Source organism: Orcinus orca, chromosome X (genome assembly GCF_937001465.1).
Source record: "Orcinus orca chromosome X, mOrcOrc1.1, whole genome shotgun sequence".
Classification (NCBI taxonomy): domain Eukaryota; kingdom Metazoa; phylum Chordata; class Mammalia; order Artiodactyla; family Delphinidae; genus Orcinus; species Orcinus orca.
The window spans coordinates 41,593,500-41,737,678 of NC_064580.1; positions in this window are offsets into that span (position 1 = coordinate 41,593,500).

Consider the following 144,179-nt stretch of genomic DNA (forward strand, 5'->3'; position numbering starts at 1 on the left):
GATTTGGGATTTAGTTTGAAGACAGGGCCACCTGGATTTGCTGATTGAATATGTGAGAAAAATGAGTTAAAGATGACTCTGGTATTTCGAGCAGCCAGAAGATTGGAGTTACAGTTTTTGAGATGTGGGAGGCTACAGAAAGAACAGGTTGGGGCAGGGTGTGGGTAGTTAAGCACAGATCTGGTTAATGGATGTCAGAGCGTGGTTATACGCTGACAAGAGTGAAGCAGCAGAGATTTTTAAAAAATCATGTAGGAGACAGGGGCGAATTACTTGAGTGATGTCCATGAGATGACAATAGGGTGTGAGCCATTGCAGATGGTGCACCCCTGTAACACACTATACAAACATAAGGCTCTATTAGATACATCTTTATTAACTAGAGTGATGTATATTCTAGCTGTTGTATTCTTCGGGGGCTAACTATATTTTCCAGTTGAACTAGTCCAGTGAATTAAAAGGGCTAAAAGACCACAGCAATGACACAGAGTCACCCTCAGGCACAGCACTGTAAATATCATCTGCCCTTTTCAAGATTATATTCATATCTATGGTCTCCCTTATAGATGAAAAAACAGAGGCTCAAGATTTTAAAGGGTTTACCTAAAGTCACATAGTTTATTAGTGAAAGAATTAGGACTAGAACCTGGGTTTTCTGTCTGACATCCCAGGGCTCTTCCTAATAATTGGGATCTCAGTCATATTTTGTACCTGCCTTCTAGACCTTGTCCCTGACCAAGAAGAGACTTAAACACATTTCCAAAGGGGCATTTACCCGGCAACTTGGTCTCTCAATTCACTGATTTCCCCTCCATACTTTCTTCATCATTCTCATCCTCAGCATAAAAGAAAAGGCTTATAATCTTCTCTTAGGAAAGTGATTAATTATGGGGAGAAAGAACTGGCTTGCTGTCAGGATGCATAAGGAAGACCACGTCTCTCTCCTCCCCAGGAAACCAACCAACCAACCAACCTGTTGCCATGGTTCTTTCTGATTTCTGGGTTTAATGCTCCTGGTTTGCACCTGGAGGACTTAAAAGGATTGATTCTCTGGGCAGTTTAGATCAGCAGAGAAGCTTCCACATGTTTATTTATAGGTTATATTGCAGATTTCACCTTTCTTTTCTTCTTCTCCTTCCCCTTACTCTATTTTCCAAACACACTTAAAGGGCTTGCAGAATTCAGACTATAAATTTAGCAAAAACAAATAGATGAGACAAAAAAGATGAGGGAAAATAGAGGAATGAGGATTGGATGATTCTGAAGTAAGATTAGACATGAAGGCCATAAATCCCTACACATCTAGCAATAGCCTGCACACTTGGCTCTGAGCTCAGCAGGCAAAGCAAAGGGGAAAACACAACTAGTACAATATCCACAAGGGTTCACAAGATTTTAATAAGACAGTTGTTCAGAAATATAGCTTTTTCTAGTACTAATATATGACTTTTGTCCCATAGGCCATTGAAAGAGGGCACTGGGAAATAGAATAGATGAAGTCCTCATATCCTCACAGTGAGTACAGGTGTTTCCTGACTGTTCTCCAAAAGGAAAGAAAAGAAAAAGAAAAAGAAAAGAAAAATGTTTGATGGTATAAGGCCTTAAATGAGCTAGTTCAGTAATAGTAACTCCATGAAGAAACATTGCAAATTGATCCAGATGAAAACTTTTTGTTAGTCTGGCTTGATGCATTTCTTAAAATTTTTATTTTAAAATATTTATTAAAAAATATTTTTTTAGTCTTAGGACTGCTTTACACTCTTAAAAATTATTGAGGGCTTCAAAGTACCTTTGTTTATATGGGTTATATCTATAAATATTTACTCTATTAGAAATTAAAATGACAACTTTGAGAAATATATATTTATTGATTTATTTAAAATAATAAATCCATTAGTTACATGTCAACATAATAACATTTTCCAAAACAAAAACTTTATTGAGAAGAGTAAACTGTTTTACATTTTGGTAAATTTCTTTAATGTGTGGTTTCATAGAAGACAGCTGAGTTCTCATATTTGCTTCTGCATTCTAGCTGTTAAGACGTTTTCGTGGAAGTATATGAAGAAAAACATCACACAGATATGTCATTGGAAAATGGAGGAGTATTTTAAGAGCTTTTTCTGACAATTGTGGATATTCTTCTCTAATACTACAACAAAATTTGACAAGTGGCTATTTCTTAAAGGCTAGTTGCCATGCAGAATCTGAAAGTATGTTAATGAACTTTTCATATGCTACTGTTACATTACAACCCATCACTCTGTCTTATACTTTGAATGGATCTTTTACCCATGCATGATTTTGTAGCATCATGTATTGGTCATTTGGGAAATACTAGCTCACTGAGTTGTTGACACATTTCATTATACAATCTCAAAAATCACATTTGTTAATGTCACAACTGATCTCATTAGAAAGTCTTGAGAAGCTGTCAAGCTCACAGTAGCAGGTACAAGTTCTCCAAATTTCTAATTTTCAGTGGAAGTTCAAATCTTATCACTGGCAACAGATACATTCAATTGTTTCCCTTGAAGTGACAGGCTCCTTTTTTTCATTTTGAAGAAAATGTTTGCCAAATACCCAAATCTGAATAGCCATAGCTTGACTGTCAGTTGTTCTTTCAAGAAAAAAATGGTGTTTGTAGAAAAAAGAGGCGAGTTCAGCTCATAACTCAGTTGCACAAGTGCTTTTCCTAGAGAAAACCATCATGCTTTTGTATGCAACGGAACTGCTTTATTCATGCTTTCCATTTCATCACACAGAGTATCATATTATTCTGTGTATTTCAAGGTTGAGATTAAATAAAATTAGTAATTTACTTTAGCATCAAGGACATGAAATAAATAAATAAATAAAATTTGTTTTTTGTTTTTGTTTGCTTGTGTTTCTTCTTGTGTTGGTTTGTTTTCTACTGTGAGGGTATGGTAATGAAGAAGAAAAAGATGAACACTACTAGTATAGTTGGCGCCACTGCCTTGATTCATGCTAAGGCACCAGCAGTTTACCACTGCATCTGCACCATTCATGCAACACATGTCAACTCAGTAAAAAAGGCAACATTAGTAATTTTAGTATTAATTAGTGTAATATAATTACATATTTGTATATACTCAGAATAATTAGTCTTTGTATTAATATGCAAATAGAATTAATCTTGTGAACCCTCTAAAAAGGTCTCTTTGAGCGCTCTTTGAGAACTACTGATCTAGAGGAAAGGATGAGATGCATATTCACCAGGTAATAAATTTTATATATAATTATATATATATATAATATATATTTATAGCATTCAGATGCTACAAAATAATGGATGTACAATATAGTGATTCACAATTTTCAAAGGTTATATTGCATTTATAGTTATTATAAAATATTGGCTATATTCCCCATGTTGTATAGTATATCTGTATAGCTTATTTTATACATAGTAGTTTGTATCTCTCGATCCCTACCCCTATATTGCCCCTCCTCCCTTCCCTCTCCCCACTGGTAACCACTAGTTTGTTCTCTATATCTGTGAGTCTACTTTTTTTTTTGTTATATTCACCAGTTTGTTGTATTTTTTAGATTCTACATATAAGTGATAGCACACAGTATTTGTAGTTCTCTGTCTGACTTATTTCACTAAGCATAATACCCTCCAAGTCCATCCATGTTGCTGCAAATGGCAAATTTTTTTCTTTTATATGGCTGAGTAATATTCCATTGTATATGTATGCCACATCTTCTTTATCCATTCATCTGTTGATGGGCACTTAGGTTGTTTCCATATCTTGGCAATTGTAAATAATGCTGCTATGAACAACTTGGTGCATGTATCTTTTTGTATTAGGTGTTTTTCATTTTTCTGGATGTATACCCAGGAGTGGAATTGCTGGGTCATATGGTAGTTCTATTTTTAGTTTTTTGAGAAACCTCCATACTGTTTTCTGAAAATAATGGACTTTTAAATTAAACTTATTATTTTGAGATTATTCACATGCAGTTGTAAGAACTAATAGGAAGAGATCCTGTGTACCCTTTACCCAGTTTCCCTTAATGGTAACATCTTCCAAAACTATAGTACAATGGCACAGGCATGTTAATTATATTGATACAGTCAAGATATAGAATAGTTCCATTACCACTAGGACCTCTTGTGTTGCCCTTTTATATTTATGCCCACTTTCTTCCTCCCCATTGCCTCCTATCTTCCATCCCTGACTCCTAGCAATCATTAATCTATTTTCATTTCTGTATTCTGTCATTTCAGTAAGATTATATAAATGGAATCATAAAATATGTAACCATTTGAGATTTTCTCTCAGCATAATTCCATGGAGATTCATCCATGTTATTGCATGTACCAATATTTTATTCCTTGTTATTACTGAGCAGTGTTCCACTGCATGGGTATGCCAGAGTTTGTTTATCCATTCACCTTTGAAAAGCACTTGAGTAGTTTCCAGTTTGGGTTATTATAAATAAAACTGCTATGAAAATTAATGTATGGGTTTTTGTGCTATGAAGATTAATGACAACATAAGTTGTCATTTCTCTGGAGCAAATGCTCAAGGGTACAATTGCTGGGTTGTATGGTAATTACATGTTTGCCTTCCAATAAACTGACAAACTCTTTTCCAGAATGGCTGTACCATTTTTCATTCCCACCAGCAAAGTATGAGTGATCCACTTTCTCCACCTCCTTGCCAGCGTTTGGTGTTGTCACAATTTTTAATTTTAACCATTATGATAAGTTTATAGTGATATCTCATGTTTTAATTTACATTTCTCTAATGAATAAAGATGTTGAACATCTTTTCATGTGCTATTACAGTATATCCTTGCCATCAAAATGCTGTTCATGTCTTGCCCATCTTCTAATTGGGTTGTTTCCTTTTTTTTTTTTTTTTTTTACACGTAAGTTCTGAAAGTTCTTTATAAATTGTAGAAGGCATGAGACTCAGGTTGGGATCAATTTTTTGCCTATGAATGTACTAGGACTTATGCATTCCATTTAAATTTTAGAATAAGCTGGTCTATGTCTACAAAAGCTTTGCTAGTATTTTTATAGAAATTGCATTAACCTACAGACCAGTTTAGGGAGAACTGACATCTTTACTATGTTTTGTCTTTCCAATCTATGAACACAATATATCTCTCCATTTCTTTATTTCTTCTTTGATTTCTTTCATCAGCATTTCATAATTTTCAGAATACAGATACTGTACATTTTTTCTTAAGTTTCTACCTAAGTATTTAATTTTATTTAGAATAAGTATAAATGGTATTGTGTTTTAATTTTGGTTTGTACATGTTCATTGTTAATACATAGATATGAGATTGATTTCTGTGCTTTTATCTTGTATCCTTGACCTTGTTAAACTAACTTATTAGTTCTAGATTTTTATAGATTCCTTGGGATTTTCTATGTAGATAGTCTCATGTAATCTGTAAAATAGGACAGTTTTTTCCTTCCTATTCAATTGCTATTTATTTTCCTTGCTACACTGTAGTGTCTAAAACTTCCACTACTATGTTGCTCCCAATCTTACAAGGAAAGCATTCAACCCTTCTCCATTAAGCATGATGTTAGCTGTAAGTTAGCTGTAAGTTTTTTGTAGATGTTCATTATCTAGTTGAAGAAATTTCCCTCTATTCCTAGTTTGCTGAGAGCTTTTAATCACAAATGGGTGTTGGGTTTTGTCAAATAATTTTTCTGCATCAATTGATATGAACATATGGTTTTTCTTGTTTACCTTATTGATGCAATGGAATATACTAACCGATTTTTTTTTTTTTTTGGCTGCATCACACAGCTTGTGGGATCTCAGTTCCCTGACCAGTGATCGAACCCATGCCCCCTGAACTGGGAGTGCAGAGTCTTAACCACTGGACCACCAGGAAAGTCCCTCTTTTTATGTATTGATGGATTCAACTTGATAATATTTTTAATTTTTTTTAATTTTTTTTTTTTTTTTTTTTTTTTTGCGATACGCGGGCCTCTCACTGTTGTGGCCTCTCCCGTTGCGGAGCACAGGCTCTGGACGTGCAGGCTCAGCGGCCATGACTCACGGGCCCAGACGCTCCGCGGCATGTGTGATCTTCCTAGACCGGGGGACGAACCCGTGTCCCCTGCATCAGCAGGCGGACTCTCAACCACCGCGCCACCAGGGAAGCCCTGATAATATTTTTGTTGAAGTTTTTGCCTCTAATTTCATGATAGATATTGGTGTGTAGTTTTCTTTTTTCCTATTGTCTTATTCCAAATTTGTTGTAAGTAATACTAGGCTCATAAAATGAGTTGAGAAGTGTTCTCTACTCTGAGACTTCCTGGAAAAGATCGTGTAAAATTGGTGTTAATTCTTCTCTAAATGCTTGTTAGTATCTCCAGTAAAGTCATCTGGGCCTAAAGATATCTTCTTTGTTAGCTTTTTAATTACAAATTCAATTTCTTTAATGTTTGTAGGGCTATTCAGATTGTGTATTTCATCTTTCTTGAGTTTTGATTGTTTGTTGTTTCTAAGAAATTGGCCAATTTCTTCTAGGTTGTCAAATTTATGAATGTAAAGTTAGTTGTAGTATCCCCTTACTTTCCTTTTAATGACTACAGGATCTGTTTTAATGAAACAGGATCCCTGTTTCATTCCTGATATTGGTGATTTGTGTCTTCTCTTTTAATTTTCTTGAGGTTTATCAATGTTACTGATTTTTTTCTGAAGAACCAAATTTTTGTTATATTGATTTTATTATTTTCTTGTTTTCAATTTCATTGATTTATCCTCTTGCTATTTCCTTCTTTATGCCTGCTTTGGGTTTAGTTTTTGTTTCTTTTCCTAGTTTCTTGAGGTAAAACTTAGATTATTGATCTAAGAACTTTCTTCTTTTATAATGTATGTATTTAGTGCTATAAATTTTCTTCTCTGCTTTAGCTATATCTCAAATATTTTGATATGTTGTATTTTTATTTTCAATTTCCTTTGAGCCTTCTTCTATGGTCAAAGGAATATTGAGGATTGTGTTGTTAATTTCCTAGTGTTTGGATATTTTTCTGTTATTTATCTCTAGTTTGATTTCATTATGGTCAGAGACCATATTCTGTATGGTTTCAATTCTTTTAAACTTGTTGAAATTTCCTTTAAGGCCCATGCTATGATCTATCTTGGTGATAGTTCCATGGGCACTAGGAAAAAATGTATATTCTGATGTTGTTGCATGGAGAGTTCTATACATGTCGGTTATATTCTGTTGCTTGGTGATAGTGCTCAGTTCTCCTGCATTCTTGCTTATTTGATGTCTACCATTTCTATCAATTGCTGAGAGGGAGATATTGAATTCCTCAAGTATAATTGTGGATTTGTTCATTTCTCCTTTCAGCTCTATCAGATTTTGCTTCATTATAGTGAAGCTCAGTTGTTTGGTGCATACACATTTAGGATTGTTATGTCTTCCTTGTGAATGTATTCTTCTATCATTATATAATGTAACTCTTTGTGTTCATAATTTTCTTTGCCCTGAAATCACTATACCAGTTATTATTATAGCTACTTCTGCTTTTTTCCCATTTTTATTTTATTATTTTTAATTGGTTACTTTCTCCAGCTTCACTGAGGTATAATTCACAAAAAATTATATATATTTATGGTGTACAACTTATTGTTTTGTATACATATACATTGTGAAATAATACCACAATCAACGTAATTAACATATCCACATGTCTACCACCTCACATAGTTGTTTTTTTGTGTGGTATGTGTGGTGAGAATATTTAAGATCTACTCTCTTAGCAATTTTCAAGTATATAATACAGTATTATTAACAATAGTCACCATGCTGTACATTACATCTCCAGAACTTATTCATCCTATATAACTGAAACTTTGTACCCTTTGACTAACATCTCCCCATTTCCCCTTCCTCCAGCCCCTGGCTCCCACCATTCTATTCTTTGCTTCTATGAGTTTAACTCTTTTAGATTTCACATATAAGTGATGTCATGCAATATTTGTCCTTCTGTGCCTGGCTTATTTCTCTTAGCATAATATCCTCCAGTCTCATCTAAGTTGTCTCAAATGACAGGATTTCTTTCTTTGTTAAGTCTGAATAATATCCCACTGTGTATATACCATATCTTCTTTATTCATTCATCCATTGATGGATGCTTAAGTTGATTCCATATCTTGGCCATTATGAATAATGCTGCAGTGAATATAGGAGTGCAGATATCTCTTCAAACTGTTGATTTCAGTGGGATTGCTGGATCTTATGGTAGTTGTACTGTTAATTTTTTGAGGAACCTCCATAGTGTTTTCAGTAATAAAATTTACATTTACATTCCCACCAACAGTGCCCAGGTTTCTCTTTTCTCTACATCCTCACCGACACTATTTTTAAAAAACATCTTTATTGGAGTATAACTGCTTTACAATGGTGTGCAAGTTTCTGCTTTATAACAAAGTGAATCAGCTATACATATACATATATTTCCATATCTCCTCCCTCTTGCGTCTCCCTCCCATCCTCCCTATCCCACTTCTCTAGGTGGTCACAAAGCACCAAGCTGATCTCCCTGTGCTATGCAGCTGCTTCTCACTAGCTATCTATTTTACATTTGGTAGTATATATAAGTCCATGCCACTCTCTCACTTCGTCCCAGCTTACACTTCCCCCTCCCTGTGTCCTCAAGTCCATTCTCTATGTTTGCGTCTTTATTCCTGTCCTGCCCCTAGGTTCTTCAGAACCATTTTTTTTAAAATTTTAGATTCCATATACATGTGTTAGCATACAGTATTTGTTTTTCTCTTTCTGACTTACTTCATTCTGTTTGACAGTCTCTACATCCATCCAGCTCACTACAAATAACTCAATTTCACTTCTTTTTGTGGCTGAGTAATACCCCTTTGTATATATGGGCCACATCTTCTTTATTCGTTCATCTGTCGACGGACACGTATGTTGCTTCCATGTCCTGGCTATTGTAAATAGAGTTGCAATGAACACTGTGGTACATGACTCTTTTTGAATTATGGTTTTCTCAGGATATATGCCCAGTAGTGGGATTGCTGGGTCGTATGGTAGTTCTATTTGTAGTTTTTTAAGGAACCTCCAAACTGTTCTCCATAGTGGCTGTGTCAATTTACATTCCCACCAACAGTGCAAGAGGGTTCCCTTTTCTCCACACCATCTCCAGTATTTATTGTTGGTAGATTTTTTATGATGGCCATTCTGACCAGTGTGAGGTGATACCTCATTGTAGTTTTGATTTGCATTTCTCTAATGATTAGTGATGTTGAGCATCCTTTCATGTGTTTGTTGGCAATCTGTATATCTTCTTTGGAGAAATGTCTATTAAGTCATCTGCCCATTTTTGGATTGGGTTGTTTGGTTTGTGCTATAGAGCTGCATGAGCTGCTTGTAAATTTTGAAGATTAACCCTTTGTCAGTTGCTTCATTTGCAAATATTTTCTCCCATTCTGAGGGTTGTCTTTTCGTCCTGTTTATGGTTTCCTTTGCTGTGCAAAAGCTTTGAAGTTTCATTAGGTCCCATTTGTTTGTTTTTATTTCCGTTTCTCTAGGAGGTGGGCCAAAAAGGATCTTGCTGTGATTTATGTCATAGAGTGTTCTGCCTATGTTTTTCTCTAAGAGTTTGATGGTGTCTGGCCTTATACTTAGGTCTTTAATCCATTTTGAGTTTATTTTCGTGTATTGTCTTAGGGAGTGTTCTAATTTCATTCTTTTAATATAGCTGTCCATTCTTTTACATGTAGCTGTCCAGTTTTCCCAGCACCACTTATTGAAGAGGCTGTGTTTTCTCCATTGTATATTCTTTCCTCCTTTATCAAAACTAAGGTGACCATATGTGCATGGGTTTATCTCTGGGCTTTCTATCCTGTTCCGTTGATCTATATTTCTGTTTTGGTGCCAGTACCGTACTGTCCTGATTACTGTAGCTTTGTAGTATAGTCTGAAGTCTGGGAGGCTGATTCCTCCAGCTCCGTTTTTCATTCTCAAGATTGCTTTGGGTGTCTTCCCTGGTGACGCAGTGGTTGAGAATCTGCCTGCTAATACAGGGGACATGAGTTCGAGCCCTGGTCTGGGAAGATTCCACATGCCATGGAGCAACTAGGCCCGTGAGCCACAACTACTGAGCCTGCGTGTCTGGAGCCTGTGCTCCACAACGAGAGAGGCCGTGATAGTGAGAGGACCGCGTACCACAATGAAGAGTGGCCCCCGCTTGCCACAACCAGTGAAAGCCCTCACACAGTAACGAAGACCCAACACAGCAAAAATAAATAAATTAATTAATAAACTCCTACCCTCAACATCTTCTAAAGAAAAAAAAAGATTGCTTTGGCTACTCAGGGTCTTTTGTGTTTCCATACAAATTGTGAAATTTTTGTTCTAGTTCTGTGAAAAATGCCATTGGTAACTTGACAGGGATTGCATTGAATCTGTAGATTGCTTTGGATACTATAGTCTTTTTCACAATGTTGATTCTTCCAATTCAGGAACATGGTATATCTCTCCATCTGTTTGTATCCTCTTTACCTCCCCAACATTTTTATCTTTTGTTTTTGTAATAGTACACATTCTAACTGGTGTAAGGTAATATCTCATTGTGATTTGCAATTCCATGATTAGTGATGTTGAGCATTTTGTCGTATACCTATTGGCCGTTTATATGTCTTCTTTTGAGACATGTGTATTCCTTTGCCCATTTTTAAAAAATTTATTTATTTAATTTATTTATTTTTGGCTGCGTTGAGTCTTCATTGCTGCACGCGGGCTTTCTCTGGTTGCGGTGAGAGGGGGCTACTCTTCGTTGCAGTGTGCGGGCTTCTCATTGTGGTGCCTTCTCTTGTTGCCGAGCATTGGCTCTAGGCATGCGGGTTTCAGTAGTTGTGGCATGTGGGCTCTAGAGTGCAGGCTCAGTAGTTGCGATGCACGGACTTAGTTGCTCCGCAGCATGTGGGATCTTCCAGGCCCAGGGCTCAAACCCGTGTCCCCTGCATTGGCAGGCAGATTCTTAACCACTGCACCACCAGGGAAGCCCCTTTGTCCCTTTTTAAATTGGGTTATTTGTTTTCTTGCTATTGAGTTGTCTGAGTTCCTTATATGCTTTAGATATTAACCCCTTTTTTGATGTATGGTTTGCAAATATGTTCTTCCATTCTATAGGTTTTCTTTTTGCTTTGCTGATTGTTTCCTTTGCTGTGAAGAAACTTTCTATTTTGATGCAATCCTATTTGCCTATTTTTGCTTTTGTTGCCTGTTCTTTTGGGGTCATATCCAAAAAATCATTGCCCAGACCAATGTTAAGAAACTTTTCCCTTTGTTTTCTTCTAGTTTTTGTAGTTACAGGTCTTATGTTAATTCATTTTGAGGTGATTTTTGTATATGGTGTGAGATAAGTGTCCAATTTCATTCTTCTGCATGTAGATATTCAGTTATCCCAGCACCATTTATGGAAGAGCCTCTCCTTTTCCCACTAGGTGTTCTTGGCACCTTAATCGAATATCATAGAACATAAATGTGTGAATTTATTTCTGGGCTCTCTATTCTGTTCCATTTTTTGTATTTCTGCTTTTATGTCAGTACCATGCTGTTTTGATTACTATAGACTTGTAATATAGCTTGAAATGAGGAAGTGTGATGCTTCCAGCTTTGCTCTTTTTGCTCAAGATTGCTTTAGCTATTCAGGGTCCTTTGTAGGTCCATATAAATTTTAGAATTTTTTTCTACTTCTGTGAAAAATGTCATTGGAATTTTGGTAGGGATTGCATTGAATTTGTAGATCTTCTTGAGTAGTATGGACATTTAAACAATATAAATTTTTCCAAACCATGAATGTGAGATATCGTTCCATTTATTTGTGCCTTCATCAATTTCTTTCATCAATGTTTTATAGATTTCAGAGTACAGATTTTTTAACTCCTTAGATAAATTTATTCCTAAGTATTTTTTAATATTATTGTAAATGGGATTGATTTCTACATTTCTTTTTCAGATGGCATTTTTTGTTAGTATATAGGAATACAGCTAATTTTTGTATGTTGATTTTGTATCCTTCAACTTTATTGAATTCATTTATTAGTTTTAACTGCTTTATTTTTTAGTGGAGTCTTCAGGGTTTTCTATATATACAATCATGTCATATGAAAACAGATAATTTTACTTCTTCCTTTCCAACTTGGATGCCTTAAAAAAAATTTTTTTCTTGCTGAGTTGCTCTGGCTAGGACTTCCAATGCTATGTTGAATAGATGTGGTGAAAGTGGACATCATTGTCTTGTTCCTGATCTTAGAGGAAATGCTTGGTCAAGTCTGCTGTTGAAGCTCTCTACTGAATTCTTCAGTTCAGTCATTGCATTCTTCAGCTTCAGAATTCTGTTTGGTTCTTCTTTATGGTTTCTATCTCTTTGTCGAACTTCTCATTTTGTTCATATATTATTTTATCAATTTCATTTAGTTGTCTATCTGTGTTCTCTTTTTGTTCACTGAGCTTCTTTAAGACAAATTTTAAAAATTCTTTGTTGAGCAGTTTGTAGATTCCATTTGTTTAGTGTTGGTTATTCACGCTTTATTTTGTTCCTTTGGTAGTGTCATGTTTTGCTGATTATTCTTGATCCTTGTAGTGTTGTGTTGGTGTCTGCACATTTGAAGCAGTAAGCACCTCTTCCTGTCCTTATGGATGGACTTTAGCTAAGAAAGTCCTTCACCAGTCAGCCTGTCAAGAGAGTCTGGGTGGATCATCTAGCAGGGGTCCGTGGGTAGGCTCACTGCTGTAGCATCCAGGAAGGCTTGGTGGTCTTGGTGCCTGGGTCTGTATGGGTGGGCCTGGAGTCTGAGTCCAGGGTGGAAAGCTTAGAGCTTATGCTCACATGGGCTGTCCTGAAGCCTGTGTCTATGGGGGATGACCTGGCACTGGGACAGACCTGATGCCTGGGTTCAGGGTGATGGTTCTTGTCCTAAGTCCATGGGGCCTGTCCTGGCACCAGGGTCCATAGAGTGGATCAGGCATATGAGTCTACTGGGGGAGGTTTAGCACCTGGGGCCACAGGGGTGTCACTGTCACCCAGGATTGCAGTGTTGGATCTGGAGCCTGGATCCATGTTGTTGGGCCTGGGGCCTGGGTCTGCAGGGGTGGTCCTGGAGCCTGGGTCATGAGGGCTGGCCTGGCACTGGGTTCTACTGCACAGTCCTGTACTCTGGATCCACTGGAGCTGACCTGGACCCTGAGCCTGCTGGAGTCATGTCCACAGGGGCTGTCTTTGAGGCTGGGGCCACGGGATTTGGCTTGGAGACTGGGGTCACAGGTGTGGGCCTGGAGCTTGGTCTCCAGGGTCCAGCCTAGAGCCTGGGGCTGCAGGAGCCAGCCTGGCACTGGGGCATGCTTGGAGGCTTGGGTCAGTGGGTACTAGCTTGGAGCCTGTGTCCATGGAGACTAACCTGGAGCTTGGGGTCCATGGTAAAGCCACATGCTCCCTCCTCTCACCTTCTCCACTGTGAAGTTTACCTCTTTCTGATCTGCACTGCCAAGACTTGGGGGAAGGATGACATGAGTAATGTGGAACTGTCCTTCTTGCTCTCTTCAATGTATCTTATTTCTGTGCTCCACCCAGGTTCTATAACCTCTCACCTGGAATCCTTAGCTCTTGTGAAGGTATTTTTATGCATGGATACTTGTTCAAATTGATGTTTTTCTGAGGTGATAAGCACTGGAAACTTCTATTCTACCATATTGCTACTGTCACCTCCCCCCACTTATTCTTTTTTAAAATTAATGTTTGCATGGTGCTATGGACTGAATGTTTGTGCCCCCTCCCAAATTCATCATATGTTGAAGCCCTAATCACTAAGGTGATTGTATTTGGAGGTGGGCCTTTGAGAGGTAGATAGGTTTAGGTGAGGTCATAAGGGTGGGGCCCTTATGATGGGATTAATGACCTTATAAGAAGAAGAGACCAGTGCTCACTCTTTCTCCACTATATAGGGATACATTTGTAAGCCAGGAAGAGCCCCCACTAAGAACCAATTTTGTCAGCACCTTAATCTTAGACTTCTTAGCCTCCAGAACAATGAGAAATAAATGTCTGTCATTTAAGCCACACAGTCTATGGTATTTGTTATAGCAGGTGAAGATGACTAAGGCACATAATATATCTTTTATCATCATTTTACTTGTAATCTGTTATTAATTTTCCAGGGCTACTATAATAAAGTACCACAAATTGGGTGACTTAAAACAACAGAAATTTAATCTCTCGCAGTTCTGGAGGTATACAAAATTAAGGTTTTGACTAGGCCATGCTCTCTCCAAATCCTCGAGGGGAGTATCCTTCTTTGTCTCTTCCAGCTTCTGGTATCTCCAGAGTTTCCTTGGCTGTGGTAGCATAACTCTAATCCCTGCCTTTGTCTTTACATCATGTTCTCCCTGTGTATGTGTCTTCACATGACCATATTCATATCAGAGCACTAGTCTATTGGATTAGGGGCCCACTCTACTCCAGTATGACATCATCTTAACCTATTTCTGCAATTACCTTATTTCCAAATAAGGTCACATTCTGAGGTACTGGGGGTTATGACTTCAACATAACTTTTTTGAAGGGATAAAATTCAACCCCATAACACCTCTGTCATTGTCTTTGAAGTAAGTTTTTTATAAAGAGAATATAGCTGGATCATTTTTTTAAAAAATCAACTCTACCAATCTCTTTTAATTGTTGTATTTAGATCAGTTACACATAAGCTAACTATTGATATACTAGGGCTTAAGTCTCCATTTTATTATTTGTTTTCTGTGTGTTTTCTCTGTTTCTCTTTTTTGCCTTCCTCCAGGTTACTAGAACATTATATTGCTTTGTATAATTTTCTCAGTGGTTTTGCTACGGATTACAAAATACATATGTAACTTATCATAGTTTACTGGTATCTACCTTTTACCATTCTGAGTTACATGTAGAAAACTTACTCCCACCTGGGTTCCTTTACTCTCTCCACTTTTTAAATATAACTTTTAAGCATTTCCTGTACATACATTGAATACTATATCCAATAATGTTACAATTTTTGCTCCAACCCTCAAAGGTGATTTAAGAATCCCATGAAGATAGTCCATTATATTTCCCCCTTATTTTTTTACCCATTCCAATGTTATTCTTTTCTCACTGACATTCTGATCCTTCTGTTATCATTTTCTTTCTGTTTAGAAAAATGTCTTTTAGCCATTATTCAATGGTATATTTACTAATGACAAATTTTCTTAGTTTTGCTTTGCCTGAGAATGTATTTTCCCTTCATTCCTGAAAGGAAATTTTTTCCAGATATAGAATTCATAGTTGAGAGTCCTTTTCTCTCAGCACTTGAAAAATATTGTTCCATGCCATTTTGTACTCTATGGTTTCAGATCTGCTGCCATTCTAATTGGTGTTTGCCTATGAGTAATGTACCATTTCCCTCTGGTTGTTTTGATTTTTTCTTTGCCTAATTTTTAGAAGTTTAATTACGATATGTCTTGGCATGAGTTTGGGGAGGTTTATCTTATATGGGGTTGACTCAGCTTCTTGAATCTGTAGGTCTATGTCTTTCACCAAATATGGAGAGTTTTCAGCCATTATTTTCTCAAATTCTCTTTTAATCTCACTCTGTTCTCCTCCCCTTCTAGGATTCTAACAGTACAAATATTAGCTTTTTGGTTATTCTCCCTGAGATTCTGTTCATTTTGTTTCAGTCTATTTCCTCTCTGTTGTTCCGAATGGGTAAATGTTATTGATTTGCCCTTAAGTTCAGTGATTTCTACCCTTTGTCATCTCAACTCTACTACTGATCCCATCCACCAAGTTTTTATTTTGGTTATTGTATTTTTCAGTTCTATAATCTCCATTTGGCTCTTTTTTATAACTTCTGTTTCTTTACTGAGATTTTCTAGTTTTTCAAGAGAATTCATAATTGATTGTTGAAGCATTTTTACGATGGCTGTTTTAAAATCCTTGTCAGATAACTCCAACATCTGATTCCTCTTTGCGTAAAGGTCTGTTAATTGTCTTTTTTCACTTATTTTGTGGTTTTCCTGGTTCTTTGTATAAAACATCCTTTTTACTTAGGACGTTATAAAATTCTGGACCTATTTAATCTTTTTTTAAAAACTGGCAGTTGACATGTAGCAGGAAGACCAGGTGGGTGTGTATGTTCAGCCTGCCCCTGGTTTCCACTGGGTTCCACTTACACCACCCCAGCAAAGATGAAGTGCTGACTCACAGTGCCTTATTGAAGATGGATGAAGTGGAAGTTCAGCACCCCTCTTGGCCCTGCAGACATCTTCCCAGTGAAAGTAGAACACTGACTCACACTGCCTCATTGTCTCCAAGTGGGGGTGTAAGCTCAGTTCCTTGCTGGGCCCCATTAACATCAGGAGAGGGGAAGATGAGAAGGGAAGTGCCAACTAAAATCTCCCACCGCCCCATTCCTTCTTGTTGAAACTGAGTGGGAGCTTACCACTGGGCTCTACTGATACTACCCCACCTGGGAAATCTAAACTTTCCCTGGTTCCACCAAGCAGGGGATAGAATATTAGCTGCCTGCTTAGTCCTGCTGACACTCTCCCAGCAGGAAACTTGGATCACTGCTACCTGCTTCTTCTGGGTAAGACATGGAAGATCAGCTCTTTCCTTGGCTAATCAACACCATCCAGCACTGGAATCAAGGTGTGCTTTCTGCTTCTACCAGGTTGGGAAGTGGGGTGAGGTGGAACATCATCTTCCTGAGTAGGATAGGTATTTCCTAGTAGGTTTTATGTTGTTATATCACTCTTTTACAAGTACTTTGGCTAGAGAAAAACAAGCTTTTTCTTGGAACGTATTTGTCTGAGCCTGTTGGCAGTTCTGGGTTGGAGACTTCTGCAATGCCATGTCCAGGATATTTGGAAGGCAATGAGGAAACCCAGGAAACTCACCTCAGTGTTGTGTCTCAAATTCTGAGATCTCTAGGAAGGTTGCCAACTTCTTTCCACTTTTCAGAGTCTATCTGTGCTTGCTGGTTTTGTTATATCCAGGGGGTTTTAGTGGTCAATATATTGAAATTGAATCGCAAATGTTTCTTGGTCCCTACCAATTTATATGGTCTGGAAAGAACATGTTAATAGGTTGTACCTCAGTCCCCTTTCCTTCTTAAGAAATTTTAGAGGATATTCCCCATCAAAGAGCTTTAAATGTTTTTTTTTTTATTGAAGTGCTATATGAATGCAGAAAAGTACACAAATCATCAATGAATTTTCACAAACTGAACACATCCATGTAATTAGCACCTAGATCAAGAAATAGAATATGACCAGCATCCTCAAGGCCCCCATTCTTACCTGCTTCCAGCTATTACCCTCCCTTGGATAACCATTAAACTGTCTTCTAATAGTATAAACTAGTTTTGCCTACTCTCTTTTCTGTCTGGATATTTGACATTTTTGTTCAACACTATGTTATGAGATCCATCTGTTCTATTGTGGGTCATTGTAAAATGTTCATTCTTCTTGCTGTACAGTAATCTGTTTTGTAAAAATACCACAATTAAGTAATCCATTCTACTGTTGATGGGCATTTGGGTGATATATTTCAGAGTTTTCCACAGAAACAGACCCAATATATATGTAGAGAGAGACAGAGACAGAGAGACAGAGCAAGACAGGGAGAGATTATAAGGAATTGGTTCACATGATTATGGTTCCAAGGTGCACAGAGTAAGTCAACAAGCTGGAGACCCAGGAGAGCCAATGGAGGAGTTCTAGTCCAAAGTCTGGCAACCTCAAGTCCCAGGAAAAGCCAATGTTTCTATTCAAATCTAAAAGCCAGGAAAAAAACAATGTCCCGGTCTAAAGGCTTCCCGATGGGAAGAATTCTCTATTACTTGGAGGAGGGCCAGCTTTTTATTCTATTCAATCCTTCAACTGATTGGATGAGGCCCACCCACATTGGGGGGGTGCAATATGCTCTACTCATTCTACTGATTTAAATGTCAATCTCACCCAAAAATACCCTCACAGAAATGCCCAGAATAATGTTTGACAAAATATCTGGGTACCCTGTGGCCAAGTCAAGTTGACACATAAAGTTAGCCATTGTTTTCTAGTTTGGGCTATTATGAGTATGCTACTATGAACAATCTTGACTATGTCTTTGGGTGAATATATGTGCGCATTTTTGTTGAGTATATACCTATCACTGTGTCATAGTATAAGTATATTCATCGTTAGTAGATAGAGCCGAAGAGTTTTCCAAAGTGGCTGTGTAAATTTACACACCCATCAAAAGTATATGAGAGTTCTGGTTGCTCCACATACTTGTGATGCCATAACACTTGACATTTTTTGTATTTTTCATTTTAGTCATTCTGATGAGTGTGTATAAACATTGCATTGTAGCATCAATTTGCATTTCTCCTTTTGATGCTTATTGGCCCTTTCATTTCCCTCTTTTGCAAAATGTCTGTTCAAGTCTTTCACCCATTTTCTATTGTGTTGTCTGTCTCTTTCTTAGAAATGTATAAGAATTCTTTATATAATCTAAATGTGAGTCTTCTGTTGGATATATGTATTGTAAAAATCACTTCCCAGGCTGTGGCTTGGCTTTCACTTTCTTAATGATGGTATTTGATGTACAGAAGTTCTTAATTTTTGTATAGCTCAGTTATCATTTTACCCCTATAGTTAGTGCTTTTTGTGTCTTGCTTAAGAAATTTGGGGGCTGTTCTTTTTTAAATTTTTTATTGAAGTATAGTTGAATTACAATGTTGTGTTAAATTACTGCTGTATAACAAAGTGACTCATATATATATATATATATATATATATATATCTTTTTCATATTCTTTTCCATTCTGGTTTATCATAGGATACTGAATACAGTTCCTTGTGCTATACAGTAGGACCTTTTTGTTTATCCATCCTATATACAATAGTTTACATCTACTAATCCCAAACTCCCAGTCTTTCCTGCCCCTACCCACCTCCCCCTTGGCAACCATCAGTCTATTCTCTATGTCCCTGATTATGTTTCTATTTCAGCAATAGGTTCATTTGTGTCATATTTTATATTCCACATATAAGTGATATCATATGGTATTTGTCTTTGTCTTTCTGACTTTCTTCACTTACTATGATAATCTCTAGTTGCATCCATGTTGCTGCAAATGGCATTATTTCATTCTTTTTTATGGCTGAGTAGTATTCTATTGTATATATGTACCACATCTTTATCCATTCATCTGTTGATGGACATTTAGGTTGTTTCCATGTCTTGGCTATTGTAAATAGTGTTGCAATGAACATCATGGTGCATGTATCTTTTTGAATTATAGTTTTGTCTGGGTATATGCCCAGGAGTGGGATTCCTGGATCATACGGTAATTCTATTTTTAGTTTTCTGAAGAACCTCCATACTGTTTTCCACAGTGGCTGCACCAACTTAACATCCCTACCAACAGTGTAGGAGGGTTCCCTTTTCTCCACACCCTCTCCAGCATTTGTTATTTGTAGACTTTTTAATGATGGCCATTCTGACTGCTGTGAGGTGGTACCTCATTGTAGTTTTGATTTGCATTTCTCTAATAATTTCAGGGGCCCTTCTTTTAATATATCTTTCTCTTTCCCAGAACAACGTTGCTCAAGAAGGAGTAAGGTGGCCAAAGAGGATGGAGTGGGAAACTGGGTCAGGTGGTATTCATGCTCATCCTTGCATTATTCCTGAAGCCATTACCACTTCTAGCCCTGGAAACTTTGTGCTAAATCAAGGTTACCTAACTCAACTTTGTCCCCACCCATGGTGATTTCTCTTTCTAATGGCAGTGCTTCTATTCCTCATGAATCCTATTAAACTCTTCCATCCACATTTCATCAGACATGTCTGTACATATCTAAACCTCCAATTCTGTACATAGCTCCAGAGTTCTTTCCCACTGAACTCCTGAGATGCAGGCCAATCATGAAATGGTATATTGTTTAACTCTTCTTGAGAATGCCCTTGAAGTTAGGGAAACTTTATCCAATTTAGGTCATTGAGGACTTTGGATGTGCTTTCTAATTGCACAAGCTACCATATTTAAGCATCAGTTCCAGGCCAATCAAGATACCCCCATACACATATTTCTGTTAGGCTGCTTTTCAAATTATCTTTTTATTGTTTAAATAAGAGCATAAAGAGTTCTCTTAAGCTAACACTTTGTATATGTTAGTAGTAGAAATGTGAACTGATGTATCAGTTTAGGGAATAAGATGGAAAAGCATTATGGTGACAATAGTTCAGTAATTATGATTAAATATTAGGAGCTCCCAACCTGCCAGTGATCCTTAGCAAAGAGCTAAATGATTGGAATATGGTGGGAATGAAAGAACAAATTCACACAAAAGGGAAAGAGAGAAGAAAAAGAAAGGGCCCAAAGGAATAATATCAAAGCTAAATTGTGTTCCAAAAGAGCATTTAAAAATATTTGGAAATTGAAGTGTAATTTTCCCTGGAAGAAAAAAGTTAGACAAAGTAGTTCAGTGTATAGGGTAGCCTACAAAGTTTACTTAACCCACAATGTAGCAGCAATAATACTACACTTGCCCTTAGTTCCAAGTTCCCCCAAGGTGTTTACGTCTTAGTCCTTGAGCCTAAACCATCTAAATTCAGCAACAGAACTTGAGCTTCAGGGAGACCTGAACCCAGAGAGTAGTCACCTATGAAAGAGGAGGAGGTGGGAAATGTAGCTCCATGGCAGCAGGGGGCTATATACTTCTGTAGCTAGGAGATGGGAAGAAAGGTGACTTGAGCCTGAGGTGTCCCCAGATCTGCTATGAGTAGTGGGAGGGTGTGTCATGGGTCCCTCAGAAACATAGGTGAGGGCTGCAGTAAACCAGCCATCACTACTTGGCCCAGACAGCTATGGTGGGAGCATGGATGTCAGCAGATACCTACAGGCTATTTGGAAAGTGTCGCTATTTGGTACTTCTCTGTAGTCTTGATCTAGTTTGAAGGGACTGAGCATCTAAATTAAATCAGAGCTGACAGACATTGTAATGCCTCTAGTTTATTAATTCTATGGTGATTTAAAGCAAATTTACCAAAAGTCTTAATTAGATTCTTGAAATTCCAAGAGCACTAGGCAAAAACTCAGTCTTGGCAAAAACATGTTAGTCCCACCCACATCCCCTTCTGCACACCCAGCTGCCAAATTGCTTAACTCTCTAAATAATCACTTTCTAGATTAAATAAATTAAGCTCATTCATTTGTGCTTAAGTTTCAAGACTTACCTGCACATCCTTCCTCCCAAAGTTTGTTATGAGCAAAATAGTGGTACAGTTTGTTTGATGTTACACACACACAGACACACACACACACACACACACACACACACACACAACTAGTAAAATGGATTTTTAAAATGATATTATCTGGATGTCAGAAAGAACCAAATCAGTAAATATTTAAAAGGTCTGTTATGAACTTAAAGCTACTTTTACCATCTAGGGCAGAATGAAGGGGAAAGAGAATTATTTAGCCATGTAGACGTGCTTGTAATCAATAGAATTACACACACTACAGGCTATGGTAATAAGATGAATCACTTACAAAGAAGAATGCCTACAGAAGATGAAAGAGAAGATGAGAGAGGAAAATGTATGCCATTCACCTCAGTAGGAATAGGTGAATAATGCAGCTAACATTCCTAAAAATTACCCACCCAAATCCAGTGGTACATTTGGGAACTAGCTTTCCTGAAGTTCTGTGCTACACCATCATCAGGTGAGAGGCAAGAGGACAGCCCCCTCCAGAATGAGGCTGCCTCTCCCCATCATCCAATCTAGCTTTGAGTGTGGTCCCTGGACCAGCAGCAGCAGCATCTGGGAACTTGTTAGAAATGTAAATTCTTGGATCCCTCCCGAGGTGTTCTCTTAGGAATCTGTGTTTTTATAAGTCCTTCAGGTGATCCTGAGGCATGCTAAAATTTAAAAACCATTCATCTTGCAGCCTTTAAATTAAATTTGTGAAGCTTCAATGAAATGGCTTTAAAAATTGATAGTTTACAGATTCACCAGAAAATTTTACAGGGCGTCTGAGGAGTAGTTGAATCACATGGGCCTGGGTTCAAATTCTGACTCAACCAACTGAAGCAGGATCACTCTGGGCAAGTGATTGTTAAACAGTGCACTGTTTCCTTCATCTGTAAATACAATCTCTCATGGTGGGATAGGGTCCAGAGAAAACGTAGGCCTAGGTTCAATACATTCATTGGAGTTGCCGGAAATCAATTAAGAAGCAAGCTGTGGCTTTGGGAAATGTTTCTTTCTCACTCTTCCCTATGATCTGGAAAGGCAAAAATAATGTGGATCTGGAAAATACCACATTAAATGAGATATATGTCCAGTAAATAGATGAACAGAATATGGACACAGACCCTGGTCTTTCTAAGAAGAATGAACTAAGACTCACCAAGCATTGCCAATTTTTAAAAATATTATTTTGTATTACATAGGCAATATAACCAAATAATACAAACTTCAAAAATGTCAGAGTGAAAAGCAAGCCTCCTTCTCAATACCTTCCCTCAGACACCCAATCCAGAGTTTCTCGTGTACCCTTTCAGTGCTATCCTATGCATACATGGGCATATAAATATGTGTATATGTTTTTTTAACATCTTTATTGGAGTATAATTGCTTTACAATGTTGTGTTAGTTTCTGCTGTATAACAAAGTGAATCAGCTATACGTATACATGGCCCCATGATTTACTCAACGTATTCCTTTCTTTTCCACTTAAGAGTCTATCTTTGAAAAGGTGCTTGACATCACTAATCATCAGAGAAATGCAAATTAAAATCACAATGAGATATCACCACACACTTGTTAAAATGGATATCATCAAAAGACAAAAGATAACAAATGTTGGCGAAGATGTGGAGAAAATGGAACACTTGTGTACTGTTGGTGGAAATGTAAACTGGTGCAGTTACTATGGAAAACAGTATGGAGGCTGCTCAAAAAATCAAAAATAAAACTACCATATGACCCAGCAATTCCACTTCTGGGTATATATCCAAAGGAAATGAAAACAGGATCTCAAAGAGATATCAGCACTCCCGTGTTCACTGAAGCATTATTCACAATAGCCAAGATATGTAAACCAACCTAGGCATCCATCAACAAATGAGTGAGTAAAGAAGATGTGGAGTACACATATAATGGAACATCATTCAGCCACAAGAAAGAAGGAAATTCTGTCGCTTGCGACAACTTGGATGAACCATGAGGGCATTGTGCAAAGTTCAGTAAGTCAGAGAAAGAAATACTGTATGATCTCACTTATATGTAGAATCTAAAAAAGCTGAACTCAGAGAAACAGAGAGTAGAGTGGCGGTTACCAGGTGACGGGGGTGGGGGAAACTGGGAGATATTGGTCAAAGGATAGAAACGTTCAGTTTTAAGATGAACAAGCTCTGGGATATAATGTGCAGCATGGTGATTACTGTTAATAATACTGTATTATATACTTGAAAGTTGCTGAGAGAGTAGATCTTAAATGTTCTCACCACAAAAAAGAAATGTTAGGGCTTCCCTGGTGGCACAGTGGTTGAGAGTCCACCTGCCAATGCAGGGGACACGGGTTCGTGCCCCAGGTCGGGAAGATCCCACATGCCGCAGAGCAGCTAGGCCCGTGAGCCATGGCCTCTGAGCCTGTGCATCCAGAGCCTGTGCTCCGCAACGGGAGAGGCCACAACAGTGAGAGGCCCGCGTACCACAAAAAAAAAAAAAAAGAAAAGAAATGTTAATTATGTGACAGTATGGAAGTGGTAGCTAATGCTATGATGATAATCATTTTGCAATTTATAAATGTATCAAATCAACACATTGCACACCTTAAACTTACACAATGTCAATTATATCTCAATAAAGCAAAAGGGGAGTATATCTTTAAAATATTTCCATACCCATACAGATACAAATCTTCCTCATTTTTCTAACAGTGGCATAACATTCTACTGTATGGATGTATCATACTTTTTGGGGGGACCAATTCCTTACTGATGGATATTTAAATTGTTTGCAAGCTTTTGCTAATACAAGTAAAGCTATGATGAATATCTTTAAATATACATCGTTTTGCCCATCTGTGTGCATGTCACATAAATTCTTAGAAGGTAATTGTTGATTATGCATTGGATGGTTTTACTAGATACTCTCAAATTTCCAACATAGTGGTTTTACTAGTTATCTTCCCATTAGCAATGTATAAGAGAGACTATGAGTTTCCCTGATCTCATCTTCAGCAATGTTGTTAAGCTTTGACAAACTAATGGGTTGAAAATAGTACTTAATTTTAATTTAATTTATTTTTCTCTTACTATGATATATTTTTATCTGTAGTCTGACTATATGCCAGAGTTCCATGAAGAACTTGCCACTAAAATGCTTATATAGGGACTGAATCTTTAACAAAACCCCATTTCAGCAATATTTTATGAGCAGAAGCCATTGGAGACAAGGGAACATGGACAAGAGAATTCAGATTATTTCTCAACTATACTCAACTGATGTCCCATCAAGAGCATCAGCAACACAGATGAAGGACTGCATCATTACCACTAAGAATACATGTAAAGTGATAACTAATTTAATCTATGCTTCACTTAAGAGTGGTGTTTATGAGGAAAAATGGATGAGATGAGCAGATTCTGTTCTATTTGGTTTATAATCATTTAATCTAGTTCCTTTTCTGCGCTCTTATATGCTAGTAGTACCACCACTACCAACAACAGAGCAAAAAATACCCATGTTAAAATATGAGGCATTTTAAGTAGATGTTAGAAATTTAAGTGTAGCTTCATAATTCAAAAAAATTTTACCATGTTTCTTTTTCTATTTTCTTCTCTTCTGGAATTATATTAAAATATTAAGTCCATTAATAATGCAATGCATGGATATTTTGTACTAATTTAACAGGTTTTATAAAGGAGATATTTTTTTGCATGTAGCCTATACCTGGGCAGTACTTTTACTTATGTGATAAATATGACACAGCTTTAAATGAATTCAGGTCTGAAAAAAGACACTTGAAATGACACTAGTATGTGCACTATAATACTTGTTCAATTTAGACTGATATATAGAGAAGTCAAAAATGAATATTGCTAATTATTGTATTTAATTTATTTTTAGAAGACACCAATTAAGAAGAAATGAGGTAATTAGAAGAAACTTCAACTGAAATAAATATAATAATCCCAGACAATCCTTTAAACCACAGAGGACCTGGGCCCTCCCTTATCATTAGTTAATGCTAATCTCTCTGTAGAGTCATTAATTATTGAGAAAATCTGTCAATATTTAAAGTCTATCAGAAAATGAAAGCTACAAAAAGAGGAAAAAATCTCAGGTCTTCCCTGGTTGTGCAGTGGTTAAGAATCCACCTGCCAATGCAGGGAGCACGGGTTTGAGCCCTGATCTGGGAAGATCTCACATGCCGCAGAGCAACTAAGCCCATGTGCCACAACTACTGAGCCTGCGCTCTAGAACCTGTGGGCCACAACTACTGAGCCTTCGAGCCACAACTACTGAAGCCCATGTGCCTAGAGCCCATGCTCCGCAAAAAGATAAGCCACCATAATGAGAAGCCCAAACACCGCAACTTAGAGTAGACCCTCTAGCCGCTCGACGCCAACTAGAGAAAGGCCACGCACAGTAACGAAGACCCAACGCAGCCATAAGTAAATAAATAAATATTTTTAAAAAATCTTAGTACAGTTACCCCATGACAAAGATATGTATGTATGTGTGCACATCTCTCTCTCTCTCACACACACACATAAATAAAGCTAGTAATAACCATGTACTTTCGATAGGCTTGACACTTATATTTCCTGAAAATAATCATTCCACAGCTTAGATGGAAGTAATATAGTACATTGCCATTATAGGTGACATTTACTCTAAATCAGCAGTCCCCAAATTCTTTGGCACCAAGGACCGGTTTCGTGGAAGACACTTTTTCCACAGACGGTGGGGTGGGCGCGAGTTCAGGCAGTAATGTGAGCGAAGGGGAGCGGCAGATGAAGCTTCTCTCACTCGCCTGCCGCTCACCTCCTGCTGTGTAGCCTGGTTCCTAACAGGCCATGGACCAGTACTGGTCCACGGACTGGGGGTTGGGGAACCCCTGCTCTAAAGTACAGATTAGACTGTGGGTACTCAAATTTTACTATAATTAATCTAAACTGTTAAATTCAGTGAAATAGTTTTTGAATGTTTTGAGGCACTATCAGTACATTCATGGCTTCTCTCTAATGGTTAGTACTTTGGAGAGAGGGTACAGTTAAGTTCTTCATGAAACTTATTTATCATTTCAGTGATATTGCTTCCAGGGATAAAAGTCAGTTGAGAATTATAAAATGCAACTAGGCAGAAGATGAAAAGGCTAATCATGCCTTGTTAGGAATCCACTTAAAATGATTCAATGGTGTTTTTCAATATTCTAAGGCTAAGGGTAGTTTACATTTTAAGTTGTAACCATTTTTTGAAACTTCCAATGTATTAGGTAGCAGATTGGACAACCATCAGAAATGAGAATAATAAAGTTTTTTTTTATGATATTAGGTCCATTCACGTTACCCATTTCATTTCATGCTTATAAAATAACTCTGTCATTAAAGATGAGAACATGGTACATCTGAGCAGCTTATTAGATTAATTTGGAATCTAGAGATCGTGACTTTCATGTTTAGCAGGTAAAATATGAGGTGAAATTAATGAATATTTATAGTGATTCCACAAAATGCAAAAAATAACTTTGTATTATGATCCCACAGTATGCAAAAAAAAATTTGTTTATTTCCCGAAAAAGACTTATAATTTAGTTTGGAAAGGTCCCAAGGGAAAAAGAATCAGTTCATTGAAGTAGTAATTAAGAAAACTTGAGAGTCAGCTACCATCATCACTGAAGTATCAAAAATCTTAGGCCAAAATGACTAAAAATTCCATTTACTTATAGACCTTCAACATCTAGTGAAAATCTCACAGGGTGAGAAGCTTTCACTGGTGCATGGGAACTAGCTCATATTGGCCATGAGAGCCAGTTTTTAAATTTTCAGGAATTTTTTGAGATCGCTGTGAAAGATACATTATTAAAACTTAAATTATATAAACTTACATTTAAAGAAATTATATTATAAAGCAAAGGTAACAAATACTTGTAACTCATCACTTCCTAATTATTTCACTATTTTTTTCTATTATCTATTTTCTTGAAGTTGTTAACGTCTACTCTATCTGTGTGGTGGAAACACCATGTAATGGTGGCTACCGTGTACCTCTTCCCAACTCTGCATTCAATCATGTCGTGTTGGTAGCTTGAAATCAGCCATGGTAGGAGTATTAATAACATGGAAATTGGCAAATGCTGCAAATCACTGCTTTTTGTTTGAGAGAGCCACTGGCTAAACATTTATCAGCACAGTACTGCTCATTAGAACATTATGCTGGAATTCTAGGTCTGAGGAAAATTTGAGAATTAGATTCAAAATATCTCATCAAGCAGATGAGTAGGGTGTCTCTGAAAGTGTTTTGTGAAAGAAAATTGGGCAAGATAGGTAATATTCCAGATGAGTTAGGCCTCATGATTACTTGGTATCCGAATGATCAGGCACTCCATCTCTATCAGAGCACATCAGGAGCTTTTTTTAGAAGGTGTGTATGATATGGCTTTCCTCCAGAAGCCCAGGGGTCTGTATTGTGTGGCTCTGATTGGAGATTATTATAAAATCCACACAATTTTCCCCACTACTGATACCTCTAATACCATACAGTCTGCTGGGTCATATGATTCAAACAATAGGGATGCTTGCATCATAGCCTGGATCTGCTGCAGAACTTTTCCTGCTCTGAGCCTCACTTAAAGCTGGCAGACTTTAGTGTCACCCCAATGTGTGGTCATAGCACTATTCAAAGATGTAAGCACTTTTCCAGATACCCCTAGAGCCCAATGAGACCTGTGAAGTGATGTGCTTCTTTGTGATGAGAGGGGCAAGATGCAAAAATGTTTCCTTTATTGTTAAGGGGATGTCCTGGCATACCCTAGACCATTGAAGTCGTAAAACTGTTGTTATTTGTGGCAGTCCCTTAAATTTTCATAGGGTTTATCTCCTGCTTTCTGGAGTACATGAGTCTTTTATTTATTTATTTATTTATTTATTTATTTATTTATGGCTGTGTGGGTCTTTGCTGCTGCGCACAGGCTTTCTCTAGTTGCGGCGAGCAGGGGATACTCTTCGTTGCGGTGCGCAGACTTCTCATTGCAGTGGCTTCTCTTATTGTGGAGCATGGGCTCTAGGCACGTGGGCTTCAGTAGTTGTGGCACACAGGCTCGGTAGTTGTGGCTCACGGGCTATAGAGCACAGGCTCAGTAGTTGTGGCGCACGAGCTTAGTTGTTCCACGGCATGTGGGATCTTCCTGGACCAGGGCTTGAACCTGTGTTCCCTGCATTGGCAGGCAGACTCTTAACCACTGCGCCACCAGGGAAGTCCCAGTACGTGAGTCTTGACATTGGAAATATTCTAGGTTTTTGTTTTTTTTTTTTTTTTTTTTTGCTTAACAAGTCAGATTGGCAAGGTGTAGCTGATCTAGGTCTCTTTGGACTATTTTAAGACAGAGGACAGGGCAAGTCCTGGGGCAAGACTGCAAAAGTATTCTGTGGTATGTTCCCAATGAACAAAATTTCTGATAAGAATAAAAATAGATGCATTCTTCAGATCAACAGCCACATACCATGTACCTGACATCATGTTAATTTGATCTGGAAAGGTACTATGCCTGGCACAAGCAGCTGAAACTGGGGCTATTACTTGGTTTGTAGTAGTCCACTTTTATCTTCCAATATATGTCCAGGTTTTACAAGGACCAGACTGGTTACTCAAATGGAGATATGAAGAAGGCTACCACCACTGCATCCTTTAGGGCGGCATTAATTTCTGCCATTTCCCCTAAGATTAGATTTTATTTTTTGTTTACTATCATCTTTGGTATTTCTTGGAGGGGGTGCAATTTTAGAGGCTGCCACTTGGCTTTCCCTACTATGATAGCTCTCATCCTGGTAGTTGTGCCAACCACTAAGGATGTCCATTTCAATTACACGTTTAGGGTCAAGGAAATTACCACTGGGTGGGTCTATAGACTCAGTAGAACCACTGTGATCCAAACCATGACTCCACTTATTACCTGGCACTCACTTCCCCCCACTCCAATAGAGGGTCCATCATGATGCTTTGGGTGTACAGATTTCAATGTCAAATTGGGTCTAGTGCCCAAAAGTTCTTAAAATATTTGGCTACTACCTCTTCTTCAGTGTACAGTTACCTAGGTAAATAACTATGGGTCCCTCTCAGGATAGACTGGGGTAATAATTACTGGTGTTCTTACCACCGTGTTGCAGGGTCCTTTCTCCTAGTTACTTACTCCTCTTTCAGTTAATAGGTTCCTGTTCCAAAAACCGACTCAAGTCCAGAACTGGGCAAGAAATAGGAACTTTTACTGGAGTAATTGTGCTTAGCTACCTGATCATCTATCCTTGATTTCATTTGATTTTATGGACTGAGTAGCTGCCTTCTGTTTTTCTCCTAGTGATGCCATGTTCTCTCTCTTTTTTAATATCTTTATTGGAGTATAATTACTTTACAATGTTGTGTTAGATTCTGCTTTATAACAAAGTGAATCAGCTATACATATACATATATCCCCATATCCCCTCCCTCTTACGTCTCCCTGCCCCCGCCCCCGCATCCCACCGCTCTAGTTGGACACAAAACACAGAGCTGATCTCCCTGTGCTATGTGGCTGCTTCCCACTAGCTATCTGTTTTACATTTAATAGTGTATGTATGTCCATGTCACTCTCTCACTTCGTCCCAGCTTACCCTTCCCCCTCCCCATGTCCTCAAGTCCATTCTCAAGTCTGTTCTGTTAAACATCTCCATTACTCTTTGAAGGTCAGGGTCCCCTGGCTCTTGCTCTAAACTTGTTGCTCATTACTGTAATTATATTCACCTGGCTTCTAATGGTTATAGCACTTCCACCTGGCTTCTAGCATCCCCATTTCTATCAGTGAGGCCATTTTCATAGCAGCACCACCACTGGCCAACAGAAGACTACCACCATAAAACATTTTGGTGATGTTGGTCCCCTCTCACCATCACAGCTGGCAAATGTGATGATAAGTGCTGTATCCTCTTAGTCTTCCCAATAAATACAGCCCTCCAGTGGGTTTTCTGGACTTACATATTATGTCCACTTTCGCATTCCCACTTTTGCCATATAGTCTTCCACTACCTGCCATGGCAACTCTGGTGTTTCTATCTAAACTAACATTAACCATTGCTTTGTCCATGTTTGGAAAGGAACCATCCTTGGAGTCCTTGCCAAGGAGTCAAATCCTGTTTCCTGGAAGAGTGCTCCCAAATCAATAAACTCTCCCTTTTCCAACTTTATGTTATGTCTCCCTCCCCTGCTTAGTCAAGTGCCCTCAGAATCCAGTCCCACCTATATTCCTCCAACTCATACCAGTATGTATTGACTGGGAAGTGCAGATCTTTTGAGGTCGAGTTCCTTTCCTACCTTATGAGACCATCATTTATTTCCCTGGAGAAGCCATGATATATCTTAACCCTGGTTATTGGGCTAGTGACCAGAATGGTGATGGGGCATATCCTGGGGTGTAGGGTTGGATGGGGAACACAGGTGGTCTTATGTGGTAGACATCTCTGCATCATCTTCAAACAACTGGAGAGAGCTAGCTTTTTATAGAGAAGAGGGGCCAGAGGGTTCAGGGGAACCTGGGTATTTAAACTATTGAGACTATTAACCCATCTGTCTCTATCCTTTGTGTCGGGGTCGTATTCTTTCCCAGCGCAGATCAGGAACTTGGCATAACAGAACTTGGTTTTTTTTTGGAGGGGAGGAAAGTTTATCTTCTTTGGAGCTCTTTTCCTCTTAAAATTAAGTCCTAGGCTTGGTCTTCAGTTTCCACTCAGTTCCACTGTCCTTATAGTTACTCTTTCCCTCATGTTTCTTAAATGCCAGAATCATATCATCAGCTAGTGCATTCCTTTCCACCAGTATACCATTCCATTTCACTAGCACTGAAAGTTTTAACAATGGCACTGCTGTCTTGTGCCAAAAGCTCCTTCTGTTCCACCTATCACCAGTGGCGGAATTCTCATTGCCATTTGGGTGGCAAGTGATCCAGTTCCTAATTCTAGTCTCAGTATTTGCTTTGTCAGATCTGGCACCAACTGTGGTAGGTCAGGTAACTGGGAAACAGTCTCAGAGACAGAGCTTACAGTGCAGTAGGGTTATTAGGGAGTGCATTGGGTTCAAAGCCTATGGAAGAGTTGTGAGAAAACAAAATTGGGAGGAGAGAGAAGTTAAGTTGTGTTTTAGAGTCAGTGGAGGTCTCAGCTGACCCTACAGTCAGCTTAGGATTTATTATGAGTTGAAGTGAGATGATCAGACCTTTCTATCCCTTCTTGAATCAGTCATTATGTGTGGGCTGCCCTGGGAAGGGAGCATGACCTTGGGCCAGGCAGCGCTGAGGCAATCTCTTAAGGGGCTCAAGAGCTGAGGGCTACCTGTCAGCAGTATTCCCAGAGGCTGGCCAGAGTGGGTGGGGAGAAATTGTTTCGCCCTGCAGGAGAATCTAGGTGGCACATCACAGCATTCATCAACTATAACAGCAAAATATCTTTGATAATTTCTAGATTTCCAACTTCCGAAGAGTGCAGAACTGCCTAGAGATGAAAGTGGTAAACAAATACAAGTGTTATTTAATGATCTATTAGGTTGGAGAATATGACCTTGACATTTCTGTAGGTCAAAATGATTGAATACCAGCAATTTCATACTGTCCAACTTAATTGTAGAATAAACAAGGAAGGAACCTACATTGGGCATGTGGTCATATTTAAATGTTTATGCATTCTAAAGTAATCTATCAAATAGCTTCACCTCCCACGCAAGCCCAACACCCTCGCCATCCTCCCCATTTTGGTTATACTCATTAAAAACCCTGCTTTTAAAGCATTTGATGTCACCCAAAACCAATGGTAAAATAATGCCTCATGAATGCAATGGAAACTTATCTACTTCTATACAACACTTTCATTCCACCTCTGAGTCTTGACCCTTGTTCCTCTCCTCACTTGGAATGCTTCTTTCTGCATTGCCCCAACCAAACAACAACAAGAACACTACCCTTTTCCAAACCGACCTCCTCCTTATAGCCTCTTTTGATGATACCAGGTTCATCATAGCTTCCCTGAGTTTCTTTAGCACTTAAAGGCCTGTTCAACACAATCTAGGATTTAATAATGGTGTGGTCTGTCTTATGGAAGGATTTTTTTCAATGTGGGTTACCTTTGTTTCACCAGATAGGTGTGAGTACCTTGAAGACAGAAGTTGTAACATTTACGTCCTCTGTTTTGCCCACATCCCTAGCACCCAAATGGAAACTCATGACTGAGAATTATGTGGACTATAAAGACCTTTGAATTTGTATATTTCCTATTTATCTACTTTAACTGTCTTTTCAAAGTTGTATACACATAAAAAATTAAATCATTCATAAGCACTCAAAAAGTCAAGGAATGAAGTTTAGGTTCTTTCAAAGTATTCTTGGAGGGTGTGAAAAAGATGAGGTGAGAAGAAAAACTGTACCCAACCAAAGAGCAGAAGCTATGTTTGGCTTCTTAATTCTTCCTCTCACAGAACTCTGCACTTTCTTTAATAACACCTCTCATCATTTCTAACTATATGTTTATGTCATTATTTAATTAGTTTCTGTTTCACTCCAACTAACTGATAAGCCCCAAGAGGCAAGAACCATATTTGTTTTATTCATTATATTTCTAGTGAGTAGCATATAATACATGCTCAATAAATGTTTATTGAAGGCAATAACTAAATGACTATCATTTGATGGAAGGACTTATGCTTTCAGCTCCAGGGACTTCTAATCACCAACCCTTGTCCCTGACCAATGCTCCAAGGTGGCTTCTTTCACCCTGTCATATTTCTCATTTGAGAATATCCCTAATGTGTAAATATAATGTATAAATATTCTTAGTCTTTTATCCCTACTACAAGAACCCATCTTTTCCTCTTCCGGGCATATTTTTAGAGTATGCCCAGAGGTTCTTATTGCCATCATTCCAGAGGTTCTCTGTCCTATGACTGAACCTTCTACTTGAACCAACAACATCTACCCATAAGATCATGAACTTCAGCAAAACAAGTTCATCTCTTGGCAGTGGCACCTGCAAATTGGCACCACAAACTCTTGAAATCCCCCTAAGAAACATTTCCCCCAATTTTTCCCTTAACATCACCCTCTGGACACACCATCCCTAAACTGCCTCTCATGTTTGACTCAAATATTGGAAGTGATTTCTTGCATTTACTACTCAGTACAAGTTTATCAGACGCATGAATTCATTCTCTCCTTTCCTCTCCCTCTAGTTTTCACAACTCTTATCTCTCCTCTACACTATTATGGGTGTGTGTGTGTGTGTGTGGTGAATTGTGGAGCGTGAACGCGTTTGCAGCATGGCAGAGTGAAGAAAGAGTGTCAAGGGAAAGAAGATAAAGTCATTTCAATATCTTTTTATTCTGCATTTACGAGTTCTCTATTGCCGCATAACAGATCACTCTAAGACTTAATGGTTTGAAACAATACCAACAATTTTGCTCACAAATCTGAAATTTAGGCAGGCCTTGGCAGGGGCATTTGTATCTGCCCTACATGGCATCAGCTAGGGCAGCTCAACTAAGGGCTGAAGGATCCATTTCCAAGATGGCTCATTCACACATGACAAGTCAGTGCTGGCTGCCAGCTGAGAGTTCAGCCAGGGCTGAGGGTGGCAGGGAGGTGGGGCTGTTGGATTCAGTGTGGTGGCTGAGTTCCAAGAGTGAACATCCCAAACCTAAATGGATTATGTTTGGATATTATCAAAGAATTTAGCTGAGAATCCCAAGTATTGCCTGATCTTTTCTCCATCTGTTTTTCATTTATAACCAGCTTATTTCAAAATGGATTTGAGGCAGAAGCTCCTTTTATTTAAGGTAGACACTGTAACCTTTAAAAGCAATTCTTATACTCTGGATTCTAAGAGATGGTCTACATTTTTGAGAGAGAAAAAACAGTATGTGCACGGTACGGGGGAGACGTGCTTGTGAATTTGCATGCTGTGTGGACACGTGTGAACATGCCTGTGTGTTTTACGTGTGTGTACATTATATATGTGCCTATATGTGTCTACTCGTGTGTGCATGTGAGAGTGTGTGTATATATGTGTGTCTGCCTATGCTGGTGAAACTGTCTCTGTATTAGCATTTGTATGCATGTGTGTGTGGTGTGTAGTTTCCATAAGGATATCAATCTTTATTGGTAGTTCTACAGTGACTTGGAGAATTGCTCCAGGACTGACTAAACCATAGCATGATATTTTTTTAAAAGAAAATTCAGTTCTATGTGCAAATTCAACAGACTGTAATATAATTATTTTAAACTGCATATATATTAGCCCAAACCATAGCATTTTCTTAAGTGATGCCTTCGTTTACAAAACTGACTAAGAGGGCTTATTTGAGCCATCATCTTTTAAATGTTATAGTACCAAAAGTCCTGTAGATTGTCCTGATAAAATACAAGGGATGCTGTAGAAGAATCTGCTGAATTTTCCCTGACAATTATGATTCATGACATACTACTTATACTTAGAACTATCTGAGAAATGCTTCTGAAATTATCCATTTGTTCCTGGTTCAAGTTAACAAAGAATGCAGCACATTTTTACCATTGTTTTTAAAGCAAAGATTTTGGTTTCCAAAGAATGCACTACACGACCACCCTAACCTTGGTTTCTGATAATGCTAAACCTTATTTCTGTGGTGCATGAGGCATTTACAGCAGTTACCTTTTGCTTAATTTTGTTATTTATATACAGTAATATACACCATTTTACAGTTCTATGAGTTTTGACAAAATGCACAGAGTTGTAAAATTGCCATCAAAATCAGGATACAGAATAGCTCCCTTACACCAAAATATTAGCTCATCATACCTCTTTAGAATCAAACCTTCCTTCTCCCCTAACCCTTGGTAACCACTTATCCGTTCTCCCTCCCTATAGTTTTGCCTTTTCCAGAATGTCATAGAGATGAGATTACACCACACATAACCTTTGGAGTCTGGCTTCCTTCACTGAGAAAAGTGCATTTGAGATACACCCATATCATTGCATGTATGTACATTTAGCTTGTTTTTATTGCTGAGTAGGATTTCATTTTATGGATATACACTATTTGTTCATCCACTCACCAACTGAAGGACATTTGGGTTATTTCTAGTTTGGTGCTATTGCGAATAAAGCTGCTATAAACATCCATGTACAGTTTTAGTGTGGGAACATAAGTTTTAATTTCTCTAGAGTAAATAGTACATACTTAGCAAGTGGGATTACTGGGTCAGACAGTAAGTTTATTTTTAACTTTATAAGAAAATGTACCTTGAGTTTCCATCAGCAATGTATGAAAGTTCCAGTTGTCCCATATCTACTTCAATATTTTGTATCTTCAATATTTTTTATTTTAGCCCTCTTAATAGGTGTATAGTAGTATCTCATTGTGGTTTTCACTTCCATTTCCCTAGTAACTAATGATGACAATCATATCTTTATGTGTTCATTTTCCTTCCACATAGTTTCTTTGAGAAGTGTCTGTTGAAACCTTTGCCTATGTTTGAGGGTTGTATGCTTTCTTATTGTTGAATTTTGTTTGTGAGCTCACTACATATTCTAGATATAAGTACTTTGTCAGATATAATTTGCAAATATTTTCTCCAGTCTTTGGCTTATCTTTTCATTCTTTTAACAGTATTTCAAAGAGCAAAAGCTTTAATTTTCACAAAGTCTGACTTATAAATTTTTATTTTATAAATCGTGCTTTTGGTTCACATCTAAGAACTCATTCCCTAATACAAGGTCACAAAGATTTTCTATATTTCATCTAAAAGTTTTATAGTTTTATATTCGTATTAAATCTAGGAATCATTTTTAGTTAACTTTTATATCAAGTGTGAAGGATAGGATATGGTTCATTTTTATGCCTATGATGTTCAATTGTTCTAGCACCATTTGTTGGAAAGACTATCCTTTCTACATTGAATTACTTTTGCATCCATTGACCATATTAGAGTGGGTCTATTTCTGGAACATCTACTCAGTTGCATTGATCTATGTGTCTATCTTTTCACCAATATCACACTAACTTAATTACTGTAGCTTTATAGTATGTATTGAAATCAGGTAGTGTGAGTCCCTCAATTTTTTTTCTCTTTTTCAAAATTCCTTCACTTATTCCGGTTTCTTTATCTTACAACACAGATCTTAGAAGCACTTTTAGATATCTACAAAAAATCTGGTGAAAAATTTGGTTGTGATTGTGCTAAATCTATAGATCAGTTTGGGGAGAATAGACATCTTAACAATAGTGGGTCTTCTGACCCACGACCATGGCATATTTTTCCATTAATTTTGGTATTATTTGATTAAAAAAAATTTTATTGGAGTATAGTTGATTTACAATGTTGTGTTAGTTTCAGGTGCACAGCAAAGTGAATCAGTTATACATATACATATATCCACACTTTTTTAGATTCTTTTCCCATATAGGCCACTAAAGAGTACTGAGTAGAGTTCCCGGTGCTATACAGCAGGTCCTTATTAGTTATCTATTTTATACATAGTAGTGTGTATATATCAATCCCAATCTCCCAATTCGTCCCGTCCCCCTCTTCCCCCTTTGGTAACCATAAGTTTGTTCTCTACATCGGTGACTCTATTTCTGCTTTGCAAATAAGTTCATCTGTACCATTTTTCTAGATTCTGCATACAAGCGATATTATATGACATTTGTCTTTCTGTGTCAGTCTTACTTCACTTAGTATGACAATCTCTAGGTCCATCCATGTTGCTGCAAATGGCGTTATTTTGTTATTTTCTATAACTGAGTAATATGTCATTGTATATATATACCACATCTTCTTTATCCAATTTCTCACTTGAAATTGGGGGACTTCTAGAATGCTAGGTTTATTTATTTCACAAGTTCTAGAAATTAATAGCCATTATAGCTTTATTCTCTCTCTACTGCCCTTTTGGGATTCTAATTAAATTACTGTTAAACCCTTTCCCTGTATCCCTCATGTCTCTTAATTTCTCTTTTGTAGTTTCCATCCTTTATTCTTTCTGTGGTGCATTCTGGATAATTTTTTCTGACTTATCTTCAAATTCTCAATTATCTTTTTACCCATGAATAATTTTTAAATTCTATGCATTGATCCATGATGTATCCACGTATGTGTGTGTGTATATATACATGTATATATATGCATGTATATATACATATATACATGCATATATATCCATACAGATATATATCCATCCATGAATATACCTATATTGATCTATTTATCTATATAAATATATTCATTTCTAGAAGTTCTAACTGGTTCTTTTCCAGATCTGATTTTACTTTATAAGGTTTCCTGTTTGCAAGGATATTTTCAGTTTATCTTTTATTTATTTAAACATTGAAAGCATAGTTGTTTTACAAGCCTTAACTAATAATTCCATATCCAGAGTCTTTGTGGATCTCTTTCTGTTGTCTGTTCTTTCTGCTTGTTCTCATGCACAGTGCTTTTTTTCTTGTGTGAATGGCACTGTTTGCTGCTAAATATCTTTGAAAATGTATTTATAGGAATAATTTGAGCTCTGCTATAAAAGGTGCAAAAATACACAAAAGAAAATACACATTTGCTTAAACCAAATATCTAGGGACACTCTCTGTTCAGTATCACTTCAAACTAAATTCAGCTAGAGGGTTTCATTTTTATGTTGTTGTTTCTGGGTTTGCTTTCTTTTTTTGGCCATCCATAGGATGTCAATTTCAGCTAAAAATACATTCAAAGGCCAATTTACTTCTGCTTCACACTGACCCTAAGAGTATAGCCCTTTAGGATTTCTACTTATAATGCAAAGCATCTCCTCTTAACTTCCCACCTTGGACAGACCATGTCAGCCTGGCTGTTAACACTAAAGTTCTAATTTTTCCTGGTTGACAAAGGCCTTCAGAGGTCTCTGGGCTCCCTTTACCTGTCTGGGTTCCTGCTTTCCCTTAAAGTTTGCCCTGGAAATTCCTATCTTGTCAGCTCTTCAATGCTTTTTCTAAAAAAAATTCATTTTTTTGCATTTTATCCATAATTTGCAGTTGTTTTTCTGAAAAAAGTTGGTCCTAATAACCTAACTTGCTATTACTAGAAACAGAAATGAATTAATAATGTATACAAGAAGAGTCTCACTGCAGATTGGAATTGTATGGGTCCTGATGTGACATGGCTGTAATATTTTTATTTATTTTCATTTTATTTTTGTGGGGAGGGGTTGCCCATTCTAGTTTCTGCACACAACTATTTTATTTTAGGGATAAAAAAATGAAATATTCAGTAGGAGTCTTTGTCTTTTGGCGTCAGCAATGAACAGATTATCCTCCCCATCTGTTAGTGGGGGGGAGGGTCAAAAACATTTTTGTTTTCTCTTTTCAGACATACTTATATAATTTTACAATTACCTTTATGTTACAGAATATTTGTTAGCACTTCTCAAATTGACCTTTCTTATTTTGTGCTCACAAGTCTTTGTTATTATTTTTTCCTTCCTTTCTCTTGTTTGTATGATAATGAGGATCAGGGTTTGTAAGTTTCATTTTCTGGGTTTGTTTTTTTTGGTAGGAGTGTGTGGGTGAGGGAAAACTATCTTTTTTTTTTTTTTTGTCTTACCTGAACTCTTGTTATTCTATTTTCCTTATTTAAATTTGTTTTATAGAAATAGAAACACAGACATAGAAAACAAACTTATGGTTACCAAAGGGGAAAGGGGGGGAGGGATAAATTAGCAGTTTGGAATTAACGTTCACACACCACTATATATAAAATAGATAAACAACAAGGACCTACTGTATAGCACATGGAACTATACTCAATATTTTACAATAACCCATAGGGGAAAGGAATCTGAAAAAGAATATATATATATATATATATATATATATATATATATATATATATATATAACTGAATTACTGTGCTGAACTAACAGAACATTGTAAATAAACTATACTTCAATAATATGTATACACACACACACACACATATATATAAAGAAAAGAAAAAAATTTTTGATTTAATCCACTTTATTTTTCTTGGCTACCTATGAAGTGCTGATAAAGACATTTCTCTAAGTTTTATGGTGACGGGATTGGATTCAGAAAATTTTTCTAAATAAATAAGAGAGGATTATAAGAAGTTTCAAAGAAACTACAAGTCAGACTTTTGGTAACAACTGGATTATCTCATCTATTAATAAATCCAACTTCATCAAGCAATAACTTGCTACTCTCTCATTATAATCAATGCTTAAAGTGTTTATAGTCTTGTCATTCATGAGTCACCAACTATTGGAAGCTGTACCTACCTAGGGGTTTTGTGAAGAAGGGAGACTCCACCCTTACACACCCGCACTGAGTAAACCAAGAGTTGATGCTTGAAAAGAAGACATAAAAGATAAGTAACGAGCCAATAAAATAACAGAGGCTGCTAAAAATTAAAAGATAGCATGCAGAAAAGAATTAGATATATAAAAATTAATAATTATTTGGGATTATTGCAAACTTAAAGACCATACTATCACTTTATTACAAAATGTGTAAGCTAGGACCTCCAGTTTTCCAGATGAGACATTATAGCTTCACTGTGGACACTCCTGATTTCCCCTAAATTCAGTGATCCTTTTTTTCCGACGGTGCCTTAGAGGATCCATTCTCACAGTGTGTTTTCATCAAAGAGTCATTCAGAAAGCTGGTAAGAGGTATCATCAGAAACAAACAAACAATCCTCTGGTCAAATAAGATTGGGAAACACCAAATTAAATAAAAATCAACCGGTTTTCTCTACTGTATAATTCCTGAGTCTTCAACATGCCAATTGGTATAATGAATCTCTGAAAGGGAAGTTAGGGTGTAGTGGTCCCTCTTTTTGTGAACATGTCTTAGAACATTTGTTCTGTGGAACACACAAGAAATGTGTCTTTAGATAGAGAGTGAGAACTTTAAAAAGGAGGGGGAGAGAGGAAAATCTAATTCTTCATCCTGTTGAAAGTTGCAGTACCAGTAAAGCCCCCAAGAGTCTTTATCTCATTTCCTAATATTGTGTGAAATATGTATTATCCTTAGAAAACTGAGATACTAAGAGGTTAAGTAACTTGTCCAAGATCACACATTTGTAAGTGTCAGAACTAGGATTTGAGTCCAGAAGTTCTTCACTCATACCCTTGACAGGATCTCTTCTTTCATACAAGAAAAAAAAAATTTTCCTGATGTATCCACGAATTTTCCAGTAAGGAAAATTCTTTTAAGAAAATGTGCATAAACACATAAATCCACACAGGTCACTGACATTCTGATAGATGGACATTTGTGCAGCCAGGAATGGATTGAATTTTACAAAATATGTTTGGGTGTTTGTCCTGTACCTACACTTTGATTAATTGACCTAGCACACAGGTACAATTTAGAAGAGCCTAACCTTCCACCCTGCCCATCAGGAATGAGAAAAATGCCTGTGGCATTCACTAAGTACACTAGCCTGCATGGTTTCCCTTATCACTGGGAAGGAGGGGAGTCCAGTTTCACCAGCAGCATCTCCTGCCTGCTCCTCATACATTCACTCTCCTTCACATCCCTTCCTGATTCTATTCCAAGTTTCTGTTTTAGAAGTGATTATCAAGGAAAAAACTTACTGGTGGAATTCTTATGTGGTTCATGTTGGACGTGAGGTTCACAGAGAATTTGACATGTACCAAGTCTCATTCCTTTTGAATGATACACTAAACATGCCCAGAGATGTTTCAGATTGTTCCGGGGCATGCATACCAGGATTCGTTAGGGCATGATGTGTATCTCTGCATCCAAGTTAAAATGGTGTGTGCCTTCTCAAATCTGATGTCTTCCCCAGGAAGATGGCGCTACTCAGATGCTGTGCATGGTGACACACACATGATTCCTTCCAAGTCTTCAGCAATTCATTACTAAGGAGGCAAGATTTTAAATCAAGTAGATTTTAAATCAAGTACCAAAGAAAAAACAAATCCCACAAGTACAATAATAGAGTATCCATTAAACGAAATATACCCCAATTGACAAAAGATCAAAGAGTCTTTAAAATGTTCATGACTTTTTAATGATATGGAGAAACATTCATGATATAACTTATTTAGCACATACTACTTGTCAGGTTCTGCTTTAAGGACTATCTTGGGGCTTACATTCTGGTGGAGGGATGGGTGTTAACAGGTGCCAGATTCGTGACAGATGTGTCTCATCCACTGAGGTTTCTATGAAGGCTGGAGTGTCTCCCGCACTCCAGTTTCACTAACGCCAATCACAATTGGCTTCCTCCATTTTCCCCAGCATGCTGTTCAAACAGTATCATTTTCTCAGTGTGCCATGATGGAAAAAAATGTTAGGATGTCTTACCAAAGGAAAATAAACAAACAGGTAATGTGATAGATGTTGATATGAAGAAATATAAATCAGAGTCAGAAGGAGAATAATAGCAGTGTCATTTTATGTGCCTGGTAAAGAAAGATCTCTTCATGGAGGTAAATTTTAAGCAAAGTGTGGATATTTCCAGGCAGAGGGAACTGCAAGTGCAAAGGCTCTGAGGAATAAGCATATTTGGCATGCTAGAGGAATAGTAAGGAGGCTAGTATAGCTAAAGTGGAATAAAGGGGAAGAGTGAAAAAAGATAGAGATGTAGGCAGGATACATTAGTGAATATCCTTTAGACAGAGGGACCATAAACTAGAACCAGTTTATGCCAAACCCAGCAAGCTAGAGTTGAAAGTTGAAAGCCTTTAGATCGGGCATGAGCTCCCCAGATGAGTATAATATTCACATAATCAGTGTCTTTTTTATGTTATCCACCTGGCCCAATAACCAGCATTCAACTTTGTACCTCTTGCTATGTGATATGCCAAAATGGTAGCTATTACCAGGTGATTTTTAATTTCTCCTTGAAAGGTTTATTTCCCAAATTTTCTACAAAAAGTATGTGATTTTTTTACAGTGAAAAAAAATGAAGTTGGTTTTGAAACAATTGAGTGGAAGTCTACTCTAAGAGGAAAAGGCAATTCAGGATTCCATGCCAATAAAACTTTCCAGCCAGTAAAACTCTTTATAATAAAGGCGGTTGAAGATGTAGTTCTGTTCAGCCCAAGGCAGCCTGAGAGGATGAAGAGAGGCCAGCAGGTGTGAGGCATTTCTAGGCTCAAGTCCAGTGCAAGCTGGAGGTCTCTCCTTGTGGTCTTAGCATAGGCCCCTCTGAGGCAAGCAACTGCCTTGTCTCAAGGGAAGAGTTACATCTCACAGGACAGTTAACAGGCTCAGAGACCAGGTGGCACAAACAGCAACCAGGGTTATCTTGTCAAAATGCAAATGGATCCTCTTACTCTCTATTCAAAATTCTTCTATGGATTCCCATCTACTGCATCTAGGAGAAAACCCAAACTCTTCCATAGCTTACAAAATCATGCATGACTTGGCCCTTGCTTACCTCTCTAGTGTAATCTCCTTCCATTCTATCTTGCCTACCAGGACCTGTCCACCCTAAGGACATTTATTTTCTCTTTCCACCTGTTGCAGGTTGGGTTCTCCTGGAAATAAAACCTGTGGCAGGGTTTAGCACGCAGGGTGTTGATGTAAGGATCAATACCAGTAAGAGGTAGGGGGCTCAAGCAGCCATGAGCAGAAGGAGAAATCCAGGCTTTTGGGTCAGTGCCAGCCCAAAAAAGACGTTAGGCAACACTGGGGGGCACTCTGAAGTTAGAATGGCCCTTCGGAGCTGTTCCAAGTGGAGACAAGATAGCCAGACCTGCCTCCATCAGTCACCAAGTATGGGCCACCCTGGTCAAGGGCATGGCCTTGAGTGAGATGGTTTTCTGCAGCTGAGGCAGGCCTCGTAGAGGCTGATAGCTTGAAGCTGTTTGCAGGCAGCATTCTCAGCAGCTAAGGCAACAAGATCTTCCTTAAAGGGGGTGTTATGGGTTGAATTGCATCCCCCAGAAAAGATATGTGGAAGGCCTAGCCCCCAGTACCTCAGAATGTGAACTTATTTGGAAATAGGGTCTTTACAGAGATAATCAAGTTAAAGTGAGGTCATCAGGGCAGGCCCTAATCCAATATGACTTGCGTCTTTATAAAAAGGGGAAATTTGTTAGCATACTAAGTGAAGTAAGTCAAACAAAGAAAAACATAATATGATATCACTTGTATGTGGAATCTTAAAAAAAATGATACAAATGAACTTATCTACAAAGCAGAAACAGACTCACAGACTTCGAAAACAAACTTATGGTTACCAAAGGGGAAAGGTTGGCGGGGGGAGGCATAAACTAGGAGTTTGGGATTAACATATACACACTACTATATATAAAATAGATAATCAACAAGGACCTACTGTATAGCACAGGGAACTCTACTCAATATTCTGTAATAACCTATAAGGGAAAAGAATCTGAAAAAGAATGGGTATATGTATATATGTATAACTGAATCACTTTGCTGTACACCTGAAACTAACACAGCATTGTAAATTAACTATACTCCAATATAAAATAAAAATTAAATTAAAAAAATACAAAATAAAAAAGGGAAATTTGGAGACAGACATGCACAGAGGGAAGACTACATAAAGAAACATGGTAAGAAACACCCTGTGAAGGTGGAAGATTGGAGTAAGGCATCTACAAGCCAAGGAACTCCAGATTTCCAGTAAACCACTAGAAGCTAAGTAAGAGACATGAAAGAACCAACCCTGCCGACACCTTGTTCTTGGACTTCCAGCCTCCAGAACTATGACCTTTCCATTATTTTAAGCTACCCAACTTGTGGTACTTTGTTACTGCAGCCTGAGCAAACTAATACAAGGAGCCTTAGGCAGTGAGTTGCAGTGAAGACCACAACCTGCACAACCCCATGTACTATGTGGAGGCAATATACTGGTGTTTTTTCTTTAACCACTCTCTTCTCTTTCATCTCTCTTTGGTGATAGTGGTGATTGTCTCTTTCTGATGAACTTGTACAGCAGGATCAGTGTTGCCTAAATGTTTGTCAATCACCTGATACTAGAACTCTATGCCACCTGGGTCAGGTACTCCACCTATTTGTGTTCATGCATTACTGTGTCTATAGAGTCTCTCACATAATAGGTGTTCAATGAAACTGTGTTTGTGAACAAATAAATTAGTTCATGAATATTCAATATTCACATGCCTATGGACATTCAATTATGTCTGAAACTCAGCCAAGGGAATGCTCTGTTGAACTGGGCTGGAATCAGACCTGGAAGAAACACATCAGTTTTATCCTACAGTAGCAATGCCAGGGAATGAGTGGAGGAATCTGGAAATAAGACCACGTAAAAGGCAAACAAACAAATAGAAAAAGAGTCAGATCAAAGTGATGACTAAGAGCCTGGTATGAGGAAGACATGAGAGTATGGAAATACATATACCAGGAAGCAAAGCATCAGAAGTCACACCCAAGCAGGGAACAAGAGAATTGTATTTTCCAACCTAAGGAATTTAATCAGAAACCAAGAAGTTAAGGGATTCTGGGTGTCAGGAACACAGTCAGCGAATAGAGGACATGAGCAGTAATGGATACTTTTGTACTCTTGAAACTGAGGCAGTCTTGCTGGAGCCAGAAAATAAAAGACCATGGGCCTTGGAGTCAGACTTTGATCCCTACACTAACTCTGCCATTTACTAGCTGGGAGACCTAGGTAAGAGAAGTCTCAGTTTCTTCTTGGACAATATGCATATAAAAATGACTATCCAAAAAAAAAAAAAAAAGACTATCCAGGTGACAGCAGAGTATTTATTAAATGTGATTTGCCTGCCTTTATGTGTTTCCTGCAAGGTTCAGAGTTGTTTGTTGGGGGTCATCTGCGTAGTGGACAAAAACAAGCATTTTAGGGAACTGATGAGATAAAGAAGTTAGTGGTCCTGGGGTTTATCAAGGCAGGATGACGGCAGTGCTTTCCAAGTGGGGAAGCTACCCCCTCAGGGACTTTCCTGGCTGAGGCAACCCACCAACCCAGAGTGGTTCCAGCCTAGGCCCCATTCAAAGAGCTGTTCTGAAAGAGACATAACTTTCTAACATACTATGATATATATCTCTTTCTCTTCTCCATCCTGATACCTCCAAAAAGCCCCAGATTCCCTCCCATGTGCTGGCCCCTCATGACCAGGGAGCTTATATGTATTCTTCCCAGTGTTTAGTGCATTACCCTTGTCCATAAAAGTTGCTCAGTAAATGTTGAATTATGAAATGTTGCTCCTCTTGTATAGGCCCCTATTTTATAAACTTCTGTGATCATAGCAGGTATAATATCAAGCATATTTAAAAAATAATATCTCTACTTTCCCTTCCGGTCAAGTTGAAATAACAGGGACCACCCCAAAAAAACAACTAAAAAACTGGAAAACTATATGAAACAATGGGTTTCAAGATATCAGACCTGAAACAGTGGAGAAGAGTGATTGCCAAGACATGGGAAATAAACGAAGTGAACCTGTGATTACCACAGCTTACTGCTTGGAGAGAGATTCCAGGCTGTAGGGCAGTCACCCTGAGTTGAGAAGCAAGAACAAGGGGTCTAGTGAGGCCCAAAGTTGCTAGATTTCAAGGGAAGAGTAACAGACAGAAGAGAATGGGACACAGAGAGAGCTCCAGAGATTTGCAGAGGGATCCCCTCAAGTATTTAGGTGAATATAGATCAGCACGTGCCAACGAAGAAAATACCCAAGGTTGGAGAAAGAACTACTTAAAGGATTGGAGGAAGCAATCTTGAAAACTCACACAGGACAAAAAATAGTTCTTATTCCCACAAAACAAAGTAGAAAACCTCATATATGGTGTGGTAGACTAAATAATGGCCCTCCAAAGTTGTCCATGCCCTAATCCCCAGAACCTGCAAATATGTTGTATTACATGGCTAAAGGGACTTTGCAGATGTGATGACATTAAGGGTCTTGTGATGAAGAAATTATCCTGGATTGTCTATGTGGGTCCAATGTAATCACAAGAGTCCTTATAAGAGGGAGGCAGGAGGGTCAGAATCAGAGAAGGAGAGGTGACAATGGAAGCAAAGGTAAGAGAGGAAGAGAGAGAGAGAGATTGGATGATGCTATGCTGCTGACTCAAAGATGGAGAAAGGGACCTCAAGCCAAGGAATCAGGCAGCCTACAGAAGCTGGAAAAGGCAAGGAAACTGATTCTCCCCCTGAGAGCTTCCAGAAGGAATCAACTCTGCTAACATTTGACTATAGCCCAATTAGTTTGATTTTGAACTTCTGACCTCCAGAAATTTAAGATAAAAAATTTGTGTTGTTTCAGGCCACTAAGTTTGTGGAAATTTGTTACAGCAGCAATAGAAAAATATACACATGAGTATTGAGTAGAGTACTCAGAAAGGTCTTGCCTCAGTAGTATGGCAAAATTATTTTTCAACTAAATGGTACTCTAGTCCTGCCCAACAAAGCTTAAAAAGCAAGACTCAAAAGAATTAAACTGTTTCAGGATAGTTCAAACACATCCCAGAACAAAGCTCAAGAATACTTATAGGAAGACAAAAATATCCAGTACCTAATAAGGTAAAATTCACAATGTTTGTCATCCAATCAAAATTACCAGGTAAGCAATGAGGCAAGAAAATATGACTCATGATGATGATAAAATCAATCAATTGAAACTGGCCAAGAAAAAAACAGATGATGAAGTTAGTAGACAAGGGCACAAAACAATTACTATAACTGCATTTCATATGTTCAAAAACCTAGAATAAAGATTGAACATGTTAAGCAGAAAGAGAAAACACTAAAAAGACTGAAATAGAAGTCCTAGAGATGAAAACTACATTTGAGATGAAAAATACACTGGATGAGATTAATGTCAGATTATACATGGCAAAAGAAAAGATTACTGAACCTACAGCCATAGCAATAGAAACTAGCCAAAATGAAACAGAGACAAAAAGAGTAAGAAAGAAAGAAATTAAAAGAAACTCAGGGCTTCCCTGGTGGCGCAGTGGTTGAGAGTCCGCCTGCCGATGCAGGGGACACAGGTTCGTGCCCCGGTCCGGGAAGATCCCACATGTCATGGAGCGGCTAAGCCCGTGAGCCATGGCCGCTGAGCCTGTGCGTCCGGAGCCTGTGCTCCGCAATGGGAGAGGCCACAACAGTGAGAGGCCCGTGTACCGCAAAATAAATAAATAAATAAATAAATTTAAAAAAAAAAAAAAAAAAAGAAACTCAAAGAGTATCACTGAGCTATGGGATAACTTCAAACAACCTAATATAATTAGAGACCCTGAAAAGAGAAGGGACAGGAAAAATACTTGAATACACAAAATTTTTCCAAATTGAATATTATAAAGTCACAGATACAATAAGTTCAACAGACCCCAAACACAAGAAACATGAAGAAAATCACACAAAGAAATCACACATATCATACATTCATATGTGTACATATATATATCATAACCAAATCACTTTAAACCAGTGATAAAGATATCTTAAAAGCAGTCAAAGAAAAATACACACTAGGTAATAAGCAAAAAGATAAGGATAACAGCAGATTTCGTGTCAGAAACAATGCAAATAAAAATAGAAATAAAATCAGTTATAAATAAACTCTTATACAAAATTAAAGAGGAAGGGATATTTCCTAACTCACTCTCTGAAGCCAACAAATGAGATAAAGATATTACAAGAAAGGAAAGCTACAAACCAATATCTTTCATGAACAAAATTGATAAAGAAATTCTTAATGAAATTTTAGTGAATTGAATCCAACAATGTATAAGAAGGATAACACATCATGACCAAGGAAAATTTATGCAAGGATTCCACAGTTAGTTTAATATTCAGAAACCAATCCATGTAATTTGCCAAATTAACAGATTAGAGGAAAAAAATATGATCATTGCAATAGACACAGAAAAAGCATTTGACAAATCCAACATCCATTCTGGATAAAACTCTCAGCAAACTAGGAATAATAGGGAAGCACCCTCAACCTGAAAAAAATGATCTATGAAAAACCTACAGCCAACATCATGTAATAGTGAAAGACTAAGTGTTTCCCCTTCTATTCGGAAACAATGTAAGGATGTCTGCTCTATATTCAGACATCTATTCAACATGTCTGCTCTTCTATTCAACTGTGTACTGGAGACTCTATCAGTGTATCAAAGCAAGAATAATAAAAACTGTCCAGATTAGAAACTCTATTTGTAGGTAATATGATCAAATATGATCGACCATACAGAATCTCCAAAAATGTGAAAATCAGTGAGATTAGCAAGGTTGTATGACAGAAGATCAATATTTAAAATTTAATTGAATGTCTGTGTTCTAGTAAAGAATTGGAAGTTAAATGTATTATAACATAACTGAACACTAAGCAATGACACATTGCTGAGAGAAATTAAAGAATTCCTCAATACTCCCTGTTTTGACAAGTTCAGCTTTTTTAGATCTCACATATAAGTGATACCATACAGTATTTATCTTTCTCTGTCTGACTTATCTCACTTAGCATAATGCCTTCAATGTCTTTAATATAACATTTTTAATATTGAAAGACAAAAAAGCCAAACAACCAATAGGAAAATGTAAAAAAGTCATGAATAGTCTCTCTCTCTCAACATAAAAATTTTCAAACTCACTCATAATTAGAGAAATGCAAATTAAAACAACACTGAGATACCATTTCTCACCTATCAGACAGACAAAACTTTAAAAGTATGGCTACACATTTAGTTCGTGAGGCTATGGGAAAGCAGGCACTCTCATACATTGCTGGTGGGAATGCAAATTAGAATAATCCTTCTGGGGCGAAATTTGACAATATCTGACAAAACTACTTATGCACTTACCTTTTGACTCAGCAATTCCAATACTAGAAATCTACCCTGAAATTATACCTCTAACAATACAAAAATACATATGCACAAGGTTATTAATTGCAGCATTGTTTGTAATTGCAAAATATTGGAAACAATCTAAATGCCCATACATAGCATGGTTGAATAAACTATGGTGTATCCGCACAGTGGAGTGCTCTGCAGCTTTTTGAAAAAGAAAAGAATGACTAAGATCTCTATGAACTGATTTAGGGTGAAAATAACAAAGTGCGAAAAAGTATCTATAGTTCTTGTAAGAAAGAGATATAAGAAAATACACGCAGGGAATTCCCTGGTAGTCCAGTGGTTAGGACTCTGTGCTTTCACTGCCGAGAGCTCAGGTTCAATCCCTGGTCAAGGAACTAAGATCCCACAATCTGTGCGGCCAAAAAAAATAAAAGTACATGCATATCCACTCTTTTGTGCAAAAGAAATATAAGAAGAATAAACCATACATTAAAAGTGTTTCTCTCCTATTAGGAATGGTCAACAAAAGAGGGAAAAGAAAGGTGAAATGGAAATGGGTTAGTAGGGATGAAGAAGGAGCTACACTTCCCTGATTATACTTTTTTGTATAGCTTTGACTCTTAGAAACATAATAATGCTTAACATATCTTCCCCAATAAATAGCTGAAACAAACCAAGATGTGAGAGCAACCCAAAATGGAATACAAACAATAATAAATGAACAGAAGTGTATTACAAATGAATAGCATAACCACACTGAAGGAAATCAGGAAGAAAATTCCTAATCTAAGTATACTTGGAGAAGAGTATTTTGACTGGATACTGGAGTAAGGCTAAAGACAAAAAGAACTGGACAGAAATACTGTATTATAGTTAGTAAGTCTGGTTCTCACACGCATATGGGTTAGCAATTCTGAAATTATTTTATATGAAATCTAGAGTTGAACAAATAGGTAAATATATTTTAGATAATGAGAGCCAGGTTTTTCACTCTCAGAATTCCAAATAAGGAAAGTGTTAGAATGAACCCTGTGGTGTGGTATTAGAATTGGAGGTATCAGAAGGAACTCATAGTTTTATATATATATATATATATATATATATATATATATATATAGTTAGATAGCTACAGAAATAAATACAGACATGTGTATATATGGGTTAGTACACACAGATATATTTCCTAGCTCTGTTTACTGAGAGAGCCTAGAAGCAGTGATATCCCAGTAGCAATAAGTACCCCTAGTGTCCAGAGCTTGGTTTCTAAAACACCATTCTCCAATAAAAGAAACAAGGACTCCTTGGAGAAGTAGTTGATTCCAAGACAGGGACAAGAATAATGCAAGATGAGCCTGGAATATTTTGTGGTGCCAGGAAATAAAGAAGTACTCAGAAAAGGATGAGGGTATGTCAAAAGGACATAGGACCCAACTTGAAGAAGGTCCCAATGGCCAAAGATGGAACAATTTGAGAAATGAAATGAATAATGATAGTATTAGATTATAATCCACAGAAAAAAATAAATGTTCATGAGTCTATGTTGATAAAAATAATTAACACATGAATCAGTGAGTGAGAATGGACAGCTCTCCCTTACTGAAGAATTCCAATTTTAAAACGTAGAAAGAATGAGAGAAATGCAAAAATGACCATGGGGCAAACACCACAGTGATCATTGTTGTGGGCAAGATCCACTGATGGATGCTAAAATCAGTGAGTGAAAGTTTGAGGAGAAACAGAGTATTAGCATACCCTAAAAATATCTCTCTCAAGGTATTTATCAATTCCAAAGGAAAAAATAGTAATTTTCAGTAGAGAAACTTGGAAGGCACCACCCTTACCAAGTAATCAAGGTTCATAGTAATAAAACATATTGACATCATGTACCCCCAGTATGATGCACTGAGAAGGACACGACATAACTTCTATATTGGTCTTGTCAAAAATGCATAACCTCAAACTAATCATGAGAAAACACCAGAAAAACTCAAATTAAGGGTTCTACAAAATAACTGACCTGTACTCTTCAAAAGTTTCACAGTCACAAAAGACAAGGAAAGACTGAGGAATGGTCCCAGATTGGAGGAGACAAAGGAGACACAGTGACATGCAACACAGGATCCTAGAACAGAAAAAGTTAATTTGGGGGGAAAAACTGGTAAAATTCAAATGTGCTCTGTAGCTTAGTTAATCATGTTGTACCAATGTTAATTTCCTAGTCTGGATAATTGTACTGTGCTTATATAAGATATTAACATTAGAGGAAGTTGGGTGAAACATATACCTGAAATTTTTCTACTATTTTTGCAACTATCCTGCAAATCTAAAATTATTTCAAAAGGCAAAGTTAAAAATAATCTGTGTGTATGTGTCTGTAGGCAGCGGAGAGAGAGACAGAAAGAGAGAGAGAGAGAGAGAGAATGAGCGAGAGAGAGAAATGTCACGAGAGTCACCAGAGATGTATGGCAGTAATCAAATATGACATGAGTCCCACTAAAAACCAACATGTTAAATAGCATAAAGGTGAATGCCCACCTACTGGAGATACGAGAAAGGCAAAGTAGGGGCATCAAGCCTCCTTAAATTACAGAAATACCATTGTATTTCTGATATCTAATCCACTGAAAGATAAACCGAAATGAGATTAGTCTAGTTAAACATGACAAGCCTGCACAGGTTTAGTGAAAGCAGACATGGGCAGGCATTACCTCAAGACCAGAACAAACTCAAAAAGACAGGTGAAAGCTCACCTTTACTGAGAAAGAAATGACCATTCTCCCAGAATCTGAAGGTCCCCAGGATTTCAGAAACTCCTTTTTCTCTGATGTGTGAGGTTACCCACCCATGGAGATAGGTACAGAGCCGCAACAAAGGGTCTAATGGCTGAGTTTTTGTGCTACTATCTATTCCCTGTGTTCGTTACAATCTTACCAGCTCCCTTTTGTTGATCTTGGACTAATGCCCTCATGCTTAAAAGCCGCTTCAAAAGATAGATTATTTAAATATCTTTGTTCTGACTTTTATTTTTTCATTCTGAAGAATTTTTCTATTATCTTATTGCTACACTGGTTTTCACCTTTAATCCAGATGGAAAATATATGCCTAATGCAATACCCTGCAAGTATTTTTAGTCTCTGAACTTTTTTGCCAAGAGTAGCCATTTTAAAGGTGGAGTTTGATAACATCACTTTTGCTGATTAATTGCCTCCATGTTAGATAGATGAGTGTTAAGAGCTTTAAGTTTGGCAAAATGACAAGACAGACAATAATTAAAGACTAGTAGAGAAAAGACAATTCTTTTCATTTCAGGTTGGACAAGAAAAAGAATAATAATGGTAGTGAACCATGGGTACAATCTTTTGGATTAAAGAAAAAGGCTTTGTGAGTAGTGATTGTAAAAGTAGGGAGAGCAAAGAGGGTTTCTTTTGTGGCAGAAGAGTTCTAGCATAGAATGATCATGAAATGCTTTTATTAAAAGTCAGTTGATGTCATATCTTATAAGTCACATTTTGTTTTAGCCTGGGTTCCCTAGAATCTGAGGAAGGCTTATATACCAATGTATTTTTTTTTACATTTTTATTGGAGTATAATTGCTTTACAATGGTGTGTTAGTTTCTGCTTTATAACAAAGTGAATCAGTTATACATATACATGTCCCCATATCCCCTCCCTCTTGCGTCTCCCTCCCTCCCACCCTCCCTATCCCACTCCTCTAGGTGGTCACAAAGCATTGATCAGATCTGCCTGTGCTATGCGGCTGCTTCCCACTAGCTATCTATTTTACATTTGTATACCAATGTATTATTCAGGAGGATACAATCCTAGGGAAGCAAGAAGGAGGGAAAAAGGAAAGTAGGGCAAGGAAGGAAAGAGAGCATATATAGGTGATGAGCTGGCCACAGCTTCTCAAGAAAATCTAACTAGTTCTCAGTTGTGTGGGAAGTTTTCAGAGAAGCCACACAGAGAAACTCCTTCTATGCCCTTTCTCATTCATCATTGTGGGAGTCGTTTAGCAAACATAGGACTAGAATAACTGACCTCTTCCAGCGGGGGACCAGACACACCACTGGTTTATTATAGGCTTACTACTTCATCTAGTGGTGTGAGAGGAGAAAATGTAGGGAATGTTATCATTATTGGCAAACCCACTGCTATTGCTCATCTACACCAGGTTCTCCAACATCAATACAGCTAATGTTTTAGTCTCCATCAGCCACTCTGCTGCTTATAACCATTGGTATAGAGCTCAGGCATGGGAAAGAAGGGTGTTATCTATTAGCCCCTTCAACCTATAATAGCTATGATTATACTGTGTTATTTGATATTACATATAGGAGTCAGGGAGGGGGGAGAAGGGAGAGAGGCAGAATGTACCTATGGTTCACAATTTTGGACATACCACTGTAGAAAATTCTCACATTCTCATCCTTGGAACAAAGTTTTGATTTAAGAGACAAAGTTCATCACAGCCAAGTCCAATGGATGTAGTGAATGACTTTGGTGTGGGTAACAGGATTGCTTCTTCTTAGGATAGTGAAAAATAGTGTGAGACAATGAGAGAAAAATGCAGAATAAGAAGGGATTAAAAGGAATTGGATGGCTCTTGTGAATATTTCATATTCTAGTCCTGCCAGTGATTCCAACAGTATAATTCTAAAAATGTTTGAGTCAATGACAGCATCTTTGGAACAAGTATTTATTTGGTCTTTTAAGATGATTCTTTTGAAGCATAACAGTCATTTGGATATTCAAATTCTCTCTGGTATCTGTAAGGTCACCATATAATGTATTATACCCAAAAGGGGCACTTTTGAGAGTGAAAAGGGTGCTATTAATAATTATGCTGGAATAAACTAACACAACAACGTAAAGCAATTATACTCCAATAAAGATGTTAAAAAATGAGTGTGGGTGAGTCTGGGGGTGTTGGGGTGGAGAAAGTATAAAGCCATGTAAGCCATTTAGAAGAGCAATGCTAGAACTTTGCCCACTTAAGAGCATTCATGGGACTCCCCATCCCCAATTTGGAAGCTTTGCTGTAATGTGACCTCTCTAATCTAAATGGAGCGGCAAGAACAACACAGCAAACCTAAAGTCAGGCCTGGTACAGGAATTATGAAAATTCAAAGAACTAAGATCCTCAACATATAAGCACTTCAGGCCTACAGGATTGCTCCCTGAATGAATGTCCTAGACACAGAGCTCATCTGAGCTTCCCTAGCTGGCAACACCTCACATGGGCAGGGAATTAGGCACATCCACTGGGAGAGGACCCCTGGAATCTTGCTCCTGCTTTCTCTGGACGCTGCACCATGTCTCTTCTTCCTGTGCTGATCCTACTCCACACCTTTTCACTGTAATAAACCATAACTGTTAGTCTAACAAAAAAATAATAATTATGCTGCAACAAAGGCACAAATCAGGACTGTACCAGGCAAATGGGGACATATGGCGCCCTAGATATATGTAAAACATACCATTGTCTTTCCATATAGTCACCCTTTTAAATACCATCAGATGTCTCTTTTTGAAGAATTTCCATTGTGAGGTCCTATGGAAGGAGAAACATTTACTGAAATCTCTTATTGAGATGATATCATATTTAGAGAGTAGGGAGGAACTTTATTCTTTTTATACCAGTGAAGGGGACCAGAATATGCTATCCCAAAATATGCCACTTTGGCATAAGAATTATTTTGAGCTAAAGGCAATTGAGAAGCAGCAGACCCAAGAAAAGCTTTTTACCTCCCCCAACTGCCTAAAAATAAGGTATAAATTTCCCCTTTTGTAAGGACATTTACATTTATATAGGAAATTTCCTTATTTCTTTTTCTTTTTTTTTTTTTTTCCGGTACGCGGGCCTCTCACTGTTGTGGCCTTTCCCGTTGCGGAGCACAGGCTCCGGACGCGCAGGCTCAGTGGCTATGGCTCACGGGCCCAGCCGCTCCACGGCATGTGGGATCTTCCCGGACCGGGGCACGAACCCGCGTCCCCTGCATCGGCAGGCGGACTCTCAACCACTGCGCCACCAGGGAAGCCCAGGAAATTTCCTTATTTCTTTTTCTAAAAATGTCTGTACCAGGCAGAGAGCTACTCCTAGAGCCAACTCTTATCACCTACGTGAGAGACTCTTATCTGCATACAAGATAACACTTATTTACCACACATTTCCTCCCCTCCCCTTCCCATAATTTACCTCCCTTGCCCAGAAGTCACAAACCCCTTTTCCTTTGTTTAGCCTAAAATGGTATATAAGCCTCAATCATCTGGCCACCTACTTGAGCCACATTTTTCTTTCTAACTCCCTTGTACATCATTAAAACCGTTTTTTCTCTTGTTAATCTATCTTTTATCAATTTGGTTTGCAGGCCCCAGACGTTGAACCTAGAAGAAAGGAAGCAAAAATTTTTTCCTCCCCTACACCAGCTGTGTTGTCAACAAAAAATGCCAGAACAAATGTCAGAAAAGAAAAATTTAGTCAACTGACTGGAATTTAATTACTAGATGTTCTGACTGTATCATTCCAAGTGGCTAGTGGGGATGACATTTCTTCCCCAGGCAGCCTGAATTCCCTGGTTTTATTGGATCTAGATAAATTGCCTTAGTGTTACCCCAAAACTGGGTTTACCTCGTGGTGGGTGTTGAGCCAATAGACACAACCAAGCCAAAGATCAGGAGAAGGAAGGATTTATTATTACTTGCAGCAAGTAAGGAGAACACTGGGGATCTTTCCCAAAGCAGTATCTCCCCAGAACAAAGAATGGGGAAGTTTTAAGCTAAGGGTATGAAACCAAGCAGGACCCTGTGGGGCTCCTAGGCATGGAAGCCTTTTCTGTGTCCCCCATTTCTTGTTTGCAGGGAATAGGCTTTAGCCTCCATGACCTTCCCTGAGTTCCAAAGGATAGGTTCAAACCGTTGCTAATCAGGTGAGGGAGGGGATGCAGAGACATGGGAGGATCAGTCAAGAAACAATAGTGCAGGCTTGGGACAGGATTCTGCCTCAAGGGATACACATAGCAATATCTTTGAGCTCTTCTGAAGAGCTAAAACCCCCAACAAATGGAAGATGTTAACTACTTGATGGAACATTCTTCATTCCAGGCAGAAGGTCACAGTTTGATAACATTGAGAACCACAGAAGCTCATCAGGAGGCCACCTGAGGACAGATTAAAGGAGTGCAGGCCCTGCACACACCCTGATCCTTAACAGTAACCTCACCCTTGAACCATTGCTATAAAACTCGTCGCCAAATTCCCCCAGATTGGGACACACAGTTTTTTTTTTTTTTACATCTTTATTGGAATATAATTGCTTTACAATGGTGTGTTAGTTTCTGCTATATGACAAAGTAAATCAGTTATACATATACATATGTTCCCATATCTCTTCCCTCCTGCGTCTCCCTCCCTCCCACCCTCCCTATCCCACCCCTCTAGGTGGTCACAAAGCACCGAGCCGATCTCCCTGTGCTATGCGGCTGCTTCCCACTAGCTGTCTATTTTACGTTTGGTAGTGTATACATGTCCATGCCACTCTCTCGCTTTGTCACAGCTTACCCTTCCCCCTCCCCATATCCTCAAGTCCATTCTCTAGTAGGTCTGTGTCTTTATTCCTGTCTTACCCCTAGGTTCTTCATGACATTTTTTTTCTTAAATTCCATATATATGTGTTAGCATACGGTATTTGTCTTTCTCTTTCTGACTTACTTCACTCTGTATGACAGACTCTAGGTCCATCCACCTCACTACAAATAACTCAGCTTCGTTTCTTTTTATGGCTGAGTAATATTCCATTGTATATATGTGCCACATCTTCTTTATCCATTCATCTGATGATGAACACTTAGGTTGCTTCCACGTCCTGGCTATTGTAAATAGTGCTGCAATGAACGTTTTGGTACATGACTCTTTTTGAATTATGGTTTTCTCAGGGTATATGCCCAGTAGTGGGATTGCTGGGTCGTATGGTAGTTCTATTTGTAGTTTTTTAAGGAACCTCCATCCTGTTCTCCATAGTGGCTGTACCAGTTCACATTCCCACCAGCAGTGCAAGAGTGTTCCCTTTTCTCCACACCCTCTCCAGCATTTATTGTTTCTAGATTTTTTGATGATGGCCATGCTGACTGGGGAACACACAGTTTTTGAGGGCATGAGCCCTGCTGTGTCCCCCTTTGCCTGGCAAAGCAATAAATCTATTCTTTTCTACTTCACCCAAAACTCTATCTCTGAGATTCAATTCAGCACCGGTGCACAGAGGCTGAGTTTTCAGCATCAGGTACATGCATATTCATGCGGGGACTTGAGCAGAGGAGAATTCAGCATAGAATTGGGGAAAATGTTGACAGAGTCCAAGCTTTACTTGATTGAGATCAGGAGCGTCAACATCATCATTCCTTCTCCAGCTGGGTGGGGGCCTTAGTTCCTGAACTCAAAGATATATTATTATGTATACCCCTTGAGAAACCAGGACCTTGCCCCAAGGCTGCACTAGTGTTTCTTGATCGTTCCTCCTTAGTTTCTGCATTCCCTCCCTTAAGATCATGAATTACTGAGACCTGTTCAAGGGCAGGCAGTGCAGCCAGGCTTAGATCACAAAATAGCTTAGGCCAAAATGGGTTCTCTCATGTCAAGAAAGCTATTCCTGGTTCTCCTTTTCTGGGAACCCCCTAATCTATCTGCTTACATTAGTGTCCTCAGAACTGATTGCACAGAGTTGTGGTAGACACTATGATGTGCTGCCCAGATCCTCCTTCAGAAATGAAGAACTTGTTCCACAGCTACTGGGAGTGCCGCCTACTAATAGCTCTCAGTTCTCAGCCCCCTTCAGGGCTTGCCTTGGCTGAAAAAAAAATTCCTTCACTCAAAGTGCAACTGGGGAAGCCCACATCCAATGCCTGAACAATGCAGGGGTTATAAAAGCCTGGCCCCCTTGCATCAAGTAGAGAAGCTCTGAAGAGCTATCCCAATTCCATTGCTCCCCAGGACATCAGCTGAAGGCTTCATTGAGACTGGCAGCTCAACTTCTCCCTCAACCCAGTCTTGTTTCCTTCCCCTCCTTTCAGGTATTGATCCCAAGAGCACTTCCTAATAAATACCCTGTATGCTGATCTCCATCCTGGAGTCTGATTCCTGGTGACCCCACACTGTGACAGTCAGCTTTAGTCTAACATTTGATCCATTCTGGTCTCAACTCCTAAGTAAAAGGCTCAGATTTATTCTTGGCTCACAAGTTCTACTTTCCATGAATGCCCAGATGGAGAGATTAAAGGCCTCTGCTCTTAAAGTTGCCACTCTCCTTTGAGGATAGACATTTAAGGAGGAATAATGGAAATATCTGTACAACTTCAACAATCAAAACAAACCCATTATGCATACTACAGCAACAGTCTTTGTAGCTTGGAAGCCACTTGACTCATCAGAATTGTGAGGTCCTACTCCCTGTCTCTCTATAAGACAGAAACTGTCTTATTCCAGGTGGATCCCTGGTGCCCTGCACATAGTCAAGAACAGAAGAGATACTTGGTAAATGTTTGTGAATGAATGAATATATGCCTGGAGAGAATGATGAACCAACTCATGCAGTCCCCCAGGGCAGTGCCTGAGAGCCGTAGAAATGAAATGTCCAGCTCAGGATGAGGAGATGAGAAGAAAGAGCTGAAGAATTAAGTGAATGGGAGGCAAGTAGGAAGGTCCATAAAAGGGAGACAGAAGACTGAATAAATTCAAGCCAGTCTTTTACTAAAGAAGGAAGCATTCTGCAAGCTTAGTCACTCCTTAGACTTCTCTCCCCTTAGTTACTTTTCACCAGATTCTCACCTCCATTCAACCTACTAAAGTAAAGGAGCATATTACAGGCCCTGCTTTATTGCAGAATTATTTGTGGCATTATGAGAATTTGTCTATAGCACCAGAACAGTGCTGGTTAACTCTGAGTTCTTTTTATAGAAAACATTTTCTACAGCAGTTGGAATTGAAATTGGAAACATGCAGGCCTCGAGTGTTAAGCTGGAGATGATGAGCAGGAAGTGGTAAATGAATAACTACCTTATTAGATCATATTCTCATTTTTACAACTCTTTAGAACAAAGACATTTGCAACCACAAAACTTGTTACCTAGTGGTATAGTTGTGTCCAAGCCAATAATGATTGTACCAGGCTAAAAGCCTGTTCAAATCCATCACTGGTAAGTATAAAGAAACCTCAGACACTTTAGGATTTACTATAATTTTTTCTGGATAAACTATGACTTAGTAATGGAAATTTCTGAAAGTGATTCCAGGCATCAACTAACATAAAATATTTTAAACAATGGTGTGAATGGATTAGTGTTCTCTTGATCACAAATAAAATCTATTCTTTTGTTTCTATTTTAAGAGAAAAGACAACTAAGATAAATGCCTTTAGGGATCCTTTCAAACTCCCAAATGTCTAACTAGGGTTTCAAATAACAATGGATCAGAGAATGAACCAGTCCACCCCATGTCCATAAGTATGGACAACATACTTATTCACACTACACGAGGCTGAATGAACTAATCCTGAATGCTCAGCAATATTATTAGTAGGGGCAGCTGTATTTGAAAGCTCTGACTACCTCTAGTAATTATGCTAATTACAGGTGTAAAAATTTTTTTCATAGTGTGTGTCATAAAATTCACTGTGAATGTTAACCATGTTTCATCTTATGTGGCGCATTAGGCATGTGTGTCGATAGGGTAGGATAAAGCATGAAGCACTAATCAGATGATTATAAAGCATGAAGCAGAAATCAAATAAGAGGGCACTTTCTACTGACAGCACTTAGAATTGCCCCATGAGGTCACTCTGAAGAGTTCAGGTTCTAGTAAAATTATTTATGGTTAAGTGCTATAAGGCTATTCAAAGAATGTATAAACAATAACTAAATCGAATTTTTCATGGATGCCATAATTACTTAGAGTTCTTGTTTTTAGTTAACTTTTAAAAGTACAGGTTTATTTCAGAAATGGATTTTTGGGAATGCTTAAGAATTGCAATCTTAAAAAAATTAACAGTCAAATAATGTACCAACAAATGAATAGTAGTTCAAATTTAGTAAACTATAATTCAAGAAACTCTATTGTTCATAACTGCTCCCAGAATAGCTTAGTTCAACAATGTTCCAAGTTTACCCTATGACCGCACCCTTGCAGAGCTCTGTCAGCTACTTGCATTCCTATACCTGGGGGTGGAAGGAAATCATGTAAAAAGTCAATAATGAAAGGGGTGCAAAGCATTTTCAGAACCTGATATTCCCCATTCCTTACCCTAGTGCTCAGAGCAAAGGGAGGGCAGAAAGAGAAAGAATACATACATTTCAAAGGAAACTATAAAAGTTTATCCACATTTAGATAACCCAGAAGGCATAAGTTTTACACAGGTCATGGAACCACCCACTTCCATTCAGGAGGTAGTCACACCTATTTTGTGTCCAAAATAAACCTATACAATTGTAGATATTGTGGAGGAGAAGGAGTCAAAGGTTAATACAGAGTGTTCAGAGGAAAAACTCATAAATTATGCTCTTGGGGAAAATACTAGTACAAATGAATATGAATCAGAAAATGCATTCTTCAATAATTGGTGGGAGAGAAATAAATCTCAGAGTTTATATTTATTCAAAATGTATTTTCTCTTTTTTTCCCCCAGTAAGCCAGAAGCATATGCCTCTTAGCACCATCATTGCCCTGTGAGATCTCACCAGAAGTACAGCTAAAAATGGGTTCATATGTACCTTTATGCACCTTTGGCAATAAAGATTTTTTTTAATAACAGCTGAAATTTGCTTGCGTGCTTGTAACACAAAATTTAGCCAGGTTTACTATTACACCTGATGTTGTATATAAAATTGTGTGCTATTTTAAAAGCTCTGACAGAATTACAAAAATAACCATAGCACAGGAACTCTATGCTAACGTGATGAGTGAATGAGTGAACATGTGAATTTCAGCTTACATTATTGGAAAACATTTCCCCTCATGTATTCTTGAAGCTTAATCTCCAATTTTATCTTCCCAGGAACAGTGCTGATATTAGAACAGAACCTATGAAGTTCTCCCCCAAGAAAGTACTCCCTTTTAAGTGGAGAGTAAAAAAGACTTCAGCTTTTTTCCTATTCTTTAAAGTAACAGTTTTTTAAAAAGTATAATTTACATACCATAAAATTCACCAGTTTTTAGTATACAAGTTAATGATATTTAGTATAAAGAGTCTTATAACTATCACTACAATCCAACTTAGAATATTTCCATTACCCCAAAAAGATCCCTTACACCCATTTACACTCATTCCCTATTCCTATCCCCAGCCGCAAGCAACCAATAATCTACTTTTAGTCTCTGTAGATTTATCTTTTCTGGACATTTTATATAAGTGGAATCATACAGTATGTGGTCTTTTGTGACTGGTTTCTTCATTATCCCATTGTATGGTTATATTACATTTTGTTTAATCATTCAAAAGTTGGTGGACTTTTGGAGTTGCTATTATAAATAATGCAGCTATGAACATTTGTGTACAAGTCTTTTTGTGAACATATGTTTTCATCTCTCTTGGGGAGATATCTAGGAGTGAAATTGCTGGGTCCTATGGTAGATTTATTTTAACTTTTTAAGAAACTGCCAAATTGTTTTCCAAACTGGCTCTACCATTTTACATTCCCCTCAGAAATATATGGGGGTTCCAGTTTCTCCACATTCTCATCAACACATTATTATCGTATTTTTGAGTATAGCCAATCTAGTGGATGTGAAATAGCATCTCGTTTTAATTTGCATTTTCCTAATGACTAATGGGATCGAGCATCTTGTTCATGTGTTTACAGGACTTTAGTATATGTATTTGCTGAAATGTCTATCTCAAAACTTTTACCTATATTTCAATTGGGTTATTTGTATTATTATTGAGTTGAAAGGATATTTCCTATATTCTAAAAACAAGTTCTTTATAATATATTTGATTTATTAATATTTTCTCCCTATCTGTGGCTTGCCATTTCATTTGCTTAATTGTGCCTTTGAAGTCCAAAAGATTTTAATTCTGATAAATTCCAATACATCATTTTTTCTTTGGGTGTCATATCTAAGAAATCTTGGCCTAACGCAAGGTCACAAAGATTTTTCTGCTATGTTTTTCTCTAAGAGTTTTTTTTTGTTTCTTTGTTTCAGCTCTTACATTTAGGTTTATGATCTATTGTGAGTTAATTTTTGATTATGGTGTAAGATAAGAGTCGTTTATCTTTTTTTATCTGTATGTACAATCGTCCCAGCACCATTAGTTGAAAAGACCATCGTTACCCTATTGGAATACATTGGTGACTTTCTCAAAAATCAATTGACCATAATTGTAAGGGTTTGTCCCTGGACTCTCAATTATGTTCTCTTGATCTATAATATGCCTATCCTTGTTCTTGTTTCTGACTTTAGAGGCAAGCATTCAGTCTTTCACCATTAATTATAATATTAGTTCCAGGCTTTTCATAGATGCCTTTTATCAAGTTGAGGAAGTTCTCCTAGTTTGTTGAGAGATTTTATCAGGAATGTTGAATTTTGTCAAGTGATTTTTCTGTGTCTTTTGAGATGATCATATGATTTTGTCCTTTATTCTATTAATATAGTGTATTAATTACTTAATTTTTGGATATTAAATCAACTTTGCATTCCTGGGATAAATCCCACTTGCCATGGCATATAATCCTTTTTCTATGTTGCTGGGTTTGGTTTGATAATATTTTCTCAGAAATATTTGTGTATATATCCATGAGGGATATTAGCATAGTTTTCTTGTAATGTATTGTCTGATTTTGCTATTAGGGTACTGGCCCTATAGAATGATTTGGCAGGTGTTTCCTCCTCCTATGTTTTATGGAAAAGTTGTGAAGGACTAATATTATTTCTTGTTCAAGGGTTTGGTAGAATTTACTAGTAAAGTCATCTGTGTCTGGACTTCACTTTGTTGTAAGATTTTTATTTACTAGGTCTGGGACTATACATATTTTCTATTTGTTCTTCAGTAAATTTGGGTAATTTGTATCTTACTGGGAATGTGTTCATTTCATCTAAACTGTAATGTTTATTGACATAACTTTGTTCACAGTTTTGCCATATAATCCTTTTAATATTTGTAATTTAATAGTGGCATCTCCTCTTTCATTCCCAATTTTTGTAATTGTCTTCTCCTTTTTATTGGTCAGTCTAGCTAAGGTTGGTCAATTTTGTTGATCTTTTCAAAAAACCAACTTCTGGCTTCAATGATTTTCTGCATTTTTTTTCTGTTTTCTGTTCCATTGATTCCTGCTCTAATCTTTATTATTTCCTTACTTCTGCCTGCTTTTGGTTTAATTTGCTCATATATCACTAGTTTCTGAAGGTGAAAAGTGTGGTTATTTATTTGAGATCTTTCTTCTATTCTAAAATAGGTGTTTATAACTATAACTTTCCCTCTAATCACTGCTTTGGCTGCATCCCATACATTTTGATATGGTGCATTTTGTTTTCATTCTGCGCAAAGTATTTTCAAATTTCTCATACAATTTCTTCTTTGACCTATGACTTATATAGATGTGTGTTGTCTAATTTTCAAATATTTATGGATTTCCCAAATTTCCTCCTGTCATTTATTTATAATTTGATTCCATTTTGGTTGTAGGTCACACATTAATTTATGGCTGGATGCCATTCTGCTGCTTGTCCCAACCAGTAATGTAACCTCAGTCTAGCTGTGATGTTGTTCTTCCCTGATTGTTTGCCACTGAAATTGGTGTTGTTTTTGACAGTCCCCCAGGTATAGAATGCTGCGAACAAGTCATCATTCTTGCACGGCTGCAGAGCACAACATGCCCACCTAGGTAGGATTATGGAGCTAAGGGGAAGGAATTGGAGTTGTACAAGGCTAAAACACCAGAGACTCTTACTGTTTTTATAGATGTTCATTAAATTTTCATGAATAAACACTCTTTGATTTGTTCCATGTCTTTAGTCAATTTTCAGAGTCTTTAAAAGTTAATTTTTGACAATTGTGCCCAGTTTAGCATTGCCTTTTGGAGAGAGGCTTATACAGCCTTTCTAGATGCCCTGCAGAATTTCAGCTTTTTAGATAAGTAAGACAGTCTAAAGGCCAGACGGCTTTGGGACATTTTAGTTATTTTGGTGCAATTAGTACTTAAATTTTACTAATTTCTTTAAGACGTTTTTTTAGAGTGAGTAAATTGGCCATAGAATTATTTTTAGAATTCAACCATTATTGTCACTTACTAAGGATTTGCTATGTGCCAGGTACTTGGCATAACTTATATGCAGTAGTAAAAATCTTCCTTTAATATATTATTATTTCACTTTATAGATAAAGAAACTGAGACTTTAAGTTCTTTGCCTAAGAACTCACAATGAATAGGTCCTGGATCTGGGATTTGAATTCACAAATACCTGATTTCAAAGCCATTCCTTTCCATACACCATGCTACAGAACTAAGCACTACCAGATATATTTCTCCCCAAGACATAATTGCAGGTTACTAGATGAATCTTGGATAAGAAGTAAATTTAGATCATTAATAGAATTGGCATTTATCTACTTGGTGGGACATTAGAGGATAAAAAATGCCACATAAATTAAAATAACCTCTAGTGCCTGCAATTTATTCTATTAATTTATTAGTCAGTTTTTTATGAATGATTTATGCTCTGCCTACTTCAGAAGACTAGAAGTGACTTAGGAGAGTCTTTAGATGCAATGATTTTAAACATTTGGGGGTTCATACATCATTGAAGATCAGATAAAGTCTCTCCCAGAAAAATGGAAAAATATATACCCAATTGTGAATAATACTTCTAGGAGTACATGGGCTCCAAAAGTCATAAACTCCAGTTTGAGAACTCTTGCTTCAATAATGGGGATGAAACCTAGAGCAACTGCTTGCCCATACAACACCTTTGTCAAGTATTAGAAGAAGGCAGCCATCACAGTCAAATGCCCCTGTACAATAGAAAACCTGCACGGCTGTACATGATGATCCTGAAAAAGACCGTGGACTTCCTAATGAAGGTGTCTATGCTTCCTTTGTTTTGTATCCCTAGTTCCCAGCACAATACCTGGTACACAGTTATGTTTGATTCATGAATAAATGATTACTAAAACACTTTATTCCAAAATAAGATATGACTTAAAATGCCAATGACCTGAGAAAGGTAACAGTGAGTCTAAAATTTAGAGTAAGGGTTAAATCCCTTGTCTGTTCCTTTGAGATGGACTAGGAAGGTCACAATGTAGAATTTGGGCATTTCAAAAAGACTTTCACCCAGGCCTGAGTCAGACAGGATCTTAGTCACCTAGTTCTTTTCTGAAGAAAATAGTGAATAAAGAGTGAAAGAATAACTTACTTGTGGGTTGTCACAGATTAAGTAGACCTCCATAGATAAAAACAACACAACTTTAGCAGTGCTAGAACACCTTAGTGTTTTCCACATCTCTGCAAGTTCATTTTGCTTCCATGTAAATTATTGATTTACATTGACTCATAACAGCTTCTACAGGCAAAAATTTAGAGAAAGTCAAATGCAGGTATGTTGGGTTCCATGTACTCAGCGGTCTCCAATCATCCTGTTCATGGAAGGCTGTCAGGGCAGCCAGCACACATTCTGACCTTCAGTTTATTTTCAACACTCTTATAGGCATTACTGAATATATCATATTGAATCCCCAAACTTCTGATTTTTACAATTCAATTCAGCAAACATTTATTGAGGTTCTACTATATGCCAAGCATGGTCCTAAGATCTAGAAATATAACATCTGTGATTAATGCATTATTGACCACAGGGGAAGGGCTAATGAAGCAACATTCAACTGCTATGAAATTCCAGGTGCTTATTGGGGCTCCTCAACACCTAAGTGATAAGTTGTCCTGCTTATCTACCACCAAGACACCTTGGGGATTTCCTTTGGTAGCACTGGCCACATTAGTTTAATGGCTAATTTCCTATTATACTGGGAGACCCATACTCTCTTATTCACTATTTTATCTCTTACATCTAGTATAAAGAATGCTACAGAGTGGTATCTAATAAATGTTTGTTGAATAAAATACATGTTAAAGCAGGCTAAATATTTTCTGATGGCAGGATTATTTTCTAAGTGTAAAGAACCAGCATTCTGGAGAGAAGGGAACACAATAGAAGGTAGGGGTTAAGGCAGAACTGTTTCTCTCTTAGGGCAATTAGACCATAAGCCTTCATTCCCAGCAATATTTCTTAATGCTGTATCTCTAGCACTTTAGTTTTTATTCAGTCAGCTGTTTTCTATTGACAGGAACTTCTAGGCTTAAGAGCTAACTATACATAGATACTTTAAAGAAGCCTACACTTTGTCCACCTCTAGGAAAGGAGAGTTTGGTGGGCAGACTCTAAAAGGATCCCAGCCTCCTGATATTTACACCCTTGCATGATCCCCTGCCCTCGAGTATGGGTGGGACCTGCTTCTAACAAACAGAACACAACAAAAGTGATGGGATATTGGGACTTCCCTGGTGGCACAGTGGTTAAGAATTCGCCTGCCAATGCAGTGGTCACGGGTTTGATTCCTGGTCCAGGAAGATCCCACATGCCATGGAGCAACTAAGCCCGTATGCTACAACTACTGAGCCTGTGCTCTAGAGCCTGCGAGCCACAACTACTGAGCCCACACACCCTAGAGCCCGCACACCACAACTACTGAGCCCATGCACCACAACTACTGAAGCCCCCACACTGTAGGGCCCGTGTGCTGCAACTACTGAGCCCGTGTGCTGCAACTACTGAAGCCCGCATGCCTAGAGCCTGTGCTCCACAACAAGAGAAGCCACTACAATGAGAAGCCCGCTCACTGCAATGAAGAGTAGCTCCTGCTCACCGCAACTACAGAAAGCCCGTGCACAGCAATGAAAACCCAATGCAGCCAAAAAAAAGTGATGGGGTATCACTTCTGTGATTATGTTACATAAGATTGTAACTTCTGTCTTGCTAATTGAATCTCTGACTTGCTTGCTTTGGTAAAACAAACTGCCATATTTTGAGTTGCCCAATGGAGAGGACTAGGTGGCAAAGAAATGAAGACAGCCTCTGGCAAATAGCAAGCAAAGAATTGAGGTCCTCAGTACATCAGTCTTAGAGGAAATAAATCCTGCCAACAACTACATGGTCTTGGAAGCAGATCATTCTGCAGTCAAGTTTCCAGATGAGTCCTCAGTCCTGGCTGACATCATGATGGCAGCCTTATAAGAGAGTCTGAATCAGAGAACCTAGCTAAGCCATGCCCAAATTCCTGACCCACTGAAATTGTGAGACAATAAATGTTCATTTTTTAAGGTGCTAAATTTGTAGTAAATTGTTATGCAGCAATAGATAATTAATACAGAGGGGTAGCTTATTTTTTGCATTTTCCTTTAGGCAAATAACTTTTGTAGCATTATATTCCATCTGCCAATTTTGTTCTGGGATTCAATAGTAAGAAGAGAGAACAGTATCCAAAGTGATAAATAAATTTCAAGGCTAATAATATCAATAGCTATTAACAGAACTGCTAGAATCTCAGTAAGAGAATGGAAATGTACAGTCACAAAAAAAGAAAGAAAGAAAAAAGAGGAATAGCAAAACTCTTCTTTATAGATCATAAAAGGAAGCACCTGAAGACTTCAGTTTCAGGCCAAGAGGGTATAATGTTGCCAGGATTTAACCTACACATTGAAACAACTAAAAAATAGACTTGTCATATGAAATAGCAATTTGTAAGACACTGTACATCAGAAAAAAAAGGATTGTGATCTATGAGAGATGGCAAACAAAGAAAGTGAGCCCTACAATTTTCCCAGCTTACTGCTTTGAAGGATTTTCCAAGCCATGCATCAGGAAGGGGAAATGCAAGCAGAGTCCAGGGATTTCCTGAATCGAAGAGACAAATCTGAGAGCCTGGGGACACCAAGGCAACTAAAGTTCTCATGAAAGAGTACTGAAGAGGAAATGACTGTTCACAAAAAGTTCTGGAGATCTGCAGATGGTCCCCCTGAAGTATTCAGCTTAGTAATGATCAGTGCATATGTGTGAGGAAATTACCTGAAGCCAAGGAAGGAACCACCTAAAAGGATTAGAGACAATGCGCCAAGCCCTCACATAGGGCTGGTAATAGTGCCTGTTCCCACCATCCAAACTGAAAAGCCTCAAAATTCACAGAGCATTGGTTTTTTTTTAAACATTGAGTCTAATTTTTTTTTTTTTTTGGCTGCTTTGGGTCTTCGTTGCTGTGCGTGGGCTTTCTCTAGTTGCAGTGAGTGGGAGCTAATCTTTGTTGTGGTGTGCAGGCTTCTCACTTCAGTGGCTTCTCTTGTTGCAGAGCAGGAGCTCTAGGCATGCAGGCTTCAGTAGTTGCAGCACGCGGGCTCAGTAGTTGCAGCACATGGGCCCTAGACCGCGAGGGCTTCAGTAGTTGTGGCGCATGGGCGCTAGAGCGCAGGATCAGTAGTTGTGGCTCATGGGCTTAGTTGCTCCATGGCATGTGGGATCTTCCTGGACCAGGGATCGAACCCATGTCCCCTGCATTGGCAGGTGGATTCTTAACCACTGCACCACCAGGGAAGTCCCATGGTTTAAGTATAGAGAGGGGTCTTGCCTCAGTAGTGGTGATTAGTCCTAGAGTGAACACATCTTTTGTTCTGACTATCAAATCTTAAAAGGAAGACCCAAAACAATCAAACAGTTTCCAAGTAACTTAACTGCATACCTGAACAAAGCTCAAAAATACTTTTAGTATACAAAAATATCTGGCACATACAGAGGTAAAATTCACAATATCTGGCATCAAATATAAAATTATCAAGAAAATATGACTCAAAATGAGGAGAAAATTCAATCTGTCAAAACTGACAGAGAAGAGACACAGATGTTAAGATAGTAAAAAAGGATATTAGAACAGCTTGTAACTGTATTCCATATGTTCAAAAGGAAAAGTGGCTATGTGAAAAATATTAAAAGGCCCAAATAAAACTCCTAGAGATGAAAATTATAATGTGTGAGACAAAAATAATATAGTGGATGGGATTAATGTCAGATTAGAGACTGCAAAAGAAAAAAATAGTGAATTTGAAAACATAGCAATAAAAATTATCCAAATGCAACACAGAGGGAAAAAATATATTTTTAAGGAAAAAAGGAGGTAAAGAAGAAAACAACAGAGCATCATTTAGCTGTGACTTCAAGCGGCCTAATGTATGTGCAATTGGAGTCCCTGAGATGGGGAAGAAAAGTGGGGAGAGAAACATATTTGAAGAAATAATGGCCAAATTTTTCCAAATTTCCAGATCAAAGACACTTAACAAACCCAGTCACAAGAAACATGAATAAAACTACACCAAACCACATCATAAACAAATTTCTGAAAAACAATGAGAAAGGTAAAATCTTAAAAGCAGCAAAAGAAGAAAAAACATTATGTATAGAGAACCAATGATAAGGATTACAGCAAATTTCTCATCATAAACAATGCAAGTGAGAAGACAGCAAGCAATATTTTTAAAGTACTAAAAGAAGAAAAACTCTTAACCTAGAAATCTATATCCAGTGAAAATATCTTTCAAAAACAAAGGAAAAATACTTTTCAGACATACAAAAGATAAAACAACTCATGACCAGCGAACTCACACTACAAGAAATGTTAAAGAATATCCTTCAGACAGAAAGAAAACAGTATCAGATGGAAATATGAATCTATGCAAAGGAATGGTAAATACATGGAAAAACATATAAGATTTTTTTCTTATTTAAATCTCTTTAAAAATTGCTATTTAAAGAACAATAATAATAAATGGAGATGGACTTTGTAACATATGTAAAAGAAAACTGTATGGCAATAATAGCACAAAAATTGGGAGGGGAAAAATAGAAGCATAGTGTTGTAAGGTTCTTATACTCTAGGAGAAGCGGTACAATATCACTAGATGGTAGATCGTGATAAATTAAAGATGCATACTATTACCCTAAAGCAACCACTAAAATAACAAAAAAAAAGTCTACCTACTAAGCTATTCAGGAAATAAAACACAACAATAAAAAATAAATACTCCAAAATAAGATAGAAAATAAGGAAAAGGGAACAAAGAGGAGATGGAAAACAAGTTGGTAGCTTTAAACCCAACCATATCAACAATCACATTAAATGCTAAAAATGTGAAACACCCCAATTAAAAAACAGAGATTGTGAGATTGATTTAAAAGGCAAAACCCAATTATATGCTGCCTATGAGAAATGAACTTATATAAAGTCACAAGTAGTAAAAGAACTGAAAAATATATTCTATCATAACAATAAGCAAAAGAAAGCTAGAGTGGCTATATTAATATCAAGGTAGATTTCAGAGTAAAGAATATTACCAGGGATAAAAAGAGTCATTTCAAAATGATACAGTGGTCAACTCATCAAAAGGACACAGCAATTCTAAACATGCACCTAATAACAGAGCTTTAAGATATTGATACATGAAGAAAAAACTAACAGAACTGCAAGGAGAAATAGACAAATCAACAATTATAGTCTGATATGTGAATACTTCTCTCTCAATAATTGATAGAACTAGTAGACAGAAAATTAGCAAGAATATAGTATACTTGATCAACATGATCAACTAAAAGCATGATTGGCATTTATAGAACATTCCACCCAACAATATCAAAATACACATTCTTTTTAATTGCAAATGAAACAGCTACCAAAATAAACTGTTTTCAGAGAAAAATACATTAAAACAAACAAAAGGAATTAAGTCATACAAAGTATGTTCTCTGACAACAATGGAATTAAATTAGTAATCAATAACAGAATAATATCTGGAAAATCCCCCAAATATTTGGAAACCAAATAATACACTTTTAAATAATCCATGAATGAAAGATGACATCAAAAGTGAAATTAGAAAATATTTTGAACTAAATTAAAATGAAGACATAACATATCAAAATTTGTGAGGTGCTACTTAAACAATACTTTGGGGAAATTCTTTAGCATTAACTCCTATATTTGAGAAAGAAGAATGGTTTCAAATCAATGACCTCAGCTTCTACCCAAAGAAACTAGAGAAAGAAGAAAAAAATTAAGCTCAAAGTAAGTAGAAGAAAGGAAATAAATCAACAAAAACAAAAGCTGGCTGTTTGAGATGATCCATAAAATGGATAAACCTCTAGCCAGTCTAATCAGGAAAAACAGCTTTAGCTTTATTGAGGTATAATTGACAATAAAATTGTAAGATATTTAAAGTGTACAATACCTTGTGAAAAGATTCTTCCCATCAAGTTAATTAATACATCCATCAGAGAACTTAAAGAGCTCTGAAACCCTGGTTATAGAATAACAAAATCATAATATATTTGAGCAAAGGATTTAAACAGACCAAAGAAGATATATGAAAGGCAAAGAAACAAATGAAAAGTCATTAGGGAAAAACAAGTTAAAATCACAATGAGAGATTACTATATATTTATTAAAATAGCTAAAATTTAAAAGACTGACCACACTAAGTATTGGTGAAGATGTGGAGCAACTATAACTCTCATACATTGGTGATCAGAATGTAAAATGGTACAAACACTTTGGAAAACCATTTGGCAGTTGTTTCAAAAGTTAAGCATGCACTTACTATATGACCCAGCCATTCCATTCTTAGGTATTTATCCAAGAGAAATTAAAGCATATGTCTATTCAAAGATTTGCACATGAATGTTCAAAGCAGCTTTATTTATAATAGCCAAACCAACCCAAGTCTCCATCAACCAATGAATGGATAAGCTGTGCATTCAACAGAATACTACTCATCAATATAAAGGAATGAACTATTGATACAAGCAATAACATGGATGAAGCTCAAAATAATTATTTTGAGTGAAAGAAGCCAGAAGAAAAGAGTGCATGATTTATGATTCCATTTTCATAAAACTTTAGAAAATGCAAACTAATATACTTTTGACTTTTGGGGGTGATGGATATGTTCATTGCCTTGATTGTGGTGATAGTTTCAAATATATATATACATAAATTTCACAGATATATACATAAATTTTTACAAAATGATAAAATGTATATATACATTTTACCAGTTTGTAAAAATTTATTAATTTCATGGTTAAATTATATGCAGTTTATTGTATGTCAATTATTCATCAGTAAAGTTTTTTTTAAAGAGAAGCCAAAAATATTGGCATTGAACATTTGAATGGAAGACCAGATGGGGAAAAAAGAGCCTCTTGGTATGGGCATTCAACAAAGAAGATAAATATCCATCATTTATTGCAAAGGAGGTAAATTTTGAAACATTTACAGGTATCAAAAGGGGAAAAATATAAATTGTATGTATAACATTGATTTTTACCAATGTAATTTATGTCAAGTATCATATTTTCCTTATTAAAAAAATAATCCACTGAAATGTACATTCCTTATAAAGCTAACATGATGAACCCTACATGGAAAAGCACACCCTGCCTGTTACAAAATCCAGATTTACAAATGCATCACATTTTGCTCCTAAACAATCTGGAGATTTGTCTTCAATGCATAATTAGTTAGGAAGGCAGTTTTGAAGGTACCTTCCTAAAGGACCAGTCAAATCTTTGAAACTGGGACAGATCAAACTCTTAGGCAGGGTTTTCTGTCTCACTGGTGCTGAATACTTTCCTCATAATATCCCTTCAAAATAATCATTATTGTCTCCATTTTGCAGATAAGAAAAACTGAGGCTCAAGAAGAGTAATTTTCTCTGGCTCACTCAATTGCACCAGAGGGCATCATGAAGCTTTGTATTAGATAGGCTAGATTATAAAGTCTAGGATATTCACACAAAGAGCTCTCTACTCATGTTATCCTATTTAATGATGATAAAAATTCTGAGTGATTTTACTATTTCTGACTTACAGATGGGGAAACCAAGCCAGAAACGGATCAGTGCTGGTGAGTCAACGAAGAGCTGTGGGTGGATTACAAAGATGATAATGCCATAAACAAGCCCAACAGCCAGATGAGTTTCAGAAGCAGAAGAGAGGGGACCAAGGAGATGGTAGAGGTATGCAGGCTACAGATGGGGACCAAAGAGATGGTAGAGGTATGCAGGCTACAGTCCAGAGACAATTTGCCAGAAAAGATGATTTGGCTGTAGCTGCCTTTTATTTCCATTTAAGACCCTCGAGAACATCCCACTCTATTTCTTAAGGGAACACTGTTGATTTCTGACAATGTTCTAATAGATTCATGGAGATGGATCTGTGATTAGGCCTGGACCAGCCTTCGTGTCCTTCTCTGAGTCCTTTACTACAAAACAATGCTAAACCCCAGAACAGAGATACCTCTGTTTAGTATTTACTTCATCCATGTTATCCCATGGTAAATTATTTGTATGCAGGAATCTTGGCTTTATTTAATTTTTTGTTCAAAGACAAGAAAAGATATAAAATTTTTGAAAAGAATATCCCAAGAGAATTTTACCTCAGCACTTCTTAATTTGGAAGATCAAAACCTTTACCTCCAAAATGATAAAGTTTGTAGTTACCAATGAGAATTGACAACATATTAAAGGGCATTGCCTATATAGAGTTCTTGTCACCTGAGAGGGATTTGAAACAAAAACTGAAGTTCTTTGGGTGCAGTTTTGTTGATCATTTAAAAAAATGCATGCATATATTGTAGAAATTCAAATGATAAGAGAACCACTTTATAAAGCTGAAAACAATAATAATAGTAATTTTTTGAATGTCACTAAATGCCAAGAAGTTATATACATGCTCTTGATTAATCCTCACAATAATCAGGTAAAGTATGCATCATTATCTTCACATGAGGTTCAGAAGGTCATATGACATCTTCAAGTTCACATGACTAATATATATCAGAATAAGGATTCAAACACAGCTTTGTTTGGCTCCAATCCCCGTATCTCACTACCACCCTGGTACTGGGGGAAATAGCTACTTCTGCTCTATTTCCACTTTCCTGATTAGACATGTTTCAGAGGATGTGAACTGGTCAGTGTATGGCTGAAACAATAGGAAATTCTCTGGTTAGAAAAGATCATCAAATGCTGCATGGCTTTAGGAGGAACCACTTGGCTTTGAGCCTCCATCTTTCCTTGTCTCCAAATTAGGTCTAATGGTGGATATTGTGGAAATACGGGCATTGAAATTGGTTCATGTCATTTCAGGAAGATGCATGTTGGACTGATCCACCTATACAAGTGTCAAAGGTCCCTCTCAGAACCCTGGTGAAGTGCCTGGGGTCTTGCCATTTGTTCACAGACTTAGCATTAATATTTATTAAATTCTTTATGTGGATTATCTCATTTCAGCCTCATGTAATTTGACAAGATGGCAGTGTTTCTGATGAGCAACAGGGCAGAGAGCGGATGAATAATTTCCCTAAAGTCACATAGCTAGAAATTATAAAACCAAGATTCAAACTAGGTCAGTCTGACTTCAAAATCTACCCCCAGACATCATGGCAGTGTTGCTGAAAGCATGGTTGTTTTCGGAATTACACAGCAGGGCCATCTGTCAAGGGGAAGGGGGGTGTGTAATCACACAGATTCTTGGGCGTCACTCAGACCCACAGCAATAACATTGAATCAGCTGCACTTGAAAGTGTGAAGACCATGATGCTCTTCAGTGAAGCCCTGTTCCTTGCCTGAGCATCTCAGAAGTGCCTGCTCCTGCCTCTCCTCCCCCACTGCTGCTCACACACACCTGCTGGTCACTCTCTGCTGGCTCCCTATGTTGCTGTCAGCTCTGGGCACAAACCCTGTCACCCTTCCCATCTTATATGCGTTCTCCCCCAGCTGTCATCAGGACCCAGCCCCTAACTGTCAGTACCATGTCCCCAAGACATGGCAAGCACAATTCTGTGAAACTAAGGACTGCACATCTCAGAGAGTAAGGTTGACTGAGTATTGGATTGTTTAGAGCTGCTGGGGCCGACATGCTTGGGCACCAGAGCCCCGGAAAGAAGAATCGCAAGTGAGCTCTGCTACCAGGCACTGTGATCAATGCTGAGTATATGGATCAACACAATTCCATATAATCCCCCCCAGCCACCCCAAAACGTGGGTTTCATTATATCCAGGAGGAGAGCCATGAGGTAAAAAATGTGAAATAATCTCCCAGCATCACATGCGGTATCTGATATCTTCCATTTGCCTCTCCAGATCCACTCCCCCACTTGCTCTCTGTCCCAAAGTCTGAATGGTCCCTTTGCCCAACTAGGTTCAACCAATGGGTGTCCTGGCAGGCTATGGGAGGGCAGGAGGAGAATGAGGTCAGGGCAGTTATTCCCTGGCTTCCTCCCTGCAGGGTCCTTTTAGACTGTTTGCAGCCCTCAACTGAAGGTCACAGTTCCTGTCAGATGCCCCTCTCTGTGTTATTGTAACCACTCCCTTCTCATTCTTTCAGGCCCAGGAGTAGTAACAGCCACTCCATGAGTGCACTATCCTATGTGGTTCTCCTATACCCTTCCCACACCTTTGCAAATTGTTCTTTTTTTAAGCTTTCCTGAAATCATCCTACTTTGAATGTGCCTGGGACCCTGACTGATACACATGGTTATGGAGTCATGGAGGTAGGATTGGAACCCAGACCTAGTCTGGCTCTAAAGCCCGTATTTTTACCACTACCCTGTTCTAATACTTTGGCTCCTAACCAGAGCAGATCCAAAGAAAACACCACACATCTCGCTCATTCATTTCAATTCAACATTCACAGAACATCTGCTGTGTGTTAGGAATCATCTGAAATCACAGACAAGTTGCTAAACCTTTCTGAGCCCCCTTTATCCATTTCTATGAAGTATGAATAGAATTATCTCCCTAAATTGTAAGATTGTTCTTAGGCTAATATAATATTCTTTATAAAACATGACAGGAAAAGAATGCTACTCATTTTTCCGTCAGAACTTTCTACAATACATGATTCATAGTAGGACTCCAGTAAATGTTATTTGAATGATTGAGTACCTGGATGGATGGATGGATGGATGGATGTACAGACGGACAGAATATGGTCATGCTAGAGATCTGTAATGTATGTATTAACTTCCTCTTCCATTGGACTTTGAGCATTCAAAGGGCAAAAGGCTTCCCCACTCCTGTGTGGGGCACTTCTCTTTCCACTTTAAGACTAAGAAGGCTGGGAAACGAGATGAAGTCCGAATCTGCTACACTGGCCCAAGGATCATCTTCCTGAAAATGAATGGACCAAGTCTGTACTTACGCCGAAAACTTTACATCGATTTTAAAACCATCCATGGAACTTCTGCAGATACTTGGAGAAAGACTCAAAATGTGCTCAAACACTCAATAACTTCCAACACAGCATTTTAATGAATTACGGTAAATGTAAATTGACCAGGAGCATATGGATTTCATTTATTCTTAAGGACGTGCATTTAAACATTTAAGGAGAAAATGTGTCTTTTGAAACATATTCTGGACTATGTCCAGTGTAGCACATTTAAAACAAATTTTCAAATTTTAGATGTATCCAGATCTCTAGTATGCTCACTCGGGCGTTATCAAGAGATGCAGATGGAAAGTTATTTTTATTTTTAAAATGACATTCTTAAAAAGAGCTAGGAATTGGAGTCCTGGTCTGACCATTTAACGTGTGACCTTGGCAAAGCCTCTTACCTCTGTGAGACTGTTTCACACTTGTGAAAACCATATAATACCTTGTGCACTTCACCTGCTTTTTGTGAGGATCAAACAAGATGGTTTATGTCAGAATCTGGTGGCTGGGGACTTCCCTGGTGGCACAGTGGTTAAGATCCGCCTGCCATTGCAGGGGACATGGGTTCAAGCCCTGGTCCCGGAAGACCCCACATGCCACAGAGCAACTAAGCCCGTGCGCCACAACTACTGAGTCTGTGCTCTACAGCCTGCGAGCCACAACTACTGAGCTCACGTGCTGCAACTACTGAAGCCCGACCGCCTAGAGCCCGTGCTCCACAACAAGAGAAGCCACTGCAATGAGAAGCCCACGCACCACAACGAAGAGTAGCCCCCGCTCGCCGCAACCAGAGAAAGCCCATGCACAGCAACAAAGACCCAACGCAGCCATAAATAAATAAATAAAAGAATCTGGTGGCTGGTAAAGTGCTACAGAAATTAAACAATTATTTGCTGCCATGCACACAGTAGACACTTTATAAATACTTGCTTTTCTCATAAATATTGGTTTTAATTATGAAACAAATGACTTCCCTTTTCTTTGTATTTCCCTTCTATCATCACACACTCAGTTTAGAGTTCACTTAACTCTCACCTACTTGGCTAACTACACAGGGATGCTTGTTGCTGGTTTTTGACATTAGTTTTTCAGACTCCCAGATTCCCTGGAAGGAGCACTGATCAAGCTTTATTCAATTAACACAAAGAACTTCCACTTTTATCCTTCTAGTATTGCTTATTAAAATATATTCTACTGATAATTTTGCTGATCAGCTCTGGCCCAGGGCAGGATAAACTGTGCCTGCCCCAAACTGCCAACTTGTTCAAGGGCATTTGTGTGGTACAACGTTGATTTATCTTTGCTGTTCCAGTAGCTGAGTCCTTTGACCTAGAGTAATCTCAGGTGTGGAAGGCAGCCATTCAGAAATTCCAGAAGCTGTTATCTCTAGCATACTTTGTTCCTCAACCCCAAAGACAAAATTTTTGTTTTGTGGTTATTTTTCTTTTGCTTGAATCTCTGCTGCATCTGGACTCTTTCAGAGAGACATTTTTTCACTTTTTATTTCAAATTTAGATAGAGATAATTTTAGATATAGAGAAATGTTGCAAAAATAGTAAAAAGAATCCCCATGTGTTCTTCACCCAGCTTCCACTAATGTTAACATCTTACATAACAATAGTACAACTACCAAAACCAAGATATTGATGTTGGCACAGTAATATTGACTGAACTACATACTTTATTTTTATTTCACCAGTTTTTCCACCAACGAACATTTTCTGTTCTGGGATACAAATGGGTATTCCAAATTTCATTTAGTCATCATGTTGCCTTCATCTCCTCCAGTCTGTGACATTTCTTCACCCTTTCTTGTCTTTCATGGCCTTGCCACTTTTGAAAAGTACCAGTCAGTTATTTTGTGTAATGTCCCCCAAATTGGATTACTGTGATGTTTTCTCATGATTATACTAAGGATATGCATTTTTGTCAAGAGTATCACAGAAGTGATGCTATGCCTTTCTCAGTACATCATATCAGAGGATCTTATGACTGGTGATGTTAACCTTGATCACTTGATTAAGGCATTATCCGCTGAGTTTCTTTACTGTATGTAAAATTATTATTTTCTCTTTGTAGTTAATAAATATCTTGGGAGAGATACTTTTAAAGTACAGAAATATCCTGTTTCTCCTCAAACAGTTGTTGACTAATTCTGGCATTCGTTAGTGGATATCTTGCTTGCAACAATTATTACTGCAGTCTTCTAATAGTGATTTTGTATTTCCTTTATACCTTCTATATATATTAATTGTAATTCTTCTGTAAGGAAGAGCTATCTTTTTCCCCTGTTCATTTATTTATTCAATCAATTATTTATTTACATCAGTCTGGACACATGAGTATTTATTTTATCCTGTGGTTTATGATTCAATACTATTGTTATTCATTTTGTTGCTCAAATTGCTCCATCTTTGGCCATTAGGAGCTTTTTCAGGTTGGTCTCTATGCTCTTTTGATAAGTCCCATACTTTTTAAAGAACTTCCTTATTTCCTGGCACACAAGATGCTCCAAGTTCATCTTGTGTTTTCCTTTTCTCAGCTCTGGAATCAACCACTTCTACAAGAAGCCCTGGTTCTTTTTATTGAAGAATGATGTTTCAGAAACCAAGATCTGGGTGCTAAGGTGTTTGACTGCTTATAGGCCTCCCCCTGTCTTCTCTCCGTATATATAAATTGACTATAAATGTTCACATTTATAGTCAATTGATTTTCAACAAGGGTGATGAGACAAGTCAATGGGGGAAAATAGTCTTTGTAAAACAGTCTTATAGTCCCTCAAAAAGCTGAACACAGACTTACCATTTGACCCAGCAATTCCACTCCTGGTTACATACCCAAGAGAAATGAAAATCTATGTACATATAAAAACTTGAATGTTCATAGCAACAATATTGTTTAATTTTGATACCTTAGAAGATTTTAGAGAAATCTTTCTGTGATTGATTTCTAGTTCAATTCCATTATCATCAGAGAACATAGGTTGTATGATTTCTTTAATATTAAACACGCTCTTTGATTTTTGACACAGAATATGTTCTACTTGGGGGAAGTGTACTTGAAAAAAATGTGGATTCTGTTCTTACTGGTTTGCATTCTCTATATATGGCATTTAGGTCAAGTTGTTTGATAGTGTTGTTCAGTTCTTCTGTGCTCTTACTGTCTATGTACTTGTTCTACCAATTACTGACAGACTAGTATTGAGGTGTCCAACCATAATTGTAGTTTTGTCTATTTCTCCTTTCAGCTCTATCAGTTTTTGCTCCATGTATTCTGAAACTCTGTTGTTAGGTGCATGTCCATATAAAATTGCTATGTCTTCTTAAAGAATTTATTCCTTTATTATTATGTGATGTCCTTCTTTATCTCTGATAATATTCCTTGTTCTGGATTTTACTTTGATAATACTATAGCTACCCAGCTTCTTTATTTATAGTGTTTGCATCATACATCTTTTCCATCCTTTTATTTTAACGTACCTATCTTTCTATTTTAAGTGGATTTATTGTCGCAGCATATAGTTCTTATTTTTTTGCCTTCTCTTGTATTCATTGTATATTTTTATTGAGCTTTTTGTTATTCTGTTTTATCTCCACTACTGTTTAAAACTTATTATTTATACTTTATAAAAATCGTTGTGTTATTCTAGGGCTTACAATATATATCACCAGTTAAACAGAATCTATCTTCAAATAATATAATATCACTATATGTGTAGTGTACAGACTTTAAATAGTGTGCTCCCAATTCCTCTCTCCCATTCTTTATTCCATATTGTCATTCATTCAACTTTTACATATTATGCCATATATATAATTTTGCTTTAATTAGTTAGTTTTATTTTAGGACAATTTAAGGTAAGAAGAAAGCAAATTTTATTTTACCTTAATTTATTCCATTTCAAGTGCTCTTCATCTCTTTGTGTCTAAGTTTTTACCTAGTATCACATTCCTTCTGCCTGAAGAAGTTTCTTTAACTTTTCTGGTAAAATTGTTCTGATATTTTGTTTGTCAGAGAGAGTGTTTATTTCTCCTTCATTTTTGAAAGGTATTTTTGTGGACTTTAGAAATTCTGGGTTGAAAGAGTTGCTTTTCTTTCAGCACTTTAAAGTTGTCACTCATTGTCTTCTGGTCTGTGTGGTTTCTGACAAGAAGTCTATGGGAATTCTTATCCTTCTTCCTCTGTATGTAATGTGTCTTTTTTCCTCTGGATGCCTCAAGATTTTCTCTTTGTATTTCCTTTTAAGCAGTTTAATTATTTTATGCCTAGGTGGGTATGCTGGGGGTGGGGGTTGGATTTGGGTTTTCAGTATTTATCTTTCTTGGTATTCTCAGCCTCGTGGTTCTGTGTTTCAAAATTCTCAGCCTCTTCGTTTTGTTTCAAAATTCTCAGCCATTAATTCTTCAAATATTTCTCCTGTCCCATTCTCTTTCTCTTTTCTTTCTGGGATTCCAATTGTGTGTATGTTAGACTATCTAATGTTCTGGGATTCCAATTGTGTGTATGTTAGACTATCTAATGTTGTTCCACGGCTCTTGGATGCTCTGTACTTTTTTTTTTCACTCATGTTTATCTTTGTGTTTCACTTTTGATCATATCTATTGACCTAGCTTCAAGTTCACTGTTTCTTTCCTTGGGTGTGTCAAGTCTCCTAATGAGCCAGTCAAAGGTATTCTTCACCTCTGTTACAATGTTTTTCATTTTATTCTTTCTTATAGTTTTGGTCTCTCTTTGAAAATTTCCCACCTGATTATGCATGTTGTCCACCTTTTGCACTGGGGCCTTCAGCATGTTACTCATGGCTATTTTAATTCCATGTCAGATAGTTCCAACATCTGTGTTATCTCTGAATCTTGTTCTGTTGATTTCTTTGTCTCTTGGATGTGTTTTATTTTTTTCTTTCCTTTTGTATGCCTCATAATGTTAAGTTGAATCCCAGACATCTTGTGTAGCAGAGACCAAAGTAAATAGTTTTGATGCCTGGAAATGGACATGCTTTTTCTTTTGCTAAGCCTTTAATGTGGAGGTTTGAGAATCTAGTAAGGAGTTGAGTTGGGCTGGAGGTTTGTTGTTGCTCTAGTTTGTTGTTGCTTTAGTGTACCCTCAGTGCCCCCCAGACTTCAAATTCCTATAGCAATACCTTATGCTTAGACTGGAGACCAGTTTGCTAAAGAGACTTTTTTCAATGTCACATCAGCTTTAGATTTTCTTTTTAAACTGTGACCATCTCTACAGTCTTGCAACTCTTCTGGCAGTATTCCACTATTACTTGTTACTTGACACTTGTTAAATGGTTGTAAGGAAGCATGGCAGCAGGGTATCTATTGTTCTGATTAAACCTCAGTTTTAGGCAGGCCCCATGCCCCTGGATCTCTGCCTCTTCCACAATGGTTGCTACTCCTCTCCCACAGGCCTTCACCAAGAAGGATGCTTTCTCAGAACTCTTAGCAAGTGGAGTCCATGCAGAAAATTTTTCTTATATCTGCAGCCCCCAGGGTCTCCACACTCTCTCACCAGTCCACACTCAGCCTCCACTGCTTCTAGGTGAAGTTTTCATACCAGTGTTTAGGAACTTCTGCCCTGGTTAAAAAAAAAAAGTGCTTACATCCTGTCTCCAGGATGCCCATCTCCCCTTTGATTTCAGGCTAGTTGGTTACCCTGCTACTCAGCTCTCTCAAGAAAATTCATGTACATGCAATTTGGCTAGCCTTCTTTATTGCAAAGCTGGGAATGACTCACTCTAGCTTTCTAAATCTCTGTATGGAAATCAGAAATCCCTCGGAGAGATGTTCAAAAGCAATTTTTAACTATCTTTATAGCAAAGAGGTTACTCTACCAAGGCCATAGAGCAGTAGCTCCAATGGCATGGCATACAAATAATTGTTCAGATCAGTCTGCTATGAAACAGAAGATGAAGAAAGGAAAATGATATTGAACATTTATATCCTGAGGAAAGCATTATAGCATTTTCTCATCTACTCCTTAAGCCTACATAAACTTCCCCGTGTCTCTAGGCCCTTCCATGACCAACCACTCAATAAAAAGAAGGTCAGAATTTGATTTAATTAAAAATTCAGGGCTTCCCTGGTGGTGCAGTGGTTGAGAGTCCACCTGCCGATGCAGGGGACATGGGTTCGTGCCCTGGTCCAGGAGGATCCCACATGCCATGGAGCGGCTGGGCCCGTGAGCCATGGCTGCTGGGCCTGCGCGTCCAGAGCCTGTGCTCCACAATGGGAGAGACCACAACAGTGAGAGGCCCGTATACCGCAAAAAAATAAAAAATAAAAAAAATAAAAAAAAATTCATACTGTGTTTTTGTGTTTTATTTAGTCCATTGCATTCTGAATTCTGTCTGTTTCTTCTTCTAATCCCAAGGCAAGTAGAGAAGCAGTCCTTAAATAATTAATAGTAATAAGTCAACAAGAGCTGCTTGGGTGTCTTTCACCACCATACCTGCAAACAGCTGCAGTTATGGACCCAGCCTACACTCACTTCATCCATCCATCAGTCAAAGCCAAACTCTCACTTTAGTTACAGGTTACATGTTCTTCCTATAAACTTGTGTGATCTCATGGTGGTTTCCGAACCTGGCTACACATCAAAATTATTTAGTGAGCCCACAACAGAGATTCTGATATAGTATATCTTGGGCAAGGAGTCTATGTTTTAAACAAGTTCTCCAGGTGATTCCGACAAAACTGGTTTGTCTTTGGAACCAAAGAAGTTGCGGATACACTCTGGATCCTTAGTTCTTGATTCCTTAGATAGTGTGTCAACCACAGCCAGGGTTATATTTATGGGACATCGATACTCACAGGGCCTGTTCCTGTTTCTCCAGCCACACAGTTAAAACTTCTTAGAGCCCTTTGTATCTGACCATTCACTGCTGAGAGGAGCTCCTGGACTCTATCATGAGGAGCCTCGTTGTCTAACATTTTGCCAAGATCAGGGTGTTATAGGCAGCCTCCAAGATGGCCCCCAAAGATCCCTGACTCTTCACTTGTGTAGTCCCCTCCCACATTGTGCCATGGTTCTTCTATGTGACAAAGAACTATGGTAGAAGTGATGGCATGTCATTTTCAAGATTAGGTTATAAAAGACTTCAGCATCTGTCTTGGGTGAGCACTCTCAGATCACTCTCTGAGGGACGCCATGCTGCGAGCAGTCCTTCAGAGAGGACCACGTGGCCTATGTTTCATTTTTTTTCTGCCAACAGTCATGTGAGTGAGCTTGAAAGTGAATTCCCTAGTCACGTCAAGAGGACTTCAGTCCTAGCTGACAACTTGACTACTCCTGAGGGACCCTGAGACAGAACCATCCAGCTAAACTCTCCCAATTTTCAAACCCTCAGAAATTCTGTGAGATAATCAGTGTTTATTGCTTTAACCTTCTAAGTTTGGGGGTAATTTGTTCTGCAGCAATAGATAACTGATACACTGGGTCAGACCCACAGCTGATGTGAGGAGGCAACAATTGAGAACAGACCTCTCCTGATTCCAGGTAAGATTGGTTTCTAGTAGGCTGCAGGCATACTCTACCTGCTTTCACAAACAGGTTCATTTCCTCAGATAGCTTTCCCAGTCCATGCATTCCTGTACATCAAGGATAGGGCAGCCCAAGTATGGAGTTTCTCAGTACAAAGGAATCTGAAGGAAGCCAGGCTTATCACAGCTCAGCTATCACATGATTAAAAGCATCTATTCCTCATTTCACCTTTTCAAAACACCTGAGTACCATGGTGATTGATGGTATAACAGCAAGCAGCCAGTGGGCAAGAGAACAATGAAAGTATGTGTTGTATAGAAAACAGGAATGATGTCCATACATAAGCACTCTGGAAAGGAAGCTTCCAGGATACACAGAGGTTTTCTGTGAAGACCAGGAATTTGGCACTCAAAGAAAGCAAGAGAGGCAAGCAGCTTCTGGTCAGTGTAAAGCAGCCAAGTGAGAGGCTTCTATTCAAGCAACAGGGTCTTAGGTGTAAAAGGAAGGCCATCATGTTGACTTGATTTGGGGCAACATGGCAAAATGAAATATGTTGATCATTGTTAAGTCTCTGAAGTTTAAAGCAATGAGGAAGGGAAGCAATAATGTACAATGGGGAAAAGACAGCCTCTTGAATAAATGGTGTTGGGAAAACTGGACAGCTACATGCAAAATAATCAAACTAAACTACTCTGTCTCACCATACACAAAAATAAATTCAAAATGAATTAAATACTTAAATGTAAGACCTGAAACCATAGAACATCTACAAGAAAACATAGACAGTAAGTTCTTATCTACTCAATCTAACTTGATCTTAGTAATTTTTTTTGGCTATGTCTTCTCAGGCAAGGGAAACAAAAGCAAAATAAATGGGACAACATCAAACTAAAAAGATTTTGCACAGTGAAGAAAACTATCAAATAAATGAAAAGGCCACTTACTGAATGGGAGAAGATATTTGCAAATGATATTTTTGATAAGGAGTTAATATCCAAAATATACAAAGAACTCATACAAATCAACATCATAAAAGCAAGCCAATTAAAAAATGGGCAGAGGATCTGAATAAACATTTTTCCAAAGAATACATACCAATAGTCAACAGGCATATTATAAGATGCTCAACATCACTAACCACCAGGGAAATGCAAATCAAAACCACAATGAGATATCACCACACACCTGTCAGAATGGCTATCATCATAAAGACCACAAATAGCAAATATTGGAGAGGATATGGAGAAAAGTGAGTAATTAACACCTTGGAGGAATTTAGAGCTATAGAATCATATGTGATGACTTGGAGCACTGGCTCCCTAAATTTCTTGGTTCATGGCACCCTTAGGGTCTCAGTAATTTTTTAGACAGAATCCTTATGCCAAAGGAGATACCCAACAATTCTGTTTACCAAGTACAGAACAGAAGAGATTTGAGGACCTCCTGTATTACTCCATCTCTAAGAGGAAGATGATCTAGAAAAGAAAGCTGCAGTGAAGCTGCCACCGAGGTAGGAGGAAAGCCAAGAAATATCCTGAAAGTTAAGGTTTGTTTTTTATTTTTTTTTAAGTGTCTCAAGAAGAAACCAACTTTGGGGAAAAGAGTAAGATAAAGTGTGAGGGAATTCTGAGGAATAACATCAGCGAGATAGCGGTATAGAAATTTCTAGCATTTGTCCACCCCCAGAAACATAAATTTAAACAACTATCTACACCTGAAAATAAATTCATAAGAACTAAGGATTCCATATGAGGGATTAAAGCACCAAAGTGGGGCACAGAACTAAGAAAAGACACATTGAAGAGGGTAGGAAAGAGTCCCACATTAGTCCTGTCACCTCTCCCCCAAGTCCCAGCAGCCCAGTGTGGAGAGAGATGCTCTCCCTGTGGGGGAAGGAGAGTGAAGTGAACACCCAACTTCAACACGGACCCCAGCACCAGGCTCACACCAACGCAAGGCGGCTCCTGTGGGCCCAAGCTCCCAGTGGGCTCCTACAAACCCAGCCCCCAGCCCACTCCAGTACCAGGCCACCCCATACACAACCCCAACGTCACTAATCATCAGGGAAATGCAAATCAAAACCAAAACGAGGTACCACTCACACCTGTTAGAATGGTTATTATCAAAAATCAAGAGATAACAAATGCTGGAGAGGGTGTGGAGAAAAGGAAACCCTCCTACACTGTTGTAAATTGGTGCAGCCATGATGGAAAATAGTATGGCGGTTCCTCAAAAAGTTAAAAATAGAACTACCCTATGATCCAGCAATCCCACTTCTGGGAATATATCTGAAGGAAATGAAATCACTATCTTGAATAGATATCTGCACCCTCATGTTTATTGCAGCATTATTCACAACAGCCAGAAATGGAAATAACCTGTGTCTGTCAGTGGATGAATGGATAAAAATATGTGGGACATATATACATATATATATATATATATGTGGAATATTATTAAGCCATGAGAAAGAAGGAAATCCTGCCATTTGTGACAACATGGATGGACTTGGAGGGTATTATGCTTAGTGAAAGAAGTCAGACAGAGAACACAAATACTGTGTGCTATCACTTATATGTAGAATCTAAAAAAGTCAAATTCATAGAAACAGAGAGTAGAATGGTAATTATCAGAATTGGGGGTGTGGGAAATGTGGAGATGTTGGTCAAAGGGTAAAAATTTCCAGTTTTAAGTTGAATAAGTTCTGGAGATCTAATATACAGCATGTTGACTATAGTTAACAATATTATACACTTGAAAGTTACTAAGAGAGCAGACCTTAAATGTTCTCACCACCAAAAAAAAAAAAGATAACTATGTAAGGTGATGGATGTGTTAACTAACCTTATTGTACTAATGACTTCACAATATATATGTGTATCAAATCACGTCATACATCTTAAGGTTGTTTCCAAAGGAATTGGCAGAGTTTAGGGAAATGGTCAGGGCATTGTGCAATTCCCTGAGGCTAGCGACAAACGGGAGCTGTTATCCCCTAGGCCTGAAGAGGCAAGAAAAAGAAGTTACAGGGACTTCCCTGGTGGTGCAGTGGTTAAGAATCTGCCTGCCAATGCAGAGGACACGGGTTTGATCCCTGGTCCGGGGAGATCCCACATGCCACAGAGTAACTAAGCCTGTGCGCCACAACTACTGAGTCTGCGCTCTAGAGCCCATGAGCCAAAACTACTGAGCCCACGTGCCACAACTACTGAAGCCCACACGCTTAGAGCCTGTGCTCCACAACAAGAGAATCCACTGCAATGAGAAGCACGCGCACCACAATGAAGAGTAGTCCCTGCTCACGGCAACTACAGAAAGCCCACGTGCAGCAACGAAGACCCAACACAGCCAAAAATAAATAAATTTAAATTTAAAAAAGAGAGAGAGAGAGAGAAAAAAGAAGTTACAGGAACCAGGGAAAGTATGACAAACAGGAGCCTTGGGTGGAGCCTTAGGTCAAGGATTCAGTCAACTCATGGTGATCAGGCTGGAAGGGACCCAGAGCATAAATACCTTGACTTTGCTCTGTCCACCCTCTGACTTCCTTCTAGTGCCTCCCATTGGCTGAACCCAAAACAAAGCCAGAGGTTAGGGAGCCTATTGATATAACCCATAGATGTCAGTCTCCTGAAGAACAGAGAAGGATGGAGAGGGTGAAGAGTGAATCTGGAAAAGATTTTAGTGTCAAGAAAAATATAGTTAAAGTGACTCAATAGGGATTACAGGTTTTGTTCAAATGATGCACATCAAGGAGCACCCCAAAATTAGGTAACTCCCTGAGCTGAAGCAGGATTGGAGAAGAGAGGGGTACATGACTTTGGTCTTGTCTCTGGTTGCAGTTTTCTTTATCTGTAACTGATGCAAAACTTGCGGTTGGAATGGTTGGTGGTTGGGATAGGTTGGTTTTCATGCCTCAGGATCATCTCATATTGGCAGCGGATAGAACAGTTCTTTCCAGAGTTATCTTTGTAAGCCGGGACAGTTGTCTGTAAGCTCTCTAATGTCAGTCAAGATTCAGGGGAGTGGGAGATAGGAAAGGGGAAAAAATGGAAAGGAGAAGAGAAGGAAAAAAAGAAAAGGAGGCAAAGGTCTAGGCAAAGAAAACTGAGGTCTGCCTTAATTCTTTTATAGCTCTTCCTCTTGGCCAAGATAAACTACTTTTATCTCCAGGAAAATCTTTTGGGAGTGAAAACAAAATTACAGGGATGTTCAGCATTCAGGAATTGAGTCAAGAAGTCTCCCATAATGGGTTGGAGGAGCAGTTTGTTCTTCAGTTTTCTGTCTTTAACCATAGTTTGGGTCAACTCTTTGGACAGGACAGTGCTGCCAGTCTTGATTAGATGTGATTGGATGCACTTGAGGAGGGGTTTTCCCATAAGAAGAAAAAGGAAATGATCACTAGCCCTCGGCCAGAAGTGTATCCCATGGGACTTCCCTGGTGGCGCAGTGGTTAAGAATCCGCCTGCTAATGCAGGGGACACGGGTTCGAGACCTGGTCCAGGAAGATCCCACATGCCGCAAAGCAACTAAGTCTGTGCGCCACAACTACTGAGCCTGCACTCTAGAGCCCATGAACTACAACTACTGAGCCCACGTGCCACAACTACTGTAGCCCGCGCATCTAGAGCCTGTGCACCACAACAAGAGAAGCCACCACAATGAGAAGCCCACGCACCGCAATGAAGAGTAGCCCCAGCTCACCACAACCAGAGAAAGCTCGCGTGCAGCAACGAAGACCCAACGCAGCCAAAAATTAATTAATTAATTATTTTAAAAAGTGTATCCCATGGACTGTATCCCTGTTATGAAGACCCAGGGAAAGAGGTTCCTTCCCCAATCACCTGAGGATGATCCATAGGTCCTAGAGCAAAGGACTGCATCATTCACTCAACAACTGTCTTGGTTTGCTTCACAGATGTGCTCATTCAACAAAAAGACATCAGAAAGTTTTGAGAGGATGTGTGTGCAGCAATCATCATTGACAACTGCACAAGTGTATCCCCTAGGTATCAGGATGATGTCTAATGCCAGTCAATGGTGGACAACAGCCTCTGGAATTCTGGTATTTCTTGAGTGTTTCAATATTTTGGTGACATTGTTGGTGGCGTGGGTAACTGAAATTTTTATAAGCCCACAGGGTTTTAGTGATAACCACAGCATAAAATCCAACCCAGGTGGTGGTGAACACATCTAGATTGATTCTGGGTCTTTTAGCTTCTTCACATAGTTCCTTTGCATCACTTGCTGGAAATGGATGTTTTGCAAAGAGGGGTGCTTGACTCCCCTTGTATTATTCTTCCATTTCGGGATCGAGAGTTTGACTCCTGATCTAAAGAGGTCATAAATTCAGATAGGTGAGAGAATATGGTTCTGTATAATTGCTTATTGTTAAAAACCTGTGCTTTGCATCTAGTAGGCCCTTGGCAATGGGCCTCTCAAATATAGCAAGAGTCCTTTGGCCACTGTGGTAGCAGCTAAAACAAACTCCTCATGGGCAGATTTTCTATGACTGAAACTGCAGCCAGCCAGGGAAAAGGAGGCAGAAAAACTGTTTGGACAAATTTTCTGGAACAATGCATTCCTGAACTCTGCCCACCCACACCTTTGCCCCACCCCGAGACACTGGCCACTCCTGAACCTGGAATTCACACGCAAGCCAGAGGCCAAGTTTGGAGCTAAGGAACACCTGTGTCTATGAGGAAATGAGCTAGTCTGATCTCTTCCCTCTTCCCAGAGGCTACAAACTTGAGAGGCTCACACAGTCTTGCGTTTCCCTGCCCAGGAGTGGGGCACAGCCTGACTCACTGGAAAGCAAGCACTAAGCAGCTACTCTGGGCCAGCATCAGTGAATACAGAAATGAATATCACCAAGCTATGAATAAATGTAAAGCTGATAAACTTACCTTTGCTCATACATTTCTTAGCTCAGCAACATGTTCTCCCAGAAATGGCAGACTCCACCATTCACAGGATCTGAATATCCAATCATAAAGAAGTTCAGAGTCTTGAAGTTTTGTGTAAGGAAGAGGTCAAAGGGAAGAAGGAAAGGTAGAACCTGAAAGGTCTAACTCCCCAGCTGATTAAGGACTTCAGTCAAAATATCAGGTCTTCTCCTAGAAGTCACCGATGCAGCCCTAACCCCATACCTTGTTCTCTTTGTATTTGTTCTGGTTCCAACGCTAGAAAGGCAAATTTTTTTTCTTTTTATATTTAATGTTGAAGTACCTTAGGTCAAGAAGGGGCTTTGACATGTGGGGGAATATAAGGGCAAAAGAAAACTGCATTAGAACAGATGGGTAGGGTAATTTCCCTGGTCCAGCTCACCTATCCAGAAACACTAGAAAGGTCATAACCAGTCTTCATGAAGTATGCTTCCAAGACTAAGTCATACCTGCAAAACATCCTTTCCCCCCTGACTTTGGCAGGGTTCCCAGAAGCAGTGGCTGACATAGAAATTCCAGTTGAAGGGATGTATTGAGGAAGGACTATAGGCTGGGGGGGGGGAGCTGGGGGCGGGGGAGATATAGCAAGCAGGAACATGATCCAAGCAAGAGTGTAGCTTCAGCCTGATCCCATGGGGAGGCTCTAGAGCACTAATCCTACCCGTGTGTCAGTAGGCCAAAGTCTGCAGTAGGCAGAAGAGCATGGAGATTGCTAGGCAATTGTCTCTGGAGAAGAAGGTATCCCATAAGTTATCAGCCAACAGTGCCGGCAGCTGGGATATGAGTGCAAGGGCAGGAAAAGGGAAACTGGGTGAGGCATCAGCAGCATCCTCTACCACCCCCTCCACCATTATCTTCTAAATCGGGAGTCAGCAAACTTTTTCTGTAAAGGGCCAAATAGTAAATAGTTTAAGCTTTTGCCATAGTCTCAGTCACAACCATTCAACTCTACCATCGTAGCACAAAAGGAGCCGTAGACAAAATGTAAATGAGTGGACAAGGCTGTGTTCCAATAAAATGCTATTTACAGAAACAGGAGACTGTTTTTCATCTGTCCTTTTGAAGAAAAGGTGCCATCTTGGTCTGTCACCAGTACCAGGTATGAGAGGCAGATGTGGACTGTGGTGGAAAAGCTTGGGCTGCTAATTGCAGCCGTGTCTCTCCATTTCTTTCAGATGCAGGGGCGAGAAACCCAACTCAAATGAGCTCAGAGGAAATGGAGTAGGGGAGAGGGAGTATTTAGTGACTCAGGTAACCTAACCATGGGTGAGCTGGGCTCAGGGACAAACAGTTCCAGGAGTTCAAACTCCTTAGGACCTGCCCTCTGCTTATTCAACATTTTGGCTTTGGTCTCTCCTACTCTCAGTGGACTTTATTTTTGTGTCAGGGAACTTGGCTTCTGGCAGTTCTGGACTCAAACATTGATGGCCCCAGCTCTGGAAAGGAAAGAGGATCTTCTCTACCCAAGGCTAAGAAAGAAGGTCATGGGAAGAAAACTGGAGCATGTGCTCATCAATGTTTTATTCACTCCTCCTTCTTTTCCTCATGACTAAGGTGACAGAGTCTCGCACAAGAAACATGGCAAAGAGAGCCCAGACCTGGCCAGTGGGGAATCATTTTGACCCAGAGTCTCCCCAAATTATGTCAATTACATTAACCTTGAGCTACTAACCTTTGGACTTTCAGTTTTTTCTCAATGCCTACAGTAATATTTCAGTACTCAACAAATATTTTTTGAGCATATACTATATTCCAGGTACTGTGCTAGGTAGGTAGTGTAGATTTAGTACGACCAAGACAAAAATGTCTCTGCCTTCACTTAACTTCCTACAAGTGAGCATTGCAAAACTCAGAACAGCCAGCCCTGATCTTTGGTCCCAATGGTTTGAGAATCACAGAACAGGGTATGTTGCTCTAAAGAATAGTCCCCATTCACTGTCTCCTCTTCTTCCCTCATTATTTCTGTCCTACTGCATAGTCCTTAATCATTTCACTGAAACCACCCTGGAAAAAGTCACCAGGAACCTCCTTATTGCCAAAAGGAGTGTACCATTTTTGTCCTCACTTGTACTGAATTTGGAGGCCTTTGATGTAGCTGTCTACTGCCTACATTCTAAAATTGTATTTTCTTAACTTCGGTGCATGTACTCTTCTGGTTCTCCTCCTAGATATGTGGATGAGAGGTCGGTTAATTATGCTTTTTAACTTTACTTTCTATGATTTTTTATAAATAGGAGGTTTTATATTGAAAATTGAATTTTAAAAATAAATTTCAGTTAAATATGGTTAATAAGAAAGTTTAAAAGTCTAGGATTCAAGAGAAAATGGGTTTTAATCTAACTTTAATCCTATCTAGCTGTCAGAATAAACTCTCTACATTTCATTGACTTAATCTCTAAGAAGAGGGGATATAGGTTCAAATTAATAAGCACTGACTGGATAGTCTCTTTGCATTAGGAGTACATACATATATATACATTAGGAGATATATATATATATGCATTAGGAGTACAAAGATGATGAAGACCTTGCCAACGGCTTCCACAAAGAGCAATGGTGGAGGGGCAGGAAAGATTTTATGCATGAGATGATAATTGTCTCGAGATTATGAGGAAGTGTTCAGCAGGCCACCAAGGTGGCATGCCAAACAGGATCACGGCAGGTACATCAGAAACAGCAAAGTTTGTGCTGGGAGTCCTAAGGAGGTCCTCATGGCTTAAGTGTGAAGTTTGGGGGTGGGGACAGAAGGGCCAGGATGAGGCCAGAAACAGAGACAGGAGTGAAATTAGGGGAAGAAATATGACATTTGAATTGTTTGTGCAAGCAGTGGGAAGGCAGTAGAGCTGTGCTTTCTTAACCTGGGCTATAATGTGGTTGATCACCTTTTTTTTTTTTTTTTGGATTTTTGAATTTTATTTTATTTATTTTTTTATACAGCAGGTTCTTATAAGTCATCAATTTTATACACATCAGTGTATACCTGTCAATCCCAATAGCCCAATTCATCACACCACCATCCCCACCCCACCACGACTTTCACCCCTTGGTATCCATACGTTTGTTCTCTACATCTGTGTTTCAACTTCTGCCCTGCAAACCAGTTCATCTGTATTATTTTTCTAGGTTCCACATACATGCGTTAATATACGATATTTGTTTTCCTCTTTCTGACTTACTTCACTCTGTATGACAGTCTCTAGATCCATCACATCTCAACAAATGACTCAATTTCGTTGCTTTTTATGGCTCAGTAATATTCCATTGTATATATGTACCACACCTTCTTTATCCATTCGTCTGTCGATGGGCATTTAGGTTGCTTCCATGACCTGGCTATTGTAAATAGTGCTGCAATGAACATTGGGGTGCATGTGTCTTTTTGAATTATGGTTTTCTCTGGGTATATGCCCAGTAGTGGGACTGCTGGATCATACGGTAATTCTATTTTTAGTTTTTTAAGGAACCTCCATACTGTTCTCCATAGTGGCTGTATCAATTTACATTCCCACCAACAGTGCAAGAGGGTTCCCTTTTCTCCACACCCTCTCCAGCATTTGTTGTTTGTAGATTTTTTATGATGGCCATTCTGACTGGTGTGAGGTGATACCTCATTGTAGTTTGGATTTGCATTTCTCTAATGATTAGTGATGTTGAGCAGCTTTTCATGTGCCTCTTGGCCATCTGTATGTCTTCTTTGGAGAAATGTCTATTTAGGTCTTCTGCCCATTTTGGATTGGGTTGTTTGTTTCTTTAATATTGAGCTGCATGAGCTGTTTATATATTTTGGAGATTAATCCTTTGTCCGTTGATTCATTTGCAAATATTTTCTCCCATTCTGAGGGTTGTCGTTTCATCTTGTTTATGGTTTCCTTTGCTGTGCAAAAGCTTTTAAGTTTCATTAGGTCCCATTTGTTTATTTTTGTTTTTATTTCCATTACTCTAGGAGGTGGATCAAAAAAGATCTTGCTGTGATTTATGTTAAAGAGTGTTCTTCCTATGTTTTCCTCTAGGAGTTTTATAGTGTCCGGTCTTACATTTAGGTCTTGAATCCATTTTGAGTTTATTTCTGTGTATGGTGTTAGGGAGTGTTCTAATTTCATACTTTTATATGTAGCTGTCCAGTTCTCCCAGCACCACTTTTTTTTTTTTCGGTATGTGGGCCTCACACTGTTGTGGCCTCTCCCGTTGCGGAGCACAGTCTCCGGACGCACAGGCTCAGCGGCCATGGCTCACGGGCCCAGCCGCTCCGCAGCATGTGGGACCTTCCCAGACCAGGTCACGAACCCGTGTCCCCTGCATCGGCAGACGGACTCTCAACCACTGCGCCACCAGGGAAGCCCCAGCACCACTTATTGAAGAGACTGTTTTTTCTCCATTGTATATCCTTGCCTCCTTTGTCATAGATTAGTTGACCATAGGTGTGTGGGTTTACCTCTGGGCTTTCTATCTTGTTCCATTGATCTATGTTTCTGTTTTTCTGCCAGTACCATATTGTCTTGATTACTGTACCTTTGTAGTATAGTCTGAAGTCAGGGAGTCTGACTCCTCCCGCTCCGTTTTTTTCCCTTAAGACTGATTTGGCTATTCGGGGTCTTCTGTGTCTCCATACAAATTTTAAGATTTTTTTGTTCTAGTTCTGTAAAAAATGCCATTGGTAATTTGATAGGGATTGGATTGAATCTGTAGATTGCTTTGGGTAGTGTACTCATTTTCACAATATTGATTCTTCCAATCCAAGAACATGGTATATCTCTCCATCTGTTGGTATCATCTTTAATTTCTTTCATCAGTGTCTTATAGTTTTCTGCATACAGGTCTTTTGTCTCCCTAGGTAGGTTTATTCCTACGTATTTTATTCTTTTTGTTGCAATGGTAAATGGAAGTGTTTCCTTAATTTCTCTTTCAGATTTTTCATCATTAGTGTATAGGAATGCAAGAGATTTCTCTGCATTAATTTTGTATCCTTCAACTTCACCAAATTCATTGATTAGCTCTAGTAGTTTGCTGGTGGCATTTTTAGGATTCTCTATGCATAGTATCATGTCAGCTGCAAACAGTGACAGTTTTACTTCTTCTTTTCCAATTTGTATTCCTTTTATTTCTTTTTCTTCTCTGATTGCCGTGGCTAGGACTTCCAAAACTATGTTGAATAATAGTGGTGAGAGTGGACGTCCTTGTCTTGTTCCTGATCTTAGAGGAAATGCTTTCAGTTTTTCACCATTGACAATGATGTTTGCTGTGGGTCTGTCGTATATGGCCTTCATTATGTTGAGGTAGGTTCCCTCTATACCCACTTTCTGGAGAGTTTTTATCATAAATGGGTGTTGCATTTTGTCAAAAGCTTTTCCTGCATCTATTGAGGTGATCATATGGTTTTTATTCTTCAATTTGTAAATATGGTGTGTCACATTGATTGATTTGCGTATATTGAAGAATCCTTGCATCCCTGGGATAAATCCCACTTGATCATGGTGTATGATCCTTTTAATGTGTTGTTGGATTCTGTTTGCTAGTATTTTGTTGAGGATTTTTGCATCTATATTCATCAGTGATATTGGTCTGTAATTTTCTTTTTTTGTAGTATCTTTGTCTGGTTTTGGTATCAGGGTGATGGTGGCCTCATAGAATGAGTTTGGGAGTGTTCCTTCCTCTGAAATTTTTTGGAAGAGTTGGAGAAGGATGGGTGTTAGCTCTTCTCTAAATGTTTGACAGAATTCACCTGTGAAGCCATCTGGTCCTGGACTTTTGATTGTTGGAAGATTTTTTTTAACATCTTTATTGGGGTATAATTGCTTTACAATGGTGTGTTAGTTTCTGCTTTATAACAAAGTGAATCAGTTATACATATACATATGTTCCCATATCTCTTCCCTCTTGCGTCTCCCTCCCTCCCATGTTGGAAGATTTTTAATCACAGTTTCAATTTCATTACTTGTGATTGGTCTGTTCATATTTTGTGTTTCTTCCTGCTTCAGTCTTGGAAGGTTATACCTTTCTAAGAATTTATCCATTTCTTCCAGGTTGTCTGTTATATTGGCATAGAGTTGCTTGTAGTAGTCTCTTAGGATGCTTTATATTTCTGTGGTGTCTGTTGTAACTTCTCCTTTTTCATTTCTAATTTTATTGATTTGAGTCCTCTCCCTCTTTTTCTTGATGAGTCTGGCTAATGGTTTATCAATTTTGTTTATCAAAGAACCAGCTTTTAGTTTTATTGATCTTTGCTATTGTTTTCTTTGTTTCTATTTCATTTATTTCTGCTCTGATCTTTATGATTTCTTTCCTTCTCCTAACTTTGGGTTTTGTTTGTTCTTCTTTCTCTAGTTCCTTTAGGTGTAAGGTTAGATTGTTTATTTGAGATTTTTCTTCTTTCTTGAGGTAGGCTTGTATAGCTATAAACTTCCCTCTTAGAACTGCTTTTGCTGCGTCCCATAGGTTTTGGATCGTCGTGTTTTCATTGTCATTTGTCTCTAGGTATTTTTAAATTTCCTCTTTGATTTCTTCAGTGATCTCCTGGTTATTTAGTAACGTATTGTTTGGCCTCCATGTGTTTCTGTATTTTACTGTTTTTTCCCTGTAATTCATTTCTAATCTCATAGTGTTGTGGTCAGAAAAGATGCTTGATATGATTTCAATTTCCTTAAATTTACTGAGGCTTGATTTGTGACCCAAGATGTGATCTATCCTGGAGAATGTTCTGTGTGCACTTGAGAAGAAAGTGTAATCTGCTGTTTTTGGATGGAATGTCTTATAAATATCAGTTAAATCTATGTGGTCTATTGTGTCATTTAAAGCTTCTGTTTCCTTATTTATGTTCATTTTGGATGATCTGTCCATTGGTGTAAGTGAGGTGTTAAAGTCCCCCACTATTATTGTGTTACTGTCTATTTCCTCTTTTATAGCTGTTAGCAGTTGCCTTATGTATTGAGGTGCTCCTACATTGGGTGCATATATATTTATAATTATGTCTTCTTCTTGGATTGATCCCTTGATCATTATGTAGTGTCCTTCCTTGTCTCTTATAACATTCTCTATTCTAAAGTCTATTTTATCTGATATGAGTATTGCTACTCCAGCTTTCTTTTGATTTCCATTTGCATGGAATTACTTTTTCCATCCCCTCACTTTCAGTCTGTATGTGTCCCTAGGTCTGAAGTGGGTCTCTTGTAGACTGCATATATATGGGTCTTGTTTTTGTATCCATTCAGCAAGCCTGTGTCTTTTGGTTGGAGCATTTAATCCATTCACGTTTAAGGTAATTATCGATATGTATGTTCCTATGACCATTTTCTTAATTGTTTTGGGTTTGTTCTTGTAGGTCCTTTTCTTCTCTTGTGTTTCCCACTTAGAGAAGTTCCTTTAGCATTTGTTGTAGAGCTGGTTTGGTGGTGATGAATTCTCTTCCCTTTTGATTGTCTGTAAAGCTTTTGATTTCTCCATCAAGTCTGAATGAGATCTTTACCGGGTAGAGTAATCTTAGTTGTAGGTTCTTCCCTTTCATCACTTTAAGTATATCATGTCACTCCCTTCTGGCTTGTAGAGTTTCTGCTGAGAAACCAGTTGTTAACCTTATGGGAGTTCCTTTGTATGTTATTTGTCGTTTTTCCCTTGCTGCTTTCAGTAATTTTTCTTTGTCTTTAATTTTTGCCAATTTGATTACTATGTGTCTCGGCATGTTTCTCCTTGGGTTTATCCTGCCTGGGACTCTCTGTGCTGCCTGGACTTGGGTGGCTATTTCCTTTCCCATGTTAGGGAAGTTTTTGACTATAATCTCTTCAAATATTTTCTCTGGTCCTTTCTCTTTCTCTTCACCTTCTGGGACCCCTATAATGTGAATGTTGTTGCATTTAATGTTGTCCCAGAGGTTCCTTAGGCTCTCTTCATTTCTTTACATTCTTTTTTCTTTATTGTGTTCCGCAGCAGTGAATTCCACCATTCTGTCTTCCAGGTCACTTATCCATTCTTCTGCCTCAGTTATTCTGTGATTGATTCTTTCTAGTGTAGTTTTCATTTCAGTTATTATATTGTTCATCTCTGTTTGTTTGTTCTTTAATTCTTCTAGGTCTTTGTTAAACATTTCTTGCATCTTCTCGATCTTTGCCTCCATTCTTTTTCCGAGGTCCTGGATCATCTTCACTATCATTATTCTGAATTCTTTTTCTGGAAGGTTGCCTATCTCCACTTCATTTAGTTGTTTTTCTGGGGTTTTATCTTGTTCCTTCATCTGGTACATAGCCCTCTGCCTTTTCATCTTGTCTATCTTTCTGTGAATGTGGTTTTTGTTCCACAGGCTGCAGGATTGTAGTTCTTCTTGCTTCTGCTGTCTGCCCTCTGGTCTGACCATCTTTTTATATGTGTTAACCATCTCAATTTCTACTGGGTGGCTTATCTTTTTCTTATCAATTGGTAGGGTACTTTATGTAATCTGGATCTTAATAATTTGCCTGTTTCTAGTGGTGCAAATATGTCCTCTCAGTCTGTCACTAATTTTTTCTGCTTGCCTATGTGTCATTACCACACAGAACGTCTGTACTTTTGTGTAGATACATGTGTTGGTCTTTTACTTTAGTGAATTGAGAATTAATTTTGTGTCTTAAAAAATCCTTCTCCATTTCAAATATGAAAAATATTTCCTTGTCTAATTCTTTCATAGTTTTGTTTTATAGTTAGCTCTTCATCTGGGAATTATTTCTGTGAATGGTGTAAGATAAAGATCTAACTCTTTTTTTCCACAAAGAAAGAACTATCTTTCACAGCACCATTAATTATACACTCTATTATTTTCCACAGTATGAATTGCCATTTTAATCACACTCTAAATATTCCAGATTTCCCTATGCACATTAATTTACAGCTGTAAATATGTGTAAAATTGAAAAACACCAAAACCTAAGTAAGAAAATGGTTTAAAGACATTAACAGGCACTACATAGAAAATATATTTAGCTAATCTCCAACCTCAATAGAAACGGAGTGCTGGCTAAAATAATAAAATAGGATTTTCTTCCAGTTTTATTGAGATATAATTGATATACAGCATTGTATAAATTTAAGGTGTACAGCATAATGATTTAGCTTATGTACCTCATGAAATGATTCTCACAATAAGTTTAGTGAACATCCATCATCTCATATAAAGAAATAGAAAAAAATATTTTTCCTTTCGATGAGAATTCTTAGGATTTATTCTCTTAACAACTTTCATATATAACATAGAACAAGCTGTATATTATATCCCTGGCACTTATTTCTCTTATAACTGGGAGTTTGTACCTTTTGACTACCTTCATTTACCCCACTACCAACACCCCGTCTCTGGTAACCACAAATTTGATTTCTTTTTCTATGAGCTTGTTTTTGAAGTATAATTGACCTACGACACTATGTTAGTTGTTTTTTTTTTTTTTAATTATTTATTTATTTATTTTTGGCTGCCTTGGGTCTTTTTTGTTATGCACAGGCTTTGTCTAGTTGCAGCAAGTGGGGGCAATTCTTCATTGCGGTGCGTGGGCTTCTCATTGTGGTGGCTTCTCTTGTTGCAGAGCATGGGCTCTCAGCATGTGGGCTTCAGCAGTTGTGGCTCGTGGGCTCCAGGAGTTGTGGCTCGTGGAGTCTAGAGCACAGGCCCAGTAGTTGTGGCACACGGGCTTAGTTGCTCCACAGCATGTGGGGTCTTCCCAGACCAGGGCTCGAACCTGTGTCCCCTGCGTTGGCAGGCGGATTCTTAACCACCGTGCCACCAGGGAAGCCTGACTATGTTAGCTCTTGTTACGCAGCTTAGTGATTTGATATTTCTGAACATTTCAAAATGATCACCATGATAAGTCCAGTTACAATATGTCACCATATAAAGATGTCACACAGTTATTGACTATATTCCCCACACTGTACACTTCATACTGGTGACTCATTTATTTTACAGCTGGAAGTTAATACCTCTAAATCTCCCTCACATATTTCCTTCCTCTCCCCACCCCCCTCCTCTCTGGCAACCACCTGTTTGTTCTCTGTATGTATAACTCAATTTCTGTTTTGTTATGTTTCTTCATTTGTTTTCTTATTTAGATTCCACATATAAGTGAAATCATACAGTATTTGTCTTTCTCTGTCTGACTTATTTAACTTAGCATAATACTCCTCCAGGTCCATCCATGTTGTTGCAAGTGGCAAGATTTCTTTCTTTTTTATGGCTGAGTAATATTCCATTATATATATATATATATATATATATATATACACACACACACACATAAATATATACCACATCTTCTTTAATATTCATCTATTGATGGGCATTTAGGTTGCTTCCATATCTTGGCTACTGTAAATAATGCTGCAGTGAAAATAGGGATGACTATATCTTTTCTAATTATTATTTTTGTTTTCTTTGGATAAATATCCAGGAGTGAAATTGCTGGATCATATGTTAGTTCTATTTTTAATTTTTTGAGGAATATGCATAATGTTTTCCATTGTGGCTGAACCAATTTACATTCCTACTAACAGTGCACAAGGGTTCCCTTTTCTCCATATCCACACCAACACTTGTTATTTGTTGCCTTTTTGATAATAGCCATTCTGCCAGTTGTGAGGTGATATCTCATTGTGGTTTTGATTTGCATTTCCCTGATGACTAGTGATGTTGAGCATCTTATCATGTGCCTGGTGGCCATCCATATGTCTTCTTTCTAAAAATGTCTATTCAGATCCTCTGACCATTTTAAATTTGGTTGTTTGTTTTTATGATGTTGAGTTGCATGAGTTCTTTGTATATTTTGAATATTTACCCCTTATTGGAAATATCATTTGCAAATATCTTCTCCCATTCAGTAGGTAGACTTTCGTTTTGTTGATAATTTCCTTCACTGTGCAAAAGCTTTTAGTTTGATGTAGTCCCATCACTACCCTGAACTCCTTCTCAGGTAGATTGCCTATCTTCACTTCACTTAGTTTTTCTTCTGTGGCTTTATCTTGTTCCTTTGTCTGGAACATGTTCCTCTGTCACTTCATCTTGCCCAAGTTGCTATTTTTATTTTTATCTGGTAGGTTGGTTACGTTTCCTGACATTAGAGAACTGGTCTTTTGTAGGAGATGTCCTATGCATCCCAGCAGTGCACTCCTCTCTTATCACCCAGGCTGTAGGGGTTTCCCCTAGGCAGGCTGTGTGGGTCCTTCTATTGTGGTGCACTGACTACGTGGGCAGTCTGGTAGGCTCAGGTGGCTCCAGGTCCAGTTGGTTGCCAGGTCTGCCTTGTGTGGAGGCTGCTAGCCTCTGGTTAGCGGGACCAGATTACAAGGCAGCTGACTGCAGAACCCTAGGGGGCCCCAGGGCTTGTGCTGACTCACTGGTGGGCAGAGTCAGGGTCCAGAAAACTCTGGGGTTGTTCCCTGCGCACTGGTGGGTGAAGCCGGGTCCTGGAGTCTGGTTGCAGGACCCAGGGGTCCCAGAGCTGGTATTGCAGGGGGGCGGGAGGGGTAGCTCCTGACACAGTTGGGTACCAGGTCTGGGGTGCCCTGAAGCTTGTGTTAGCCTACTAGCGGGCAGCGCCAGGGCTCAGCTGGTCCTAGGGCAGGGTCTGGTCTGCTGATAGGCAGGCTGGTTCCATGAGCTGTGGAATTATGGTTTTCTTGAGTCTGGTGTCTGCCCCCTGGTGGACAAGGCTGGTCAAGAGGCTAGACCAGGCTCCCTGGAGGGAAGGGCCAGGGCCTAGGGGATTTGGGGTGCCTGCCCACTGGTAGGTGGAACTGGGTCCTGGTCCCTCTAGTGAGCAGGGCCATGTCTAAAGGCAGGTGTGGGCTCAGGGGGTCTTAAGGCAGCCTGTCTGCTGATGGGTAGGGCTGTGTCCCTGCCCAGTTAGTTGCTTGTCTGGAGGCATCTCAGCACTGGCACCTACAGTGCCAGGTTCTGGCACTAATGACCTAGAGGGAGGATTCCACAATGGTGCTTGCCAGCATCAGTGTCCACATGGTAAAAGGAGCTCCCCAAAATGGCTGCCTCCAGTGTCTATGTTCCTAGGGTGAGCTGCTGTTGCCTCCTGCCTCTCTGGAAGACTCTCCAAGATCAGCAGGTAGGTGTGACCCACGCTCCCCTCCCTGGGTCCCAATGAATGAAATTTTGTGCATGCTCTTTAAGAGTGAAATCTCTATTTCCCCCAACCCACTGGGACTCCCGAAAGTAAGCATCACTGGCCTCCTAAGCCAAATGCTCTGGGCACTCATCTTCCCAGTGCAGGACCACCATGCTGGGGAGCCTGAAGTGGGGCTCAGACCTCTCACTCCTTTGGGAGAACCTCTGCAATATAATTATTCCCCATTCTGTGGGTCACCCACCATGGATATGGGACTTAACTATATAGCAAGTCTGCCCCTCCTACCCTTCTTGTTGTGATTCCTTCTTTATGTCTTTAATTGTAGAAGATATTTTTTTGGTAGGTTCCAGTCTTTTTCATCAAGGATGTTATGCAGATAGTCGTGATTTTGGTGTGCCCATGAGAGGAGGTGGGCTCAGAACCTCCTCTGTGCAAACAGCCTACCTGCAGGGCATTTGTAAAAATAATCATTGGCAACTGTTTAACATCACAGCTGCCTGAGATGGTATTAAAAGTTGGGTTCAAAAGAAGCTGACCAAAAAAGTTAAAAGAAAAAACTGGGGAATGATATTTCCATAAGGTGCTTTGAAAAGCTCTGACATATTCTCAGAAATCTAGACAGCCACATGAGTGTTCTGGGCTGTTCCCATGCCTAGGAAAGACCTCAGAAGGCCCTAAACTCTCACCGCTGGCTTATCTTGAGGCTCTGCACAAGCAGGAAGTGAAGGCTAACACAGAGGTACAAAACTGCCTACTACAGCATTCAAAGTATGCCCCAACACATGTACAGAGCCCCTCAGAAAATGCTAGGAGACTTCCTGATTCAAAGCATTTAAGAAAATCTCTGCTCTGTAGATAGCTGATCATTATGCTAACCATGCAGAGACTTCAGTAGCCACACATAACAAATAATATAGATTTTATAGGATCAATACAGAAAAGTCACTAAACACACTACAGATTAATATCTTTTATGAATATAGATACAAAAATCCTTTAAAAAATAGCAAACTGAATCTAGCAACATATTAAAAAGTGGCATTTATCACAGGAATGCAAGGTTAGTCTAACATCAATCAATGCAATACACCATATAAATGGAATAGAGGACAAAAAACACATGATCATCTCAATAAATGCAGAAAAACTATTTGACAAAATCCAGCACAATTTTATTATAAAAACACTCAAGAAACTAGGAGTAGAGGAGATCTTACTCAACCTAAGAAAGAACATCTACAAAAACCTACAGCCAACATCATACTTAATGGTGAAAGACTGAATGTTTTCTCCCTAAGATCAGCACCAAGACAAGAATGTCCATCCTCACAACTTCTATTCAGTATTGTAATGGAGGTTATAGTCAGGGCAATCGGGTAAGAAGAAGAAATGAAAGACTTACAGATTTTAAAAGAAGAGGTAACAATATATTCACAGGTGATGTGGCCTTATATATACAAAATCATAAGGAATAGACACCAAAATTATTAGAATAAACAAGTTCAGCAAGGTTGCAAGATACAAAATCAATATACAAAATCATTTGTATACACTAACAATGAATAATATGAAATTAAAAGAACAATTCTATTTAGAATAGCAGCAAACACTGAAGAAATAAAAGAGGAAATTAAAAAATACCTAGAAACAAATGACAATGGAGACACAACGACCCAAAACCTATGGGATGCAGCAAAAAAAACTTCCCTTCTAAGAGGGAAGTTTATAGCAATACAATCCTACCTCAAGAAACAGGAAACATCTCAAATAAACAACCTAACCTTGCACCTAAAGCAATCAGAGAATGAAGAACAAAAAAACCCCAAAGTTAGCAGAAGGAAAGAAATCATAAAGATCAGATCAGAAATAAAAGAAAAAGAAATGAAGAAAATGATAGCAAAGATCAATAAAACTAAAAGCTGGTTCTTTGAGAAGATAAACAAAATAGATAAACCATTAGCCAGACTCATCAAGAAAAAAAGGGAGAAGACTCAAATCAATAGAATTAGAAATGAAAAATGAGAAGTAACAACTGACACTGCAGAAATACAAAGGATCATAAGAGATTACTACAAGCAACTCTATGCCAATACAATGGACAACCTGGAAAAAATGGACAAATTCTTAGAAATGCACAACCTGCCGAGACTGAACCAGGAAGAAATAGAAAATATGAACAGACCAATCACAAGCACTGAAATTGAAACTGTGATTAAAAATCTTCCAACAAACAAAAGCCCAGGACCAGATGGCTTCACAGGCAAATTCTATCAAACATTCACAGAAAAGCTAACACCTATCCTTCTCAAACTCTTCCAAAAGATAACAGAGGGAGGAACACTCCCAAACTCATTCTACGAGGCCAACATCACCCTGATACCAAAACCAGACAAAGACGTCACAAAGAAAGAAAACTAGAGGCCAATATCACTGATGAACATAGATGCAAAAATCCTCAACAAAGTATCAGCAAACAGAATCCAACAGCACATTAAAAGGATCACACACCATGATCAAGTGGGGTTTATTCCAGGAACGCAAGGATTCTTCAATATACGTAAATCAATCAATGTGATACACCATATTAACAAATTGAAGGAGAAAAACCATATGATCATCTCAATAGATGCAGAGAAAGCTCTCGACAAAATTCAACACCCATCTATGATAAAAACCCTGCAGAAAGTAGGCATAGAGGGAACTTTCCTCAACATAATAAAGGCCATATATGACAAACCCACAGCCAACATCATCCTCAATGGTTAAAAATTGAAACCATTTCCACTAAGATCAGGAATAAGACAAGGTTGCCCACTCTCACCACTATTATTCAACATAGTTTTGGAAGTTTTAGACACAGTAATCAGAGAAGAAAAAGAAATAAAAGGAATACAAATTGGAAAAGAAGGAATAAAGCTGTCACTGTTTGCAGATGACATGATACTCTACATAGAGAATCCTAAAGATGCTAGCAGAAAACTACTAGAGCTAATCAATGAATGTGGCAAAGTAGCAGGATACAAAATTAATGCACAGAAATCTCTGGCATTCCTATACACTAATGATGAAAAATCTGAAAGTGAAATTAAGAAAACACTCCCATTTACCACTGCAACAAAAAGAATAAAGTATCTAGGAATAAACCTACCTAAGGAGACAAAAGACCTGTATGCAGAAAACTATGAGACACTGATGAAAGAAATGAAAAATGATACAAATAGATGGAGAGATACACCATGTTCTTGGATTGGAAGAATCAATATTGTGAAAATGACTCTACTACCCAAAGCAATCTACAGATTCAATGCAATCCCTATCAAACTACCACTGGCATTTTTCACAGAAGTAGAAAAAAAAGTTTCACAATTTGTATGGAAACACAAAAGACCCTGAATAGCCAAAGCAATCTTGAGAACGAAAAATGGAGCTGGAGGAATCAGGCTCCCTGACTTCAGACTATACTACAAAGCTACAGTAATCAAGACAGTATGGTACTGGCACAAAAACAGAAATATAGATCAATGGAACAGGATAGAAAGCCCAGAGATAAACCCACACACATATGGTCACCTTCTCTTTGATAAAGGAGGCAAGAATATACAGTGGAGAAAAGACAGCCTCTTTAATAAGTGGTGCTGGGAAAACTGGACAGGTACATGTAAAAGTATGAAATTAGAACACTCCCTAACACCATACACAAAAATAAACTCAAAATGGATTAAAGACCTAAATGTAAGGCCAGACACTATCAGACTCTTAGAGGAAAACATAGGCAGAACACTCTAGGACATAAATCACAGCAAGATCCTTTATGACCCACCTTCTAGAGAAATGGAAATAAAAGTAAACAAGTGGGACCTAATGAAACTTAAAAGCTTCTGCACAGCAAAGGAAACCATAAACAAGACCAAAAGACAACCCTCAGAATGGGAGAAAGTATTTGCAAATGAAGCAACTGACAAAGGATTAATCTCCAACATATACAAGCAGCTCATGCAGCTCAATAACAAAAAAACAAACAACCCAATTCAAAAATGGGCAGAGGACCTAAATAGACAGTTTTCCAAAGAAGATATACAGATTGCCAACAAACACATGAAAGAATGCTCAACATCATTAATCATTAGAGAAATGCAAATCAAAACTACACTGAGGTATCACCTCACACCGGTCAGAATGGCCATCAGCAGAAAATCTGCAAACAATAAATGCTGGAGAGGGTGTGGAGAAAAGGGAACCCTCTTGCACTGTTGGTGGGAATGTAAATTGATACAGCCACTATGGAGAACAGTATGGAGGTCCCTTAAAAAACTACAAATAGAACTACCATACAACCCAGCAATCCCACTACTGGGCATATACCCTGAGAAAACCAAAATTCAAAAAGAGTCATGTACCAAAATGTTCATTGCAGCTATATTTACAATAGCCAGGACATGGAAGCAACCTAAGTGTCCATCATCGGATGAATGGATTAAGAAGATGTGGCACATATATACAATGGAATATTACTCAGCCATAAAAAGAAATGAAATTGAGATATTTGTAGTGAGGTGGATGGACTGTCTGCCATGCAGAGTGAAGTAAGTCAGAAAGAGAAAAACAAATATTGTATGCTAACACATATATATGGAATCTAAGAGAAAAAAAAAAAGGTCATGAAGAACCTAGCGATAAGACTGGAATAAAGACACAGACCTACTAGGGCATGGACTTGAGGATATGGGGAGAGGGAAGGGTAAGCTGTGACAAGGTGAGAGAGTGGCATGGACATATATACACTACCAAACGTAAAATAGGTAGCTAGTGGGAAGCAGCCGCATAGCACAGGGAGATCAGCTTGGTACTTTGTGACCACCTAGAGGGGTGGGATAGGGAGGGTGGGAGGGAGGGAGATGCAGGAGGGAAGAGATATGGGAACATATGTATAACTGATTCACTTTGTTATAAAGCAGAAACTAACACACCATTGTAAAGCAATTATACTCCAATAAAGATGTTAAAAAAAGAAAAGAATAGCAGCAAAAAAGAACAAAAAGGAATAAATTTAACAAACGAGGTTGCAACATAAAAATAAGTAGACAGATGACCCAGTTAAAAACTGGGCAAATGTTTGAGTAAATATTTATCTAAATAATAAAATATTTACAATATTTTTCCAAATTTATACAAATGGCCAATAAATACATCCAAAGATGCTCAACATCACTGGTCATTAGAGAAATAAAAATCAAAACCACAATGAGATACCACTTCACACTTACCAGAACGTCTATAATCAAAATGACAGATAATAACAAGCGCTGACAAGATTGGGGAGAAATTGGAACCCTCATACACTACTGGTGGGAATGTAAAATGGTGCAGCCACAGAGAAAACAGTCTGTCAGTTCCCCACAAAGTTAAACATGACCCAGTAATTCTACTCCTAGTTATATACCCAAGAGAACTGAAAGCATGTGTCCACACAAAAAGTTGTATATGAATGTTTATGGCAGGATTTTCATAAGAACCAAACGAACTTTACTAACCCATCAATAATAAAAAATTTTAATCATCCATACTAAACGGAAGACTATCTTTGTATTCTCTCTATAAAAAATATATTATAAAATCATTGTAATATAAAGAGGTGATCATATACTATGCAGCCTAAAACATAGGGAAAGTACTTTAGAGGTGTGTCAGATATTAATTAATTAAGATGTTGTGCTGTTAGAAAAAAAAGTGGAAACAACCCAAATGATAAATGGATAAACACAATGTGGTATATCCGTATGATGGAATATTATTCAGCCAAAAATGTAATAAAGTTCTGATATGTGCTATAACATAAATGACCCTTGAAAGCATTATGCTAAGTTAAAGAAGCCAGACACAAAAGGCCACATATTATATCACTCCATTTATATTAAACATCCAGAACTGTCAAATCCATAGACACAGATAATAGATTGGTGGTTTCCAGGGCCTGGGAGCAGGGGAGGGAATGGGGAATGGCTACTGATGAATATGGATTTTCTTTGGGGGGGGTGATTAAAATGTTCTGGAATTAGATAGTAGCAATGGTTGTACAACTTTGTGAATATACTGAAAACTACTGTACACTCTAAAAGGATAAATTTTATGGTATGTGAATTATATCTTAATAAAGCTGTTATTATACTATAATAAATAATAAAATACAAGAAAAAATAGATGAGGCCGGAGTGCTTGCCAGCTACAACCTCTGTATAGGGAAGTCACAGGACCTCCTGGGTGACATCAAGGCCAAAGCCCTCAGGCCACTTTCAGCATCCTTTGAACCCATCAGTGTAATTTCATGGTACAATAGGGGATAGCGAAGGGCTGGAGTATTCTCTTCCAGAGAGCCTCCTAAAACAACCAGCTTGTGTGCAGTTTGCAGGGCAAATGAGAAAGAACAATCCTGCTTGAGCACCTGACCTCGGCATGCCAACTAACAGTGATGGATACAAACGTATATTTATACACTGCTTCAGAAAATGATTCAGAGAGGAAGTTAACAGAAAAGCTGACATGCCTGCTAAACGGGAGGAAGTTGAATGAAAAGATTTCTTCAGGGCCAACTTCACGGGTGTACAACCTGTGCAGTCATACAGGGCCCCACATTCAGAAAGGTCTTGTGCTTGGCTTAATGCTGTACTGTCCCACTGTCTTGAAATTCTTAGTAATTTTATCTTCAAACTTGTGTTTTCTAAGGGAAATCTGATAGAACAATGGAGCATGAGTGTGAGCAGGGAACATATGGGCAATGTGTGTGTCTACTGTTCCTTGTCACCCCATTCTCATATAACATTCATGATATTTCATGAGCACAGAGCTCCAGTAGACTCATGTTGCATCAAGAGTTCAGTGACACTAAAAGTGAGTACGAGGTAAGTGTGCTACATCTACGACTGAGTAAGTAGGGGCACTGACAGCCTGTAGAAGCCACATTTACCATTTGAACTAGAAATTGCTAAGATGGCACTGGTATTCTAAGAAACACAAACAACCAATGGGCCCTATTATATCCTTTCTTACTCTTAGTACTTTGCTGCATTAGCCAACCACTTATTCTGAAAATGATGACACAGAAGGAAAAGGGAAAGATAGGGCAACCCACAGTTCTTTTCACTTTTTCCTTACTCATCCATAAGCTGAAGGTAGAGTGCTGGTAGAATGTGAGCACATCAAGAAGTGACATAAAAATATTTGGCTTTGTCTTCAAATTTTTAATAATTTCATTTTTGACCTTATGTTTTGTAAGTGAAGCCCAATGAGACGATAAAGCCAAAGAGATACGAGCAAAAAAAAATATTTGGTGTCATTTTGTGTAGTATTTCTACTGTCCTGGTACGAATTAAATATATATGCATCTATGAGCTACAAAATACTAATTGTCTAATTTTGGTGATTTGACATACAGGTTAATTTGCATTTAAAAGTAGCATTGGGCAATATAAAGATGAGTGGTAAAATTCATGCTAATAATTCAATTTTTAAATTTTTCTTTATTTAGAATCATATTAAAGAGCAAATAAAAAACATCATGACAAGTCAAGAGAAAGAGAGAGACCACAGAGGAAAGGACAAGTTAGTACCATTTAGTACCTTTAATGGCACTTTGTTCCTGCTTTTTGAACAAAGGGCCCCACATTTTTCTTTTGCATGGGGCCCTGCAATTTATGTAACTGGAGATTGCCTTGATGTCTGCATTTGTGGTTCTCAAAAAGTCTGCTGCTTCACAAGCCTACACTTTATGTTGGAGTCATTGTGTGGGTGTAAATTGTGTCAGTGGGTGTGTGTTAGCAGGGGTGCAGTGAGGTAGGGAAGGTGCTGGAGAGTAGGCTGACAGTAGCAAGCCCGAATTAAGAACACACAGAGGGGTTTCAGAAAAGGAGGTGCTAGTTGGATTCTCTGAAGGGCTCACTCTCAGTATTAAAGTCACAGAAGTAAAATTATCATCTTAAATTTTCCAAGTCAAATGATGAAGAAAGAGATGGCATGGGGGAGGAGTTTCTGCTGCACCATGGCAGCAAAAAGGTTTTCAGATGCCTGAGTGAGGCAGTTTTCCCTAGATGCTTAAGGTACAGAATGTGAAGGAAAATCAGAATTGGTCATGAATGTCATTTGTTGTGAGATATAAGCAATCTCAAGCTTTTCTCTGTGTTTTATTTACCCTTTCCACTTTTTAAAAAGAGAGTTGCTGCCTCCCAGTGCCCAGGTAGTGAATGTTTTCAAACTCACTACCTCTCATTGCACAAAATGAGTTTTAGATTATTTTCTCTATATTTTTTAACATCTGTTTGAGGAGCTCAATATTTAATATACATTATCCTGCAATAGGTATAAAACATTTTAAAGATACAAAATTGAAGCTCGGTAAAATTAAGTAGTTTGCTCAATGTCACACAAAAGGCTGAAGAAGAGCCCAAATCTGTTGCTGCTTGACATAATGAATGGGATACTGGATCTTATTCCCTTACTCTATAAAGACAGTGCATGGTTTCCTTATTTGGTATTGGTTGTGTGGTTTTGTGGGCAGAAAGGAATAATGATTCATTTTAGACTAAGAGCTACTTCAGATATTATAAAGGTCAGCTGATTAGCAATATTAATTCCATCTGCAACCTTAATTCTCTTTTGCCATGTAACATAGCATATTGAGGGATTCTAAGGATTATAACTTGGACATCTTTGGGGAGCCATAATTATGCCTACGCACACGATACAAAAATGAAGAAATAGGCAATTCAGCCATAAATTTGGAGACTTCAATATTTGATTCCCCCAAATTGAGAGAAGAGTTAGACAGCAAATCAGCAAGGATATATAAGACTTGCTGTACCTTATAGGTACAACACTATCAAACAACTTGACCTAACTGGCATCTATAGAACACTCCACTAAACAATGTCATATACATTCTTTTCAAGTACACACAGAACTTTCTGCAGGATAAACCATATTCTAAGCAGTAAAACTAGTACCAACAAATTGAAAAAGATTGAAATAATTTAAAGCATATTCTCTGAAACACAATGGAATTTAATTTGAAATAAAAAAACAAAAAATTGTGAAATCCACAAATATTTGGTAATTAAATATCACTTTTCTAAATTACTCATGGGTCAAAGAAGAAATTACAAAGAAAAAGATTTTTGAACTGCATGAAAATGAAAACACACCATATAAAAATATATGGGGGCTTCCCTGGTGGCGCAGTGATTGAGAGTCTACCTGCCGATGCAGGGGACACGGGTTCGTGCCCTGGTCCGGGAAGATCCCACATGCCGCGGAGTGGCTGGGCCAGTGAGCCATGGCTGCTGAGCCTGCGCGTCCGGAGCCTGTGCTCCGCAACGGGAGAGGCCACAACAGTGAGAGGCCCGCATACCACAAAAAAATAAAATTAAATTAAAAAAAAAATATATATATATGGCATGCAGCTAAAGCTAAAGAGTTTATATCCATAAACAGTTATGTTAGAAAAGAAGAAAGATCTCAAATGAATATAGTAAGCTTCTAGCTTATGAATCCCACCCCCAAAAAAGAGCTAATTAAACACAAGGCAAGAAGAAAGAAGTAAACAGAAATTAGAATGGAAATCAATAAGATACGAAAGAGAAAATCAGTAAAGAAAAATCAATTAAACCAAAGTTAATTCTCTGAAAAGATAACAAAACTGATAAACCTTTAGCTGGACTGACCAAGAAAAAAGAGAAAACCCACAAAACACCAAAATCAGGATGAAAAAGAGAGGACATTATTACTGACCTTACAGAACATAGAAGAGCTATGAGGGAATACCATGAACAACTTTATGACAAGTTAGACAGTTTAAATGAAATGTATGAATACCTAAAAAGACACAAATTAGCAAAACTGACTCAGAAATGTAGAAAATCTGAATAGACATATAAGAAGTAAAGAAATAGAATTAGTAATTTAAAAACTTCCCACAAAGCAAAACTCAGGACCAGATGGATTAAATGATAAATTCTATCGAACATTTAAAAATGAAATAATGCCAATACTACACAAACTTCCAGAAAATACAGGAAGAGGGAATAATTCCCGACTCCTGTGAGGCAGCACTACCATGATACCAAAACCAGACAATGACATCACAAGAAAAGAAAATTAAAGAGCAACATCCTTCGTGAATATAGACACTATAATCCTCAAGAAAATATTAGGAAGCCAAATCTAGTTAAATATAAAAAGGATTATACACCACAACCAAGTGGGATTTATCCCAAGAATACAAGGTTGGTTTAAAGCCAAAAACCAATTAACATAACAAACCATATTAAGAGGATAAAGGGCAAATACTACATGATCATCTCAACAGATACAGAACAGGCATTTCACAAAATCCAATACCCATTCATAATAAAAAAAAACTCTCAACAAACCTGAAATAGAAGGAAACTTCCTCAAGCTGAGAAAGGGCATCTGTGAAAACTCTATAGCTATCATATTTCATGGTGAAAGACTGAATGCTTTCCTCCTAAGATAAGGAACAAAGAAAGAATGTCCATCTCACCACTTCTATTTAACATTGCACTTGGGGTCTGGCCAGTGCAATCATGTAAGAAAAAGAAGTAGAAAGCATTAAGGTTGAAAAGAAGTAAAACTTCACAGATGACATAACCCTGTGAATAGAAAATCCTAGGGAAATCTCAAAACACTATCTGATAAACAAGTTCGGCAAGGTTGCAAGATACAATATCAATGTATGAAAATCAATTATATCTTTATATATACGAGGAATAAATGATCCAAAAGTGAAATTAAGAAAACAATTCCATTCATAATATCATCAAAAAGAATAAAAGTTTAGGAATAGATTTAACAAAAGAATTGTAAGACAAGTACACTGAAAATTATAAAACACTGCTGAGGAAAATTAAAGAAAATCTAAATAAATGGAGAGACATTCCATGTTCATGTATTGGAAGACTCCATATTGCTAAAGTGGCAGTTCTTCCAAAATTAATCAATAGTTTCAGTGCAGTCCCCATCAAAATTCCAGCAATGTGTATGTGTCTCTCTCTATAATTGATAAGATTATCCTAAAACTTATATGAAAAACCAAAAGCCTCAGAATAGCTAAAAAACAATTTTTAAAAGAAATCTGGCAGACTTTCATGTTAAAACTTTAAAAGCTTACTATGTATATGTATGGTTGAGTTGCTTTGCTGTGCACCTGAAACTATCACAACATTGTTAATTGGCTATACTCCAATATAAAATAAAAAGTTAAAAAAAAGGCTTACTATGAAGCTACAGCAATCAAGACAACATGATACTGCATTAAGGATAGACATATATAAATGGAACAGAACTGAGAGTCCAGAACTACACTCTTATATTTACAGTCAATTGATTTTTCAGCAATGGTACCAAGGCAATTCATTGAGAAAGGATAGTCCTTCCAACAAATGGTGCTGGTACACATGGACATCTATAAGCCAAAAGATGAACTTAGACCCTTACCTAACACTATACACAAAAATTAATTCAAAATGAATTGTAGATCTAAATGTTAGAGCTAAAACTATAACAACCTTTAGGAGAAAATTTTTTAAGACCTTAGGTTCTATAAAAATGTCCTAGATACGATCCCAAAAACATGACCCATAAAAGAAAAAAATTGTTAAATTGGAGTTCATCAAAATTTTAAACTGTTGTGCTTCAAAAGATACCATTAAGAAAATAAAAAGACAAGCCACAGCCTGGGAGAAAATATTTGCAAATCACATATCCAGTAAAAGATGTGTATACAGAACATACAAAGAACTCTTACACACAATAATAAGATAAACAACAATTAAAAATTGGCAAATGATTTGAATAGATATTTCCCCCAAGAAAATATATGAATAACCAATAAGCACATGAAAGGATGCTCACCATCATTAGTCATTAGGAAAATGCAGATTAAAACCACAATGAAATACCATTTCGTATCTGCTAGAATGGCTATGATCAAAAAGACAGACAATGAGAAATGTTGCAAGGATATGGATAAATAAGAGCTCTCATACATCGCTGGGGGAGATGTAAATGGTGCAGCCACTTTGAAAAACTGGAATTTCTTAAAAAGTTAAACATACCTTTACTATATTACCGAGCAATTCCACTCCTTGGTATCTACCCAAGCTAAATGAAAACATATGCCCACACAAAAAATTTCTACACCAATATTCAGAGAGCATTATCCATAAAAGCCAAAAAGTGGAATCCACGCAAGTGTCCATCAATGGATGAATGGATAAACAAAAGGTGGTATATCCAAACAATGGAATTTTATTTGACAATAAAAAGAAATGAAGTTCTGATAATTGCTACAACATAGAAGAACCTCAGAAACATGCTATGAGAAATAAGCCAGACATCAGGGGCCACAAATTGTACATCTCTATTTAGGTGAAATATCCAGAAAAGGCAAATATATAGAGACAGAAAGTAGATTAGTGGTTGCCTGGGGCTGACTGCAACTGGGCACAAGATTTCTTTTTGGGATGATGAAAAAATATCCTAAAACTGGATGATGGTCATAGTTGCACAACTCAGTAAATTAAAAAAATCATTAATCGTACACTTAAAATGGGTGCATTTACAGTATACAAATTATACCTCAATAAATTGATTTAATAATTCTAATGGAAACCAAATTCCCCACTTAAGGTACAAAACATACTTCAGTTACTTTGTAAAGCAAGGCCCTTAGAAGCATCTCTTTATACAGTTACTAACCATAATAACTATCACAGTTATTGAGCTCTTACCATAAGCCATAAACTACCCTAAGCACTTGAAATGCATTTGCTCTTTTAATGCTCATAATAAATTTGAGTTTGATTTAGTAACGTCATGAAAGTCACACAGGTGGCCAAACCAGTACTTAAATTAATGTCTGCCTGACTCTAGAGTCCTTGCTGTACATCCCTATATTCTTATCTATTAATATGAAGCTAGAAAAAAAGAACAAACCACCACCTTTAAAGAGATCTGGAAGACCTGATACCCATTTGACAGAATAGTAAGTACAATAGCAATTATGATCACAGACTTTAAGACAAAGAAAGTGTATTAGTTTCTAATTCTGTGTAAAAAAAATTACTCTAGACTTAGTGATGTAAAACAACAATAAATATTTATTATCTTGCAGTTTCTGTAGGTCAAGAATCTGGGGCTGGCTTGGCTGGGTGGTTGTAGCTCAGGGTTTCTCATGAGGTTGCACTCAAGATGTCAGCCAGGACTGCAGTCATCTCAAAGCTCAACTCAGGCTGGAGCATTCACTTCCAAGGGGGCTCACTCACATGCTTGGTAAGCTGGTGCTGGCTGTTGGTGGGAGGCCTTAGTTCCTCTGTACACAGTCATCTCCACAGGGTTGCATGTGTGTCCTCGTGACACGGTTGCCCACTTCCTCCAGAGCAAGCTGTCCAAGAGATCAAAGTTGCAGTTGTGTTGTCTTTTATGACCTAACCTCCAAGGTCACACACCATCATTTTTTCAATGTCCTATTCAGTGTAGGAAGAGTCTCCACAAGAACATAAATATCAAGAGGAGAGGATCATCACAGTCCCTCTTGGAGGCTGGCTAACAGCAAAGGTTCAGCTCACTCTGGGAGGGCTGAGAGAACTGGAGTTGCCAAGCGTTCAGTCCCACATGTACCACAGACATACACATGACACTCTCACCAAGTTAAAACTACTTGCTCCAAAGTCATGGATAGCAGCCTGTCCCTTTGGGCTGCAGTCTCATTCTGCTTGCCACACGTGACAATCTGAGTGGACCCACATGGTGAATGGGAAGCGAGAATGACTTTTGGTGCCTCTGAAATCCCCTTATCCTCTCTATCTGCAGTCTTATTATGGTATCCTCCCTTCTGTTGATTTCCTATCCTGCACATAGCTTCTCTGAACCTCCCCACATCCCCTATTCCTCATCAAAATGGACCTGTCCCACATCCCATCTTTTTGAATCCTCCTTTTCATCTAGAGCTTGGAAAGTTCTAAATCCAGAATACTCATTCAAGGTAGTGGGTTAGGAACTCATTCAGTATATTTGCATTCTAACTGCCTTCCAAAGCTTTAGCCCCCAAATGGAGGCATATGAGGGTTTTAGTCATCTTCAGGCAAAGGGAGAGCATTTCTGTCTCTTCAAATTATATCAAGTTGATTCAAACCATATCTTCATGCATTCATTCATTCAGTTAATCACCCGACCAGCGTTTACTGAGGGCCTACCATGTACCGTGCACTGTACTTGGCACCATAAGCCTCATCTTGGATACTGTGAATGCATGTCAGCAAAACATTTTATAGGTCACACAACTGCAGAGTATGGAAAGATCGAACATAGGCTCCTTTCCTAAGGTTCCAAGGGAAGGGAAGGAGCACACAAAGGCATCTCCTCGTATAGCACCCTATGATATGCATACATTACTGGAAGGGTAGATTTGTTAGAGTCTCAGCCACACCTAGGAAAAGCTTGTCAGCCAAAAGCAAAACCCAAATTAGTTCCTTTGAGTGCAGCTTTTTTAAAGTACATTTAAAGTACCACCCCCATGAATGCTTCAAAAGGTACATTTCTGAACCCTATGAATATGAAAATATAATTCACATCTAAGAGTTGACATTCTGCCTAAAATAAGGCAGCTAACAAATGTTGCCTTCGGAATAATTAGATATTACAAGTGTAAAGAGCTATCAGGACAGGACACCATTGTTTTAGAAACCAACCAATTAAAAATGTATTACAGGGCTTCCCTGGTGGCGCAGTGGTTGGGGGTCCGCCTGCCGATGCAGGGGACGCGGGTTCGTGCCCCGGTCCGGGAGGATCCCACGTGCCGCGGAGTGGCTGGGCCCGTGGGCCATGGCCGCTGAGCCTGAGCGTCCGGAGCCTGTGCTCCGCAACGGGAGAGGCCACAACAGTGGGAGGCCCGCGTACTGCAAAAAAAAAAAAAAAAAAAAAAAAATGTATTACATTCCTCAGCAACTCTTGGGTTCCCCCCACCCCCATTAACAGAGAGAAATAGAGGAATGAAGAGTTTATTCAGTCAACAAAAATTTCTCAGTAACTATTCTGTATCGTAATTAACTGTCCTCGTGCTGGAAATACAGAGATGGACAAGACAGACACATAAATTGAATAAATATTTCAGAAATTTACTCACAGGGGTGAGCAATGCTAGAAGATAGTCCAAAAATATGCAACCCTACACTTCAAGAAAAAATTTTTATGACCAGGACCATGGTCTTATTTTAGCATACAGGGAAGCAGTATAACATACTCATCTTGGAAAACAAGTCCTAAAGTCTGACTACTTGAGTTCAAATTTCAACTCTACCATTTAGAAGTTGTAAGACCTTGGGTCATGTAAATTTTCTAAGTCCCAGTTTCCTCACTTAAAAATAAAGCCTGCTTTGGGGTGCCCTTGAGATAACTGAGATACATAACAGAGCATACTGCCTGGGAATCCCCTGGCGGTCCAGTGGTTAGGACTCCACGCTCTCACTGCCGAGGGCCCAGGTTCGATTCCTGGTCAGGGAACTAAGATCCCACAAGCTGCGTAGCGTGGCCAAAAACAAAACAAAACAAAACAAACAAACAAAAAATCACAAATTGGTGGGGGAAAAAAAGCATACTGCCTCCTATATAATGAATGCTTAGTTAATGTTATCTGTAATTTTATTAACTATGGATCAAAGTAATAATAAAATTAGTTTCCATTCCTTGAGGATACACTCACATTATGAAAGAAGGCTCAGGTTTATATTTTCTCCATGTATTTATTCAGCCACTTATTTACATCTTTGACATCTTTCTTGCCAAAACCAAGGAGAATATAGGATCCCAACATTTTCTTTAAATGTCTTACTTGGCCTCACTTAGATTTTGCTCACTCCAGATACTTGAGAGTTTCTTCACTCCCACACTCCAAACCCCATTTCTCTTTTCCTTCCCCTTCTTCTCAAGGGCATCATGGATTAACAAATGGGCTCAACCCCCAAAATAAAGTCAACTCTTCTCATAGGTATAATAGCAGTCAGAGACACAGTGCCAGAGCTTTTAGCACAAGAATGAAATCCCAATATGAGCACGTGGTCTCTGTTTTAAAAATGGTTTGGGTAACCATTTTAGAAAGGGAATTTTTAGCCCTGAAAAAATTCACTATATCCCAGGCAGAAAAGCGATCCTTCAATATATGGACCCAGATTTCATCCACCTATAGAAAAAAAAGTCATTGTAAAGCAAATAGCTATTATTCACCTTAGGAGAAAAGGCAGAGGTGTGCCATTCTTTCATTTCTCATTTTTTTTCATGTCAGTGAATAATAATGACATTTACTCCCTTCATCCAGTTCTTTATCCTTCTGTTTTAAATGTTGCTGGGGTTGTTCCTAAAAAAAAAAAACTGTCTTGCATAACTTAAGCATCTCATATAACTCAAAATATGGTTATGGTTTCAGCTTCTTAAGATTATTAATTTGAAATCCATTTCTGGGTTCAAACTGTATATATGTGCAAAACCACACATGCAGATGTGTTTATGTTACCAGGTAGCATAAGGAGATAGTGTAAAAAAAGCATGGGTTCCCAAGTCAAACAAGTTAGGGCTCAAATACCAGGTCTGCCATTTACTAGCTGTGTTTAGTAGGCAAACTATTTACCCTCAATGAACCTCAATTTTCTCACCCATGCATTGGGTTTATCGCAACGAATAAATGAGATAAGATCTGTAGAATGCTTGGCACCCTAATAGGTGGTCCATAAGTATTAGCAGCCTCTTTTGGAGGAGGTATAGGAAGGGAGTCACGTGTAACTTAAATTTCCACAGGCTGCCCAATTCTTTGTGTAGACAGTAGAAACTCAAATCCCACTGGTTCAGTCCCGTCACCTGCACCAGGACACCTTTCTCCCCAAAGTCTCCCCACTTACTTCTGAGAATTCTTAGAAAAATTTTATATGTGTTCTCAAAATCTTCACCCACCTTGGCCTTGGTTTTGGAGTCCCCAAGACCTGTGAAGCCAAAAACAGTCCTCCCTTCACCATTTCCCCCAGCTTCAGTGCTCTCCAGAAGAGCATCATTTTCCATGCCATGGAAGCAGCTTTTGCTTCTCCTCAAAGCTGTGGATCATGAGGTATTTGAACAGAACTGGTTTGTTTTGAGTCCTTACTCTGATGCGCCACACTGCGTTCTAGGCATTCATGGCGGAAAAGCCCCTCCTCCCAGCTCTGTGCTGCATTTTGTCACCTGGTCCCTAAGAAGCACTATTTTTTCCCCCGAGTATTACAGGAAGCCTCATGAGAAAACCTTCTTTAGTTTCTGCCAGAAGCCCCTCTGCTCATGGGCCACATACTTCCTCGCTGGCCACAAGCTGGGACACATACCATGTTTTCCTCCTGTGTCACATGCCCTCTGTGTCATGCCCATATCTCCTCAGGCCTTACCGATGGCCAACAGCTGCATCACTTTGCCTGAGGCCTTCTTCAGTAGGCTGCCTGCCCTGCTTGCAGGCAGTCTTCTTGGGTGCAGTTCTCAGCCAATGACTGACAGGAATAGGTGTGGATAACTCCAAGGCCTATGTTCTACATCAGCTTCTAGAGTTCCCCAATACAAGGAAACTCCAGTTAACCACAGTGGTAACTGGCTTGATAAGGCATCATTCATTCAGTGGCTCTTTTCTTACCTGTCTCACTTCCCTACCCCCTTATTAGTATTTCTTAGGATTATCTCCCCTCAAAACTACTTGCACTCAAATCCTTGTCTTCAAGTCTACTTCTAGGGGAACCTAAACTAAGACGACTGCCTCATGTCCCCATCTTTCTCTCCAGACCCAAAGAGCACATATCTCCCCAGGCAAAATCAACACATACCAGTAAATACTTGAGGAACTACTGATCCACCAGTTCCTCAGACATGGCCAAGGTCTGAATCCAGATCAGCCCCAGCTGGGCATTCTTCTACAAATATAAGTATCCTCCCATATACAGAGATCCTGGGTTAGGTGCCCCTTCTATCGACTTCTCCAGTTTCTATGTTTCCCCAGTTGTCATAATACCAATGCTGTATTATAATTCCATATTTTATTAACCACTGATGCCATCACATTCTAAGGTCTGTGAGGGCAGGACAGTGTCTGTCTTGTTTATCATTTATACCTATTACATATGATAGTGTATTGTGCAGAGTCAATCCTCCATAAGCATAGGTTGATTTCAATTAAATTTCTAAGGAATAACAAAAGCCTGACACCTCAGGCAGTCTGAAACCAGGGAAAAGGAATGAGCTCATACTAATCAATAATACTGACCACTTGCAGAGAGTCAGCTATATGCCTGGTCCTATGTTAAGTAATTTTCAAACATTATTTCATGGAACATTTATATTTACCTATGAGATAGGTACTACAATTCTCATTTTAGGATAGGGAACATGAAATATAGAAAAGTTCAACACCTTGGCCAAAGATACACTGCTACTAAGTAGCAACATTGGTAACAGATTCAGGTCTGTCTGAATCCAAGAGTTACCTTATTAAGCACTACACTGTCTCTGTTGAGAATCTCTCAATACTATTCTGCTTTGCGCATAGAAAGTATCATCAGAGGCCAAGCATTATTGTTTGAATAATGGTGATAGTTTAATGACCATTAAAAATAAGTGTAGTGGCTTGAATGGTGGCCCCCCAAATATGTCCATGTCCTAATCCCCAGAATGTGTGAATGTGACCTTACTGAAAAAAAGGATCTTTGCAGATGTAAGTGAGTTAAGGATCTTGAGATGAGGAGATCATCCTAGATTATCCAAGTAGACATTCAATCTAATGACAAGTATCCTTAGAAGAGGCAGACGGAAGAGGAGGAGGCAATGTGACCATGGAGGCACCAGAAGCTGGAAGAGGTAAGGAACAGATTCTTGCCTAGAGCCTTCTGAGAGAGTGCAGCCCTGCTGATACATTAATTTCAGATTTCTGGCCTCCAGAATTGTGAAAGAACAAATTTCTGTTGTTTTAAGCCACCGTGTGTGGTAATTTGTTATGGTAGGCCTAGGGGACTAATATAGGCCCAACATTCATTTGTCCATTCATTCATTCTACAAACATTTGAAAAGCATCTCTTATTACATGCAAGACACTGCTACACAAACAGATGAGACGCTATCTCTGCCTTCAAGAAATTTATAGTTAAGTTCAGGACCTTATGCCTGAGTCGTATGGGCATTCTACTCTGGCACTAGACCTACTGGCCATTTTGCTGGCCAGTCCACTGCATAATTATGTGGCAAGTTAGAGTGCTAGGCCGCCATTGGAAATCTCTGAAACTTGAAAGAGATAGGGATCTTGAAGATCATTTGGTTCAACCTCTCCCCTCCACCCAGTATAGGAATCCACTTTTCAGCGTTCCGGGTAGGGGGCCATTCAGCCTCTTTTTGAGCACTTCCCCAGTGAGTAGTGTATCCCCTTCATACTAAATCTCTCATGTATGGGCAACTTTCACTGTAGAGTTCTCACCGTCACTGAGCTCCAATTTGCCCATTATGGCTTCCATCCAATTATCAAAATTCTATCCTCAAGACCCATAAGAATATGCCTAATTCTTCTTTCATATAACAATCCCTCAAATTATTTAAAACACCTGATATGTTTCCCCAACTATCTTCTGCTACCTGGCAACTAGCCCAGTTTAACTTACCATTCCTCAGGTGAAGTGGTTTCTAAACCTTTCACCATATTGCATTCCTTCTCTAAATACAGTATCGTTTATCCATACAATTTAAAATATGGCACTGAGAACAGAATACAGTTTACACATAACTCAAGCAGAGGAGAATGGGACCATTATCTCCTTTATTCTGGGCTTAACTCACACATCCTAAGACTGTATTCATATTGTAAAAAAATGATGTTACACGATTGACTCATTCTGACCTTCTTGGCAGCTGAAACCTAAGTGTTTTACTGAATTTCCATTAAACCTGGTTTCCCTTATATGCCTATATGCTTGATTTTGGAATCTGTGTGAAATATTTTTTATTTACTTCTGGAAATTGCCTGGTTTTTGTTTCAGCTAATTTTTCCAAGCTGTCAAAATACCTTTCAATTCTGATTTCTCATCCAGCATATTAACTTGCTTTGAGTGATTCTCATTCCCATGCTCCCCCACCCCATCCCTGGAACTTACCACTATGTCTTCAGGCTCTGGTTTAAACCCTTTCTTTCTGGACTCTTAGAACCTGCTCACATACTCCGATAAGCCATTACTCCTAGCCCTTGACTCCTGTCAAGTCATGACAAACAATTTCTGGGTCAGGGCTCCAATCTCTAAAGTTCCTTCCAGCTCTAATCTTTTATTCATGTTAGAAACTGGCAGATATTCAAAATCATTGCAGTTGATAGGATGCATGTAAATGTAGGGGGCAGCTAGCACCTTATGAGATCCAGGAAGACAACCAATGTTTTATAAATGGCATCAAAGCAACATAACTGGGGAAGACCCTGGGGAATTACAGCATCGTTAAGAAAGTTCACAGCAAGGTTTTGGAAGCCCTTTTGGGTTCTATTCTCTGAGCTGCAGGTATAAACCTGAAGAACCCAAATGTGGCTCTCATAGGCCTATGGACCAGTTCTAAAGCTCTGGGGGCATCACCACCTGACACTATCAAAACTAACTCAGTAAGAAGGGCCCAGAGTTCACTGTGGCTATTGGGGCATAACAAATAGTATCTTGTCAATACCTTGCAGTCGTTCTTCATTGAATTAAAAGGCATGTCGATAAGAGAGGTGAAAGGATGAGGTAGGAAGATGCGACATGTTTGGGAAAAAGAAGAAATCCTGTTTCAATGCCACATTTTCTCATTATTTTTCTCCATTTCTTTTCTGAAAAAAAATTCAGTGGAGTAGTTTGTGGTGGTGAGGATGTGATGTAAGAAAAAAGAGGGAAAACTACTATTTAGAAGCTGTTTTATTACTATTTTACAAATTTTCATATTCCCTATGCTATTGAGATGCCAGTCATATTTTAAAGTATTTATGGGACTTCCCTGGTGGTGCAGTGGTTAAGAATCCGCCTGCCAATGCAGGGGACATGGGTTCGAGCCCTGGTCTGGGAAGATTCCACATGCCGCAGAGCAACTAAGACCATACGCCACAACTACTGAGCCCACGTGCCACGACTACTGAAGCCCGTGCGGCCTACAGCCTGTGGTCCGCAACAAAGAGAAGCCACCACAATGAGAAGCGCGCGCACCGCAATGAAGAGTAGCCCCCTCTCGCCGCAACTAGAGAAAGCCTGCGCGCAGCAACAAAGACCCAATGCAGCCAAAAATAAATAAATAAATTTTAAAAATAAAAGTATTTATGACAAATGATGGGCTAGAAGGGCTAAAAAAATTAAAATTAAGCAAGTACCATCAATCCAAAGTCTCCAATGATACTTTATACCTACATAGCACTTTACATTTCTCAAAACACTTTTTGCATGCATTAAAACTTCACGACAACCCTGTGGAACTGCCATTATTATCTCTGCTTCAAGATGAGATTTGGTAAGGTCAAGAGACTTGCCCAAGTTTATAAAAGTAGTGAGAAAAGGCAGAACTGGGAACTGAACCGTTATATTCCAAGCAGTATTCTTTACACCACGGTACAACTATTCTGAAAGAAGAAAGAACAAATCATTACTAGCACAGCAATTCTGAAAAACTGCAAGTATCTTTAGATTTCATACAAAAGGAGTGGAGATTCCTTTCTTTTATATACAGATGGAAATAATGCAATCACTCTGCAAGTCCCCTATCTCAGTCTCTCTCAGTTAGTCCACAAAGATGTTTCTAACTACTCCAATTTAACGATTTAACAAATGTTTATACTTGCAACACATAAGGTGCTATGCTAAAGGAGTGGAAATTACAGAATTATCTTGGCTCTCAAAAATATTATCATCCAGTAGAGAAGACAGGTGTCCTAGTTATCTATTGCTGCATAACACACCAACCCAAAACATAATGGTTTAAGAGAACAACAACCATCTCCTATTGCTCATGATTCTATAGGTTGGCTAGGCTTAGCTGGGCAGTTCCTCTCTTCCGCCAGCATTTGGGCGTCCCCAAGACTACCCTCAGGTTCACTAGAAGGACTCACAGAACTCAGAAAAGCCATTATACTCAGAGTTATAATTTATTACAGTGAAAGGATACAGATTAAAATCAGCAAAGGGAAGGGCACATAGGGCAGGGTCCAGGAGAGACCAGGCATGGAGCTTCTAGTTGTCCTTGCCCAGTGGAGTTGGATGGACAGAACTTACTTCTCCCAGCAGTGATGTGTAGCAACATGCACGCAATATTACCAACCAGGGAAGCTAACCTGAGACTTGGTGTCCAGAGATTTTATTGGAGCTCGGTCACATAGGCTTGGTTGACCCCCTACATGGCTGACCTTAGTCTCCAGCCCCTTCAAAGATCAAGCTGATACCACATGGCCCAAGTCCCTTACAATAAATCACATTATTAGCAAAAACTATCTGGTATGGCCCATGGCCCCCAGGTAAACAAAGACACTCTTGCCAGACAGGACATTCCAAGGTCTTAGAGATACCTCTCAGAAGCTGAGCAGGACCAAACCTTTCTTTGGGGAAGATTAATCCTTTGTTGCATATCCACATAATGTCTGCTGGGGCTGCAGACATATGGAGACTTGATTACATTGAAACATCCAAAATGGCTCACTCACATGATGGCAGTTGGTGCTGGCTATAGGCTGAGAGAACTCAGCTGGGGCTGTCAGTTAAAATATCTTATACATGGCCTCTCCATGTAACTTGGCCTTCTCATAACATGGCAGATGAGTTCTAAGAGGGAGCCTTCCAAGTACACAAAAACAGAAGTTTCAGGTATCTTAAGACCCAGCCTTGGAAGTTGCACAGTGTCACTTATACTGTATTATACTGGACAAAGCAAGTCACAGACTGAAGAGGAGGGAAAATCAACTCTACCTCTTAATGGGGGAAGTAGAAAAGAATTTACAGCCATATTTAATGCATGGAACAGCAGATAGGTTTCCTTCAAAGGGACTAGAGTTTTCTTTTCCAAACTCCAGTGACACTGCCCTGAAGACACAGTGTGAACCCTTGTTGGAACAAAACAACTGGAGGGAACTGTAGCTTATACTCTGGATCCTGTTCTGGGTCTCAGAACTACAGGAAAGTTGAGACCAAGGACAAACCACATAGCTATGCCATATTTGTAAGAGGCATACAGTCTATGTGACAAGCTGAAGGAGAGATGGTGAGTGCATTGTAGTCGGCAGCTGCTGACTGCAGTCAGCAGAAGACAAATACATATATACTTAGATACATACAAAGCAACCACAGAAAAACTCTCACCTCTCCAATGTCCCTGTCTCCAGGGAAGCCACCATCTCTGTATCTCCTTTCTGGGACATAAACCAGTTGCTGGAACCTTGAAATATTTAAGAGTCTTAGTTTGGCAAATCTGTACCACTGAAGTGGCTCTACTAATCCTAAATTTATCATTGGCCACATGATGAAGACCTTGACAGCCAACTGTGCATATGAAAACTCCATAAGACAGGCAGTTTCTTTTAATACTAGAGAGTCCTGGTGAAAACAACAAAATGGTTTACCAAAATGACCAAGTAACTACAAGTTCAAGACACTGTGTTTCCAGTTTCAGTTCAAGAAAAGATTTTTTTTTTCCTATGAGTTTTGTCACCCTCTACCTCATTCAAAAAAGAATCGGACTTCCCTGGTGGCGCAGTGGTTAAGAATGCACCTGCCAATGCAGGGGACACAGGTTCGAGCCCTGCTCCGGGAAGATCCCACATGCCGCGGAGCAACTCACCACAACTAGAGAAAGCCCGCGCGCAGCAACGAAGACCCAATGCAGCCAAAAATAAATAAATAAATAAATTTACACCACAAAAAAGAATCAAATTTTCCAAAAAAATGAGGAAGATTTCCTAAACAATCAAACAAGACTGTCAAAAACTGATAGATCTGAAAGGAGCAACAGACAAATCCACAATTATAGTTGAAGACTTCAACACCTCTTTCAGTAATTGATAGAACAAGTAGACAGAAACTCAGTAAGGATATAGATGACCTGGACAGTACTATCAAGCAACTTGACCAAATTGCCGTTTATAGAAGACTCCATCCAATAAAAGCAGAATACACATTCTCTCCAAGTGCACATGGAACATCCACCAAGATAGACCACATTCTGGGACATATAACAAAGCTGAACAAATTTAAAAAATAGAAATCATACAAAGTACATTCTCAGACCATAACAAAATTAAACTAAAAATCAATAATAGAAAGATATCCAGAAAATCACCAAATATTTATAAATTAAATAATATACTTCTCAGTAACCCATCTCTAGAGAGTCAAAAGAAATTATCTCAAGGGAAATTTTAAGGCATTTTAAACGAAAATGAAAATGAAAATAGAATGTATAAAAATTTGTAGTGCTACAACATGGATGAATCCTGAAAACACTCTGCTAAGTGAAAGAAGTCAGACACAAAGGGACAAATATTTAATAATCCCACTTATCTGAGGTACCTGAAAAAGGCAAATTCATAGAGATAGAAAGTAGAACAGAAGTTAGCGGGGCTGGGAGGAGATGATGAAAAAGTCCTGGAAAAGGATAGTGGTGGTTGCACAACATTGTGAATGTACTTAATGCCACTAAATTTCTCACTTAAAAATCATTAAAATTGTAACTTTTATGCTATGTATATTGTACCACAATAAAAAATGCACGGGATGCTGATAAAATAGTACTTAGAGGGAAATTTACAGCATAGCATTAAATGAAAATGTTAGAAAAGAAGAAATATCTAAAATCAACTTAAGCTTAGACTTTGGGAAGCTAGAGAAGAGCAAATTAAACCTAAAGCAAGCAGAAGGAAGAAAGTAATAAAAATTAGGGAAGTCAAAGAAATTGAAAAGAGAGAGGACTCAATAAAAGCAAAACCTAGGTCTTTGAAAAGATCAATAAAATTGATAAATCTTTAGCCAGCATAACCAAGAAAATTTTAAAAAAGACACAAATTATCAATATCAGGAATAAAAGAGGAAGATCATAGCCAATCATACTAAAAGGTTAATAAGAGAATACTATGAACATTCCTATGACCATAAACTGAATAACTTAGATGAAAGACACAAACTACCAAATATCATCCAAGGTCAAAGAGATAACTGAATAGCCATGTATTGCAGAAACTGAATTGATAGTTTAAAACCTTCCCCCCCCAAAACTCCTGGCCCAGATGATTTCATTGGTGAATTCTACCAAACATTTAGGAAAAAACAATATCAATACTACATAATCTCTCATAGAAAATGGAAGAGGAGGGAACATTTCCCAACTCATTCTATGAGGTTAGCATTATCCTAATCAAAACCAAACTATACAGACCAATATCTCTCACAAACACAGATGCAAAAATCCTTTAAAAATTAGCAAATTGAGTCCAGTCATGTATATAAAAAGAATATCAAGACCAAGTGGGATTCATACCAGGAATACAAAGCTGGTTCAATATTCAAAAATCAATATTTAAAAAATTTTAAACATTTGAAAAGACTAAGGAAACCCGTATGATCATATCAATAAATGCAGAAAAAGCTTTCAGTAAAATTCAATATCCATTGATGATAAAACCTCTCAACAAACCAGGAACAGAAGGGAACATCCTTAATGAAATAAAGGGTCTCTAGAAAAAACCTGTAGCTAACATTACAGTTAATGGTGAGAGACTGAATGTTTTCTCCCTGAAATCAGTAACAAGGCAAGGATATCTTTTCTCACAACTCTTATTGAAAATTGTACTGTAATTACTAGTTAGTGCAGTGAGGCAAGGAAAAACAATAGAAAGCATACAGATTAGAAAGGAAGAAATAAAATTGTCTTTATTCCCAGATGACATGATTGTATATGTAGAAAACCCTAACCTACAAAAATAGCTATCATAAAAATGGTTAATTTGCAATTATGAACATTTTTGAAACAAATAAAAAAAGTAGTCTCAGCAAAGAAATAGAAAATATAAAGAAGAAACTAATGGAAATTTCAGAACTGAAAAATACATTGACCAAAATTAAAAACTCATCAGAAGGGCTCAATAGCAAAATGGAGATGACAGGGAAAATAATCAGTGAAAGTTAAGATAGATCAAAAAAATTACCCAAACTGAATAACAGAGAGAAAATACATTGGAAAAAGAGAGAGAGAACAGAGCCTCAGACACCTATGTGAAAATAACAAGAGATCTAACATTCACGTCATCTGAGTCTCAGAAGAAGAAAAGAAAGGATATGGGGCTGAAAAAAAATCAAGGAAATAATGGCTGAAAGTTTCCCAGATTTGGTGAAAAACAAACCTACAGATTCAAGAAGCTGAGAAAAACCCAAATATATAAACCCATATCTATACCCAGACATATTAAAATAGAATTTCTGAAAACTAAAGATAATGAAAACATCTGCTAAAGAATATGTTTTAAATTGGAAATCCAGAGAGGTTTACTTAACTTTAAGGTTTCTTTTGGAAAATAAAAGGCAATAAACAGAAACAAGGATGCAAGATATAGACACATGTTCATTATTTGGTACAAACTAGGGTAATTATTTATGTTTATCTTCAATATTGAAACAGCATTTGGTTTGGTTATTTATTTATATCTTGCCTTACTCAAAGGAATATGAGACAGTTCACAAAAACAAATAACTTCAAATATTTAGCCCAGCTATTTGGTTTGATCTCACACACTGTTTGGCTAGTATGGTAGGCAGTACAATGGCCCCCCAAAGATGTCCACAGCCTAATCCCCGGAACCTGTGAGTATTTTATGTTAGAAGGCAAAGGGGGCTTAAGGTTGTAGACGGGATTAAGGTTGCTAATCAGCCAACCTTAAAATAGGGAGATTATCCTGGATTATCTGGATGTGCCCAATGTAATCACAAGGGTCCTTAAAAGTGAAAGAGGGATGCAGAAGAGGAGGTTAGCGTGATGGAAATAGAGAAGGACTCAACCTAATGTTGCTGGCTTTGAAGATGGAGAAAAGGGACCAGGAGGCAAGGAATGTGGGTGGCCCCTGGAAGCTGGAAAAGGCAAGGAAATGGAGTCTCTCCTAGAGCCTCCACAAGGAATACAGCCCTACAGACATCTTGATTTTACCCCAATGAGACCCATATTAGATGTCTGACTTCCAGAACTGTAAGATAATAAAATGTATTGTTGTAAGCCACTAAGTTTATAGTAACTTGTTACAGCAGCCACTGAGAACTAATACAGCTGGGAAAATGGTTTTTCCAAGCACACATTTGAAGCTAATAGAAATTTAAATCAGCTTTACAGATAGTTGTTTGCTCTTTTAGTATCATATTTCCTTTTTTTGTGACCTGACAACATGGACACACATTCATTTGCAAGCATAATTTGGACCAGCTTTTTTTTTTCAGGTTAAACTTTTAGGAAGATAAAGCCTTTAGGAGGCACCCTTCTACAATTAATTAATAGATTTGGGTGGCATTCTCAATGATCATCCAGTTTTAGATATGGAAATTGAGGTTGTAGAAAACATTAAGAAAATAAAATTATTGTTATAGATGAATATCTTATTGCTGATTGGAAAACCTTTAGACATTCTGAATTAGAACCCTGATGAAAATTACATGACTGTTTGTTTGACTTATGCTAGATTTTACCTCTGGAAAACTTTTCTAGAGCCATTTACAAAAAAAAAAAATCAAAGAGCAAAGCCCTTAACTGTTTACTGAAAGGGCCTTTGGTCTGATTTAGAGCTTAATGCCCTCCCACTCCACATAGCCAGAGACACAGAATTCTTCTACAGAAAAAAAAATTCACAAATTTCTGAAGCATTGAAATTGACTTAAAATATACTAGGAGATACTACAGATTCTCAAGAATATGCTAGGATAGAGATAAAATGGTGATTCGTGTAATTCAAAATAGCTGATAAGCCTATAATCCTTAATATTTGTTTGTGAAATGTGCTATATGCCATACCATATATGAAGCATTCTTGCAAAAAAAAAATCAAACCTGAATATGATCAAGTCTGGTTCAAATACCATTTTACAGGAAATTCAGAAGACAGGAGAACATGTCATGTTAAATGACAAATCAATTACAAGAAGAGAGAGACTTGTAGATTTAAATGGACCTAAAAGCCAAATAACCAATTACAATGTGTGGACCTTATTTGGATCATGATTAAAACAATTTATGCTATTTATGAGAAAATTAGAAATTTGAACACTTAATGGATACTTGATGACATTAAGAAATTTTTGTTACCTTTTTAAAGTCTGATAATGGTGACTATATTTTTTTAAAGTCCTTACCTTTTAGAGGTACATGCTAAAATAGTGATAGATAACATAATATGACATTTGAGATTTGTTTTAAAAAATATATGGGAAGGAGAGAAGTGGATGGGGCTCAAATGAAGCAAGACTGGCCATGAACTGACAGTTGTTGAAGCTGGGTGATAGGTAGGGGGGTTTCATTATATTATTCTGTCTGCTTATTTTTATGTTTGAAATTCTCATAATAAAATAAATACTAAAACATATATATTCTATATGATGTTTTACACATCCAATTTTCTTTTTTTTAATTTGTATTGAAGTATAATTGATTTACAATGTTGTGTTAGTTTCAGGTATACAGCAAAGTGCTTCTTTCTCAGATTCTTTTCCCTTGTAGGTTATTACAAAATACTGAGCATAGTTCCCTGTGTTATCCAGTAGGTCCTTGTTGTTTATTATATATATATAGTAGTGTGTATCTGGTAATCACAAACTCCTAATTTATCCTCCCCCCCATTTCCCCTTTGGTAACCATAAGAACACATCCAATTTTCATTTCTCATCACCATTCACTGAGCTAATATTTTAATGGGATCATGTCTCAGGAAAGTAGATGGTTGCTATGACTTCTGAGAGGTGACACAGATGTGTGTTACAGAAAAGGCAAACCTTTTTCATTTTTTGTTCAATATTTGTTTTGTGGGGTTTTTTGGTTGTTTTTGTTCTGTTTTGTTTCCATCAGAACAGAAACTGCACTCGGGAAAAATTATAACCAGCCTTTTTCACTCCCTTCCTAGGGGCTGCCTAATGCTTTCAGATGAGCTTCTATTTGCTGATTTAATCTTCTCAGCAACAGAGGGACTACTAAATAGACTAGGAAGGAGTGGCTCCCGGAGGGTGGGTGGGGAGGGAGTAGAAGGATGGCTTCGAAGGTACTTCAGATACAACCTGAAAGGAAATCCATTAGGAGTTTGGGATTAACATATACACACTACTATATATAAAATAGATAAACAGCAAGAACCTACCATATAGCACAGGGAACTCTACTCAATATCTTGTGATAACCTATAACAGAAAAGAATCGGAAAAAGAATAGATATGTGTATGTGTATGTATAACTATATCAGTTTGCTGTATACTTGAAACTAACACAACATTGTAAATTAACTATACCTCAATTTAAAAAAAAAGAAAAAAGAAAATCCAGGACAAGAAGTTGGACTGAGAATTATTACTCACCACCTAACAGCAAAACCCAGGGTGGTCCCATTTTGCTAGGCATCTTCCTCCCCTTTTTCCAGTCCACCCCATTTTCCTTACCTCCTTGGGGTTAGGACTGCAAGCATCAATGAGGAAAAGGACAGAGCTAGGCATATTGGGAGGGCAGGGAAGTTAAGCCTTTAAGGGGTATGCCTCAATATGTCTGACTCCGATAACAAGGGAAAGGAGATGAGAGAAAAATTTATTCTCACCTAAAGCCCAACATGCAGAGGCAGACTGCTGGCACCCAGAACACAGGAGCCAAGGAGACCTGCTAGAGCTGTAACTCGAGGTCCCTGGAGGAGAGGGAAAACATTTGGGAACTGAGGGGCTGAATGAAAGGTGTTTCCTGACATCTTCTTCTGGCAATAGCAAGGGGATTTTCTTGCTGCTTTTTTTAAAATCTCGAGATAAGGAAGGAGAAGGGACCCCCAGAGAAAAGAAGCCAAGCCTTCCTCCCTGCCCTTACCTCTCCCCATGGCTCACATTTGCAGCAGTGGTTCTCACACTTAGTGCATCAGAATCACCTGCAGAGCTTGTCAAAACCTGCTAGGCCCCAACCCCAGGGTGTCTGACTCAGTAGCTCTGGATGTGACCCAAGAATTTGCATTTCTAACAAGTTCCTAGGTGCTGCTCTTCCTGCTGGTCCCACAGCATGCTTTTGAGAACAGCTGCCCTAGAAGAGAGCTGACGAAAGTCACCAGGAGGTCCCCAGCTCGTAATGTGAGGCTGTGAGGCTTGAGCTTGGGGCCCAGGAAGGTTGATGTGGGGTCCAAGTCCCGGGATGGTTAGCAAACCATTAGCAAAGTGAAGTAGAAATCACTGGATTTCAGTTTTCATATGTTATCACAAAGTAAATGCTTGAAATTAGTGAGTTGCTTTTAGTTGAGGATAATAAATATTTCTTGAGCATCTGTTATGTGTCAGCCCCTGTTTCAGGCTCTTTAACTAATCTAATCTTTTAGCCTTTTAAAAAAATTTATTGAAGTTTAGTTGGTTTACAATGTTGTGTTCATTTCTGCTGTACAGCAAAGTGATTCAGTTACACATATATATATTCTTTTTCATATTCTTTTCCATTATGGTTTATCACAGGATATTAAATATAGCTCCCTGTGCTATACAGTAGGACCTTGTTGTTTATCCATCCTGTATATTATAGTTTGCATCTGCTAATCCCAAACTCCCAATCCTTCCCTCCTTAACTAATCTAATCTTAATGCTTATAACAACATCTTTGTAAGGCCGTGTTATTACACCAGTTTGCAGAAGAAGAAACTGGTTAGTTAGCTGAACTACAGATTAGCTGAACTACAACAAATGGCTACAACAAATGCTACACCACTAAGGTGATAAGAATCCTTACAGGAGATGAGTAGAGAGCATTGGTTTACCCAGTCTAGTAAACTATTTCCAGGAGAGCTCTGGGGGTCTGGGTTCAAGTGACAGGAGGTTTTCTATAGCAGAGCCAGGGTCAGGATCAAGATCACTAACGTGGCACTGGATGATTTGTGGTTTGCACGAAAAATAGCCAGCATCTGCGACACTGCTGCAAGTCCTTGGGCCCAGCAGTTGATGGGAACACTGCCCAAGAACTGAAAACCTTCTCGGGTTTCTCTGGCTATTTGGTGCAAATTTCATGAGGACGCAAGGAGAAAAGAGTCTATCCTCTTTAGCATGTAGGTTACTGAAGAAGATACAAAATCCAGGGAATTCTGTCAGTGGCCTCTAGCTAAATAAATCCCAACAGAGCCTGTGTGTCCTATGCTGCAACCAACAGGAGCACGAATCACACTTTATTGTGATACTAAGGAAGAAAAGCAAGGGTCCACCATTTCAAATTGTGATCTTTGTTTTCCTAGTTATTCATTGGCATGAATCAACTTAGAACCCATTCCTTAGCAGATTAAAAGGTTACATTCGTTCCCCAACCGGCTAGTCTCTACATGTTCTAGCGGAGCTATTGGGGTTTGGTTATTACTTTGATTCGAGTAATGTCATAGCCATGCTCAGCATGAGAGAAAGATGTGAGAAAATGCAAACCTTTCTAATCTAGGAAAGCAACTGCCATAAAGAACATGAGAGAGAGAGAAAAAAATCAAAGCTCAGCATTTGCCCAAGCAAGGGAAATACAGCAGGTTGAAAGTGCTCCTTTACACGTGCATATGGGCAATGTTTTCTAACTCTGATGAAGACACAGTCGTTTGCATTTTTCAACCGCAACAAGCTGCTTTGACTTTGTAGGATTTCATGACTCATCATCAGTGAAGTTGATGTTCCTTGGCGTTTGTCCTCCCCACTCCAATAAGCATCTTCTCTCCAGGGTGAAGTCAAGGCATGGGTGCACCAGCTGCAGTGCCCACACCTGGGAACGGGGCTGGGAACCCCCGTCCACCCCTTGCCTCTGGCCCCAGGCCTCTCCTCCAAGAAGTAGCACCATCTCCGGTTCTCAGTTCATATTGACTGTGATGTTTCTCTCTCTCTCCTGCTCAAAAGAAAACCTCTAAACTGAATTAGGCTGAACCATTTTGTAGGTAAAAAGTGATCAAATATCAGCCATTTCATATAGTTCAACCTCATAAAAATGGAACAATCTGACTTCAGCTGTATACGGGAAACGGCTTTTGAGAGGAAGGAGTTGGAAATATGGGGCAGGTACCCACACCCCGATAAGAGGGCTTTAGGAGATTTGGGGGTAGAAGGGGAGGCTCCAGGTCACCAATGACATGAGCCCATAGCATCTTTATCTTAAAGACAAAGGAAATTCCCTGACTCAGCCATTCCACAGTTGCAATTGCCCCTGTTCAAAAAGTAATTGCGACCCCAAAGGATAAAATCCCTGCCAGTTTTTCTTTCTATGGGTGGAGTGAGCAGCAATTAACCACTAGGAAAATCCTCAAGCTGTCACATTTATTTTGGTCTCTGGCCTCTAGGAAGAAGGGCAGAGTGAAAGGCCTGATGCTGTGGGCCCTCTGAGGCTGGAAATTAGTCAATAAAATGGTCACAGCCACGAGCAAAGAGCAATGCTTTTCCTGCAGGTTCTGCCACATTATAGCTTGAGTGTAGGCAAAGCTGTGGGGCTACCATGGCAAAGGTAATGTATAGTCATATCTAAAGTCAATTACAAAAGGCGTAACGTGAGGGCTCTGACACTGGTGTGAATCTCCACCCCTGCATCCCTCAAGTGGATGCTTCTTACTCACATTTTTTCCAAAAAGCTAGAAATTAGAAATGGCTCCAGGATAGTCACACGTTTCTAGCTTTCACTTAAAAAAAAAAAGAGAGAAAGAAAGTAAAATGTGCGGTCTCAAAAATACATTGCTGCTGCACAACCAAGAAGGAAGTTTAAATGACAAAAGATTTCAGGCCTGAGAGTGCATGTGCCCCTTGCAAGGAGCTCATTCCTGACCTGAACAGCCCACCCTCAGGAGGTTGCCCTGGCAATTCTGAGAGGAGGGCAGCAAGGGAGAGCCTCAAACCCCCATCCCCGGTAGCACCCCAAAGCCTCTGGATGAAGTATCTGAGCCACAGACTGACACATGGGGGAGATGATGTGTGCTTCAAAGCCCTAGAAACACAAAATCATTGTTCCCCTAACATCAGAGCAAGACCAGCAAACTCCATTGTCTCCCTTGCATCCCTGGGCTTTGTTATATCTGAGACTTGAGATGGCTTGGCTGCCTTTTCTGCAGTTGACATTTTTTTTAAAATTATTATTCTAATGGAAAAGAATATGAAAAAGAATATATACATATATGTATAACTGAATCACTTTGCTGTACATCAGAAAGTAACACAACGTTGTAAATCAACTATATTTCAATTAAATAAATACTAATTATTATTCCCTTAGCAGATATAGTATATTGAGAGATTACATACATGCTCTGTGCCTCAGTTTTCTCATCCGCAAAATGGAGATAATAATAATACACCCCTCACAGGCTGGTTGTGAGGCTTCAGTGAGTTAGTAAAGTGTTTAGAACAGTTTCTGGGCCATAGTTAGCACTTAATTTTAGATATCATCGTCATAATAATATTTAGTTATTACTATTGTAAATACTACCACTTCAATAATATATCAGGTACTTTCCTGGATAAGATGAGATTCTCTGCCTCGAAGGGGCTGCAATCTGGCAAGGAGGAGGCAGAGGCATAAACAATTAATAGCAATATCTATTGTGTGATGCCCGCTGGACCAAAGGTATCCAGAGTAATTAATCTAGGCAAGTGGGAGGAGAGTAAGATGCAGGGAATGGAGCCACAGATGACCTGGGTGTGTGCTCACTGAACCTGGTGAGAAGTGTATGCAAAGGTCAGGAGAGCCTAACCAGGGTCCCATGAAAAGGTATGAACAGTCCTTTGTTATCAGGTTGTCAATCTTCCCTGAGCTAGAGATACACAAATTCTATCCACTCTGCCAAACACTTGTAACAGAGAGGCAAAGGATCAGTAGGGGCCCCAGAGGGTATAACAAAAACCATCCACCTCAGTAAAGGGTACAAACAGTGTGCCTCATCAGGGAATACAGCCAGAGGGAACTAACCTGTGAGTCTCCACATGAACTTTGATGATCCTCCCCCCGCCCCACCAAATTCCATGAATCTGATGTTTTCACAGAATAGGAAGCATTCAGCTGTTGCTGTGAAAACATCATGGGATAGGAGGTGGGACTTCCACAGTGGCTGTATAAGGAATTCAGCAATGCTCTCCCCAGAAAAACAGTGATAAAACTGGGGGAAACTGTTAAAAACAACAATAAATTGAGAAGCATTTATTCAATAAAATCTACTGAATCTCAGTAAGAACAATGGGAGCCTGCAACATTTGAGCCAGGGACTGCTCCCATCCCCGCCAGCTCTGTATTGTGGAAGATCTATTCTGGATGCGTAAGGCAGCCCACGAAGACCGGCAGCTCCCACCCTCCTTCAGTTCTGGTTCCACAGTGTGGAGGTTCCACTTTAGGTGGGGTGGCATGTGGCCAGTGGCTCCCCTCTGCACGTCTCCCCTACAGCTCCAGATCTGTAGCACAAAGGGTTGACTCTAGCAGGGAAAAGCAGGCCAGGAAGAACAGTAGCCCATATATGTCCCTATGGCTCAAATTCTCCTTGGGGTGGGGGGAGATGATAGGGCATGGGAAACTGTGAAGGCTGGCAGGTCTGAGGCTCTGCCTAAGAGGGATGACTTTATTTGGAACAGAGCGTGGAGAAATTTATGCCCAGGAGTAATGTTGAAAACATTAGAGATTATACTGGCTAGAAATTAGAGAAGACTAACAGCTACATGATACTAGGACAGGCAAAAAAATGGCAGACCAGCCAGAAATTTGACAGGGAGAGCCAGGAAAAAGATAGGCAAAGAGCACCCTGCTAAAATCATACTCTTCTTTGGTGCTCCAGAAAACTGCGTGCATATGCAGGACTGTGCCCTCTTAGGAGCATCCAGAAAGGGTACTTGTGAGCTTCCAGTCCCTGACTGAATGTGGAACATACTTGTAAAGTCTCTGAACTTTGAAAGCAGTCCCCAAGCCACACACAGATCCAACAGCAAAGGGTGGAAGGCTTACTGGCTCAGGGGGCATAAGCTCAACCTCTGGCCAATCACTGACTGACCAATAAGCTCTGCTGACCACAGATGACCTCCAGGATGCCAGGCTTAAAATAAGAATAAGGAAAAAACATGAGCAGTTATATCACAAGCTGCACACTGCAAGAGAAATAGATTTTACAGAATTAGTCCAGGCAAGTCACTAAACAAATAAGCAAACAAACAACATAAAATGAGCAACAAGAACAAAAAGGCTGGTAAGAGGGGGGCAGGAGGGAAGTGGACCTGGGTAATCAGAATCCAGAGTTAATCCAACATATTCTGTAAAATGTCCAATTTTCCCCCAAATGGTAAGATAGTTAAAAAAAAAAGAAAGAAAAAAGAAAGAAAGAAAGAAAGGAAAAAAAAACAAACAGGAAACTGTGATCCATGCATAGGGCAAACCAGGCAATAGAAGCTGCCACTGAGGGGGCCAAGATGTTGAACTTAGTAGAAAAATACTTCAAAACAGCTATTATAAATATGTCCAAAGACCAAAGGAAAGCATGTTTTAAAAAATTAAGGTATGATGACATGGCTCATGAAATAAAGAATATCAATAAAGAAATACACATTTTTAGGGAATTCCCTGGCAGTTCAGTGGTTAGGACTCCATGCTTCCACTGCAGGGGGCCTGGGTTCAATCTCTGGTCAGGGAACTGAGATCCCGCAAGCCATGCCATGCAGCCAAAAAAAAAAAAAAAAAAAAAAGACACACATTTTTAAAAGAACCAAAGAGAAAAGTAGCATTGAAAAGTATAATAACTGAAATGAAAAAGTTACTAAAGGAGCTCAACAGTAGATGTGAGCTGGCAGAAGAAAGAACCAAGGAGATTGAAGATAAATCAAAAGAGATTATGCAATCTGAAGGAAAGAATGAAGAAAATGAACAGTCTCAGAGACAGTTGATATCATTAAGCACACCAACATATGCATGATGCGAGTGCTGGAAAGAAAGGAGAGGGAGAAAGGGGCAGACAAAATATTTCTAGGAATAATGGCTGAATTCCAAATTTTATGAAAAACTCCTAATTTTTGATGATGAAATCCAATCAAGAAAATCAATATATACCCAAAAGAATTGAGAGCAGGGTCTCAAAGAGGTAGTGGTACATCCATGTTCATAGCAGCATTATTCACAATAGCTAAAACATGGAAGCAACCCAAGTGTCCATCGATAAATAAATAAGCAAAATGTGGTATATCCATACAATGGAATATTATTCAGCTTTAAAAAGGAGTGAAAGGGACTTCCCTGGTGGCGCAGTGGTTAAGAAGCCACCTGCTATTGCAGGGGACACAGGTTCGAGCCCTGGTCTAGGAAGATCCCACATGCCGCGGAGCAACTAAGCCCGTGCACCACAACTACTGAGCCTATGCTCTAGAGCCCATGAGCCACAACTACTGAGCCCACGTGCCACAACTACTGAAGCCCACACGCCTAGAGCCCATGCTCCACAACAAGAGAAGCCACTGCAATGAGAAGCCCGTGCACCACAATGAAGAGTAGCCCCCTCTCACCACAACTAGAGAAAGCCTGCACGCAGCAACAAAGACCCAACTCAGTCAAAAATAAATAAATAAATTTATTTAAAAAAGAAAAAAGGAGTGAAGTTCTGGCATGTGCTATGACAAGGATGAACGTTGAGGACATTATGCTAAGTGAAACGTCAGTCACAAAAAGACAAATACTGTGTGATTCTACTTACATGAGATACTCGAAGTATCTCATATTTTGAATACTTTGAGTAATCAAAATCATAGAGACAAAAAGTAGAATGGTGGTTTCAAGGGCCTGGGGGGAGGCGGAAATGGGCAGTTATTTTTAATGAATAGAGACTTTCAGTTTTACAAGATGAGAAGAGTTCTGGAAATTGATGGTGGTGATGGTTGCACAACATTACGAATGTATTTAATACCACTGAAATGTACACTTTAAAATGTTTAAGATGATAAATTTTATATTCTGTGTATTTTATCACAATAAAAAAATGGGACAAAAAATCATGGGATAGAGGCTTTGCTGCAGATTTCCTAGGAGAAGGTGTATAACACAAAAATTCCATGCCTGCCCCATGTGACAAATAACTCCTTAATGCCTGAGCTGGCTGTCCTGGGGGACAACTTACTGGAGCACTTTGTGGGTAATTTTCCCACAGCTTCACCCATTTGCTTCTCACAAGACCCTGAAAAATAGAAAGGGTAGTAATACAAGCCACACCATGATTGGTACAGCACGCTCCCATAACTGACTTGTCTGCAATGAACTAAGACCAGAGTCAAGGACAAGCAGGCCACTTCCACTCCACACAACGTGCTCAACCTACTCCCCTCTCATCACCACGGAGGACACAGAGAGGCCCTCTGAACTGATTGTCTACACCAAGGTCTGCAAACTTTTTCTATAAAGGGCCAAATAGTAAAGAGTCTAGGCTTTGTGGGCCATATGGTCTCTGTCACAACTACTCTGCCATTGTAGCAGGAAAGCAGCCATAATATGTGAAGAAATGGGAGTGGCTATGAGCCAAAAAACTTTATTTACAATTGGTGCAGCCACTATGGAAAACAGTATGGAGGCTCCTTAAAAAACTAAAAATAGAGCTGCCATATGATCCAGCCATCCCACTCCTGGGCACATACAGTAAGTCCCCTACATACAAACGAGTTCCATTTGGAGAGCAAGTTTGCAAGTCCAATTTGTTCATAAGCAACAGAGTTAGCCTAGGTACCCAACTAACACAATCAGCTATATAGTACTTTACTGTAATAGGTTTATAATACTTTTCACACAAATAATACATAAAAAACAGATACAAAAAATAAAGAAAACATTTTTAATCTTATAGTACAGTACCTTGAAAAGTACCGTAATACAGTACAACAGCTGGCATCCAGGGGCTGGCATCGAGTGAACAGGGAAGAAGAGTTACTGACTGGAGGAGGGAGAGGAGGTGGGAGATGGTAGAGCTGAAGGATCGTCAGCAATAGGGGACGGAAGGTAAGCTGCAATTTCACTCACGCCTGATGCTGATGGCACAGGTTCTGGTTCCTTGCTGGATTCAGTTCTATCTAGCCTCTTGAAAAAACGATCCAGTGATGTCTGGGTAGTACTGTACCAGCTACATCACCACTGCCTTTACACTTGCTTTCAGACATCCTGGGCTTGAAATAAAGATACTGTACTACTGTACTCTATACAGTACTGTACAGTAAAGTACACAAAAGCACAACCACTTGTAGAGGATGCACGCACGCTGACAGTGTACACCAGACACATGAACTAACTTATGTGACTGGACGTGCGAACAGCCATTTGCATCTCTGAAAGTTTGCAACTTTAAGGTTCGTATGTAGGGGACTTACTGTATCCGGAAAAGATGAGAACTCTAATTCAAAGAGATACATGCACCCCAATGTTCACAGCAGCACTATTTACAACAGCCAAGACACGGAAGCAACCTAAGTATCTGTCAACAGATGAATGGATAAAGAAGATGTGGTGTGTGTGTATATATATGTGTATATATATATATATATATATATATATATATATACACATACATGCATATATATATTCCATTGTATATATATGTACAATGGAATATTACTCAGCCATAAAAAAGAATGAAATAATGCCATTTGCAGCAACACGGTGGACTAGAGTTTATCATACTAAGTGAAGTCAGTCAGAAAGAGAAAGACAATTATCATATGATATAACTTACATGTGTAATCTAAAATATGATGCAAATGAACTTATTTACAAAACAGAAACAGACTCACAAACATAGAAAACAAACTTATGGTTACCAAAGGGGAAAGGGGGTGGGGGAGGGATAAATTAGGAGTTTGGGATTAGCAGATACATACTACTATATATAAAATAAATAAACAATAGGTCCTACTGTATAGCACAGGGAACTATATTAAATATCCTGTAATAAACCATAATGGAAAAGAATATATATATGTGTGTGTACATACACATAACTGAATCACTTTGCTGTACACCAGAAACTAACACAACATTGTAAATCAACTATACTGCAATAAAAAATTTAAAAAAGAAAAAAGAAAAGAAAAAAAACTTTATTTACGGAAACAGGTGGCAGACTGGATTTAGCCCAAAGACCCCAGTTTGCCTATCCTGGGTCTGCATGCTTGCCATGCAGGCAGTCCCACCAGGACCCTCACCACTAAAGAGTCAGCTCCTTGATGCAAAATCTCTTGACTGTGAAATTGTCTCAGGGTTGCCTTGGGCATAAGGAACACCTGGCTGCTCGTGGAACTAGCCGGATGCTGCTCAGGGCATCTACCATTCTCCTTGTCCCAGCCCATTTCCTCTCTCATGCTCCCTGCTCCACTTGCAAGTCAGCTCTCTTAACTCCCTGAGGGAGATTGTTTTCTGATTCTCTAGGATTTCACTTCAGTCTAGATTGTATCCCCACCCTCCTTTCCACTGTGCTTCTCTGCTCCCCCAAAGTACAAAGATCACCTGGGCAGCTAAATCCCACTGATCTGCCTCTGATCAGCCAAGATGTTCCTCTCCTAGCACTCACCACAGCTCTTCTATCTTTGAGTAAAATGGCATGCCCCTGGAGCCTCAATTTCTTTGTTTTTTTAATGGTATGTGATACCTCAAACTTTTATTGAATAAATTTTGCATGTAACATAGTACGAATTGAAGGTGTACATTTATATATTGTAATATGTTTGCCCATGTATCTCTATTTATCACATTATATAATTACAGCACAGTATTATTTTCTATATTAATTATACTGTGCATTAGATCTCTATGGTGCATTTACTATTCTTTACAAGTCTGTACCCTTGAACACCATCACTCTTATACCCCTGCCCCCCATTCCCTGGTAACCACCATTTTACTGTTTTTTATAGGTTTCACTTGTTTAGATTCCACATACAAGTGATATCATACAGTACTTGTCTTTCTCTGTGTGACATCCTCCTTAGCTTAATGCATTCAAGGTCCACCCATGTTGTCACAAGTGGGAGGATGCTTTCGCATCCCGGAGCCTCAGTTTCTTTCAACAGCTTCCCTTTCTCTCCATGCCGGCTCTAATCAGATCACTGAATTCCATAGAAATGGTGGTCTATTATCAATTTTTCATCGAATGAGCATTTTCAAAGCCTCATTCATTCAGCCATTTCATCATTTCAGCAAATATTAAGTCCTTGCTATGGGATGAACAAGACAAGCATAGCCCTGGCCCCTTTGAAATTAGCAGTCCAGTTTGGAAAGCAGGTCAATAGGCAATCAGAACAGAGAGGATCCTGGGGGAAAGTGTAGGAGGAGTGCCTAATTCCATTTCTTAATCTGTTTTCTCTGTGCAGAGTAGGATAAAACAATATAATCTTCACTGACCCGGGGCAAGGCATCCGGCTTCATCAGTGGGCTTTTTAACAGGAAGACAAGCACTGCTGCTTCCCACACTGGGCCTATCTTTTTGAGTGTGCAGGAGTATTCTTGAACACATGGCAGGTTTGTATTCCTTTGGGGTTTTTTGCCAGCTCTGGTTGCCGCCTAACAGCACTCACACCAGAGGTCAAGGGACCTTCCAGGTTCCCTGCATAGCCAGTCCAATCCTTGGCTTTAGCCTTTCATAAGTGGGGGAGAAACGTGCCCAGCTCTTAGACTGTGGATCTCAGCATATTAAGGATCTGTAGAAGCGCTCCACGAGTTATTAACTGAAGCCCATGCAAAGAAAACAGTACATTGGAAAACTTTCTGTTATGTAGGCTGGCTACCATGGTAACAACAAATTTCTCCCAGATCTGGGCGATTTTAAATGCAAAGTGGATTGAAAAATCTGTTTGAATTTACAGGATTTAAAGCTTCATGGAGGGTCACAAGGTGGTAGGTGCTACAGATTAACCACACAGATAATATTGGTATCTCCATTTGGTAAATTGCTTCTCATTGATTCTACCTTACCTGGCACATCAGGCCGCCCTCTGGCCATTTCTCATAACAGAAACAAAACAAAGCAAATCCAAGCCTTTTTACATATGCAGTGAAGGCTGTTTCTCCACAGAAACATTTGCTCAGAGTCCAAGGCTCTGCCCCATGCTTGAATCCACTGTGTAGGCTCTGGCAGGGGCCCTATGTCATCAACAGGTTGATGGACCTCATAGGAAATGTGCTTGCTTGCCAATTAGGCTAGAATCCTGGTTCACCTCATGGAATGGTGGGGTGGTGGTGGTAAGCAGTGGGTCTTTTAAAAGTTATTTGTATTTTTTTAATCCCTGCCATAAGTGTATTAAGATTTTAGTGGACATAGCAGTCATAAAATATTCTTAAGACCCAATATCGTGAATCAGGGATATCTGGAAATGGAAGAAAGTATAGGGTCTTCAAGTCAGACAGAGAAAGACAAATATCATATGATATCGCTTATAGGTGGAATCTAAAAACATGATACAAATGAACTTATATACAAAACAGAAATAGACTCACAGACATAGAAAACAAACTTATGGTTACCAAAGAGGAAAGGAGGGGGAAGGATAAATTAGGAGTTTGGGATTAACATACACACACTACTGTCTATAAAGCAGATAACCAAAAAGGACCTACTGTGTAGCACAGGGAACTATACTTGGTATCTAGTAACAATCTATAAGGGAAAAGAATCTGTAAAAGAATAGATATATACATATGTACAACTGAATCACTTTGCTGTACACCTGAAACTAACACAACATTGTAAATCAATTATATTTCAATAAAAAAATTTTTAAGTATAGGGTCTTCAAATAATCATGGTCAGAATATTTGCTTAAATGCCACACACTTGTTGATGGTTATAAGTCGTGGGTATCAAGTTTTGCTTCACTCTTAGAATAGTACAAAGATTTTCGAATCAGACTGCCTAGTTCAGGCCGGGGCTCTTCTGCTACTGCTTATGTGACTTTGGACAGGCTACTTGGCTTTTTTAGCTTTAGTTTCCTCATCTGAACCTACTTCATAGGGTTGTGAGGATTAGACAGGGCTAAGTACATAGCACCTGGCACATTG